The 143,501-nt window shown below is 41.9% G+C and overlaps 8 protein-coding genes and 1 long non-coding RNA gene across 18 annotated transcripts in view; 5 read left to right on the top strand and 4 right to left on the bottom strand.

Annotated features, from left to right (window-relative positions):
- The window catches only part of ak4 (adenylate kinase 4), a 22,378-nt gene extending 15,501 nt beyond the window's left edge, over positions 1-6,877 (top strand). The window contains exon 6 of the transcript XR_004613581.1: positions 6,866-6,877. The gene's annotated coding sequence lies outside the window, so the exon portion shown is untranslated. The remainder of the gene's footprint in view (positions 1-6,865) is intronic.
- dnajc6 (DnaJ (Hsp40) homolog, subfamily C, member 6) overlaps positions 1-23,732 on the top strand; it is a 29,835-nt gene extending 6,103 nt beyond the window's left edge. For 2 of the 3 annotated variants that reach the window (XM_034582371.1, XM_034582369.1), the window contains 17 exons: positions 5,062-5,197; positions 11,131-11,180; positions 12,036-12,184; positions 13,098-13,220; positions 14,657-14,790; positions 16,199-16,393; positions 16,598-16,715; positions 16,879-16,958; positions 17,105-17,298; positions 18,273-18,638; positions 19,196-19,342; positions 19,961-20,059; positions 20,197-20,334; positions 20,417-20,752; positions 21,092-21,240; positions 21,616-21,792; positions 23,200-23,732. In XM_034582371.1, coding sequence (XP_034438262.1) covers positions 5,062-5,197; positions 11,131-11,180; positions 12,036-12,184; positions 13,098-13,220; positions 14,657-14,790; positions 16,199-16,393; positions 16,598-16,715; positions 16,879-16,958; positions 17,105-17,298; positions 18,273-18,638; positions 19,196-19,342; positions 19,961-20,059; positions 20,197-20,334; positions 20,417-20,752; positions 21,092-21,240; positions 21,616-21,792; positions 23,200-23,301 — 2,693 coding nt within the window. In that variant the 3' untranslated portion in view covers positions 23,302-23,732. The remainder of the gene's footprint in view (positions 1-5,061; positions 5,198-11,130; positions 11,181-12,035; positions 12,185-13,097; positions 13,221-14,656; positions 14,791-16,198; positions 16,394-16,597; positions 16,716-16,878; positions 16,959-17,104; positions 17,299-18,272; positions 18,639-19,195; positions 19,343-19,960; positions 20,060-20,196; positions 20,335-20,416; positions 20,753-21,091; positions 21,241-21,615; positions 21,793-23,199) is intronic. The other variant, XM_034582370.1, reaches the window with a different exon arrangement.
- A 7,822-nt stretch (positions 23,733-31,554) lies between these two features.
- lepr (leptin receptor) lies at positions 31,555-74,511 on the top strand. Of its 4 annotated transcripts, none has more exons than XM_034583110.1 (21): positions 31,555-31,664; positions 52,385-52,442; positions 54,111-54,163; positions 55,594-55,812; positions 58,155-58,272; positions 59,042-59,232; positions 61,431-61,573; positions 62,854-62,995; positions 63,881-64,041; positions 64,134-64,233; positions 65,033-65,132; positions 66,024-66,250; positions 66,421-66,575; positions 67,071-67,224; positions 67,350-67,432; positions 67,565-67,778; positions 70,026-70,235; positions 70,781-70,864; positions 70,949-71,042; positions 71,517-71,592; positions 71,770-74,511. In XM_034583110.1, exons 2-21 carry the CDS (start codon positions 52,429-52,431, stop codon positions 72,676-72,678), a joined length of 3,447 nt encoding a protein of 1,148 aa, XP_034439001.1. In that variant the 5' UTR covers positions 31,555-31,664; positions 52,385-52,428; the 3' UTR covers positions 72,679-74,511. The 4 variants fall into 4 exon arrangements, with proteins under 4 accessions (XP_034439001.1, XP_034438999.1, XP_034439000.1 ...); XM_034583108.1 differs by having other exon boundaries at positions 55,591-55,812; XM_034583109.1 differs by lacking the exon at positions 31,555-31,664 and adding an exon at positions 47,832-48,007.
- Positions 74,512-86,170: 11,659 nt separating this feature from the next.
- LOC117760256 lies at positions 86,171-89,955 on the bottom strand. The gene is made up of 2 exons (XR_004613648.1): positions 89,389-89,955; positions 86,171-86,384 (listed from the first exon to the last, which is right to left on the bottom strand). It is a non-coding gene; the product is annotated as an uncharacterized LOC117760256 (long non-coding RNA).
- A 455-nt stretch (positions 89,956-90,410) lies between these two features.
- Positions 90,411-102,389, bottom strand: lurap1 (leucine rich adaptor protein 1). The gene is made up of 3 exons (XM_034583125.1): positions 101,713-102,389; positions 99,859-99,860; positions 90,411-91,802 (listed from the first exon to the last, which is right to left on the bottom strand). Exons 1-3 carry the CDS (start codon positions 101,924-101,926, stop codon positions 90,924-90,926), a joined length of 1,095 nt encoding a protein of 364 aa, XP_034439016.1. The 5' UTR covers positions 101,927-102,389; the 3' UTR covers positions 90,411-90,923.
- A 5,549-nt stretch (positions 102,390-107,938) lies between these two features.
- On the top strand, positions 107,939-112,735 carry ttc22 (tetratricopeptide repeat domain 22). The gene is made up of 8 exons (XM_034583945.1): positions 107,939-108,390; positions 109,222-109,522; positions 109,754-109,809; positions 109,907-110,022; positions 110,457-110,575; positions 111,006-111,167; positions 111,346-111,498; positions 111,573-112,735. The coding sequence occupies exons 1-8, from the start codon at positions 108,128-108,130 to the stop codon at positions 112,107-112,109; spliced, it is 1,707 nt and encodes a 568-aa protein (XP_034439836.1). The 5' UTR covers positions 107,939-108,127; the 3' UTR covers positions 112,110-112,735.
- A 2,059-nt stretch (positions 112,736-114,794) lies between these two features.
- On the top strand, positions 114,795-131,493 carry LOC117760796 (cornifelin-like). 2 transcript variants are annotated; one of them, XM_034584114.1, is made up of 7 exons: positions 114,795-114,950; positions 115,459-115,545; positions 115,634-115,821; positions 115,915-116,065; positions 121,165-121,185; positions 126,288-126,308; positions 131,141-131,493. In XM_034584114.1, the coding sequence occupies exons 2-7, from the start codon at positions 115,479-115,481 to the stop codon at positions 131,197-131,199; spliced, it is 507 nt and encodes a 168-aa protein (XP_034440005.1). In that variant the 5' UTR covers positions 114,795-114,950; positions 115,459-115,478; the 3' UTR covers positions 131,200-131,493. The 2 variants fall into 2 exon arrangements, with proteins under 2 accessions (XP_034440005.1, XP_034440006.1); XM_034584115.1 differs by lacking the exons at positions 114,795-114,950; positions 115,459-115,545; positions 115,634-115,821; ... (1 more) ...; positions 121,165-121,185; positions 126,288-126,308 and adding exons at positions 130,133-130,168; positions 130,555-130,641; positions 130,730-130,917 and having other exon boundaries at positions 131,011-131,493.
- Positions 131,494-132,420: 927 nt separating this feature from the next.
- Positions 132,421-136,878, bottom strand: ttc4 (tetratricopeptide repeat domain 4). Its single transcript, XM_034584113.1, is given in 11 exon segments — positions 132,421-132,708; positions 133,008-133,090; positions 133,463-133,547; positions 134,480-134,715; positions 135,016-135,102; positions 135,197-135,321; positions 135,528-135,605; positions 135,716-135,860; positions 135,862-135,878; positions 136,369-136,486; positions 136,585-136,878. Coding segments are annotated over 11 exon segments (1,191 nt in total). The 5' UTR covers positions 136,696-136,878; the 3' UTR covers positions 132,421-132,602.
- A 924-nt stretch (positions 136,879-137,802) lies between these two features.
- On the bottom strand, positions 137,803-141,189 carry pars2 (prolyl-tRNA synthetase 2, mitochondrial). 4 transcript variants are annotated; one of them, XM_034584109.1, is made up of 4 exons: positions 141,025-141,189; positions 140,219-140,564; positions 139,195-139,440; positions 137,803-139,106 (listed from the first exon to the last, which is right to left on the bottom strand). In XM_034584109.1, exons 1-4 carry the CDS (start codon positions 141,105-141,107, stop codon positions 138,225-138,227), a joined length of 1,557 nt encoding a protein of 518 aa, XP_034440000.1. In that variant the 5' UTR covers positions 141,108-141,189; the 3' UTR covers positions 137,803-138,224. The 4 variants fall into 4 exon arrangements, with proteins under 4 accessions (XP_034440000.1, XP_034439999.1, XP_034440002.1 ...); XM_034584108.1 differs by having other exon boundaries at positions 140,219-140,569; positions 141,030-141,189; XM_034584111.1 differs by having other exon boundaries at positions 141,030-141,189.
- Positions 141,190-143,501: the final 2,312 nt, after the last annotated feature.

Below are 143,501 nucleotides of genomic sequence, written 5' to 3'. Positions count from 1 at the left end.
TGTGTGGCGGGTTAGGATGCCCCCTTTTGATGTATGCATGTGTGGCTGTTTCTCCCCGTCCGTATGTGACATCCATCTGTCCCATTCACAAAAACCCCGGATTTGAGAGGGTAAAGGTTGGCACTCTAGAAGGAGGGAGACGCATTCAAAGAAACTATTGATCTCTCTGGCAAAGCCGAGAGCCAGTGCTGTGCCGAGTGCTGCTAATGTACCGCTCTCAGTTTCTGTGAGCGGCCGGCCGCTCTGCAGCTTCATTACCTGACAGAGCTCTGTATCACAGCCTGTATCAGAGCCTCCCCTGCATGGTTTCTGTATATTTGCAGGGTTGTTTTGTCACCGTAGCCGATTCACCAGCCTGCACACTCCCACATCCATCTGGTTACTGACACAGAGGCCCGTCGACCAGGGAAGCGAGCAGGAAGATTCACACAGAGATAAAAACATAGAATGGAGACGAACAAAGGATGTTAAAGAGATGTAGAAGTATATTTACATGAGGAACATATAGAACAGGAAACATTACAAGAAAGATCAAAATCAGATGGACACAGTAGACACAGTTGATCTTTGGACAATAAGAATTAAATAAACTCATGTTCAAGAAGTTTAAGGACATTGATTATGTTGAATACACGACCTGTAGTTTGCTTAAAGAATTATGTCAGTGCGGTAGAAGTCAGATATTTAATATTTTTACTGTTATAGCTGACCAAACAAAGATTATGTCGAACACTAGAAAGACCAGTGGACGCTAACATCAGTGTTGAAACTCCTCCAAGTGTAGGCGCGATGACTCTGAGAGGTCAAAAGATGTTTATCGGAAGAAACAAATATCATTTTGCAATTCAAATTATGTTTTATATGCAACATTGAAGGGGGCTTGCATTTGATATAGAGGCCTTGACCTGACCTGACTCCAGTGTTACATGTTTTAAATATTTTATTCGTTGCCAAAGTTCAACAACAATACAAATTTATGACCTGAATAACAGAGCTGTCATCAGATATTCATGAGCTCGGACACTGCAGGTTCAGGTCGGCACTTATCTCAAGGAGAGCTGATATATCGATGCATGGGATTTAAATATTAGACTAATTCAAATCCATGTCAAATGCGGGTATACTGTAAGTTTCGATATTTTAGACCCAGCATCATTCAAGCTGTATGGATGGATATTTAGGGACAAATATTTGGGGCTGTAGGAAGAAGCCAACATCTCTGGACATAACTAGAACCGTCTCTCTCTTTCCTAAGCCTCCCTCTGTCTGTCTCTCCCTCTGTTTCCACTGGGTGACTCTATAAACTGCAGATAAAGATGGACGATGCATCTTAACTTTGTACAAAAATGAAGCCAAAACATCCCAGATACGGGCGCTGCCATCTTGCACTTTTGGTGCCGCAGTGATCACGGTCACGATCATTTTATGGCATTGAATTAACTTAAACTAATAGGAACAATGAAAAAATATACATCTGTATGATAAGAACTACCTGAAAATGCTAGAAACCGTCTTTGGAGAATTTTTTTTGACTTGTTAATTTGGCCGTGTCCCATTGACTAACAATGAGGAGACAGGGTTTATGACCAATACTGCAACCAGCCACCAGGGGGCGATCAAGATGATATGGCTTCACTTTTCGGGAGCTGTCAAATCCTCCATCTTCAATCACAGTCTGTGATGTTGTTATACAGTCTATGGTCGACTCTGTTAAAGTGGAGGCGGTGGTCCTGATCCTGTTCTAGGGGAACAGCTCTCTCTCTTTCTCTCTCACTCTTTTCTGATAACTTTGAATTACCTCTTTTTCTGTCATCATCACCGCTGCCGCTCTACCTGTGCAGGTATCGAACATGATTGGCGGATCCAGGCCGAGCTCACATAAGCTCTTGATTTCAAGGTAGAGCAGGATGTAGGCTTTTTGTTAAAACGTCCTGTCATGCTCCCTGACAGAGAAATCTGCATAGTAATGAAGTTAAAAATAGACGGAACCTTACTGGTGAAGTTACAGCGTTAGGCAAGAGGATCATGCTCAATATGTTGAAGGAATAGTTTGATGTTTGGGGAATATGCTCCCTTGATTTCTTGCAAACACTTTCCTATCTGCATCTTGTGAAACTACCACCAAATATTTCCCAAACTATTTCTTTAAATAAAGTATGAATAATACGTATATGACAGCGGCCCTGTGTGTGTCAGCTATGTGGAGAGCCAGAGAGAGAGAGAGAGATTGGCCAGATCACAAGAGTGTGGATATCCAACTGAGCCCAGTGGGACACGTCATGACTTGAAATTATGTTTGGGTTCAGGTCTTGCTTGTAATCAGTGGAAAACATCAGACTTTGTTCAGGCTCCGACACAAAGTACAGAACACCTGTTGGGTTTGGGTCAAGCTCGGTTAGTTTTCTTCCTGGGAAAGGACGGATTCTAATTGAGGTCTGAGCCACACTCACAGAAAATTCACTTCAGAAAGCTGAGGATCGTTTATTTGCAGTGCAGTTTCTTTGCAGTCCCTTTATGGTGTTAGTGTTAACATTGTATGCCATTCATTTCAGAATGAATGAATGAACTTAGGCTTGTGAAGCCCTTTCAGATCTGAATAGATAAACCAAAAGTGCACAATACCCGTTAATGAATAAGAACTCTAACTTCTACCTTGAACTGCCATGGGGGGACGTTGACGTTTCCCTTTTATTAAGCTCGAAGACTCACAAGATACAAATTTAAAGGTTCAGTGTGTAGAATTTAGTGACATCTAGTGGTGAAGTTGCGTGTTGCAGTTAAACACCCCTTACCTCGATGTAAACGTGAAGTATTTATATATAAAGGGCTCATTCTAGGGTAAAGAAAACAACATTTTTTACAATTTAGATGATTACAAATGAGTGAAAACATCACTAGGATTATTTCACATTCAATTTCTGCCAATAGATCCTTTCTCCTAAATCTTACACACTGAACCTTTAATAAAGAATAGTCAAAATTGAATTAGCAGATTTGACCAGTTCCCATGATATAAACGCTCAGAAGCATCTTTCTTTAGACCTTCCTGCCTCTGGGTTTCAGACAAAATGTGAATTCTCAAGCCCAACCTGAAGTAACCTGGATGACATTTATATTGACACGAGGTGCTTATATATAATAATACAATTTTTAAAAAAGGTTTAATTTTCATTATCTCAGTGTCTCTGTAATTCGGTTCAATTCAGTTGACAAAACCTGATTTAACTATGGTAATCTTGATTGCCACGGGCAAAGTTACATTTGAGTTCTGTGGATATGTGCAGCGTGAGTTCAACGAGCAGGAACTTTATCCCTCAAGTCGAAAAAATAAATCCCTGTCACAAATTTCAAACTTCAGAGATGAAAAGTCTAAATTTGGAAATTAACGAGACTCTCAAATAACACATGGCGGAGGAGGGTGGAGGAGAAGAGGCATCAACAATGGGAAAGTTAGGCTTTTGATGAAGGAGAGGAAAACACAGAAAACTTCCTCTCAACAGAGTTTCTGTCTAGACAGACTTCCTCTGAGACACTGTGTGTAATGGCTTTGTAAATACGTGTTTAATCATGAAAGTCTTCTGCTCTAAATTCAATTTTTTAACGTGTCCCTCCACTGAACCACAAATGTTTATCTAGAAAAATAAAAAACTGACACATCTCTGAGATGTTTCTTAGGCGGAAAAACGAGGATTATGAGTGAACTGTCAGCTCTAAGAGAGAATAGGAGTTAGGAGAATAATCACTGTTTAACAATATGATGCAGGTTCTGCTAGATTGAAAATAATCCATATTCAGTTGTGATCCTTCCAGCCCCCACAGTCTATGAGAACCTTATATTTCATTTAATTATTTCATTGTTGTTACCTTTTTTTTTTTGAATGCTCTAATAATCAGAAAACTCATCACTTTTCTCAAACTGTCCATTGCTGCACCTCCTCTTTTCAGCCTCTGTCTGAAACCCTTGGTTTTAGGTCCTGTCTCTTTAAGATCCCCCCCCCCCCTCCCAATAAATACCAGTCTGCTCTGATTGGTGAACTGAAAGAGGAACTGGAAGAGGAAAGAGAAAAGCTAATTTAAAAAGAAGAACTAATCTAAGAGTGACTGTTTCAGGTCTACACGAATCAAACATTGTGCCCCACTGGCATAAAGCAAAAATGGCTTCTTATTGTCTATTAGCTGTTCCTCTTCGTGGCAATAACATCACAGTAATGATACTGTTTTATCTCACCCTGATGTGCTCAACTTCACCTCTGCGAGCATTGGCCAGATAAAGATGGAAGTCCAGTGTATGGACTCGATCTGGAGTCGTACAAGGTTCCTGCAGAGTCGCAAAGAGAAATCTTTTTATGCGATCATTGGTGATTTGGAGAAGCTCCCTTTCAACTTGTTCTCCTGAATTTCTTCCATTAGGGGTAAAGTGCACATATAGTCGTGCATTAAGGGGTTACCAGCAGAGAGGGTTGATAGTGTCTGCAGCATGAGAGAAAATGAAGAAGAGGCACAGTGATCTTCCTCTAGCTGGACCTTATCACCTTCAACTGTATCTCCGCTATAAATCAAGTTTTAATATAAAATCATTAATCCAGCTTTGGCTTTAATGCAACACATGAACTACTCTCTCCTTATTTCTCTATTGTTTCCCATTTTGCACCAAATCCTCGACTACTTGTTATACATATGCACATAGACACAGACCCTGGACGTCTGAATGACTCAATTTGAAACAAATTAAAACTCCACCTGAGTCAGAGGCTGTTCCCAAGGAAAGGTGAAGCTTTGTGGGACCTTACCCTCAAGGTCCCCTCTATTAGAACCATCGATTCAGAGAGTTGATTCACAAAGTTATTGATTATTGGTGTGTCGGTGGGTGGTCTCCTGTGACCAAGAGTCAGATGCTGCCCATTTAAAGAACGCCAATGGGTGCTGATAGTGACACAGACACACAGCCCCCCGATGGTATGCGTTTTATTGTGCGTCTTATCTCTTGTGAGCTTGGGCAAGTATTGTCTAACACAGTGAAATGTGTCATCTGATTTCTGATTGGCTGATGTCGTTCCCCAGATATGGACGCCAATTCTGGCGGCGGACTGCTGGACATGGTGAAGGGAGGAGCGGGGAAGTTCTTCAGCAACTTCAAGGACAACCTGAAGGACACGCTGAAGGACACCTCCACCAAGGTCATGCATCAGGTTGCCACGTAAGTGAATCTTATATTCCCACCTGCACCGTAGCAAGGTGTTCTTACTGTTTCACTCAAAGTTGACCATGCTCATCAAATGCCATGACATCATTGGTTTGAATGGTATTTCTCTTTATACAACAGAAGAAGAGGTTCAATATTTCCACAACTTGTTTCGGATGTTTCAGTGGTGTCAAGACAAACTCTAGACAAACTCTGGTCCCCTTTTCTTTGCTGCACAAGCTGTGGCCCATGTGTACTTCCCCTAGGCCGGGGCAGTGCATGTACGCGCTCACACAGATTGTAGCCTGGGGCAGGAATCATACAGCTTGTGGCCCGGGGCGGGCTTCTGTGTAGTTCGAAACATTTCACTGGTAATGTGCTTGCACAAGTTGGAAAATATGTAAAGGTCCAAAAGATCTACAAATGTCCGGTTCCCACAGCTCTGGGACAGGATGAGTGTGGCGGGGGTGGGTTGCTCTTTTTATATCAAACATACTGTGTGTTGACAATGGCCAGTTTGGACTCTCAGCAAATAAAGATGAAATGATGATGTTCCTTGAAGTTGAAGACCAGACTCCCACAATGAGACTGTAGTTATGAGCCACATCTACAAATCAAACACAATGACAGCCAGCATAATGCTGCTACTACTGAAAAACACAGTGTATCTTGCAAAATCAAGCACATTTAAAAACATGGATGATATAAAAGCATTCTTTGCATCTGAAATGCTTTGATTGTTGTAATTGCACACTCCAGATTCCTGTAGTAAGAATAACAGTGATTCAAATATAAGTGATATATTATATATTATAATGAAAAAAATCATTATAATAATATTTAATTATCGATGTTTTGATGTCATCCAATTGCATGAATGTATATTTATTATACATTTGTCTGCTAAATGGTGAAGTGATGGTTACACTGTTGTTTCTGTTGTTGAATCTAAAGTAAGTCAGTGACAGATTTAGAAGGAGGCAGCCGAGTCTGGCACAGCTCGGTCGGCCCAGTGTGTTTGTGCACAGGCATCTGCACAGGGCAGCACAAAGGGGCCTCTGTGCTGTCAGGAACACACACACACACACACACACACACACACACACACACACACACACACACACACACACACACACACACACACTATTGACTAAGCAAATTTGACGGTGATTATTCCTCTCTCGTGTCTCCTCTCCTCTGCTGCTAGACCAACTCCCACTCTTCTGTTGTTCCCTTGTGCTTTCTGCCACCTCTCTCCTCTCCTCTCCTCCTTGTCTCCTCTCCTCTCCTCTCCTCTTCCCTGGTCTCCTCTCCTCTCGTCTTCTCTCCGTCCATCGCACCTCTCCTTGCTGAATTATTCATGGCGGTTCATTGTGCCAAATGGCCAGTGCACTGCTGATACAGAGGGATTAATTTCATCAGGGCCCCGTGTGTGTTTGTGTGGACGAAGTATGTATGTGTTCGAGTGGGTGGTTGGGATAATGGGGTGGTGGGAGGCAGGCTACTGGACTGACTGGCTGAAAACCTCAGAAAAGGAAGGTAGTAAGGCGGTACTACAATAATGTACCACATTTTAGTGCACTTCAGGTGTCATCAGTAACTATCCTCCGGTGTGTTGTTGTACAAACAACATTCCCTCGCTTTATTTAGAGACGACAGACGGAACAGTTTCCAGAACACAAGGTTGTACTTTTTAGTTTATAGTCCTTATAAATAAATAAATCAGCTTCTTGTGAACGGAGCTCTACCACTCACTATCTAGTACGTTGGATCTACAGAGCAGTTCCGAGCACGATGATAGGATTATACAGATGTAGAATTATAATCCTGTGTGATGAGCGTCAGTGGTTCGTCCGTGTCGAGTCTGTTCATGAAACTTGGAGGTAAAGCCAGTCAGTTCATTTGAGAGACATAATAAAAGGGGGTGGAAGGCGTCTGGCGTTCATGGGACTTAATGATGACCTCCCTGCTCTTAATTTACACCTCAGCGGTTTGTCATATTTATCTTGTGCAACTGAGCAACCAACTGCAAACAAACAATCTGCTTCCTGTTTACACAAGCACCTGTATGACCAGTGTACGCCAGCAGCCATTAGCTCCACCGAGGAGGGACGTGTTTTCATCAGCATTTGTTTGTTTGCTTATTTGTTAGTTTGCAGAATCACAGTTATGATCAGGGATTGTTTAGACTTTCTTTGCGGGACAAGGCGACATTTTTGCTGATTTCTCAGATGGATCTTGATGAAAGAAATCAGGCAGGTTAAGGGGACTGATATTTATGAGTGTGTCCACTTTGGTCTTGATGCAAACGTAAATCAGATTTAGTGAATTTGAATGTGGTCTCATGTGGGACAACTGATGTATTTTTAGTTTGATATTGGTTTTCAGGCGTGTTGATATGGACAGAGATGACTTCTGATACGTCAAAATGAAAACACTGTTGTGCGTATGGAGCCTCATCAGCTTTGATTCAGTGTCATCAACCTTGAAGCTGTTGTCAGCAGAAAATCGTATAGTTCACGATCAGATTTTCTCTATAGTTGCACAGTTTTCAGTTTGGAGGTTTTCCAGCAGCTTCAGGTTGTGTATTGGTCATTTCTCATTTAAAGAGACAGTTTCATACCTGTGTATCGGCCAAAACTGCCGGATGTCTTCATAAGAAATTCACACGAATGTGCCTGATTTATGGTCAAAGCCCTGCGAGGTGTTAACCGGGCGCAATTTGATTGGTTCCTCTCTGCTTCAGTCTCATCTATATTCGGGGCGAAGGGCCGTTGCTGAATTATTGAACGCAGCCTGTTTGTTTATTTGTTTGTTTACCTGACTGAAGAGGGAAACCAATCAGGAAACAGGACTCACCGGTGTGTCCGTGTGTCTGTGAGCGGTGGAGTCTGGGTGGCTGATGTGGTGAAAGGCATCGTGTCCTTGGTCTCTAACCAGACTGCCCCCCCACCACCACCACCATCACCACCTCCAACCCCCCCCCCCCCCCCCCCATCCCGTCAGAAACACATTCATCTCTGTCTGTCTCCATTCTCTTTCCTCTGGATGTGGATTAATACAATCCAGATTAAACAAGTCACAAATCGAGTCAACTGTTTTGGCCAAAAGAGAAAAGGTAAAATAAGTGATTGTGGAGAGAAGCATGCAGGGAATGTGAAGAGCCCAAATTTAATATCTACTGGGATCTAACCCACTTACACTGTGTGTGTGTGTGTGTGTGTGTGTGTGTGTGTGTGTGTGTGTGTGTGTGTGTGTGTGTGTGTGTGTGTGTTTGGTGTGTGGAGACTCAGTTAGAGCACCTCTCATCTGATGTAATCTGTCCTAAATTGCCTTTTGTGCCCCTGATGTTTACTTTGCAGTATGAAAACATAAACATCAAGCAGCGTGGTGCTGGAGCTTGTGGATAACTGCGTAGTGTGTGTGTGTGTGTGTGTGTGTGTGTGTGTGTGTGTGTGTGTGTGTGTGTGTGTGTGTGTGTGTGTGTGTGTGCGTTTGTGTGTGTGTGTGTGTGTGCACAGTTATGCAGCAAGCTAAACACACTTTCTGTAAAAGTTGAATATATCTATTGTCTTTTGAGGTGAAATGCAGTTGTTAAACGCAGCGATTATGATGCCTATAGCTTGGTTGACAGTCCTGAAGCAATTAGAAAAAGAATTACTAAATAAACAGCCACAAAACAGCTGTAATACAACAACACAAAACGATAAACGATAATCTCAACTCCATTACAAAGTCATTTGAGGAGAGATCACAAAATGCTTTGTAACATTTAGCTCTTTTGTCTTTTATCTTTTATAAAACTATGGTCAAAAACATATATATCAAGATAAAAATGTTCATATCAGTCGATTTTGATGTATGGTCATTAACTAGGGATCTCAACCTTCTGATCTGACATACGACATAAATCTCTATGTATTAAGAAGGAAAACACAATTGCATTTTGCACACATTTCTGGCTCGATTAAAATGGCTGAAATGAATGTTGATGGTTTTAAAAGCAGCCAGTGTATTTTAAATTTTAATATAAGATTGTAATTTTTATTAAATTCTCTTTTGAGTGTAAACAGCATTTGTTGACTGATTAACACAAATATAAATAAAGGTGTGAAACTGCCCCAGATGCAGATTTTCTCTTCCTGTGTCCTTCCCCTTATTCCTCGCTCCTTGCACCGCACCTTGCAGTTCATTTTAATTGGCTGCAACTCAATCCTCCAGAGGTCAGGGAGACTGCTTATTTGTATACTGCGAGGCTATTGGCCGTGAACATGTAAACCTGACACCTGATATTAGCTCAGTATCTATTTCAGGAGACGGCAGCTAAATCACTGATTTACACAAAGCACGTCCGATATCTCCAGTCATATACCTTCAAATATCTCAAAATGTTTTTTAAAACATGCTTTGAAATGATCTTGCGAGCCATAAAAATAACATGTCAGCTGTGTTATATCAAGGAAGCTTCATCTATTTACACGCTTTAGTAAACCACCCAGATTTGAGTATTTCTGTGAAACCTTCAGTCTGGTCTAAACATTTAGAATTGGATTAGAATAGAAACCTGATCTATGGTCCAACTACTTCCTTATGGAGGGATCAGGAGGGAGGAGTTATGGCGGCTTTATGAAGTCACCTCCTTTCACACTGATGGATTTAACTCAGTTTGGCAGTTTGGCTTTTTCAAGGCTACGTTCCGCATTATGACAAATAAAGTTTCTAAAAATTGAAGAAGCACAATTATTGGCTAGAATTAGATTTACATGAATTCTGGTCTTATTTGTATTTAGATGTGAACCCGGACCCTAAGAAGCTCTTAACCTGCTCTCACTCGACAGCAGGCTAATAGTGTAGCCCTGCATTACACAACCAGCTCAAGGATTAGCCTACAGTGTATCAGGGGCAACGCCAGCGCTCCTTAACCACACAGAGATTACTGGCCGAGATCAGCGCTGCTCGGAGCATTTTCACAGTTGGTAACAAGTCAACTCAATTTGATGCACATTAGCCGACTAATGTAGATTGCAGGATAAGCTGCAGCACAGTGGGTAGCCGAGCAATTTGCTGCTATTGGGTGGAAACATTTTTTAGAGGGAGAGAGAGAGCAAACCTCTCAGTCAAGTTGCACCAAATTTCACACACTTATAATAAATATCCCCCCTAAAGATGATAATTCTTTATATCAAGATCCATGAATTATTCCCTGGGATATTCATTTCATAAAAATCATTTCCTGGAGTCGGCGCCAAAATGTTATTTCTTCTTTTGTGTCCCATCTTCCCATCAGGTTCTGTGGAAATCTGTTTTGTAGTTTTTGCGTTATCTTGCTGAAAATCAAACAATCATACCGGGGTTGAAAACAGAACGTCCTTGGTGGAGATACCAACTCTTCAAATCAACTGTCTGCTTGTGAATCTGCAGCTCATGGAAATAAATCCCACTCCCTCCTCACTCCCTTCCCACCCTGCAGCTGCCCTGTAGTGCTTAATAAACACTGTTTTCCACATCCCTCAGTGGACGACTTGTTAGCACGCGTGCACCGCAGCCGCTCCCAGAAAACAGTCCATATGGAGGAGCATGCGTCTGGTAATGAAAGGCCGCCGCTCAAGCGAAGGATTCACATATGGTCGTTCTTTTGATCCTGCTGCAGCTCGGCGAGCCTGAAAGAACCTGACATGCCCACAGACACACATGTGGAGGCTTCTGCTCTGAAGCCTGTCTGGAGGCTGGACGTTCAGTTATTAATCTTATTTAAACTGTCTGAAGAATAGAGTAGTATGAAAATAGAATACACAAAAATAATGGTTAATACAATAGTACTCTTGGGGAATTTGTTGTTGTTTTTCTTTGTACATGTGATATTATTTATCTGCTATAGTCTAACTGCATGAAACAAGTTGTTGAAATTCATCTTTAAATGGTTTGTTTCTCCCCCCCCCCCCCCCCAGGTACACTAAAGGGGAGCTGGACATTGCCTACATCACATCACGCATCATAGGTAACACATGTGTTTGTTGCTAATGCTGATGTGTGAGATGTGTGTGAAGTTTCACTCTAACAATGTGACAAGTTTATACTGGTTTACAACATCCAAGGACGCTGAGGCAACTTATTTTATAGAAACACGTAGATGAGAAAGTTAAAAAGTGATTTGTATCTCCTGATGTCAGACAAATCTCAAGCTGCTTCAGACAGGCACTGAAGTCTGGAAACATCAGAGTGAGCCCACATGAGAGAACAGCAGGAAAAGAAGAAGAAGAAACGGAAATCGAGAGTTTTTCTCGATAAGGGCCGATGCCGGTGTGGGTGTGCAAAAACACGAGATTGTCAAAGTAGATATTATACGTCCTAGCCCTTAAAAGCTAAACCCACATGCTGACACTCGTCTTAGTTCTTCTGCGGACATTTTTCTTTCTTGCTGTGTTCTTGCTGTGTTCTTCATATGTGAAAGACAAACTCCAGAAAAAGTCCAGACCCAATTCCCCCTGACATTTCCCGTCATGTCTGAAAACGGCTTCAGGCGCTGATGACATGTACTCACATAAACACAAACACAGATGTCTGCTCCTCCATCTTTCCCGCTGTTCTTCTCGCATCATCAACTCACTTACAGCATTGCACAGAGTGAGCAGTGTGTCCTTTAGAGGACGAAGTCAGCTGTACATTTGTCACCTGAGGGCGTGTATCCCATCATGCTTTGTGTGGTGCAGGCACTGATAGTCATGCCTCAATGTTGACCTACACTATGTGCCGCCACATATTTCAGTTTTAAATTCACCTATTTGCAGATCTGTAGTCAGCATTGTTAAAGTATCTCATCCAGCTTCTGAAATACGACGTCTTTTTATTGCAGTAATGACATATCCAGCGGAGTCCGTACAGATCGGCTATCAGAACCACGTGGAGGACATCCGCTCCTTCCTCGACAGTCGCCACGCCGACCACTACACTGTTTTCAACCTATCGCAGCGCAACTACCGCGGCGCCAAATTCTCCAACAGGGTGAGTGTGACACTGGCTCAGATGAAGTCGTTTCAGCTTTATTAGTCAGTGCTTAGTTGCAAGTGGTTGTTGGATTATTTAAACACCAGAGTGAGATGTGGAAACCTATTTACAGCTCACTGGCTATTTTTGCTACATGTGGTCATAAAGTGTCAAAGCATCCAAAGTGCTCCCATTGGAGGAGGAGGTACACAAACATTTTACTAATACACAAAAATGTACTGCAGATAAACCAGGTAGGATAAACGGTTTTGCAACGTGAGTTTGCACCATAGCCTGTTTTTTAAAAAGCTTTACACACAACAACTCACTAATGACAAGGAGTAATTCTGCGGAGCATCAACACAGACCGAGAGAAGGCAGGTTAAGAACGGTGCTAATTGTGATGCTCCATTTACTCTGTGTCATTCTGTCTCTATGATTGTGTGACATGTGCATAAGGAACCGCAGCATGTGACCCCAGTATCATCTCCTGCAGCACTTATGCACAGCTGGATTTAGATCCGCGTGCAGGCGCATGTGTGCAGATGTGAAGATTGCCACCGCTCAGACACTGAGGAGTCAAGCTGTGGAGTGAACATGGCTGAGTTGGCCCCCTGTCTGCCCGTTGGAACTCACTTTATCTCCAGTGGATGACTCATCGTGGCAACTGGTGTGTTGTGTTGCTCCACTGCTGCAGTGCTGTTGCTATAACCTGCACCTCTCCTCTCTCCTCTCTCCTCTCTCCTCTCTCCTCTCTCCTCCCTCCTCTCCTCCGAACTCTTCTTCTGCTTCCACGTGTTTCTCCTCCCTCCTTCTTCTTTGCTCTATTTCTATTTCCATCTCATTTGCTCTCTGACTTGTCTTTGCCTTCCCCCCCATCTTTCACATCCCCCCCCCCCTCTCTTTTCCCCCCGCACCATCTCCTCTCCAGGTCTCCGAGTGTAATTGGCCGTCCCGCCAGGCTCCCAGCCTCCACAACCTGTTTGCTGTGTGTAAGAACATGCACAACTGGCTCAAGCAGAATCCCAAGAATGTGTGTGTCATCACCTGCTCGGTAAGAAAACAAACCCCCGTCAGGTTCATCCCCCGTCCTCAATTTAATTTTCACTGATTATATTAAAAAGGTAGAGTAGCTTCTGAAACACTTTTTTTTGTACGGATGCGTTTCGACTGTATCTCAACATTCTGTCGAGTTTTAATTCTCCTGTGACCCATTTTTGAGTCTATGCATAGTGTTGGAAATATGCCTCCACCGGACAAGCTGAAATGTCCTCCCAGTCCCCCAGTGTCCCTTTCAACACACATTTCAGTGACTCACTTTATCGCCATCCCTGGTTTAATTGTCAGCTTGACTGTTTAAGGGACCATTTTAGAACAAACAGAACATACTGGTTGTACTGTGAGAGTTAAAAATAAGAGTAGATGCTTATTAGTCATTTAATCAAATCATCAACATGTTTTTCATCCAATAAAAGCCAAAACAAAACCTGCAAGGTTCTCGCTAGACTGCTACGACTTTTCAGAAATCCTCTAACGAGGCCTCATGCAACTAACTTTCTGACAAAAGCTTTGTAATTTGAGTGGTTTGGTAAAACATCTAGAACATCTGTTATATATTTTGTGGACTTGTGTTCTCAAATTATCCAAAATGTTTCCAACGATGTTGAAACCCAGAGAAATCACAAATTTTAGTCAAGGTAACATATGACGTTTCATTCTGGTTTGCCTTTAATTGTGTCATTTACTTTGCCCGTCTCTGCTGTTGGCAATGGTGGTGAAGACCACAACTCCCATGATCCATTGCTGCTTCATAAGGTCAAACTAGGTATTTTGTTATTGTTTTGATTGAAAGACCCCTAGTGGCCAAGGTTATGTATTGTACATTCCCTGCCCCCAAAAAGTTTTGCATGGCAGAGATCAGTTTAGGAAAGAAAAGCCAAACTTTTATTTTTATAAAACCCTTTCATTCCATCTGTGCCGACCCACTACAACATCGACATTGTCAGGAAAGTCCAGCCCAGCTAAACTCACCCTCTAAATACTTTGCTGTAGAAATGTTTCCCCTGAATCCACCAGTGAGACTTTGTTGTAATTCAGCGACAGCACTGTACGGTGGAGGCTGTGGCCAAGTGGCTGTGGTTTGGCTGTTGCTTGGCAAACGGCTCCATCTTGCATAATCCTCCACAGACAGTTCCTTTCTGAAAAAAAATAGAAAAAACTTTCACAAGAATGTTTTTGTCTCCCTGCAACCTGAAATGACCTCGAGTGAATTTAAACAGTGAATGCATTCAGTAATCAGTATTTTCACAGACATCCGCAGCATTCATGAAGTGTGAGTCACTGCTCAGAGGCTTCAATCAAACATGTTCACTCTTGATGCGACACCAGGATGTAAATTGAACTGGTGCAGAAGTTAACATTTATGCCAGGAGAGACCAGTTTGTATATATATATATTCACGGGTTTATCCATTTTGATCTGTTTCTCCAGGATGGTCGCGCTCTTTCGGGCGTTCTGGTCTGTGCCATGTTCTGCTTCTGCCACCTCTTCAACAACCCGGTTCCCGCCATGCAGCTGCTCAGCGCCAAGAGACCAGGATCGGGCCTCTGGCCTTCGCACCGCAGGTTCGCATCCTCCGACACGAGCGAGAGAGAACAGAGGGCAAGTGAAAGAAAGAAAGAAAGAAAGAAAGAAAGAAAGAAAGAAAGAAAGAAAAGAGGGAGAGTTTGCCTTTCACATGAGCGCAGTAAGAGATTGTCAGAGTCAGACGTGTTCACAACGACAGGAAAATGTCTGCTGCCGATCGACACCAGCCCGTATCACCAAACCGAGTTGACATCTTTGTCTGCGTCTTCTGGTTTTATGACACCTCCTTCCTTTTATTTTTTTTACGGTTTTGTGCTGCTATTATTATGCTAGTTAATAAATTAATCAACTGTGTTTAGTGTATTAGAAATTAGATGTCATTTTCAGGTATATTGCTCTTAACTGAAATTTGAATACTTTTCAGTGTCCAAGAAAAAAACATTGATTGAATTTGGTTAGAAACACATTCACATCCTCGGTGTATTCCACCGGCTCACATAATTGTTTTTCTAAGCGTTTTGCATTTAGGCACCGATGCAGGCACTGAAACAAGGGCTGGTGAAGGTGAAATAAATAAAACACAAAACAAGCCGAACAGTCCCTGAAGGCAAAAGAACTCAAACTCAGGTAACAACTAGACACAGAGGACTCAGAGCACAGGGACTGAATACACAGAGGAGGCTGCGGAGATCAGTGAAAACAGGTGAAACACATGAGGCGCAGGATCACAGGAGCGGGAAACTCAGACAGGAAGTAAAGTGAGAGACTGAAGCAGGAAATGAAGAACTCAAAGTGCAAACAAAGAAGAATCCAAATCTGCACAACAGAGTCCAAACACAAGGAAACACAGAGTCCATAAATCGAAACAAATCCAAAAAGCGTTTCCAAAAGGTCCGAACACAAGACGTTCAACCAGAGAGAATCATGACGACCCATTCAGAGGATGATGCACATTTTAGATTATGGCAAAGCAGCAGAATTTGAGACCATGGGCAGCGAATCAAAATACATGTAGTCGTCAAACAGTGTAGCCGACAGTCATCGGTTTCCTCATTGTGAGCATGAATCTCAGCCCGCGGAGCCGAGACACCCTGGAGGTCGGACATTTGTTTACCCTTTCAGCCAGTAGCTGTAGTATTTAAATGCTAATGAAAGAATCTTAGCGTGAGTCAGAGTCTCAGTGGAAGTTCACGGAGAGTTTATGGAAATCGCAGCAAATAATTAGATTCTGGAAGGAGCTCAAAGTCCCTTAAATCTGTTTGGCTGCACTCGGGATGTTTCAACTCTTTTATAGCTGCTCTGTATTTGCTGTTGTTGGCTTGATACGGTGTCAGGTGCAGTAGACTGTAATGAGCTCCCAGTAAGTATATATATATATAACATTGGCCAGTTTGTGAAGGACGATGATGACGAAGCAGATTTTTCCCCGTCCCTGTCCACATGCAGGTACATCGGTTATGTGTGTAGCATGGTGTCAGAGAAGCCCAGTCTGCCTCACTCCAAGCCGCTGGTGATCAAGGCCCTCACCATGAGTCCGGTCCCCTGCTTCAACAAGCAGCGCAGCGGCTGTCGGCCCTTCTGTGACGTCCTCATCGGAGAGACGAAGATCTTCACCACCTCACAGGAGTATGAGAGGATGAGGTAGGGACCGGATGCTCAGTGTAAAGCACTAGATGGTTTATAATAATCATAATATGAATAACAAATTATTCTCTTGTTCTGTCCGTTCAAAACACGTTTTTTTCTCTCGCCGTCATTAATTCTTAATTACCACCACGTTTGTTCTCCCCTCACTTACCCACATTTCTCTTCTTTCCACTCTCTGTGTCCTGTGCTTCCTCGCAGAGAGCACAGGGTCCAAGAAGGGAAGGTGGTGTTCCCTCTGGGCGTCAGTGTGCAAGGAGACGTCGTGGTTTCTATCTACCACATGAGGTCGACCATTGGAGGACGTCTACAGGCCAAGGTACACATTTAGTCCTGCACTGTCCCAAATCCCAGTTTCCCAAATCATTTTTCTCCACATCTGGCGATCCTCAGAAAATGATCTTGTGAATCCTGCAGGGCTTGAGACCCCCAGTCTTCCTCACTGAGCTTTCACTAAACTTTATTTGTCCTTCTCTTATCAGGTGTCCAACACCCAAATCTTCCAGATCCAGTTCCACACTGGCTTCATCGCTCCTGGAACCACCGTGTTACAGTTTAACAAGTAAGAACATTTCTTCTGTTTAATCACTAGTACTAAAAACAAGCATCTCTTTAACTATTCTTTACATGTATTATATATTTTAGAACAACAGTTCCAGTCCCTTTTTATACATTTCCTTTCACGGTGCACATTATCTCTCCTCTCAGACCCGACCTGGATGCATGTGACTCTCCAGAGAAGTATCCCCAGCTGTTCCATGTGATCCTGGATGTGGAGGTTGAGGGGGTGGACAAGCAAAAAGACCTGACGCCCCCGTGGGAGCAGTTCCCCTGTAAAGACCTGAGCCCCAGCGTGCTTTTCTCCTGCCACCAGGAACACCAGGACGCGCTGGCTATCGCTGGTACTGTGGCGACGCATGTTTAATCCATAGAATAGTAATGGTTGAGGTGGGAAGCTCAATGCGGAAGATTTGTACACGTATATATATTTATATATATAGACATAGACAAACTAATGTGCCTCTCATTTTTGCTCCTACAAGATGAGATGGAGGGCTTGGATCTGGAGGGTAAGAGAGAAGAGGAGGCCACAGATCTGTTAGAGAAACTGTTCAAGACATTAATTAACCAGGGGCTTGGTTTTAATTCAATTAGATTATTAAGGCATTTAATTGAAATATTGATAATTCTCTACTTGGCTGATTCCATTCGTGATCTGCACTGACTGAATTGAAATCAAGCCCGTACTTGTGATGCAGGGATATATCATTTTGGTAGAAAATGTTGCGCTTGCCGCTCTGGCGTGACGACTCATGGGACCAGAATAAATTACAGCTGTAGTCGAATTAAATCCCTGAACACGTGTCCTACAAGCAGACACATGTATTCCTCCTCATATCGAATGAAATGTTTTTGATAAATATTTGTGGATGCGGAGAACTGGGAAAACCGACTCTCAGACATAAAGGAAGACAAAACATTTGCTCTACCAAAGTGAAATATTGCTCTGAATTAGTTCTGTTAGCCGTTTTCATCCCTTTTTTTTTTTTTGCTGATAGCTTTATGTATATTTGATAGATTCCTGTAAATGAAGACTATTTGTGTTGTTGTTGACAATTTCTCCTCCAATTAGCTAAAAGCAGCTCCGGTCCCATTGGCAGACAGCAAAGTGTGCAGCTCTCAGTGTGAGGAGAGTAGATGGTGCTTGTAGCAGTGATGCCTTTTATATTCTACTTCCCTCTTCTCCCTTTTCCTCTGGCTCTGTATCTACCCCCCCGACCATTCATTCCCCTGTGTCTGCTCTGACACGTCTTTCACTCTGCATTCTACGCCTCCTCCTCACGCCTCCGTCTCTTTCTGTCTCCTCGTCCTGCAGAGCCGAGCCGGCCCCCCGGGGGTCCAGAGGGTCGGGGCCACGGTGAGGAAAGTGAGCCCTCTGACGACGAGATGCTGTCTCTGTCCAGCCAGCGCAGCAATGCCAGCGCGGCCCCCCCGAGACCTGACCCCCCTGCCCATGCGTCTGCAGCTCCTGCAAGTGAAGAAGTGGATCTCCTCGGCCTGGACGGGGAGGAGATGAACCGGCCGGCCTGCCCTTCGTCTCAGCCCCCGTCTGCCGCAGCCACCGACCTTCTAGGGGACTTGTTCGGGGGCCCGCCTCAGCCAAGCAGTGGGGCTTCATCCGCCCAGTCCACTCCGCATAAAGTCGTCCCCAACACTGCCTCGCCATGTCACTCTCCTGCACCACCAGGTGACGGGCTACATTAGATTTAAACACACAATGTGATCTTGTAAAATAAACTTAGCTCGTCTGATACATATTTAGAGTTTCGGTGCATTTTTAAAGATGAATTTAGTTAATTAAGCAATAAAGTTCACTCTTAGAAATAGTTAGACAAAATAATCTTATTTCTGGTGCTTCGTTCCTCATCTCGTGGTTTTCTTCAGATGATAAAATGGATTTTAAGATTATCTGGTCGAACTGTCAGTTAATATTAAGGTATAAATATCAAAAATATATAATCTATAGAGTAAATTAATAAAGTTTGGAACATTCGTTTCTTTTAAATCCACATATAAGATTTTGAGGAAAAATATAACAATTGTTGTGAAATAAAAGTGTGAGGCAGTTAAAGGTGAGGAATTGTTTGTTTGTTTTGACATGTGGGCAATAAGAATGGATTCTTTAAAGATATATTACAAGTTCAGAGGTACATGCAATGCAAAAGAAGAACTTTTTATATAATCTGCCATCATCTTATTTTCCAGAATGAGAACGTTTGTGATTTTGTTTTTCCCCCTCAGCGTTCGATCCCTTTGGGGCAGGTCCGATGCCCAAGCCTCAGGACGTGATGGGCTCGTTCCTCGGACCAGGTAACGTGGGGAAGCCAGACCCCTTCCTGCATGCTGCTCGCTCTCCGTCTCCCACCCTGCAGCCCACAGGCCTGGGTAAGGCATGTTTCTGCTGCTCTGTAGTAAAGACATAAAGAGAGTCTGCCTCAAACCTGGGTAAGACATGTTTTTACAGAGTCGGCAACGTGCACTGTGTGATTAATGGCATCCAAACCTGGCTTTTTTTGTCCATTTGATTCGTTTTTTGATTTTTGTTTTAGATTTTTTCAGTTTTGAAGCTTTGCTCTACGTGTTGCTTACTCGACAAGAGATGGCCTCTTTTTAATTTCTGCTGCATGTTGGATTATGAGTTTGCATGATGCATAATGTGCATTTGCAGCACCTGTAATTGTTACTGTATAGAAACTCCACCGACCTGATACCGACTCGAGTCAGTCCCCATCATTTATCTTAATTTATCAACTTAAAGCCAATGTTTTATCTTCAAGCAGGACAGGACAACTCTGCTTCTTTAGATTTAGACTTCTCTTTATATAGTCAACACCCTTTCCTAGTGAGTGAGGTGTATCACAGTTTCGAGAACCAACACCTCGATCCATTTAGACAGACTCCCTAACAACGTCTCTCCTGAGACCGAAACCTGTTAATATTTATTCTGTGTACGTCGCTCATTCACTGTGTGTGTGTGTGACAAACCTGTGTGTGCTTGAATAGGTCGGAGTTCCCCCGTTCCACCCGCCAACCCGACCGTCAACATTCAGCAGCAAAACGCCAAGGGAGGATGGGACTGGAACCGACCGGCCACAACCACAGGTGCTCCGACCGCACAGACGCACAGAGATACACAAACACATCTGCAGCATTGACTGTTCAATCATTTAATCTGGGGAACCTGGAGAATCGAATTGTGGTTTGTTCTATGCATCATTACCCTTTGTGTGTTCATGCAGGAGGAGGCTTCAGTGTGGGCAGCCACTCAGCTACCACCAGCCCCACAGGCTCACTGAACAACACCCCCACCCACCAAACAAAGCCAAGCACCCTGGACCCGTTCGCTGACATAGGCAACCTCGGGGGAAGCCTCGGAGGTCAGTCGCTGGAACGTTTCCCACGCCTCTGTCTCTTTTGCCACCGTCTCTCTGCTTTAATCTACATGTTCTTTATCATCAGGAGGTTCTGGCTTCTCCAGCAAACCCACCACCCCTACTGGAACGACCCCCTCTTTCCCACCCATGGGCTCCCCATCACGGCCTCCTCCGTCTCCCCAGCACGCGGGAGGGTGGCAGGCTCACGCAGGAGCCGGCTTCCCCTCTTGGCAGCCGGGTGCTGCAGGCGGCGGAGGGTGGCCAGCTCAAGGACAGGGGCCCACCCCGCAGCCAAAGCCCAGCCCCAGCCACACCCCCATGCCTCACACGTCGCCTCAGAACCGACCCAACTACAACGTCAGCTTCTCTCCAATGGGAGGAGGCTCGCCCAGTGCGGCGGTTAAAACACAGGCGGCCATGGGTGAGGAGACGTTTCACTGTTGCCTGCAGTTTGTTAAATTTTTGTAATAGAGCAATATTTGACATAATTTGCAGTACTTCTTGAAATTTATGGATTTTGTTGTTACTGAGTATGAGTGTTCATGCAGAACAAATCTATGGCTTTTCGTCTACAGTACGATGAATGAATTCAAATGGACATATTTCAGTGCTCATGCTGGATTCATATCAGATTTAAAATGTTGTGCAGTTTATCCTAGAACACAAAAAATTTCTCAAGATTTAAAAAACATTTCATATGACTCCATTACTGATTTAAATCTGATTCAGATTGTGTTTTATTTTTTATTTCCTCTTCCAGGCTCCAAGCCCAAGGCCTCACACGCCAACTTTGACGACCTTCTGTCTGGTCAAGGCTTCGCAGGGGCCAAAGAGAAGAAAGGGCCCAGGACCATTGCAGAGATGAGGAAGGAGGAGATGGCCAAAGAGATGGACCCGGAGAAAATAAAGGCAGGGGCCTCAGAGTATCATCTGCAAACAGACTCAATAATGACTAGTTTGTTGTCCTTATTTGGTCACATGACTCTAGCATCAGTACATCTGGGTAGAATTAGAGTTTGTTGTCTTTTTATCCAGTGAGTTACAATAGAAACAATTCACAGAAAGTAGCATATTGTTCTCAAAAAGCTTTTGGCTCTTCAGGCCCGTCTGTTTAATCCAGAATTAATTAGGCGGCAGAAGTAGGTCTTCCTCTAATTACTCCTCGAAAACCATTTCACCAGAGCCAAACTGACATGAAAGCGTTTCTTCTAATAATTGCTCCAATTCCGGTTATCAGCAGCTAATGGCTTCCCCCCTTCTCGCCATCTCCTGTTTGTGACCCAGATTCTGGACTGGATCGAGGGGAAGGAGCGCAACATCCGTGCCCTTCTGTCCACCATGCACACCGTGCTGTGGGAGGGGGAGACGCGCTGGAAGCCCATGGGCATGGCCGACCTGGTCACTCCAGAGCAGGTGAAGAAGGTCTACCGCAAAGCAGTGCTGGTCGTCCACCCAGACAAGGTGAGAGAGATATGAACACGACGTACAATCCAAATATCTCACAGCTCATCAGCTGAAAACTTTACTTAAAGCAGTTTCTCTGATACATCTCCATCTTAGTCATTCCATCATCCTGAGAACTAAATTTATGATTGAAAGCAGAACAAAAATATCTCAATACAATAACCTGCATAAAGATAACTCACATTTTGCGAGCCAGCATGTTGTCCATCTATTTATACCTGCTATGGAATAATAAGGCGATAATACGTCATATTCCCAGCTTGTTTTGGCTGCCTCCAAGTGGCCAAAACCAGTCATCATAAGCAACATCCCCACAACTATCAGCAGATGTTGACTCGGCTCTCGCTGAATCCTGATTGGTGCAATTTTTTCCCAAAACAAGCCACTGGCCTGTGAATGGAGGACAGATTCAACAGAGACCAATAAAGAAAAAGCTTCAGCAGAAAAATGTGTGTTCATGTAGGATCCAGTTCAAGGAATCTTTATTATTCCAGCAAATCCGTTATAACAATAAACACATCGGCCATTTAAAAGGTTGATGGCAGCAGGGATAAATTATATTTCTTGGTCTTGGCAGACAGAACCAGACAGAACCAGACAGATCCAGACAGAACCAGACAGAAGTAGGTAGCAGAAAGTGACTAGAACCGTCCCAGATTGTTTGAGCCCTCTGTAAAATCTTGACCTTGAAGGAAATGTAGGGTCACACCATCACGTTTACAAAACCCTGCAGCCAAATTTAATTATGTTTTAGGGGTAAGTGAGCCGCACTCGTACATAAAAGAGAAAGTATGAACAGATTCCTTAAAACAAGACTAGAAAGGAAACGTTTCTTACAGTCAGAAACAGAAACCAGAACATTTGTTTTCAGGGCCTTAAACTACATCTCACTAAAGCTGCTTTCAGACATGTACTGAACTCTCCTGACATTCGGTGGAGGGACTGGATGTGAGGAGAGTTTCTCCAGACTGCCCCCTGGTGAGGACTCGGGGAAAAAAGAAAAAAACATAAGAATACAAATATCTCAAGAGGAAGTAGAAGACACTGATGAAGATCTCAAGAGAGTGTTTTGGGGAGAAGAGCAAATGCTGGTGTTGACATGCTCAAAACAAAAACCTGTGATGCAGAATTTAGTCCTGCTGGTTTTTGTGTTGCTGTGAACATGTCTGAGCGGAGAATCTCCTGCTGCGTTGGTTATATGTGAAAGACATATGGGTTCAACAGCAGACCCACACTGAACCGCGTGTTTCAGCTTTCATATTCCTGCACATGATCTGTTCTCTCAGCGTCTCTGTTTAACATCCAGGTGTTGTGTGCCCGAAGCCAAACAGATGGTTGGTATCGCCCATTTCAAAAAGGGCAACATATTTGAATTGTGACGTTTCTCCTCTTATTCCCTCACAGGCAACGGGACAACCGTACGAACAATACGCCAAGATGATTTTCATGGAACTAAATGACGCCTGGTCAGAATTTGACAGCCAAGGACAAAAACCTCTCTACTGAGTAAACAGAGGAGGTAAAATGATCGAGAAGGAGGAGGATTCATCTCATCCTTAAAAAATAAGTCAACATACGACAGCCACACCCTGCAACATCTGCCTTTATACCCGTGCTTTGACCCGTACTTCTGTTCTTACCACACAAACTGCAGAGGAGCCAAGTGGATCTGCAAAGATTACAGAGCCAACAGTGCTCCGACCAGCGGTGCAACTGGACAAATGACCACCCCCCCCCTCCCCGCCCTGTAGCTCTTATGTCCCTACCTACTGTTTGTATGTGGTGCAACAGTGTCCTTCCTCAGTGTCCAGTGTCCTTAGCCCAGAACCAAACCACCGATCAAAGCAGAGTCACCGGGACGGCTTGAAAAACACAGCAATGTCTGATTCTGAGGAGACGGAGATGAAAACAAAGATGAAGGACACGCTAGATAAGAGCAAAACTCATCAAGGACTGAACTGAACAAGCATTTCACAGACCAGGGCAACTGTAAGCAACAACAGGCATTTACCCCCTTTTTTTCCCGTTTGTGTGACAGTTGGAACCATGATCAGTTCTGTTGAATCAAGTCCAGTCTCCCATGAAACTGAATGTTCCTACAAATGAGACAGAGAGAAGCAGCATCAAGTTACTGTTCACTTTTAACGGACAGAAGTGAAGCCAAATTTGTTTTCCATCCGAAGTAAGGTGTTTGGAGGAAGGAAATAACAAATAATCTCTAATGTATGAAGCGTTACGGGCGTGAGAAGGAATTAAAGCAACGAGATAATTCAAATATTATTAACACTAAATAAAATAAAACATGCTTTTTCTTAACAGTAAGACAGAAAGCTGCAGACATTTCAGTTCCGGGAGAGCCGCTCGTCACGGCGGCGTCTGATGTAATCAAGCCTCGCGTGTTTCTGTATTTGCAGGGAAGTGGGGATTGTACGTTTTAGGATGAGCACATGTACAGTTCCACACGTGAAGCACCTCGAGGCCTCGTGCATATACTCGCTCGTACGGTAACGCATTTCTGCAAAAGGGAGCTCGGCGAAAGCACAAACTGACGAAGGGGAAGCCAGTGTTATTTATTTATTAGCTCGTTCGGTTCATCTTCATGTCGTTGTTGTCGGTCCGAGGAAGAGTTCAGGATTTCGGGGCCGTTTAAGTCGAAGTCACACTGGTAACCGATCGACTACATAACAGGTTTTGCGTTTATAGTCTTTTAATGTCTGCAATATCTTTCCCCCCCCCAATTTACAGAGATGACGCTACACTACAACACTTTCTGTCGCCCCCACAAACTCAACACAAAATACCTGTAGGTTAATTCTCTCACTGGATCATGTGTAAATTGTGTTGACTAACTATGACTGACTATGAGATATTCTTTTATTTATTTTTGTTTGGATATGAGAGACCTTTCTGTCGCAGCACTGGCACTTAATAATACAGACATCATTTCATATCAGCCGTCAGTAAGAGCACAATTATCAGCGTCTTTCTGTGTAACTTAATTCTCTGTGTGATGGTGTCATCCTGTCTTTCTGTCCATGTTGTAGGGAAACTTACCCGTGACTGGATTGGTGCCATTTTACAAACATGCAAAAAACAAAAAGGTGTATTTATTTATTAGCAATGGAGCAATTGTAATTTAATTTTTTTTAGGGTTTGAGGTATTTACAGGAATCTTAACATCCACATTCATCATTGTGTTAATGATGGAGCTTTACTGTGAAATCCAGCTGTTTGATTCTGACCTTTGACCCTTGTTATACATTAAAGTTTAACGGTTCAGTGTGTAACTTCATATTTACATCTGGAGCGGGTCCTCTCTACGGAGGCTGCCATGTTTTTTACAGTAGCCTAAACTGGACAAACTAAACATATTTTGAGTTTTTATGACAACTGAAGGCTTCCACAGTTTCTCTTACATGCTGGGAAGGGGGAGGCAGAGGTGAGGGGTATTCAGCTGCAACATGCAACGTCACCACTAGATGTCACTTAATTCCACACACTGAACCTTTAAAATCCATCCATTTTAACACATTCAAATCATGAACCTTTTAATTGCTCAGATGTCACACTCTGTCTTTATCTGAAGGATGTTTTTCTGATTGTCTTTCGTTCATCATCACGTATTTTCTCTTTTACTGGAGTTTGTTCTTCCCCAGTTTGTTCATCTGCTTCCAGGATGTTGACTGAATACGAGAGTTTGCCATGAAGCACGGTTTCCTCAACTGGACCCAGACTGGGTTAAATAAACGGAGGAAATATTTTGTCTTGACTGACTAAAAAAAGGACACTGGGTCTCGGGTTGGAAACACTAAACTCTGACCTCCAGGCTCCTGCTTCCTTCGGTGACTCACCAGACACAGGGAGTGTGTAGGATGTGCTACTGTGCTCTGTTCACACCGAGGACCTACATGTGAAATAACCCTCGTACGCTCCCTCGCCGAACCGACTTCTCCACCTGCAGAATCTTACGGATATGTTTAAAAAGGCTAACCTCTGTGTCGTAGTCGATGAATGTGTGTCGTGTGAAGTTGTGGTACGTATGAAAGTGATCAGGTTTGGATACAGACGACTGTAGGTCACGTGTTTTGCCTGTCTGATGTTCAAGTATTACTAAATTATGTAAAAAAAATTGAAAAAAAAGATTCTGTACATGTGTTCTGTTTACGGTTACAGGATGTACATAATGATCAAGTGCAGTGCACAGGAATAAATAGTAAACAGGAAAACACTTTCTTTGTGTATTTGTGTTTGTTCAGAGGTTTAAAAGAGGAGGCAGCTTCCCTCAACGATGTAGTTTGTCCTTTTGAACACTAGAGGGCAGCAGCATACAACGCACAAACTACACTGGCACTGGGTTAGTTGACACGTGCTGATTGGCCATTGAACAAATCCTTACTGAAGTAAAAGTACCAGCACAACCGTGTTACTAGTAAAAAAGTTTTTCATTCAGTTTTTTTGTAGAAGTATTTCTCGTAAAGTTTCTTTAAGTATAGAAGTAAATGTACTTACGCTGTAGAAAATGGCCCCTGACTGATACTGTATATCACATTATAAATATATTACTGGTGCATCCATTATATAAACTATTTGAGCTGGTTGAGGTAGATTTAACTACTTTATATAAACACATATCACATAAACACACACATTTATCCATAGGCTATAGTTCAGTGTTACAAATAACACACAAAAGATGTAGTATAGCGGAAAGAAAAACATAGAAATACTGTAGTATTTGTACCTCAAAACCGTAGCTGAGTGCAGTGCTTAATGTACAAAGAGGTACTTCTATAATCAGTTTAACTTTTACATATGAAAGTGGTTGATGTTTCTATTCAAGATACAAAACAAATAGTGATTTAATCAGATGACAGCAGCTTGTAGTGAGTTAACAAATCCCTCTAACAGCACAATGCTGCTGTTCACTGCTCGTGCTAAGCTCCGCTCATATGGGACCAATTACAGGTTTGATAAGTTTTCCTTTCAGGCCCAGATCCGGGAAAATCAGGAGTGCAGTGTCAGTGTCTGACTGTCCAGAAGGAAATTTAGTGTAATTGAAAATAAGCCCCTCCATCGGTGATTCAGGTTACAGCTGCACTCTTCAGTTTTTCCCTGCTCTAACTCGTTCTGCTGACGTACTTCCTGAGCACGATTCAGGGCTGACTGATGCAGCACGATCGGGCTTCAAATAAACATGTAGATACCAGAGGGACCAGAAACAGGATCTGCCGTGGGGTAAATGAATTACGGAGACAATTCAGGCACGATACCAGAGAGGCTCAAGGTCATCACTGCAAATAGCTGTAGATTGTATGCATAGTAATGACGATAATCAATATAATATACAAATAGTAGGAGTCAGACATGAACTGAAGTCCAGACATTTTCCTGAAATTATCCGGAGGGGCTGTATGTGAGAACACAAATGTCTGAGTCAGTTGCTCCGGACATTTCCTGGAACTGTTCTCTATACACACACAGAGGGATTTAAAATGTGTGGAAAACATCAGAGTGAGCCCATGTGAGGAAACAGCAGGGAAAGAATGTGGCCACGTTCGTCTCAGGTCCCCCTGAATGTGGTTTGAGTGATTGGATCAGACCTGAACTCGGCACTGACGGATGTCATTACCAGGTCTGAACAGGGTCGTATAGAGAAGCTGTGAAGTTGGAAGCTGAATGAGTAATAACTCTCACTCTGACAGCAGGAGGTGGAGCGGATATAAGTCCTCCCGCTGCAACCTCCCACGACCGACTGTGACTGCGCGATTTTCTGTGAAAGATCTGAAAATCAGAGCATGGACCGGGCTCAAGCCGACATTAATCAGTGTGTCTTTTAAAAATAATTTCTCTTGTTGTGCGAGTACACTGTGTGCTGTTGTTTTCTTGCTTTTGACCGGATGAGAAACATTCATGTGTCCAGAGAGGATGTTCCTCCAGTGACTTCTTAGGAAAAACATATTTTCACATGCCCTCCCCAGTGAAAAGACATCTTCAAAAAGTACTTCTTGATTGGCTGATAGTTATTTTGGAAAGTATTATTTGTCTCAGAGGCTGCGTCTGAAGACCGATTGCATCACAACGACACGTCAGGCTGTAACATTTCGAAGACTCCTTCCAATGCCAGAGAAATAAATGCCTGAACTTCTGGATCATTGGGCAACAGTTACGAGCCGCTTTTCAAAAGAGGTCATGGCACCAGCGAGCAACGAGACGTCCAGTGCTTGAGTACTGCCCTTCAAGTCAACAACTGACAATACACAGGGGCATTAAAACTCTCCTCGTGTCCAACTTCAGCTCTGTTGCGACCATTCCGTTTGGGATTTGGTGGTCTACACCGCCCACCGCCCCCCATCTGAAGGATGCAACCCAATTAATTCATACACAGTACTTGTCTCACAGCAGGAGGGTCAACGGTTCAATTCCCAGTTTGGCCAATTTGCCCCAAAGTTATGAAGATGCATTATTTCGGAATGTGTTTGCACTGAATTGTAACTGTGCAGATATTTCACAGTTTAACTTCAGGCTGGTGGAGCTGGAGTTTATGTCAGAAACTGTAAAATAACAAACAAAAAGGTCAGAATGATGTTTAAAAGCACAAAAACTGTGGGAGAATAATTTAAAATTCCACTCCCTCTGATTACTGCTGCCAAATATAATCCTAATCATGGTTATAATGAGACAGGCGAGTTCAGAGAGGAGCAGATGACCGGATGTTTTCGTCCGTGACCTGTGCTCTGTGCTAACCCCTCACATGCAGAACCATCGTCTAACTGCAGCCATTAGAGACTCGGAGATGTCAGCGCTCGTGCATTCATTACATTCTCAAGGCTCTTTATTTGTGAGGTTCTGATAATGTGAAGGGGGAACGTGTGGATTGAGTGGAAAGATGCACATACCAGAGAAGATGCTGAGGGTCGATGTGGTCTTTAGGGGGAAATCGATGGTGTTTTAGGGAGCGGTGGTTCGAATTTACATAAAGTGAAGAGATGCATTTAATGTCTCTTATACTGCCGGAGATGAAGGGTTTCATTATCGTGGTTTTTACGAAGGAAGGAAGCTTTTCATTACTGCTGCTCTCTTTGTGCAGAATCACCTGCTTATATTGGAGATTTATTGTGAATATTTCATTGAGAGCTCAGACTTCCTGCTCATAAACTATCACCTGAACTATTTCTCCCAGGGGAACATTTCGCTACTTGTCCAAAGGCATGTGAAGCAATAAATGCAAAAAAGGCTGTGTGTGTGTGTGTGTGTGTGTGTGTGTGTGTGTGTGTGTGTGTGTGTGTGTGTGTGTGTGTGTGTGTGTGTGTGTGTGTAAGAACGCGAACAGGCATACTGTGCATATTTCACACAGGAAGCAGAACCAGAGAATTTGATTTTGTTTCAATATCATCTGTTCACAGTCCCCGCTCTTTTGGAGGAGAAGAAGTCATCGAACTTCATCTTACTCCACAATAACAGATGCTTGATGTTCAAAGCAGGAAATTGTTCATCTAGACATTTTTTTGCTTTCAAAGAAAAACACTGAAGATAGGAAATTTAAATTTTTTATTCTCGTCCCATGCTAACCAGAGCAGAACTCAGTAGAGAGCGGGTACGTCCTCCGAGGCCCAACAGTCCCCTTACGAAAACCACTTTTCACATCACTACATCTGGATTGTGTTTGGATCTGCACCAAATTGCACACACTCCTTTTGTGTATCACTTTCTCTTCTCGTAAACAAACACAGTGAGGCCTTTGTTCCCTCATGCAGAGATAAACAAAACCATCAGGAGAAATGTGTCATGTCACCTGTGGGCTCTCGAAGGTCCACTCATCAAAAACACTGCCAGTCTTTCAAATACGCCCGATTTTTCTTTAAAATCATCAAACTCTGTGAAATTGTCAAAAACGCAAAACTTAAACTTTAAACTAAAACAATCCTGGCTCTGCCCCATTTGATTCTTACTTGGCCTCTACCCTATTCTTCCACCAAGTTCCCAACATAACCTCCCTGGTGGGAACACGTTCAAATCTCCATTTGCTCAAATGTCAGAAGGGTCAAGTTGTTGTGATGCAGGATTCAAGATTGGAGACGGTTCTTCTGTTTGCACACCACTGTCGGTGTCATGCAGGTCGACTTTCCCAGTCTGCTCCGGTCAGCTCACTGTTTTGTTTCCTTACGGGCAGGTTAAAAATAGTGGCCTCCCCCCTCTGGCCTTGCCGCTTTGCAGCCATGTGTGAACGGCAGCTGTGGGGAAACTAATAATGGCACCAGAATAATAACATTTACAGGCATTTAAAAGCTGTTTTTATAATAGCATGACTGTTGTCGGGGGGGGGGGGGGTTGTTGCTATATTCTTATTGAAACTATTCTTTGCTGCCTCTTTGGGATCGATTCGGATTCTCACTTCGCGGCAGGTGCGGCTGCAGCTGGTGACTCACTGGTTGGCATCATGCAAAGTTTGACCTTTGGTTTTGTTTTATCATCTGTTTTTCATCGAAACCTGCAAATGTGGTAGCAAACTGAAACCCTCGACTGTGAGACTTAGATATCACTCCCCTTAGTAGGTCTGGTTTTAACTTCATCAAGATCAATGGATTATTCTCCGGGAAATTGGTGAAAATAGTAAATAAAGTGGAAATTCTTTTTCCTTTTTCCACCTCTTTGTCTGAATCTGCACCAAAATAATTTGTCGATTCTTTTCTTTTGTGCTCATGGCCCATCCTTTCACCAAGTTTTATGGAAATTCGTTCTGTAGTTTTTGTATCATAAAAGAAAAGAATAAAATATATAAAAGTCGGAGGTATAGGGGCTATTTGGTTTGACTGTGAACGGTTGCTGGTCTCTGTGTCAGAGGTCACGTGATACGCTGGCGACCTGCCCAGGTTGTATCCCACCTTCTCGCCCAATGTGAGCTGGGATTGGCTCGAGCTCCCCCTGTGACCCTCGAAGGAAAAAGCGCTATAGAAAATGGACGGATTGATAAAAGTGGATCCGAAAAACCGAAACAAAGTAGATTCATCGTTGTGAGCGACACCATCCACATTACACATAATCATCTGATCCACTGTTAATATGAAAATGTTGACTCCAGCTGTTTTAAAGTGTTGCATCTACCTCTGAAGTACAGTGGGGTTTCAGGGCTTATCTTTGCATTTGGAACAACATGACATCCTGTTAGGGAGTTTTCTTTTCTCCCTCATCTCAACCGGTGCAGTGGGTTCGTTTCCCAGAGTTTGTCGGGACCTGGTCAGGATCCCTGTGGGTCAGGGAATGGGGCTGCAGTGTAACCCTAAGGAATCTGTTGGCAAGAGTGCGTCATAGAAATTATGGGATCAGATATCATACCCACACACACACATTCACACACACATACACTAACGCACACAGAAAACCCCTTTGTACCTTAACCAGAGAGGGAAATCTGAGGCGACCACTGACTGAAGGTTGGTTTATCACTAAGCTCTTGTTTTCTCTAAGGCTCTGTGAAAAATCCCTTTTGTGCCCACCGCTACAAATAAACACCTCCAGTCCGTGTACATGCACACACACACAAATAGAGGTGGTTTGTATCTAACCTTCCTGCCGTCTGCACACACACACACACACACACCTGTAGATACACAAGTTAGCAGGCCACAAACACATGCACGCACATCCCGGCCTGTGCACCATGTTGCGAGCAACAAGTGTGTATTCTGACACCGTGAATCAGAAATAGCTCCTCATGCCCAGAGACACGCGGCCCCACATAAAGCTGTTTGCCTGCGGGACGTCAACATGTCAGGTCCCTGTCTGCCGCTACCAACGTTCACGGCATCAGCTGGAACTTTACTTTTTATTTCAAACGTCCGGAGAACTGCTCGAGTTGGTCGGCTGGCTATGTGAGTAAGCAGGGGTTTATTTCTCTGCGGTCGAGAATTCCACCCTTTTCCCAGGGAACAGTAAATGGATCTTTATTTTAAACTAACTGACACATTCAGAGGACTGAAATCTATGAGTGTGTGAAAAGTGGTGCAGCGACTGTCAGGCCTTGATGAAGGTATGGGCTTGACTTGGTGTCATTCTAGTTTTCTAATTGTCTGAATTCACAGCGACTGGACTTATTCTAGTGTTGCTGTTTGTTTCTGAGGAGAAATAACAGGAGATCATTCTTCTTCAGTCTCTCTATTTCTCTTCTTCCTTCTCCTCCCTTCTTCTTCTTGCTGCTTCTTCCTTCCCCTTCCTCCTTATTCCTCCTCCTGTGTCTCTCCATCCTCCTCCTTTCTGCCTCGCTTCCTCTAATTTACCATCGCAAAATCTTTCTTATACTAAAACATCACATATTCCATTTGTTTTCTTTATATTTTGGTGAGTCAGTCCAGTGGAAACCATGACATTAAATAGCCTTGAAATTAATTTGTAAAGAAACATTTTGGGATGTTGGTACTGAAGCTGGAGTCATGATGCATTTAGCTTAGCATTAGACTGGGAACCAAGGGGGAAAGAGTCAGGCTCTATACTTTTATACAAGCACAGAAGTTTAGATAATGTTATGACTTGCCGTGTTTTCTTTGTGTCTCTCTAGAGGCAATGCAGCCACTTAGTCCGTGATCCTTTCAAGGAAAAAAACAAGGAGACAGCTCTTGTGTTCAGCCTGGTGTCCGAGGTTTCACTCACACGCAGAGAGCTGAGATCCGGTGCTTCGGCCTCAGACACATTTCAGACGAGCCTCGGGGCAAAATCCGACCAGAGTGGTTTCGATCCACAGACGAGTCGTAGATTCTCAGAGGGCAGAGGAGCCTGTTTTTCAATCTTATGTCAGAGATAACAGCCGCGGTCGTTTAACAGGTGGCATTTAACCGCCCCATCCGACCATTGGGTTTATTTAAACTAGCCATGCAAAAGGTGAGACTATGGTCAACGTGGTCTCCACGGTGACGAGGAGGTTTCTGTGCTGTTTGCTCAGTCCGACCTCGAGGGATGAATTTGCACAGGAACCAAAAGTGTAAGTGATTATTTTTTTTTAACCCTGTTGTTCCAGTTGTTCTCATGTTCATATTATTTATGTCCTTACTGAGCTTGATAGATATGAAAGTACTGTGATTTGTCTTGTTCATTTCTCTCGAGGGGAATTTTCACTTTAATGTCCTTTGATTTTGATGAAGGATTCAGAATTTTCCCAACAAATGTTCACTTATAGTCAGAACTAAAACAGCAACGCTTTATTTAACTTTCCTATTTCCTTATCCTAAAAATTCGGGAAATATGAAATTATGTAATTTTGAATTCCCTGTTTCATTACAGTTAAGATTCAAGATTTTAGATTCACTTTATATATATAAATCATCAATAAGTCAGTCCAACCCTTTTTTTATATGTGCTTATTGCTGTCCAAAGCTGGATTCTATCCCAGCATGCACTGGGCTACTAACACACGGATGAATAAAAACACAGACAGACACATTTGCATATTTAAACTCATGTCGTTGGACTGAGTGCACATAACAGCAGCCTCTCATCTGAAGTCACGGCGACTCCGGTTTCAGGGTTTTACAGCGACGTGTACAGCAGCTGAATTTAATACTATTGTTAAAGGAACAGTTCCCTGCTGGGAGGACGGATAAACCTTCTGATAAACCTGTGTCTCTCTTCGCAGTAGAAAGGTGGGAACATATTTAATCGGAGTGACGTGAGTGGAGAAAAAGGAGAAAGGGGATCAGGTATTCATTTTTCCCCTAAAGCTAAAAATACACTACAACACCCAGAATGCACCGGGCTCCAAGGCCTCTCTCCTATTGGATGCTTGACCCGAGCTTCGGGCGTGTTTACAAATACCACTGGCAGGGTCCATTTATCCCGAGAAGAAGAACTTCCTCTCCAGAACTCCTCGGTTCATACGTGGCTTAAAACCTTCAGATAACTTTACTGATGCTGGAGCTGGAAATTTGCTGCAGCACAGAGACTCCTCTTCCGTTTCCATCCGTGCACATTTTGCAGCAGCGTTTGTCCCCAGCATACGAGGCAGCTCTGCACTGCTTTCCTCGCTTCTGCTGTAGCTCCTCCGAGTGTATTCAGGCTCATACAACACACTTTCAATACAGTTTTTTTCCATATCTATCGAACTATTGTCTAATGGTTTATTTCGATCGAGGATATTTTGATTCCGCTGCTCCCTTCAATCCGACTGTGCCCAAAAATATAGCCTGTGGCGTAAATACTGTCATTTTGGCAACATAGGGTCGAGTAGATCTCGGCCCAGGCAACAAACTTTGCTCATATTCATACACTATCGATATTGCAACAATGCACGTTGAAAGTTTTGTGCAGTTTGCCAGATTTTGCTGTCTGCCTGCCAGTGCATCACCAACTTATCAACAACATCCTAATGGCCAAGACATGGGTCAAGCTACTTTGTCTCACATGTTCAATTTTCCAGGAAGAGTAGCAGGCTTATTGGAAAATATTTACTTCATGGACTAAAGTAAAATGAAATCGTCCATGTTGCTCCACTTTTTCCATTTCCTGTCATTATTGCCGTCCTCTTTTTTCTTCTGCTCTTTATTTATTATCCACATACAAGCCGTCTCTTTCTGTTTATTTCACTAATTCACCCTCGCTTCCCACTTAGGCTGTTTGCTACGACGACCTTTTTGTCAGGCAGATGAAAACAACACCCACAAACACAGAAAAGCGTACGCAGGTTCTAAACCACGTGTTGGGTCTGTAAATGTCAGCCTGCATTAGTGTGATGAGAAAGCTGGATGGGTGAACAAAATACTCTCGTTTCAGAACATTAAGATGAAGTGTTTGCAAACATTTTGCTTTTAAAAATCCCAAATAGAAAATTGTTTACTCCTTCAAAATGGCCTCATAGGTCATTTGTGCAATAACCTGTTTTATTTTGAAGGCCGGTCGTGTGAGAAGGAAGAATTAAAGCCTCCAGCGGCCATATTATGAAGGAGTGAAGGATTAAGGCAGGGTTGACAAAAACATTCAACTTAACAGGGGAGGCTGACGATGATTTTCCTGTTTTGGCCGATAGTCAAAGTTGTTTCTTTAAAATCTTGCCCGCAATCGTTCTATAACTGAAAATGTATGTTTATTAATGTAACCATTGTGGCGAAGGGCCTTAACTTAATGACGAACCTCCATCTCTTAGCTGTAATGCTCAGCCTTTCAGGGTTGTGATGGAGCCAATCCCGGGTGACATGCTGGGTACATCCTGGACATTGGGTCGCCAGTTTCCCACAGGCGATGTAGAGGAGCTCTGGGAGGAAGCCAGAGGACCTGTGTGGACACAGGGAGAACATGGCAGAACCTTCTTGCTATGTGTCAACCGCTGCACCAGCATGCCGCCCTAATATCATGGCTACATTTGTATAGCACTTATCTAACTAAGGTTACAAAGTGCTTCACAAAAATCCATGGCAAGAAATAAATGAACTAAACTGGAAGGTATTCAATTCAGTTCAATTTTAAGCGTCATAACATAATAAGGTCAAGAACTTATAACCTTATAAGCGGACCACACCACCACTACCTCTATAAATGGATTCTGCATGTGAATATACACAATCTGTAGCCAAGGGACAAGACTTTAAGGCCAGAAGAATTCTGGTTTCCGATTCAAGTTGAACCAATCACATTTGAGCTGAGCACAAGAGGCGAAACGCATTGAGCGAAATGCATCAGCTGTCGGCTTTTTAATTTCTAAACTGTTGGACATTAGCCAAAAGGTCGTCTGGACGTGAAACACCTGCAAAAAGTATCACCGTTTGTGTTTAGTGCAGAGAAACATTCGCCTCATGTGACTGTCGACAGTGTGCAGCGACCAGAAGATGGAATCTTGACCCTTAAATCCATTGTTTATTGAAGCCCCAAAATATTGGCCACTGCCCCAGAGGTTGATGCGTCATCAGAGGACAGCCAGTGGACTCAGAGATCGCCCTTTAAGCCAAAACCCAAACAAACCCTGCTATAGAATTGTCACACCATTAAAGAGCACCATTATTTCTCTTATAACAGTTTCTGTGGCTGATTGAATCAGCGACTCAGAGACAAAACCTTTATGTTCGTTGAGCTTGAAGGACACGTTGCACCTGTGTGTTTCTGCAACAAAACAAAAGTTTTTCTTTTTAAGAAGATGAAATCCAGACTCTTATTCCCATGGCAGCTGGATTTGACAAAAGTAAACAAAACGGTCAATAATTTTCATGGCTTCAAAACAAACAATTAAAACAGTTTTCCCTCTTCATCATCACTCTGAAGATATCTCTGCTCACCAAGGCCCCAGCCGGGGGAGTTTGAGTCAGAAAGAGCCGATGGAGTATTTTAATTCTGAAAAAACTATCACGCACAAACATCTTTACGACCGCAGAGCTTTCATTTAGAGAAATAACAGCATCTGAACGGCTCGAGGTGCCAAACTGATGCTGCCGAGAGGAAGATGTGAGACATTAACGAAGAGAGATCCGGCTGGATGTTATTACCTGCTGCTTGACTAATGCAAACAGCTTTAGCATGAGTGGGAGGTGAACAAAAACATTGTGTCATGTGCAGACACAAGTGGGTGATAGTGGAGTTGAAAGTGTTATAGGAAATTAGAAATATGACACTTGCACAGTTTTAATATTTGAAAGATGCGTTTCTGAATCATCCTGAGCAGAATTCATCAAAGAGAAACAATCTCATTAGCGTTTAGTAGCTGACGGAGGTTTGATGTGTCAGAAGGACAAACTGTATAAAAAAGATCCACGACGTCAGATCTCCCCAAAAGTGAAGCCAAAGGATCGTGATCACCCCCTGGTGGCTGGAATCCATATTGGCCATAAATCCCGCTTCCTCCATGTTAACAGATTGGACGTCAAACTAAAAAGTCAGATTACGCACGTCAGGTAGTTTTTTATCACATTGATGTGTGTTCACGTGCTTCTGGTAAGTTTAGTTTGAAATATTTGATGCTATAAAAACGGGGTGAAACCTCAGGTGCGTGTCCCTTGATGCTGCTCACATCAAACTCAACGCCAATTTCTCAACCTATTAAATACAAAATCAATGCAAAGATGCGAATAGGTGTGAATTTTGCATCTCTTGCACCAGAATCAATTTGCATAACGTGAAGTTGAGAAAGCCAATAAGACTCCGGGCCTGGCACCCACCCGAGCCAGCGGGGGATCAAACCGGCCACTGGTTTACCTCAGGTAGCGCTGGACACTCCTGGAGAGGACTGTGTAATTTCCTGAGCTGTGTGTGTGCCTTCAGATCGTCTTGTGGACCGACACGAGGGCGCCGCCGTCTCCGGTGTTTCCACAACAGGTTCAATGTCGCAACTGTTCTCACCTCAGCCAGTAGACCTCCTCACAGTATTTGCACAACATGAGCAAACAGAAGTTCGCCAGTGACGCAACCCAAAAGTTTGCTTTTCATTCGGTGTGTAGAAGAGGAGAAGCATCTCTACTGTGTTTAAGCTGCATGATATGAAGAACCCGAACTTTAGTTTTTATCTAAAAAACAGGAGATGAAAGAATTTGATTTAGTTTGAAATTTTAGCAAATGTACGACGATGACATTTTTTATTCCTTGAAAAAAAAAAAATCGGAATGCAACATAGTTCATCAGAAGAAGTTAGAAGGAACAATTTAAGCACCATTAGTTTTTAAAGGAGTCACAGTATTAACGCATCCTCGATCTGTGCCCACACAACAGCCCCCTACTCCCCCCCCGGCTCTTTGCTGTGTGGGCTATAGGATGGCTCACTGAGTTGTGTATAATGAAATTTGATGACGCACGAGCTCGACACTGGGACACCTCATCAATTTCTCTCTTTCAGCTTTGCTCTCTAATTCTCTCCATATTTGTTTTCTGCCAGGGAAGAAATACTCCCTTATTATCTTACATGTCTCTCAAAGGAGAAAGTGAGAGTCGAGGCTGTGGTGTGGGTGCTCAGCTTGGTGTGGAATAAATGACACAACAATTGAATGTGTGTGTGTGTGTGTGTGTGTGTGTGTGTGTGTGTGTGTGTGTGTGTGTGTGTGTGTGTGTGTGTGTGTGTGTGTGTGTAGAAACGAGGTGGAGACTGAATCCCAGTGAGAGGCAGCGATTGTGGTTTGATGAGTGACTCCACCACCATCATCGTCCTACTGATGATGCGTTTCCGGCGACGCAGAGAACAAGCAAACAGTCAATACGCTGCTGTCATTTCATCACATCGCCATGCACGCCCTGCTGCAGGCGGTTGTTGGATGTTGTCCCCTCACATCTGGTATTAATGCGAGTTGTTCACATGTTGTGAAAGCAACAAGCCCAAACAGCACAGCACTGTGTTCTCCAGGCATATGCTAGAGCGAGATGAGGAGTTATTGTCACTAATAAGAGCCATTAGATGCATTTAGTCGTGGCTCTCTCGTTAACTCCTGTTAGAGCCGAGGACGTTTTTTGTGCTCTCTCTCTGTCACCACACACACACACACACACACACACACACACACACACACACACACACACACACACACACACACACACACACACACACACACACAGAGACAACATTTAAAGTTTTGCCCTCTCTTTTCATCTGCTGCTTCTCAGACCTGTTCTTCGTCCGTCTCTTCCCTCAGGGGACGTGTTGTCTGGCAGGTGCCGTGTCTCGTGTGCGCCTCTGTTTTTCCACCAAAAAGTGGAAAAACACGACAACGCCTCATGAGAATATGTGCAATTAGCAACTTTTCTTCAAATACACACATGTTTTACATAGAAAACATGTGTGCAACCTATTTTCTCACAATGAGCAAGACACAAAAAAGGGGAGATACGGGAAATATTTAGTGGTTTGGGTAGAAGTTGGGAAGCTTTGTTGACCCTTTGATGAAAACATAGTCTCGTGTGGGTTGTTACATTTAAATAAATGTTATGAAACCCCTTCAACTCTCTAACTTTCGTTTTGTGCTTAATAGGAGGCTGTTCTTCTATCGATATGCTGATGGCTGCAGCCCAGTTGCTTGGTCTTGGCCTTATGTTCCCCTTTCTTCTGGCTAAAGTGTTTGTCCAGATAAAACACACTAAGTGCAGTGCAAAGAATCATCTCAATTTGAGGAATTTCCCAAACTTCATTGCTCACTTGCATTGGTAAAGAGTGGCTGATTGACGCTGGCACTTTGTGTACTTCTGCAGTGCAAGAAAAAGGTCAAGTTTTTGTCTTAGGGCTCTAAAGAACCTTAGTTATTTCATCTACAAGATTAAAATTGTTCACAATCAAGTTTGTGGATTACATACGAACAGTCAGATTCATTTTTTTCCATCTATCCCCACCTCTACCTGCATGAGTTGTTGTTTTTGCCCGTGTGTGTGTTTAAAGCTTGGAGGGAATATTACTGCAGATGATCAACTTTTGGAGCTGATCGGTCAAAGAGGAGGAGGTGAACAAAATATTTCCAAGATACCGCCGCAAATCTTTGGGCTAGCAAGGAGATCTAAACCTTATATCAGAAAATGCATCTCTGCATCCTCATAGGACTACAGACATGATGTATTGCTAATATAGATATATATAGATATATAGATATATAGTGCCTGCGTCGCCCCTCTGATGGTTGTCATTTTACTAGAGAGGTTAAATGCTGCAGCTTTTTCTTGGCTAAGAGACGGGATTTTCCTTGAATCCCCATGTTGAGGACAAGTGTCCAAGAAGAAGCAGCCAAAAAGAGTTCTTCCCTCAAAATGTTGAACAAGTGAATCTCTCTCGGTTGTGTCTCTGACCTCGTTACATCACTGTTAGTTGGACATGTGTCCAGTTTGTTCCCTCAACACAAAGTTAAATGTAATTTCATTAAATCTTATGAAACCCTGCTTTAGTCTCTTTGGATCATAATCCTCGGTCGGTTATCAGATTGGCAAAAGTCTGCAGGATTTATTATTCTCCTGCTGACGGCTCCAAACGGTTTTCAATTCTAGATATTGGCCCCATCGTGCAGAACGACTGTCAGAACGACAAACGCAGGGTCAGCGTGTATTTGCACAGAACTAGCTTTCAATGTGGACATGTGAAAAAGCTGTTCTCTGGAAAACACATCATCTGTAATTTGAGATATAAACTATTGTCCACTCAGACTCAGCGATTATGTACTGTTAAAAAATAAAAGGTGGGCACAGGGAAGGTTTTGAGAAAGGCAGAGATGTTAGATTGGTCCACTTCCATGTTTTCCTCTGCTCGACAGGCCTCAGTCTGCACATTGGCTGTTACAGCTGAATTTCTCAGTAACAAGGATATTCATAGTTTGACCATGGGCAGAACGCCAATGGAAATAAGGATGTCAGGTCTATAGGCCTTCAACAAACATGAAAACACAGAACTGTGTGGTACAATCTAGCCATTCAATGGAAACAGTCTGAAAACCAGATGCTTAAAATCGGCAAACAGGAAACAAAAGTCTATTTTGCATGTTTGAAGTTTTAATGAATCGAGGAACATAGAGAAACATATTCCGGAAAATATGGTTTGGAACTTTTTACAGGAAAACAATGACTGAACTTGAAAAGCTGCCAGACTTCCTCAGGTTCAGTGTCTCATCCGTCACAACAAATTCAGCAGACCTCACAAAGTTAAAAGAAGAAAGTTCTCAGATGCTTCCTGGTCACGAGAAAGAGGGTGTGATATTTTTCACGAAGTTACTTTTATATTCAGAAGTTTTTGTTTCGGTATTGAATCCTTGAATGGAAGTTTTAAATAATATTCTTCAAATAGCAAAATGTACAAACTAATGTGCTTTGCTTATTAAATTAGATTAAGATTAACCACCATAAAATGTCCATAAAATGTCCCAAAAACAAACATTCACATTTCCTCGTTGGCCATGAGGTCCAAACGAGCTACTTCAGCGTTTCTCTCCTTATCCTGTGAACAGTTCTTCTGCCATTTTCTTCTCTCTGGACTCTTCCAGTTTTCCAAAGGGTCAGTGAACTTAGGCGAGATGACCTACTTTTATTGTGTTTAGCGGCAGGACAATCTTAACAGTGTGTATGTGCTACTCTGACCCCGATGAATGAAAATGTTTGTCAGATAGAGCTGCTTGTAATGATTTATTGCATCATATTTATTTAAATATTCTCATTAATAAGAATATAGAGGACTTAAACTGCCAAATTTAACAACGAATAAAGAAACGAATCAGTGGAGAACATGGAGAAATAGGCAAGTACTCTATTTTCCAAAGTGTCATGCACCAAAATGTGCCCTTCCCTAACTTAGTAATAAGTAACTGTAGAATACAACAATGTTTTATATACATTTATGTATTTATTTATTATTTATTTGGCTGTTTTGATCCTCTATATCAGTAGTTAATCAGAGGGGGATGGATTTTAGTTTTTATTAAGTCAGCCTCTGAAAAGAAAGAGTCTTTATCAAATCCCCCTTAAAAAAACATTTTTCAAACTGGCAACATGGAGATTAAAAGGCATGTGGATGTTGTTAATCCCCACATGAGGCAAACAGACACTCAAACTAAATACAGAAAACCTTTAAAAAAAACAACCAGAACTGGAAACACAAAGGATCAGCAGCACGACCAGCAGCCTCCTGTGTGGAAGTGTCTCTCTCTGACCCCGGCTCAGGAGCTTTTGATTCCCTGGTCAGGTGAACCTCATTGAACACTGACAGGGGGACACGGAGACCGGAACACATACGGCCATGACAATGTCAATGGGGCGTCTGTTATAAAGACGCCACCTAGTCGCAGTAAAGGAAATGTAAGTCAGGATGTCTCCACCTCTGCTGAAGTCTAAAGTGGAGCGCCCATTTAAGAGAATAACTAAAACCAGTGCCAATGGGTTATTAGGTGACTCCTCTGTAACAATGGCCCTTTATCTGCCCTCAGCTCCCACTTCACTTCCTGTCTTTCACAGAAAAGCATTAAAATGAACCAGACATGAGTCATTGCTGGTTGTGTGAAATCAGATCAAATCACATCCTTCAGCGATCAGAGAAATGTAATCTGCATGTGAAACAGGGGGAATCACGTTGCAGCCAAATCCTAGATGCATTTAAAATATAACAAAAAAAGATGACATCATTCTATACGGTGACATCATCCCAGCCAGCTTGCAAGCATGACATCATCTCCTTGGTATGCAACCCCTCCGCTGGGGATCTTCCTTTTTTTCTGGAGCAGCAGAATCAGATTAATAATTCATGAGCGGCTTCCCTGTGTGAAGTGGACAGCTGCTTCGCTCTGCAGGGCTGGGGGGGGGGGGGGGCGTAAGATTCGACTCATAATGTTGGTACAGCGTAAAAACACTTGACTCACACTGCAGCAGTCATATTAGAGCTCATTTGAACCCTATGATGAGCTGATGTCATGATGACAAAGCTACAACACTGCTCCTGCAGCGAGGGGACCGTTTAAACCAGCGACTGTTGTATTTTGCAGGAATTGAAAAGCCACATGAGTGATATTTATCTAATCTATAACCAAGAGTTGAGTCTAGATGTCAAATACATTGACAAACACATGTTTTTTTTTACTCCGGTTCTCAAAAAATACAGGTTACAGAAATATAACAGGTTACAGGACGGCAACGACACACAAGACGTAAGTGATGCAACAATCTGGTGCGTGACTCAGAAAAGACGGCTGGTGTAAATACTGTGGACTGGGAATGGAAACTGGTGATTTGGGTGAAGATGTGAGTGCTGGGTGATGAGGGAATGTGAGACAGGAACAAACCGAGCTGACACATGAATTCTGACATTTCTAGATTGTGTAAGAACTCAAATATAGAAAATAATAATGATTATCGTCATTATTAGAATCAATAACGGTTATAATATGGTAAAAGTAAGTAAATGAATAGATGTTTCCTCAATGCAGTTTATCTGTGGTCCTGTGAGTCGATTTCCTCAGAGGTTTAACATCAGGGGTGATTAAAAAGCAGATTAGATCATGATGAGAAAATAAACTGCACCAGAAAACAAAACCAAACTAAATGAATCAACTACAGTCAGATTTAGTTTATCTATTCATCACTTTCTTCTTTTGGAATCACAAAAACATGATCACGCACAAAGAGGATGATGTCATCCTTACACCCCGGTAGGGATGATGTCATCGGAGAGAATGATGTCATGTCTTCATTTTGAATGTGTGTAGGTGCGGCTGCTGCGACAGCGTGTTTCCCCCCCCCTGTGCTCCATCACTGACCCCAACATCTAATCATTTCATTTACTATACCAGACTGTGAATCTCATAAGTATGTACCATGTCTTTATGAGTAATGTTGACTGTAATTGTGAGTAAGATGTGTGTGCATGTTTTTCCACAGTTAAAAATAGTCCCAATCCAAAAATATTTTGCAGTAATTGTCATCAGGTCCTAAAAAAAGGGTTTTATGTGGTTGTCAAGATATTAAGAAAAATCACAAATTAACACAAAACAATTCCCAAAAAAAAAAAAGCCAAAATATTTAGAAACTTGGACATTTATCTCTTATGAACCAAAAGAAAGACAATCATCAGACAATGGACATTTTCAGTACATCTAATTTTGAAATCTACTAATTCCCGAAGTCTTGGTCCGCGTGTCTGTATGTGGCTCGAATGTCCTGAGAACTGTTCATCTTATCGGCTTCACACTTGGTACATGTATCTGTAATGGCCCAAGGAGGTGCGGTGTCCAATTTGGTGCGATTCGGAAATGTGATACCGTCAATCCGATTAACAGGCGACCAGCGCTCTGTAGCAGCGGCGGCCATGACTCATTAACATAAGTGACATCGTGAATCCTGACAACAGCACGTACAGAGTCGAGCTTCACTGAACTTTGAACAAACAGGTGAACGGCTCTTTGTGCAGGTGGAGCAGCTTCAGGGTTCTGTGGAAGCAGGTCTTCACTTGCTGTGCCTGAATCACCGCAGGTCACCTTTACAGTTTCACAGAGAACCAGCCTCACCACAGGCCGAGCAAACAGCCCATTCCAAACAGGCAGGTTGACAAGGAGCTCTGCAGTCGTAATTAAAGAAACGAGAATATAAAGCATAAATCAGGGGAGACAATGTCTAGATGCAGCTGATCCTCGACACCCACTGCAGTTTACGGAGAGCGATGCCAGGCGGTAGATAATAATGAGTGAAATTCTAATCTGTAAAGATCAGTGGGCTGTAAAACCGAAGGGATGTGCCTCCATCATGACGCACATCAAGGAAATTCATTCGCAAATGAATGTCCTCCCCCTTTTATGCCGGGGCGATTTATTTATGCATGTCACAATGACGCGTTCTTTTGAAGTCATAAAGTTTCATAGCGCCTGCAGGAGCTGAAAACCTGCACTACGACACATGTGAGGCCACTTTGTCACATCATTTCTCTGGAGGGTTCCACCAACATAACCCAAAAAAATAACTTACCCACAGTCTGGTTTTAATTCCAACCAAGCAGCAGTGTACTGACTCTGGGATTAGCACCGATGCCACAAAGCCACAGGGCCCTGGAGCCACATGTGTCAGCCAGCTGTGTCCGAGGGAAGTTTGTGAGCCGGGGTTTTCTTCCAGATACTCCAGTTCACTCTCGTAGTCTAAAAAGAGCCACATGTTGGATGAAATTTAATTTGAAGCGTATTTCTCTTTGCACAGCGATAATCCAATGACTTCGAGGTATTTGGAGCATCTAATAATTTCTAGTCACTGTCCCGAGAAGGAAATTGGAAACTTTAAATTCCCAATGAGGATGAATGTTAAGGTGTAAATCATGTCAGGCATCGTGTGCAGGGTTCTTTTTGTCCTACGTGTAAAAGGGATGGGGATGGATACGTCTGACTTTGAGCCTAAAACAGAAACAAATGTCCTCATGCAATACAGTAATCTTAATGATCCAAGGTTTTCTAGCCACCAGGAAATAAAAAGTTAGTGTACTCGTATTATATAATATAGAATAGAAATAGTGTGCGCAATCAAATCGAGGTGCTTTAAACCTTGACTTTGAAATATCCCCATCCACTAAACCCAACAATTGGAAACCATGACTTTTAAAGCTAGCTCATTATTTTTCCATGCAAGAATAATGTGAATAACCTGCACACTCCAGGTTTTAAGGGTTTTAGGTTTCAAGTACACCAGTTATCTTAATCCAATTGAACTCAGTATGGTTTAAAGCTGCGGAGTATGGGATGGTTAACCATGTAGCGTCCCAACGATGACATGAAACACACACACGAGAGGATTTGTTATGACAAGCTACCTGAACTCCATGTTGATTTACTGTGTAACCAAATTAAAGCTTAGTCATCATTTTAGAATTGATCCTAAAACAAACATTTAACTCGTGATTCATCCAGCAGCGATGGTTTTCTCATGTACCCGCACATTGTTGTTTTCACAAAATAAAGAATACAGAATACAAAACCACACACACACACACACACACACACACACACACACACACACACACACACACACACACACACACACACACACACACACACACACACACACACACACTGTGCCCTTTGAAAACCCTTCATGCAGGTATCCATTGTTCGATAACATTCCAAGAATCAAATGTGTGTGATTGTACAGTTTCTCAGCTTAATAAGAATTCACACCTACAGACAAACCAGCAATTTTATTTATTTATCCTTTATTAAACAGGATGTTCCCAGTGAGATACAACATGTCTTCTGCCAGTGAGTCCTGATTAAGATGGGCAGCAAATTAAATTAAAAAAAGTTAATTGATACAAACAGGGACAGGTAACACAACAGCATAGACAGAGAACACGTGTCAATCCAACGGCAAAAACTCATTATGTGAAATAAGAAGCCCTCTATAAATTGACACCTCAACTTAATTAGGATTCACACCCACAGACCAACCAGCCGTTAGCCTGTCAGGCAGCCAGGGATTCATTGTTGTGATTATATTCCTTCTTATCTTGTTATTTGTCACACATGTGGTCATTTGTGGACACCACAATCCAACCCAGACAGACAGAGCTGATGTGGATAATCAGGAAACTTGTATCGATGAGAGAGGAAACAGCTACAACAACCTGTAAAAATGATAAGTGTTAAACAAGCATTTGTAAATGTAATGATTTGTGTCTTGTTGATAAAATGAATAAGCGTGTTTAGGTTGGTTTAACGTGAGCAATCGTCCTAGTTATCGTCTCGTGTGTTGCAGAGACACAGACCGTGTTCCTCCTCCTTAAATAATGATTGGCTCTGTGCTCAGCATCTGAAACCTAAAGGTTTAGACACCAGAAGTGGAGGGACGTGTTGAAACTGAGCAGGAGAACAGCATTAAAAACTGCTTTGTATTTATAACTGCTGCAGCATGGAAACTGAAAGTGTTGGGAGGTGTTTTTCAGATGTATAAATATTCACCCAGGAGAACGAGATCATTCACTATTCACCGTGCAGCGCAGACATCTGTGCAGAAATACTCACAGAGCATAACAGATTATTCAGTGGACTGTCTGTTTGCATTTGGAAAAGCATGTTGAATTAGTGGCGTGGTCGAGGATACCCACATCTGGTGCAGACTATTTTCCCGGACCAAAAACAGACAGTTTTCTTGAGCTGATTTTTGAAAAAGGAAAGTTGGAAGGTGCACTTCAGCAGGAGGTTGCACCACTCCAGTGTTTGCTCCTCTGTTTGTGCTGGTCACAACTACAAGATCCTGTTTCACAAGGATGTAGTAAGTTGTGTTTCTGTGGTTCTCTAGAAGACAGTCTCTTACACAAGAAACAGGGAGTGGAATACAGAAGAAGACGGACACGTTGAGGACCATGAAGATGTGTCATGTTGCCAGCAGTGTACTTGTTATCACAAGCAGTGGTTGATAAGCAGATGTGGTGCAGTGGTAGGAAAGCACGTTGCCAAAATGTGACTTAACAAATACTGATTCAGAGTTTGAAGAAAGTGAAGGTTCCTGTCGACAACGTTTCTCTGTTAGTGTCCATTATCAGGCTGTACAGCAAAACCTCTCCGGTGAGGAGTTAGATAAAATCATCGCTTTGTTTTATGTCATTAAACTTTGAGCAACTCGCACTCACGCAAATTGTTGTGACCATTTATGAATCTTTTATCAGTAGTTCAGTGGAAATCATCTGAATAACCACAATAGACGTGCTGCTGCAGATTGGCTCTCCAGCAACGGTGCCGCTTTGGAGACCTGAATCATGAGGGGGAGTTTCTCGACCTTGTGTCGGGATAAAGACGTCGTGCAACGCTTTTATCTACGAGTTGGGTTTCCAAGAACTGAAGCAAACAGACAAAGGTCTCTGTTGTAATACCTGCCTTCTTGTATTTGTCTCGGTGACACCCTGCAAGAGAAAGTGGAGATGGATGGATGGAAGGTTTCAAACGTAAAACACATGGTTAAGAGATTTCCCACCATGTGATAAATATGTATAGTACACATACAAAAAAAAACGATAAATGAACAACATAAATAAAAAGGAATACATGAGAAAATAAGTCGGCAAAGTAAAACTGATAAACAAACAGATAAATATATAAAAAGAAATGCAAGATTTGATCAACTCAAAAAACCATTCACCACCTGCTGCATTGTTTCTGTTGTAGAGGAAATACACGATATTTCTATTCTAATGCAATAGTGCATCATATTTTATAGGCTGAAAATATAATTTAAAGCACATATGAGATTCCAAATCTGCAAAGTTAAATAATTAATAAACAAAGAGATGAATGATAAATAAAGGGTTGTATAGTGAATGCAGTGCAACACAAAGATGAATAACCATGTGTTAGAAATACTCGATTAGCTCAAAGTTGGGTACTCAAATATTGTAATAGTAGTAGTAAATATACTGAGTTACTCCCCCCCCACTACATTGTGTTTGTATTTACTCCTGACCGAATGATTGTTAAGAAATTGTAGGATTTCCAGAGGTGTTCTTGAACGCATCGCAGTGGGCTGGCCCCCACCGTCAGAGCCTCCTCCCCCCTCTCTCCTCTCTCTCTCTCCCGCTATCTGTCGTCCCCCCCCCCCCCCCCCCCCAGTCTCATGTCTTTAGCCTGGAGGCTCGGCTGGCTCAGCTCTACGTCAGAGAGACGGCAGCACTGTGAGTGAGAGAGTGAGAGTGAGAGAGAGAGAGTGTGTAAAAACCGTTTTCTGTGGGAACTCCTCAGTCCCGCACATGGACCCTGGGACAGATGTTCACTGAGGATATTTAAACTCTCTGACTTGGAGCAAAAGGAGAAAAAAGACCTGCACAGAGACGATCTGGAGCGATGTAAGAAAACCAGTCTCTTTATTCTCTGACCAGCACAGAGGTCTGTCTGTTTCCCAGCCTCCGTTCTCACTCGGTCTTCCAGAGGTGGAAGGTCTCAGACACATCTGTCAGCCTGAGACACGACCTGTGTTCCCTCTTTGTGTTCTTCTGACATTTCACCTCATTTCACACCACTGTCCAGATGTGTCCACTCATCTTCATCTGTCATCCATCACATCTGTTATTGTGATGAGGACGAGTTTACCTTTGAAAAGTGCTTTTCCAATGTCCAACACTTCTATTAAGATCTGCTGTGCTGTTTTGTTTCATGATACAACTAAACCTGCACTTTTTATTATTTGAATTACTTCCTATTGTTTGCTTCTTTAATAGTTTTTAATAGTTTAATGATCATTATGACTATTAAACTTTTCACTAAGGCACCTTTCACTATGTCAAAAAAGGAAGAGGACCTTAAATAACTTTTTTGAGGACATTACTAAACCGACACTTTATCATTTAAATTGTCTCCAAGTGTTTGCTGCTTCATTTGTTTCCTATAGTTTCTCATCAATTTATAATTTTTTTTAATTTTGCTATATAAGTTTATGATTGTTATTATTAAGATATGTGTAATTTTCTCTTATGGGGAAGTTGCCATGAATTGAAAAGTCACCTTAAATAACAACTTATCAACACGTGTGGCATTAATGCTAAAGATCCAAAGAGTAAAAGTTGTCAGAAATGTGTTGTTGCTGCCGCGCCTACTGCTGTGGTTGATGATGATGATGAAGATGATGATGATGATGAAGGGGGGGGCAAACAAGCCCCAGCTAGTCTCAGTGCACAGTGGCAGGCTCTGGGCTGACAGGGAGTGAGTCAGACCTGGATGAATAGTTGGCGAGGTGGAGTCCTCAGAGGAGAGAGGGAGGGGGGGGGAAATAGTCTCGTCTTGATTCAGCCTAATGTTTTCCGAAGAAGACAAGAGAGAACAGAAGCTCCAAGGGGCTGAATTCAGAAACACTACTGATCCTTACATGAGTCACGAGTTGCATAGTTCTCCCTGAGTTTCCCTGTTTGCAGCTCGGATACAGTGAGAATCAATGTTTTAGCATCTCATTCTAGTTTTATACAACCAGAAAACATTGTAAGATACTATTATAAACTCTGGGATAACGGCTCCTGCAGCTGCATGTTATCCCCTGTGTGGCTTCTGTTGCGTGTCCCAAAGTTAAACAATGTGACCTTTTGGACCCATTTTGGCCGAGATCCACTTATACGATGTTGTGAGTTTGGACATCGTCCTCTTGACCCTTTTTTTCAGTTCATTCAACCCTGCACAACTCTGTTGTTTCCACGTGTCGGTGTTAGGTCTCACATCGCAGTTCGACTCAGAACATCCAGTCGGTCAACTCAGGACAGTTCAGACGAATGAACTGGTGCTGAGCCGTATTCACACGTGCACCTACTGTATGAAAGAGGACGAGTCCTGGTGAAGTTGCTTATTTTCTCAAGAAATAATGAACTATCGTGTCTAAACGAACATGTGAAGATGATGTAACGTGACCATCACAACTGCCTGAAGCCCACGTGATATCAAACCCAAAGATATTCACCTACTCGACAAAGACCAGCAGCGAATTCTCTTCTTAAAATTATCAATCAATTATCAATTATCTAAACTGTTTCATCAGCCGACGGATCCTCCAGCCAATCAGTGCATCTGTAGAGCTCATACAGATGATAACACTTAGAACCATCTGGGGATAAACACACGAGCAGCCTGATGTGAAAGGAGTTCTGTGGTCATGCTGAATAATACTGTGATCTACAGTTTACCACAAGGCATGATATCAGTTGTGTGATTAAAACACACAAATAATCCTGAACATGATTATGATTCATTTAATCAAAACAGTAACTTGCCATCTCAATAGCGACTTTATCGTAAAATAATGACTCACTGACTCAAAGTAATCATTTATTATCACAAAATAATGAGTTGGTATCTCACAATAATGAGGTTTGATCTTAAGATAATAACTGTAGTATCTCAAAATAATGGCTTAGAAATTCAAAAATAATGACTTCATCTCTCAAAAGAACAACTTAGTATCTCAAAGAAATGTGTTGGTATGTCTAAATATTGACTATCTCATAATTGTAATTCATTATCTCACGATTTGTATCTTTCTCTCATAATTTTGACTTTTTGATCTCATTATTTGAATTGAATTTAGCTTTCATCATTCATTTTTTTATGTCCCTGGCAGAAATGGGCTCGCATATGTGAGACTGTTTATACTGTGATGTTATTAATATCTCTGTTTCCATGAAACCTTTGTTGGCGGCGTTTCAAATTGGTGCGTTGCTGCTGTTGACTGTTTGGCATCACTGGATGTTAATGTGCTTGATTTTTCACGTATTAGTTTCATGGATCAGCCTCAGATTGATCTTCCTCGCTGATTAATTTATGCATGAACAGATTTTAAATAGATTTTTCAGAACAGGATTTATCCAACAATATATGTTGATGCTGACGTGTGTTGACGTGATATTAATTCACATGCAGTGTGATGGGAGATTTTATCCATATAGTCTTTAGTGAAGCAGGGTGGAGGCTGTGTCTCTGTCTCACATGCAAATGAAGGTGGAGCTAAACCTTTAATCACAACCTCAGGCTAATATTGAAATATTTTGCCTTCAGTGTTTTCTCTTGATCTTTTATTTAAACAGAAGCTAAACTTGTTCACTTGTACAAATAATTCACGTCATAAATAGGATCCAAGTATGTTAGGTAATAAAAGAAAACAGAAATCCAGAGGAATCAAATGAGGTCTCTGTGTTTCATTTGTGGTAATGTTTCACCGTAAAAGCACAACAAACCTCAGAACATTTAAATATTAACATTAAAACGTGGAAGGGAAAGTGTGAACGTTGGAGGTTTTAGGGGTTTTCGGTTTATAAATTCCAGAAGTTAAAGTTTCCATTCTTGTTAATATGGAAACTGAGATCTGTCCCTCACACCACAGAGCGCTTACATGACAGCTTATCACTCCTCTCAGGGGAGACTCAGGTCAAGTCAGCACACTTTGTTTGGCTGAAACTGTGCAGAACATGGAAAAATACATGAGATGCTGCCCAGTGTGTTGTTGTGTCCTGCTGCTGCTGCTTCCCATCGGACACTTAGTTAGTGAAGTGCCCTGTTGTTTTTGGTTTACTTTACCTCTGTGCCAGTCTGACACCATCTCCTGTGGATCCTATATGTAAGACGCACACTCATACAAACACACTGCACACATTGATAGATTCTTCTACACACTGAGAGGATTTACTACACATTTACAGATGGGGCTTGCAAATGATCGGCTTATTAAACACACACACACACTGAACTGAACAAACTGTTCGCCCGTGCTGCTGTTTTTCACTTCATCCCGTGTGTTTGTCCTGGTTTTGCATATCAATGAATTAATGGGAGTTGTCACAGTATTCATTTGTTTTTTCTCTCTCTCGGCAACAACACGAGCAGAGGAGAGCTTCATTATGAACGGCAGTGAAATTCAGAAATATTGGATATTTGAAAAGAAACTATTAGACCCTCATGGTCAACTGCTTTTCTCACATATTGTGTTCACAACAATATGAGGCCATCTTGACTTTTACCTTTGACCACTGACATTTAAATTAGTCTTTCAATAATAACTAATAATCTTTGAGTCCAATTGACAACTGGCCAAAGTTTTAAAGAAACTCCCTAAAGCCAGAGTTGAGATATCTTAACCAGGGTCTGAGTGAATGTTTTGAACCAAATTTGAACAGATCCCCTGGAAGTGTTCCTGAGATATCGCGTTGACAAAGTGTTCTTGAGATAGTGTGCTCACAAGAACGGGACAAACGCCTCTGGCCACTGACTGTCGCTGCAGCGGAGGCATAAAAACAACAACAACATGCTAATACAGAAGCATCTTGTTAGCGACCTGTGTGTGGTTGTGAAATGATTCTGTCAGGTGTTGTGACCTCTAGAGGAAATGAAAGCAGTCATTCTATTCCTTTCTTGTGCCGCAGGGCGTAAACTGTTTTCCTCAGGAATGAACTGCAGCTGTGGAGCGTTGTATCTGGGGAACGGGAGGTGCTCTTATCACTGAGAGATCTGCCTCCTAAATTGGATGTGTCTCAGAAACCCTCTGCTGCTTTTTCCAATGCCACCGCTCCAAAAAAATCACTCTTGCATTCAGTCCGGTTCTTCTTTCCTAAGTTACATCATGTTCCTCTCGTTTATTCCCATCAGGACACAGGTCTGCAGTCGTGTTGAAATGAGGACTGGTTTGCTTGCAGCACTTTTACAAATCCTAACGTATTAGCACCTTAACCTCTCTTCTCTGTCTTTCTCCTCAGTGAGATTCACCCCAGCCAGAGCCCAGCCAGGCCATGCTGACACTATGACCTCCACAATGTGAGTGTTACACTATTGGGTAAAGACTCATCTGTTGTTGTGTTTGGTTTGATCACGATGGGAGTTTCCCACTTTCTACAGATGAAGTCTTCATTCTGAAAACAGCAGAAAAAGAAAGAGCAGACCAGTATCATGTAGGGGAAAGGTTTAGTGTTGTAAGAAGATGTTTTTCACGTTACGAGATATTTTTGGACACTGCCCCTAACAACAGAAGAATCTCAACACGTCTCAACCCGGGCAAGAGGTTGAATCAGATTGTGTAACCGAGCCTTTTTTATTAGTTTCTTTTCTCAGCACATGTTTCTTCTTTCAAACATGAGTTTCATATTAGAGAGGAATTCATCGTGCTATAGTGAAAAAAGTGTTGTTGTTATGTGAAATACTGTGTTATATCATAAGGTTGTGTGTCATAATAACATGAAAATAACATGTTATTTTTCGTGAAAATATCTTCTTATAATGCAAAAAACACGTTTACGTTACAGCATGAAAATTATCTTTTTTCTTTTTCTGTCGTGGCTGCAATCTGTTTGTGTAGAAATTGGTTGTATATAATATATGGTTGTAATACTGGGCTTAAATTTGGTAAATAGTAAACATTTTTTAGAAATCTACTGTTTCAATGGTATCTTCATATATACAGTACATGTAGCAATTTGTCTATAATCTATATATACACTACAACCTACACTAGTACAGTGACTCTCTATCACATGGGGCATTAATGCAATTGCTTGCGTGTATACAAAAAGATTGTGTAGTAGTTCAGCAAATTTGAAACAATATTAATCATCATATGACTTCACAACATTCACATTGTATTCAAACATGCGATTAACACTGAGTGAACATGGGCGAAGAAGTCGGAATAAGTAGCTTAAGTCATATGTCTTATGTCTTATATATAAATTAACAAAAATATCCACTTTAATGCAATTGATAGTGAAATGAACATCTAGTTTAGCATCTGGTGTTGAGACAATTTCCCATGACTGGGATCCATTGATTCACGATGAGCAAGCCTGAATATCAGCAGACAATAAACCTGCTGGCACTGGAGCGCTGAAAAGCCATTGATGAGAACTGCTGACCCAGGTCTTGTGTGATGCGTCATTACATGCGCAGAGAAGCTGGTCCACCAGTTCTTCCACTCTGCTCTGTCATTGTCACTGTTCCCTTGTCTCTGGCACAAGGCTTCTCACAGTGGCATTCAAGTGCAATCCTCCAACTGCCATGTTTGTCACTTCCGATTGAGAAATCACTCGACATTCCTTTACACCGTTGAGGAGAGACTGTTGTAATTCCAAGGAATCATGTGTGATTTCAAAAAGGTATAAAAAAAATGTTTAAAATAACAACCAAGATATAAAGAAAAAACACCCAAATGATATAAGAACAATTTAAACTGACCTCGTCACACATGATTAACCTGAACTAGCAGGATTTAGAAACGTTTAATATTATTCATAAACATATTCTTGAGGCCTACATGTGCATTACGTTTATAGAGCATTGTTATACACTTGATTGAATTTAACTAAACATTGACACTCTATCTATCTATCTATAGCACTAAGCTTTGGGTTTTTTGTACATTTTCTAACTATTTCTTCACCTCCCTCCTGTTTCTCTTTCTCTCTATCCATTCTTCCCTCTGTCTCTCTGCAGGTTTCGGTCTGTAGTGTTGACTGTCCTGATGCAGAATATCCTGGTGTCCCCTGGTGAGTCCCATGTCCAAAGCATCAGATGTGAACTGTCAGCTTGTTGCATGTGCTTTGAAATGAACATCTCTACGGCAACTGATGAATAAAAAAAGAAATCTGTAGGAAACCAATGAAAAGTTCAGTGTCACTGTCAGTCACGCAAGTAAATCCTGTGTGTTTCTGTGAAGGAGTTCCTCAGGGTTCCATTTTTGGATCACTTAAGTTTTCTTTAAACATTTAGAATGTGTATTTTTTAATACGCACAATGCAATCTTGTATATTGTGGCTTAGTTCCTGAAAATCCTACAAACTAAAAGGATGGTTTTCACAAAGAGTAAAAAAATTTTTTTCTACTTTAAGTTCTGTAACCAAAGGGATTTACCAAAACATACCTATGAGTAAATTATAACAGATGTTTCAAAAAGTACTTCTCAAAAACTTTAAATTGATTGATAAACCTTGCCCAATCACTCAAAACAGTTTTTTGTAAATAATTGTCAGTTCCAGAAAATATCTTGGCTCCTTTCGTTTCAGCTGCCAAATTGATGTCCACTGACAGAGCAGGTTGTTTGACCATAACTTTCACCTGCGTGTCCTGAGATCTATAACCTGTGTAACCTGTCAGGTGTTCACTAACAAGGTCTTTGTTCTCTCCTTGTGGCTTTTTAAAAACTGATTTTCACAGACACAGCTACTTACAACAAACAATGACTCCTAGTTCACTGAAAACTAAAAGTACAGAAACAAACTATGAATAAAAATAACCCCTGAGGTGGACATTCTTTCAGAAGTGAATTTAATGAGCAGATGAAACGGTCTTTCTTGCCTTTGTTGTTTTATTAAAGAAAAATAAAGTTTTGCAGGGGAAAATCTCTGGAGGAGGACAGAGCTCTCACACCCAGAGTGAGCTTCAACCTAACCTTAGACTTTATCCTGCCAATTCTGCCATTTGGTTATTGAATTAAATATATATAAATAAATGATGGATATGAATAAAGGAGTTATGCTTGATTTGTGATTAAAAATAAGAGAAATGTGCCAATAACTGGAAATACATTTGATCTATTTCATTTCACGTTAAACAAATCAATACACATTTGTTTTTCGAAAAATGAAATCGTATTTTCAGTACGTTCTTATGCGTGCATTTTTATATATACTCTTATTTTATACCTTTATTACATTAGCTCAATTTTAATATTATAACCTTAAGACAAATGTACAATATGTATATTTGCAAAAAGTTGAAACTCAGACTCAAGCTTTAATGATTTTAATACAAATGTAAGAAAATTGATATTTATAGAAAACATTGCAAGATATTCATCATACTGTCTTGTGGCTTGCACGATGCAGACACAACCTTCAAAATAAAACTTCTTTACGAGTTTTATTTTTCCTTCCCACTGTGTCAGACAGGAGTTAACTTGTTTGTTTCTCTGTAGCAGGTGTTCTGTGTTTGAAGCCCGAGGACGGAGCCCCTGTCCAGGCCCTGGACCTCCCGTGGCACGATGAGCTGTGCTGTGACTCGCATACAACCCACGTGAATGTACCGGAGACAAACCGCTCTGAGTCAAAGCTCCCGCACGATCCCCGCTGCAGCTTCAGCAGCTTGACAGCCGAGACTCCTCGTGAGGCCTCGGACCTCAAGAGTTCAGTCAACACTGGTACGAAAAAATGATCATCTTACCTGTCAGTGTTCTTAAACAAACATTTAGATCTTGATCAAGGTTTGTCAGTCTTTCTTGTCCAGGTTGATGAAGGATTTCTTGCATACGATATAGTTATTTAACATGAGTTGATCAGTAGCAGACGTTACAAGGCAGGTTGTGCAACTGCTCATCTTCTCTGTTCTTTTCACGGGTACAATTCCTGCAGTTTAATATGCAACACTAACAAAAGGACTTGTTCAGGTGCTACATGGGGGTTATTATACTCTTACACATATCCAACATATATTTTTCAGCCCTGCGGTTTCGTTTTTTTTTTTTTTTGTTTAACTCACGAGCTGAGGAAGGAAACTAACAATTGCATAACACTGCAGCTTCCTCTCTGAGCGTGATTGGGGTGAGTGATATGTAAAACTGAGACCATGTCAAAGCCTCTGAGTCATTTAACAAAGTATGAGACGGAGCCATATTTAGGGGACTGATATTTCTGAGTGAAGTGTTGTTTTCTACAATTTTAAAGATATCGCATGGCGTTCTCTAGTGATGCTATCGAGCCGTGTTTTGTCACGCGACGCTGATAGTTTTGTGCCATTCCCTGTTCGGCTTGAGTCAAACCACACAGGACAGACGTTGATCTCTGCATGAGGCAACACCCTGTGTTTGTTTTCCACACACGTGGAAGCGATACACTTGTGCACCCACGTAGCAGCAGGCAGGTTTGATGTGGCTCTTGCTCATCAGAACAAACAGCGGCTGTTAGTGTGACACAGCCTCGTGTTTTCGCCTCGGCTGCGTCGCTCGTCACTGACAGAGATGTCCCCAAAGATCAGCCTGACTGGCTCATTACACTTTAGTGGATTTCTATCCAGCGTCCCTCCTGTCAAGGTGGGCGAGGACGTGGGTCCTGTGCTGTGATCACGTCACACAATCTGGTTCATGAGGTGTCGCTGCTCCTTTTTTTTATCGGTCATCACAAGGAAAGGGGCAGAACCAGGACTTTCACCAATTTCATTTATTCCTTAAGAAATAATGTGATCAGACATATTTGTTGTGTTCTTTCAGTTTGTTCAATTTGGTGACAATGAGGCATCGGAGGGATGAGGAAGATTTGTGTGTTTGCATCGATCTGTGACGCATCCAAGTCAATGGTGGCAGAGCCTCGTCGATGCAGTGGTAATTAAACAGAGACGCTAAGGGCGTGCGTCTCGATTACTTTATGTTCGACAGTCAAGAGGTGACTCAGCTCGATGTCACACACACACACACACACACACTAAAGGTCCACAGGGTGTGATTAGAGTTTCAAAGAGTATTTTTCTTCTTTACTTGCATGTTAGTCAGACTCAGTCTCGCCCTGCAGGGCCAAGGACAATATAAAATGTATTAGTATTAAATTCATTTGTTAAACAGAGCTCATGTGGAAGATGTTACTCTGGGTTTTCCAGGTTTTCTTGACTTCTTATCACTTATGAGTCAGTACTGAGGCAAGTTGTCTTTAAAGCAAACAAAGTTTCACTTTTTTAAATGTCGGTCTGTTGGTCCGACACTTCAGTCAAGATTGAAGTATCTCATGAATATTAGCAGGGTCATACCACAGTGGGCCTATATTAACCATGAAGCCTTTTGGAATATTTCTTCTTACAGCTGATAAATTAAACATTTATAGAAATATTGTGAACTTTGATCAAACAGTTTCAGAAATTTTTACTTAGTGCCTGGTTTACAGGAAGATTTAATCCATGTTTTTAAATTGAACTTGTGAATTGGTTTGTGTCATTTGCCTTTTTCTCTTGCCGCATCCTTTCCTTGGGTAATACGGTCACACAACAAACCAAAAGCTTAAATGCCATTATAACGACAAAATGCATTAGCACAACATGCTGTCATTATAGAGATACATCTGTTCAGATCAGACATCTATGCTTCATTAAAACATTCATGCTCCCCTGCAGATAAACGTCTCTGGTGATCACAAGATTTGTCCTTTATCTCCCACCTGCACCACTTACACTGCACCTTTAACACAAGAGCTAGAGCTTCTAGCTTCTAAATTAAGAATCAAATTATGAATGATCTTCAACAATGAATTCTTAGAGCTTCAACATCACTTTCCCTCTCATGACTAAACCTGCTCAGCTGGAGGAGCCTTGTTACTGTATGTTGTCTTGCATTGATAATATTAAAGCAGTAGCACGCCTGAGCATGGAATACTAAGGCGAGCCTCTTTCTCAGAAGCCTCCATCAGGGGGGGGGGGGGGGGGTCCCTCTCAACAGGTGGACGACATGTGGGGGAATAACACCGACGCTGCCACTAACATGGAAATCAAATTTTTCATCAGGCCCCTGTTTGGACGTAATGTGCAGGATCGATGTGAACTGGGAAACACTGACCTGTGATCTGAAGTCTCAAACATCTGAGGACGCAGGTCTCATGGCCGTCAGCTTCCAGCGTCTGTTGTGAGTATCAAACTGTGCTGCTCTTATTGTTTGATTCGTGTGTGTGTGTGTGTGTGTGTGTGTGTGTGTGTGTGTGTGTGCGCTCAGTGGGGGGGCCTCAGCATGTGTGTTTACTTTGATAAGCCGAGTGATATCACACTGGCTCCAGATCTTTATTGTCGTTGGATTAAAGAGACACTGTTGTAACACACACTGGATAAGAGGTGCCAGGGATTGTGTAGATATTACAGCATCAAAGTAAATACAAAATTACAAAACAGTTTCACCTCTCGGGCCATTTTTCAGCTGTTCTGGAGGTTTTGATCATTCAATACAATCTACATTCGTGGATTAAGTTGCAGTTTCTAATTTCATTATTTTTCTGAGCACTTAAATGACTTCTCCTACATACTACTAAAAGTAAAGCAATATTATAAAAAAAACAGTAGCTTCATTATGAGGTAAGATGGTTTTGTCAACTTTAAAACCTAAGAATTATTTGAAGGAACATTCAAACCTACAAAGGAAAGTGGAAAATGGTGAAAAAGTCTGTAGTTAATCAAATATCGCTCAGAAAAAGTGGATGAACTTGGCAGGCGTCTGTTTTAATTGGTCTTATGTTGAGTAGATATTAACGATATTTTTCATAATCCTCCAAGATACTGAAAAGAACAATATATGATATCATGTCTCCACATATTTGCTACGTTTTTGGACATTCAGTCAAATGTAGTTTCCATTAAAGGTTTTTAATTTAAAGTTGTTATATTTTCCTACACTGTGTTTCCAGGTCCCAGAAAGATGAGTCACTGGTGAACGATGGACAAACTACGTCTGATAATCCTGTCGTCTGTGAAGCGGAGGATTCCCTAGTTTGTTCCGTTGCTCTTGACACCACGGCGAGCTTCATCGCCGTGGTAACTGTAGGCATCTCCAACGCCGAAGCTCCGCCCGTTCAACTCAGGATTCCTGCCAGGCCTGGTACGAAAGTGGTTTATGGTTTGTGTCTATTGTTTTTAGTTGGTTACACATTTTTCCCTTCGATTTTGATTCATAGTTCCTCTAAACATAAACCATAGGAGAAGAATCCACTGTGGAGGATGCAACATGTCAGTTTTACCTATGGACTTCAGACTTTTCAGTTTAATGCAGCCATGAGGAAAAATATGTGATTCTTTCATTTAACTTGACTTGAAAAACGTTTGTGTTGTTATACCTGTTCTGTAGTGGGTAAAATAAAAACTCTGTCATCTGCCTTCCTAAACTATTGCATCTGCAGAGTTAGGGCAGGTGTCACTTTATGCTGGTAAATCATTAACTTATGGAGAAATGAGATTTGCTTTCCACTTATGGATTTTTAATTATTTAATAACCCCGACAGTCTAAACACTAGGAGGCTAGAGAGCCTCTCTAAGCTTATATTGATCTGAGAGGCATTATATATATTCCCCGTCATATGATGTCATATGATGAAGGACGGAGGATGAAGTCAGAACGAGGTTAGAAAATGACGTCATGCAGGTATCCCTGCATCGTATAGACCTTTATGGATCTAATATGATCACATGGTAGGAATGACGTCAGCGTGATGTCACTATTACATCATACAGTGCAGTAATGCATGAACTTTTTTTTTTTTTTTAGAATAATCAGTTATTTGTCATCATATAGTATAAATGAATGTGATTATGAAGTGTCAGCATTACGTCATAAAGAAGTCTGCAGTGCCTGATTGGGGTTATACAGTTCCTGCAGGTTTTTTTCATTAAGTCATAACAACAACTTATAGACCTTTAATAAGTTTGGGCCTCTCAAGGACGGTAGTTCTCCCAAAGGCCTCTGGGAAATCTGCAGATATGAAATATTAAGGCAGCTTATATACATTCTGGTATTGTAGAGGTGTGACCACACTTATTGGAATGTGATGCAGTGTTTGAAGTGGAATCACAGCTCCCGAGTTCAAGTTCCCGTCATTTAAGTCTTTTAGTTACTGGCATTAATGTGCTGAGAAGAAACTCAGCCATGTGTGAAACTGGAGAGATTTTAAATATTTAACAAAGTCAAGCTTCAAAGTGATGAAACACATAAGAAGAAAACGTCTTATTCAGGTCTGATTGGAAGACAAGACTGGAATACAGCCAAACGCTGCGGGGCCGTGTGTGTGTGTGTGTGTGTGTGTGTGTGTGTGTGTGTGTGTGTGTGTGTGTGTGTGTGTGTGTGTGTCTAAGCTGTGAGGTCTCCACAGTGACAGAGATGGACTTTCCATGTTTGTTTGGTCCTCTTTGGTTAAACTGTCAGGGCAGAGCAGAATCAGACTATTAGCGATGTGTTTCCTGGATCTAATATTTTGTTCACTTTGCTGCTGTAATTCAATGTTATATGTGGAAAGTAAATCAAATGTTGCATCACCCTAATTCAAAAAAGTATATATTATCCTTTCAGAAGGAAAATTATCTTCTGTCTGGAAAAGAAAAACGTTGAGCTATTACTCACGCTGTTGACTAATCGTTCATATGCCAACGTCTTTGTGGTTCCATAAGACTCAATTACCTCAGCTGAACTGGGACCTGTTTCTTATTGCACATATCTTACATCAGCCAATGACAGTGAATATGAAACTGACACCAAATCCACCCAAAATGCTCGCTTCCTGTGATGCTCAGATTAGTGCTTTTTTTATTCAAAAGTCCCCGATGGAATTCCCCTACATGAGCTTCATATATCTCCTGTGGATATTTAAAGACCAAAAGGTGAAGGGTATTTGCCGTTAATGCCAAGCGTGCTAAGAAATTGATATGTTGTCTTTATTTTTCATTAACTCTGCACCGGAGACACGAGCAGAATAACACCACATGACAGATTTAGGTGTGAAGTTGGGTTATTTCCTGTTTTCTCTATAAGAAAGGAAATAGCCGAGGTGTTCAGTGACTAATGAGAATGATGTGGGACCTGTAGAAAGGATTGAAACCCAACACAAATGTATGTTTTACTTGGAAATTACAATCCCTTTAATTTCATTTACACTTATTGTGATAATGCACAGGATTTAGTGACCTTTTGAAAATGCACACTGCTCTTACAGCAGGATCAAAGTAACGTTATGACTGCAAGTCGTTCAGCTGATTATTGATTGTGTTGTGGAACATACAGTTCAGTTTGTGCGTGTTCTTCTTCTGCAGTGAAACCGAGTCCTCCGGTCAACCTGTCGCACGTTCAGACCATAGAGGCAGAACTGATTTTACTCTGGGACGACCCCTCAGACTCTGGTCCGCTGAGATACGAGGTCCGACATGCCTTCAACAGCACTCACCCAGCCTGGCAGGTAAACACTCACCTGTTCTACACTGCATACATGAGGGATGTCAGGTTGTCTATACTCATTATTTTCATCATCATTAGATCAGTTAACCTGCAGATTATCTTGATCTATAAAAAAGGTGAAAAATGTGTCTCTTTAAATCAAAGATCTTAAATTTGTGGACATGATGGAGAAAATGCAGAAAACCCTTATATTTCAGGAAGGAATTATTCTTTTTACTCATCAAATTTATATAATGTAATCAAACAAATAATTCCTTATTTGCTGAGAATAAAAGATTATTATAATACTATGATCAAGTTGTCTTTTCTCCTTGTAAGCGTCACGCGACCCAGTTGCAGTAATGTAATCTTTAGGCGCTGTGCTAAAGCTAAAATGTCACTTTCTATCAAAAACTCAGAAGCCATCACGAGGAGCTTCACATTTTCATTTAGCTCTATGCAGGAATTATCGCGTTTAACTGTAGATTGCAAAGAAAGTCTTAACGTCAGGTGCACATTACCCTTCAAATGCTAAAAGTGATGAATTGGCCGGATGGATATCAGGTGAGATTAGCTGACAGTTTAGTTCCATGCATCAGACAACGAGAAATTCCACCAGTCGCCGCTGACGTTGGCCAAGAGGCGGGGTTCCCCCTGCACAGGTCGCCAGCGCACGGAAGAACTGACAAGCAATCACGTAGAAGCAAACACATCCTCATATCGTGAGGCGACAGTGCCGACCTCTGCACCACTGCAATAAAGAAACGTAGACATATCGTCAAGTTTTTTTTAGAAACAGTGCTACACAGTTTTTTCCACTGAAAATCACATTACTTCATTCAGTCTATATTTGCTGCTGCTTTCATCCAGCGCACATTTCCACTGACGCAGTTGTTTACTCAGTGCGACTTGCTCAGTCAGTTCTAATAGCCTCAGAGTGCACACCCAGCATTCAACAGTTCACTTAGTGTTCAGCAGTACATTTCCTCATTGGCCAATAACACTCAACTTTCGTTCACACGTGTTCCTCAAATTAGTTTCCTTTAAAGTCCTTTTGATACATCTTGGTTTTTATTCCTTTAAGTAACGGCTTAAGAATCCCTTAAATGCATTTATTAACTTTTAGTCAAATATAAACTGATAAATTGTCTGCAAACAGAGGCGGGTTTGTTATTTGACACTTCTATAAAAGGGCTTTAACTGAGTATAATTTATGCTTATTCAGTCGTGCGCTCTCTGAAAAACTCACCCTATCTTTGACTCAATGTTTGCTTCTCCCCACCCCCCCCCCTCTGTCTGCAGGTGGTTTCAGTCCCTGCAGAGCCCAGACTGTCTCTGGATCTGAAGCCAAACCTGAACTACACCCTCCAGGCTCGCTGCTCCGGCCCGGACGAGCCGCCGCTGTGGAGCGACTGGAGTGAAAGTCACCACATCTACCTTCACAGTAAGAACCACAACTAAAACACAGACAGATATACTGATACAAAAGAGTGGATTCTTTAGGACAGCTGCAAGGTTTTTACAGCCGAGAGGTTTTTCCTCCTCTGCACTGTGAATGTGTGACTCAGTTCAACCGACATTGTTCACTAAGCTTTTGAGGAATTGTTTGGAAATCCCTGCAGAGCCGTAGCTCTCACCGCAGGGTTTGGGGCTCAAGAGATTCTTTAAGGCTTTACAAAACTATGCAGAAAAAAAAACTGGTAAAGAAACAACATTTTGAGTCTTGCGTGGATTTAAATTCGGCAATGCTGCTTGATCCATGAATTTCTCAACACTTTAGATAGATCCTCATTCAATTTTGTCCAGGAATTTCCCCGAGAGCCTGAACTTCAATGAGTTTGTTGATCCCCTTATGTTATCTCTAGTGACATCCAGAGATTCGCATTTTTTGCTTTTTATGTACAAAGTTTTGAACAACGGTGAGACAGGAAACCCTTTATTTAAAAGTTCTCTTTTGTTGAGTTCTTCACCTGCTCTGCTGATGATTCAGTGCACATGGATTGTGCACTGAAGAGGTGGTTGAGGAAGAGCTCACACCCTCACACTCGTTTCAGACTCAGAACAACAAAAAACTTCCTCTAAACTCCTTTTTCTTTTGTAAAAATCCATTTTGATATTGTGGGCGAATGAAAAGATTTTTTTCAGTTTGTTGATGAATGGTCTTTGTTTTAGTCTTGTTCATTCCCTTTCGGCCTTCATTGAGTTTTGTAATTTGCTACAAGAAAGAAGTAGTACAAAGTGTATTTTTGTGAAAAGAAATATATAGAAGCATTAATCATGAAAGAAACTGTGATGACGTTTGTTGTGACACTTTTCTTTGCGCGCGCAGCTGTGAGCTACATCCCTGAGAAAGTCATGATCCACGCGGGGGAGGACGTGACGGTCTATTGTGTGTTCAACAACCACAGCGTCAACGCCAGCACGGCCATATGGGTTCTTAACCTCCATGAGCCGCTTCATCGCAGCCAGTACCACCCAGTCAACCAAAGGGTGAGAAATAAGAGACTCTCCTTTTAGAAGAGTACAGTCCAGGTAAATACGTTAATGCAAGAGGTCTGACTTTTCCTTTAACCCAAAACCAGGTCAGCCGGATCACAGTGCGTCCTTCAGAGGCTCGGATGTACGACCTGCTGCAGTGCACCGAGAAGTGGACCAGCCCTTACAGCCAGATCTATGTGCAGGGTGAGCTGTGCTGCATCAAACTGCATATTCTGCTCAGACATGAAAAAATACAAATAAATGTCAGATATTTCAGAAATGGATGAGAAATCACCAGTCACAGGCCACAGAACCCTGACGCTGCACCACCACTGCTGCACAAAGAGCTGCTCACTTGTTGATTCAAAGTTCAATGAAGCTCCAGTCAGTACGCAGAACCCCCCGAACTGGAGAATCCGTCGTCGTTGCCGTTATCGTGAACACGCAGTCGTTGAGATTGTCACTTACAATGATGGTGCACTGAGCCGAGAGAGCTCAGCGCGCTGCAAATTAAGAAAACACATACAAATAGAACAAAACACCTGCAGATTAAGAAAACAACTTCATCAATTTGAAGACACAAGCACTGCAAAAAATGTCACAACACATGCAAATACAGAAACGCAGTGCAAATAGCGTTGTAGGAAAAACGACAACAGAAACGTTTCCAGGGGACCCCAAAAAGTGATGAACCCGGCTGTAGGTGCAATGCTTTGAGAAGTTCCATCACCACTGACGAGTAGCAGACTTTAATAATTAATAAAACACATACCAAGTTTGAAAACATTAAGTTGAATGGTTCTTGAAATATTTGAGCAACAGTCGTCTGGGATAAGTTGATCGCAGAAAATCATTTCTAATTTTGTGTCTTTCCTCCTGCTGCCGAGGACAAAGACAGGAAACCGAGCGCTGACGTGTGACATCTCAACAATGTGACCTGGAGTAAACCCAGTGCAGAGGCTACCTTGGGTTTATTTAAATTTTTTTTATGTGTGTGTTTCAGGAGCTTCCATTGATATCAACTGTGTAACCAACGGGGACATCGATGCTATGGACTGCAGCTGGGAGAACACACAGTGGAGTGAGCCCAAACTCCAATCCAGGTACGCAAACTTTTACAGTAGATGAAAGTGTATTTGAACATCTTTACAGTGTGAATGAAACCGGAAGTCAAGACTCTGAATTCAGACGTAAAACCCAGAGGTTACGGAACAACATGTTCTCCAGTCAAACACTGGAAATACTTGTTTTCTTTGTTTCCTCTGCTTTAAATCACCGTCATCGTGAGTCATGACCTCAAAAACACTGAACAAAGCCCTTATCACAACAATGAGGACTCATAAGTATAAGACTTGTGTCTTATGTTCATAGTCTTTGGCTTCATTCAGGTAACAATAACAACAGCAGCAGGCTTTTGTTGTCACCAAATTAGCTGCTGAGACCCGGGAACACAGTGGCTTTGTTAAAAATAAGTCCAATGGTGCAGGAAACAGGAGGAGGACGAGGTTTCTGAAGCTTTTCAACAATGAAACAATGAGTTCTGAAGAAACACACAGGCAGCAACACTAAATCTGTTTTTAAATGCAATGATTTTATCACTGCATACTGTATACAGAGAATATATTTGGTTTATTTTTTGTAATATTGATATTACTATTTTGTATCACACAGTTATGTCATTATCTTATATAGTTTCTTATGTTATTATCATATTGTTTCTCTGTTTCTTATCGTATCGTTACGTTATTTTTATTATTTGTCATCTTATCATATCACTTTGATATCGTATCGTTTCGTAACCATATTGTATCTTTTTATTATCATGTAATTTCGTATCTTATCGTAATATACTAATTGTAATAATCCAATAAGTTATTTTAAGTGAGCATCAGCAGATTCACAGATCAGATTGCATCTGTCAGAAGGACGATGAACCGCTTAAGACCAAATGTAACGTAACAAAAATGTTGCTCTCTGTTTTTCCTCCTCGCCAGGTGGGCTGACCTGCCGTGCGACGTGATGGAGGAGAGGGACCGAGCGGGACAGGAAGTGGGACAGGAAGTGGGCCAGATGGGACCCGCTTGCCTGCACGTCAGATCCGATCAGAAAAGCTGCACCATTCAGCCGCTGAGGATGAACTGCTACAAGCTGTGGCTGGAGGTGGCGTCCCGGCTGGGCCCGATCAGGTCCAAACCCGTCTACCTGTCGCCCATAGATCACGGTGAGGATGAGTGGTTTCAGAGCCGTTTCATGTATGAGGATTTGTCTTCTCTGATTTCAAAATAAAACTCGTATTTGCTCTCGAGCAGTTTTCATACTTTTGCCAAGCACATTAGAGATTTCTGAAATTTCTCGGGACAAACCCAAACTCTGTTGTTTCCTTCCCTGCAGTGAAACCCCACACCCCCACTAACGTGAAGGCCGTGAGCCACAGCAGAGGGGCCCTGCTGGTCACCTGGGAGCCCCCGTCTCTGCCGGTGGAGGGGCTTCAGTGTCAGCTTCAGTACCACTCGCCGTCCATGATGAGAGCCCAGCCGGAGTGGAAGGTGAGTGAAAGTTCAGCCTGATACTGTGGTTTAACTGATCTTTACTTAAAACAAAGGATCGGATCTCTTAATTTCTTTGTAATCATTGGATGAGTAGCAAACAGGATGATGGCCTGGGTCCACTTTCAATCCCCTTTTGTTCATTTATGGGTATTTTCTTCAAAAAAAACAAAAAGAGGACTGGGTCGACCTTAGATTATATTTAATTGTGTGTAGAAGACATCTGTTGATCTAGAAAGAACCACAGGACCAAACATCCAGGAGTACGAATAAGTCTCATACTTTCTTAAATGACTCAGAGGCTTTGATATGGTCGCAGTTTGTCAGTTTGACATGAGCTCACATCAATTGTTTAAGACCACAGTCCGCCATCAATAACTCATCATATTCTCGGGTTAAGTAGATGTGTGCTCCACAGATCAGATATGTTCCATTAGTGAAATTTCTCAGTTCCCCAAATGAGATATATCACATTATAAACTGTCATGTCTGCAGGGCCAGAGTCCAGTGCGGGTTGCAATGGCGGAGGTTGCGGTGCCGGACATGTGCCGAGTGTACGTGGTGCAGGTACGCTGCATGCACACCAACGGCACCGGCCACTGGAGCGAGTGGAGCGACGCCGTTTACTCGGCTCCGCAAAACAGCGGAGGTACAACAACCATTCATTTCCCTCCTGAAGCCTTTTAATGATGCAACCTTTCCACAAATACCGTCGCCACCATCACTCACAGAGAGGAAGCTGCAGTGTTATGCAATTGTTGGTTTCCTCCTCAGCTCCTGAGCGTGGTCCTAATTTCTGGAGGATTCTTCAAGATGACCCGTACAGGAACCAGACTAATGTCACGCTGCTGTTTAAGGTACACACATGACACAATACACGTAGCTAGAATGGTACTCAAGGCCCAGCGTTCCATTTAAATTAAATTTAAGAAATCTAGAATAACACCAACTTTAGCATTCAAGACTCAACGTTCTGCTTCGTCCTCCAGGACCTCCCGGTGTCAGGGCGCTCCTACTGTGTGGATGGATTCATCGTCCAGCACCAAGCCTCGAGCGGCGCCGTGACGAGGGAGAGGATCGAGCCGGCGTCCTCTTACAGCTTCGAGTGGAACCAGGAGCCGCAGACTGTGACCGTGGCGGCCTACAACAGTCGGGGGAGCTCGGCCAACAACATCAACATGACGCTGGAGCGACAGCCCAAACGTGAGTGAGCTGGGAGATCACTTCTTCTTTTTTCCACTGGGGACTGAGGTTATTCCAGAAGATCAGTTAAGACCCTCCTTGTCGTTTTAATTTCCGTCCCACAAAACCAATCCAATTATAAACTCAATGTGAAAATACCAAAGCCGAGCAGATAATGAAGTCGTCAGATAATTGACTTTTGTTCGGATGTGAAACTTTGCTGCTTCTCTAGCTGTGAGTTTTTGGACTGTTGGTAAATCAACATCAACTTGGAAAATTGTGATTGAAATTGTTCTCTTTTCTGTGGATAGTTTATAGACTAATCAATACAGTGACCCTCAAATGGATAAGAAGTATAGATAATGGATGGATGAATCAATGTTGATCAATAATCATTAGCTGCAGCCATATATTAGACAGTAGGTGACCTTGTTTAATAAAATACAGCTTTTGAAATTTATTAAACATGAAAGACTTTTCAAAATGTCCCTGCATAGATAGGGGCTAATAATGAGATTAGATATAGACAAAAATGATACTAGAAACAACACAAATCACAATTTAACAGAAATGTGATTATAAAATCATAAATATATATATTTTTAAAAATCATATAAACAATATAATCCACTTTAGAACAAACCAGGATCAGTCTAAAACCATGAATCAGGATTTTGAGAATGTAAAATATCTCAAATCATCCACAGCCAGAAGAGAACAGACAGTTTCTGCAGCAAAGATTGAAATCTGCTCTTATTTTCCGCTAAAGACCTGAAATCTGTAGCTGAGGTCACAGACCTGTGTTATTCTGTTCCACTGTGAAAAAGCACAGGTCTTATAGTGAAGCTACAGTCGAGGGCAAACAGTAACTGAGATGTTCATTAGTGCTCTAAGACTCCAGCTCATTGTTTTCACTCTCAGACTCAATCGCTGGAATGAATAGAATTTGGTTATTATCGTACACAGAACGGCTGAAAAACATGCAGACGAGAGTTTCCAGTGATCATATTTATTTATTTTCCAAATCATGTGAAATATGGAAGCTTTAAAAAAAAAAAAGCTTATTCACTATTTTTAATTTTCTAATTTAGTTTTTTGGGCTCTGGAATGTATTTCTCAGAAAAATGACTTTGTCTCCAGGACGTTAATCTGCAGATCTTGTCGCCTGATTTGACCTTTTCAACAGATTCTTCTGATTTGTCGCTACGACCTGTTTACTCCTGTTATTCTTCATAATCCATTTAATCATTACACTTAATATATGTGTCTATAGGGACCCTTTAAAAGCCCTTATGTGGCTCCTGCAGACATTAGTGTGACTGTAGTAAAGGCCATTAGCAGAGAGGAGGTCACAAGGTTTGTTTTTGAATCCCTGCGTTTGTTGCAATACATAGAAATGTTTGTGTCTCCTATTAGTCATAATCCAGTGAAGGCTTCTTTTCATGAAACCACTAACCTGCAGGATTTAATAGTTTTTTCATGAAGATGGTCACGTTCTGTTTTCCAGAGGAAGCCGTTTGTTGGACATTTTCTCATTAGTGTTCTGACCAAATGGGTTCAGCTAAACCAGCAGCAAAGTGATTCACATTTTTCATTCTCATTAAACCATCCAGGTGTTGATCTCTTGTGCCCCGAGTTGAAACAACTGCACGTGTTCTTCAAATTTACATTTTTTTCGTTTTATATTCAGGGTACGAGGAGGGGTTTGATGAGTATATGTATATAGTGGATGGTTTATAACACATTATAGGTTTATAATTAAATTGTGTGCATCCATAAGGACATATGAGGTGTTTATTGAGCATTTGTCAACAATTTTAACTTGTTTTACACGATTTCAACTTTCTTTTACTGTATTATATTTAGTTGTTACTAAATATATGAATGAATTGTATTTACTAATAGCTACATTGTAGTGTTATAAACCATTAATGAATAATATAATAATTGCTTAATAGGGGGAATTAAAGTCTTAGCCTTCCTATGAGGATGTATGAGATGAGGAATGCATTTCATAAGCTATAGCGTGAATGTGTATACCACATTTATATTCAGTGTAAGAAATGAATAATTGATTTAATAAAAGGCCAAACAGGAAACAATGATCATCGAAGTCACTAGTTCTCAATCTAAATAAACTGAAACAGCTCCAGTACGTTTCCAGAGCATTAGAGAAGAAAGTGATTGTACTGGTTTCCTTTAATCCCTGAAATCCATAGGGTTTCGCTGAGCTTGTGTTTCATGACTCTGTTTCTCTCCGGTGTGCAGGTCGCTGTGTGCGTTCCTTCGGTGTGTCGGTCGTCAACAGCACCTCCGTGTCTCTGTCCTGGACTCTGCTGGACAACAGCTCTGTGCCCGTGTTCATGGTGGTGCAGTGGACCGTACCACAGAGACAGCACGGGTCTGATCACCACAAAGCCCAGAGTGGAGAAACATGGGTCCGACTTCCCTACACCGAGCGTCCTGTACATCTGAGAGGTGACATCTTCTCTCTCTTATTTTTTTCTGTGATCAGGGAATCACTGAATTCTTCATGAGCAAATATACACATGCTCACTTAGATCTGTAGATGGCGCTCTGCCGGTTATTCCTAGATCATAGCTGGTGTCAGGGTGACTTTGTTGTTAGAGCCCCACACTCTGGAACAGTTTAAATCTCACCATAAAACTTTTATTTTATGTTTTACTTTCGTGTGTAGCTTTTTATTGCCTCTGCCAAGATGTTTGTTTTCACCCCTGTCCATGTGTTTGGAAGCAAGATTCAAATTTTCAAAGATTCAGAGTTTAGTGTATTTGTTACATTGGATGTCTCTGGTTCAGGAAGCCGGGGATCATGGGTAATATAATCCTTTAGACAGAGAGCCCAACAGAGTTAATCACCCCATGTGGCTGCAGAGGGCGCTGTTGCTCAGTAACAGTTACAGTATCACTTTGTAACTTAAAGAAAACTGCTGTTTAAACCAAGTTTATCATTGTTATATAAACTCGCCAACCTGACCTCTAACCTCATCCATCATCTCACAGGGGATTTCTTTGGCTCGGAGGAATACGGCTTCTACTTGTACCCAGTGTTTGCAGACGGAGAAGGGGAGCCAATATACACAATAGGTGAGACCCATATTCACATGTTTTTCTGCAGCATCATATTCATCACTTTGAGCACCTTTAACCTCTCATCTCCACCTGTTTCAGCCACCAGAGGAGACCCTGCAGCCTACATGATGCTGATGATCATCTCCTTCCTCTCAATCGTCCTGTTTGTTACTCTGATCCTCTCCCAAAACCAGTAAGAACACCTCTTCAGTCAAAAGCATATTCCCTAATTTCAGAAAAGTGAGGAGTTTGAGAGTTTTAATAAATCGTCAGGTCACAAAACCGGCAGCATCCACAACATCATCATTTATTAAAAAGGTGTTTTTAATCTACAGCTGCAAAATAGCATTTTTTTAACGTACAAATCTTTATATTTGTCTCGCTCTTTACCGCAATTTCACAGCATCAGCGTGTCGTGAATTTGTGTTTCTACCCCGACACTTGCAAGAAATGATAGATGATGTTAATCCCTGTGCCGCTTTCTAATTGAGGAAGCAGAGACACCGACCGTGAAAAATGACCAACGTGACATTTAATAGGTCACGCGGGTCTAATTACACCTGATGTTAGCTGGTGGGAGGAGAAATCAGGCAAGAGACAAAAGGAAGGGGAGAAAGAAAAGATGTTTGGACGCACAACCTTAACGTTTCCTGCGTTTGATTCCCAGGATGAAGAAGTTTGTGTGGAAGGATGTACCCAACCCAAACAAGTGCTCGTGGGCTAAAGGACTGGACTTCAAAAAGGTATATATATATATATATATATTTACACATTTTTAACGTAGAATTGAAACATGAATGCACATTTCTTCAATGCATCTGGTATATCCAACACTGATAATATTAGCGGTAATTATCGATAAAACGTTCTTGCTCAAGTTCGTTGTCCTTCTTCTATTTACCATCGGTATTTGTTTGTAGAACGACACCTTGGAGCACCTGTTCGGACCCTCAGAGGCTCTCCCCAACTGGTCGCTGCTCATGCCCTCTGAGAACATCTCCAAACTCGTCATCATGGACAAGGCAGACCTCTCAGCTCTGACCTCCGCCCTGGTCCAAACCCCGCTTGTGCCGCTGACCACTGACCCGTCCAGCGCCTTATCCATCTCTCTCCCTCCAGAGTTTGACTCAGAGGTCGACCAAGGCCAGTTCACGGAGAGCGAGCTGCTGTTGGGTGGAGCTCCTTCCTTAGCTCTTAATCTGGATGCTTTGACCAGTTCATACCCGAGAATCGAGGAGTTGCAACCCGGCGTCTCCCAGCCTCCGGGCAGCACTGAGAGCTCGGCCCAGTCCTCAATCACATACTCCACGGTGCTGCTCTCTGATCCGAAGCAGGACCAACCGTCCATTCATCTCCAGTACAAGGGAGGCAGTGGCAGCAGCTCCAGCGACGAGGGCAATTTCTCCGCCAACAACTCAGACATTTCAGGATCCTTCCCTGGCGGTCTGTGGGAGCTGGAGAGCTGCCGCGGCGGGGAGATGGACGACCCGCGGCGCTCCTGCTCCTACAACTCCGTGGAAGAGCTTTCCGAAACATCAGAGCAAGAGGACGAAGGCGAGGGGAGAGGTGAGAAGGACTTGTATTATCTGGGAATGGACTATCCGGCAGAGGATGAGGAGAGTGAGGAAGAGGAGGAGCTGGGCAAAAATGTAGTTTTGAACAGGGAGGTCTGTTGCGTTGAGTCTCGCCCTCTGCTCGGCGTGGAGGACTCGAGCGGACCGATGCACCCACTGTCGGCCTCGACGGGTGGTTTCTCCCCGCTGTACCTCCCTCAGTTCAGAACTGCTACGTGCACGAGGCAACTACAGGACAGCACCACCCAGCTGTGACCCTCACAGGGACTATGTTTCAGTGAAAACACGCACCATTAAAGTCATTGTGTTGTGGTATCATTCAGCAATTACCAAAGTGGAATTGCAGCCGTTCCTTGAGACACAAAATGGGTCCGGGGTTTGACATATGAGGAACATAGCATGAGATCGTCAGGATCAGACGTGTTCATAACAGCAGATTTCAGCCGAGGGGTGGCGGCAGTGCAGATCACGCAGGAGGCAGAACAAAACGTGTAAACTAAACATGTTTAGAGCACAACACGGGCGTCTGCTCTGATCGCCAATAGCTCTCGAATGTAGATGTCGAGTTAGTTGGCGTCATCCGTTTGTATGGCGCCTCTTTCGTCATCCTCTGATGTTCGTATTCAAGCTTTTTAAGTTTCCTCGACATACTTACTCGCTAGCTGTGATTTTCCCCCAGACGTTTTCCTGCTGTAATCTCACACGGTCTCACAAAAATGTCCGAAGCAACTGACTCGGACATTTTGCATTCTCACACACAGCCGCTCTGGAAAACTTCAGGAAAATGTCGGGACTTCACTGCAGGTCTGAAAGCATCGTTAATAATAAGGTGTGGAGCTGGAAAATGTAAAAAAAAAGTACCTCGATTTATGTGCGGTTGCAATTTGATATCGGTCGATGCTGCTATTGTGTGAAGATGTCATGAGGTCACAAGCCTTAGTCAACGGGGCATTTCTTTCTTTCTTTACAGGGTTTTAAACTCTGGTTCTACTGTGTCATCATGATCCTCTGCAACTGTGCAGGTTCTGTTATTAATGCACGAGGGTGCTGGGACATAGACTTGATGTAAAGATGAACGTCATGATGGCTCCCCAAAAGTGAAGCCAAAGTATCTTGATTGCCCTCTGGTGGCTGGCTGCAGTACGTGGCATGAACCCCGCCTCCTCAATGTTATTGGATGAGACATGAAACAAAATAAAAAGTCAAAGTACATGTTAAAAAGTACGTGTTTCTTTACACACTGACGTCTGTTCGTCAGGTGTCGTCCATCCTTATATTCAGTCTATGTTTGACCTCTTTTACACCAGAATTAGTGGGTGTACGCAGGTTTTTTTTCTAAACACAGGTGAACCCCGTTCAAAAAGGCAATTGAATCCTTTCCCATTGCCAGAAGAGGAGTTTTCCTTTCTGTTTTTCTTTAGTTTGTTTTCCTCATAAACTGAGGCACTCCCGTGGATTTGACCACGGAGTGAATGCAGATCGTGTCCATTCTCATTGCGGACAAACTCCAGATGTTAGGTCAGGTTATATAAACAATATGTAGAAAATGACGTGTGCCTACATTTATTCCATCTGCTCCTCATGTTGAAAATATGTTTCTTACTCTGCTGAATCCTTTTAAGGGAAACACGAAAGAGGTTGAAAGGGAATAAATAGAGCACAGTTGACTTTGAAAGGCAAAACTTGGACGTCACCTCGGAGCTGCTGGTGTGACTAAAGGAAACCGCACGCCGATGGAAACAGTTGTAGTCAGTGACTACAGGTGGATTTGTTTGGGGCTGAATTCATCAACATCTGCTCGGACTCACTCGCCCACCAAGCCAAAAAATGTATTTTTTGTACTTTGTGCTGTAATGTATTTGAGACTTTTGTTATAGTGTTTGAGAAATGTGATCTATTTTTTTTTTCAGCGTCATCGCCCATCAACGTAAACACTCACTGTCTGGTGTGAACTAACGATTAAATATTGTATATTTGAAACAAGAGGAAGACAAGAATGGCAACTTTTGAACGTCGGTGAGAAGTTGTTGTTGCACATGAAGATCTTTTGTCTATTTTTGATGGTGAAAATAAAAATATTTATTGTGATTGCGTCTGGGATCAGTGAACGATGCAAACTTCAGACACTCACATGTAGAGTCAACAGGTTTTCACACAACAGCTCTTTATCAGTTCTATTCTAGGTGATCTACTCATCACCTCACTCACTCATGTCTGTACCTTCATAGTCTTAATGACAACCAGACCACTCAAAGCACTTTACAGTACAGTGTTGCCATTATCTGTGTGGGTTATTTTGTATAGTGTTATTTAAATTGTTAATTGGAGGTTACATACATACACAAAAGCACACAGCCTCATCAGATGTGCACAGATCTGCTTTTTAAACTGTAATAATGTTCTGGCCCCTTGTGGCCGCAACAAGCAAATACATCAGGATGACACCAAGATAAACACACATAAAAATAACGATGTTCTATTTTTGTTGGGGATTTTCTAACCAACATATACATCAGATAGATTTTTAAAAACATTTATTTAGCTGTTTAAGAGGAAGTCAGGAACACCATGACATCCTGAAAGAGAAACAGTCTCTGCATCAGTTACTGCCGTGTCCTACCACTAGATGTCCCTCTGAACTAAATCTAAGAATCTTTCAGCTTCCATAATAACTTCTGTTATGTGTTCATCTTCTACAGAATTTAAAAAGACAATCAAAAAATATTAACATGCAACAATAAAACACAGGTGTAACTTAAAAACAAAATTATAATTAATTTGGTTACATTCCTTCTTATTACACAAACTACATCATGTTTTAGAACAGTTAACCACAGCAACATTTCATAATGATGCTCTTACTAATCCGCTTATACTCATGGAGAATAATAATCATATCAACATTACTTGATTGCATCTTTGAGAAAAGTGCAGCCATGTGTCTGGAAACAATTTCACTGGTTCAACCTAAAAAAAAAAAAATCATCATCCAGCTGTCGAGCTGCACTTCTGCAGGTTCTGCATCAGAACTGACATCAGCCAAGAATCCAGAGACGTGTTGCATTGTTATGTTATGATGTGGAACGGCTCAGTTCTCCACGTGTGAAGAACAGGGCCCTGACAGGGAAGGTCAGCCAGAGGCGCCATCACGTCGCATTATGGAAACTGCACGATCCAATGTTTTTACAGCTTCACCCACATTAGTAACCAACAGTCAGGATTTCTTCACTGCTGCATCAGTTACGACTTTTATTTTTTATGTCTTTTGTGAGTCCCCCGATTTAATGAAAAGCTCAATAATAAATCACTGGAGCACTTGATAACACAGGGTTCAGCTGGAGTTATGCAGTTAAACCTGCCTTGACAGATCCATTCAACACGGCTCCTCAGTTTTTATGACTTAGCCTGAAAATAAAACTGGGAAAAAACTAAACATCTGTATGATGTGTTTGCATTTTGCAGCCACCAGGGGACCAGAACGCACCGCTGATGGAGGAGGGTTATTTCAGTGATGTCAGAGACTCTTTAAAGGCTCCCTCTGTTTTCATCCCTTGTATTTGCCATAGAAGGACACGGTGGTGCAGAGAGCCGCGAGCTTTGGCAAAGAGAGTTGGAAAACACTGGAGCCTGACGCCTTGCAAAGATTCAGATATGGTAATAGAGAGAGGAACACCTCGGGGTGGGGGGGAAGGGGGACTTGTGTTGATGGTTATTATGGATGGAGACTTGTCCCGAAGGAGCGCCTGCAAGGTGACTTCCAGTATCCCAGCATGTAAGACACGCAGACACAAATGTTTCAAATTAAAGATGCAGACCAAATAACACCATCGTAAAGATCCCAAAGTCAGAGCACAGCTTTCGTAGTGATGCCATGTCTGGTGAAGTGACCCAGTTTTCCTCAGGTGCCTGATCTGAAAACCAGGAGTCTGAGAGATAAAGTGGCCCTGCAGGAGAAACACTGCACAAGTGAAAGTTCTCTGGTGCTCGCTGATCTTTCAGCCGTGACACATTAACCTCGAAGCAAGGTTCAGTCTAAATAATGGAAGAGAAGAATCTGTTTTTTTAGAGGTTAACTCCATTTTCAAATCTATTATTCCAAACACACCTCCAAGGAAAACACAGCATCCTGATTGAAAGTTGTTTGGGCCACGGTGAAAAAGAGGCTCAGTGAGTTGATCGGGTCTTTGGCAGCGAGGTGGTGTTAACACAAATGAAGCATCCGTGAAATGTCGTAATCTCGTTCTTAAGATTGAGATTGTGTTCATTAGCGGAACGAGACTGATTCCAAGGTGAAAAGTAAGATTATGCATATTGGCTTTAATTTTCCCTTTTGAAGAGCGGATGAGCTGTTGAGTGTTCCTGGCACAAGTTATTCTGCTCAAAGCCTTGAACTTTGCCACGACCCGAAGAGATTTAGAGTGTGATGGCATTTAAAAAAAAAAAAAAAATGCTAATAAAGGGAGGAACACGAGTGTGAAATGTTCAAAAATGTGATGTGATGTTAAGAAAATAAAATAGTTCTGTTGTTCAAAATAAAATTGGAAAGTGAAATATCCAAAGTTTAAAAGGTCAAGTTCTCCTTCCAGATATGATGCATTTAAAAGTTTAACAGAACGTCCTTACAGTGAAATAAAAATGTGATTTAATATTTCTCTCTTTATTGCTCTCTTCTCTGCTTGGATCCATCCATCTGGAAATGCCAGTGTCGCCCTGCGCTGCACAAACACTTCCACACGAGTCTTCCTCACCTTCCAGGAAACACCTTTGCTGCGGCTACAACTTTCTTCAAAAACAAACCTACGTGTCCGAGCTGATTTATCTTCGGACTCTGTCGTCATCTGGAAGCGATTCAAGCTCCTCTGTCTTGTGGAGGCAGGAGGTGGGAAAAGTCGGAACACGGACGAATTCCACTGGTTTCCATTCATTTCAGAATAGTTTGACAACCGCCTGCATTAAATTTCAGATTTTATTGTGATATCTTGCAGTGCAGACTATTCACATACATCTCTGCTGATGTCACGCTGATAAAAAGGCTGAATAAAGCAGACTCGCTGTTCACTGTGATGGATTACATGACATGAGCAAGAATCTGATGATTGATTCCCATGGTGTACTGAGAAAAAACATGGAAACCAATGGCTGCCTGTTGCTGTAGAAAGTATATAAACCACAAACTCCACAGCCTGCAGAATGAAATGCAAAGTATACAAATCATAGACTGTATATAAAGATGGACAATGACATTTTTGCTTCCACCCAAAAATGAAGCCAAAATCTCCTGGATATGGGCGCTGCCATCTTGTCTGCACAGTGTTGATCGTGGGACGTAGCCACTCCCTGTTCCTCCGAGACATGCCAGTAACTAATCCACAACCAGGCCGAATGGAAAAAAATAACATTTGAACAAAATCAGTGTGTTAAGAACTACTTAAAAATGTCAGAGAACACCTTTGAGAAAATGTATTTCATGTGTACTTTGACTCTATTTTGTTCCAGGTTCTGCTAACGTGGAGGAGGTGGGGTTTATAACCTGCTGTCAGCCACCAGGGGGTGATCAAGAAGATTTGGCTTCACTTTTGGGGAGCTGTCATGTCGTCCTTCATCTATTTGTACACTATTTGTACATTATTGTACATTTTAATTAAATAAAATATACATGCATCCAACGGTGCGCCACTTAAACTTTAATTTGTTCACGATGAACTACTTTTGCTATGTTTCATATCCACTTCATTTATTATCATCATCATTAACAACAACAACTCACTGTTGAATTTCACACAATAGTTTTATCAGCGCCACCATCACTGAACCGACAAATTGACCCAAAAGACAATGCTCGTGTGTGCGTGTGTGTGTGTGTGTGTGTGTGTGTGTGTGTGTGTGTTCTGACGTCACCGTTCATGCTCCGCCTGTCGCCATCAAGCCTGTTAATGGGATCAGGCGAAAGATTTAGGGAGCTTGACATTGCAAATCCCTCATTGATCGCCTGGCATTAATTTGTGCAGCAATGGCGCAGGGCTTTGGCTACTGATGTTTATCCACGTTGGCTTTGAAGGCCTTAACATCTGGGGGAAAGGTCAGATGGAGGCGAGTTCACAACAAAACTCGGCGACCACAGAGGAAATGAGGAAAATCGGCCTTCGCTGGTTTAGGGCTGCTTGTGCACGCTGCGTTGGCTGCGCTCCCTCTTTTAGTAAACAGGGGGTTAGAAAACTTTGGTTCGGTTGCCAGGCACCACAGTTAGCTGGACAGATTTGGGTTCTCTGGGAATGTAAAGCCTCACGCTCCCTGTAATCTGTAACCTTAGCTCCGCTGCAGCTCTGCTGTAGGGAAATCGATGTCATCAACATTCATGAGGCAGAAATAACAAATGAAGCATCTGTAGCAGTAGGTGGAGGAGAGCAAAGAGAAACGAGGGAGTGGGACTGGCTGAGAGAGGAAAAAAAGAAGCTGTGCTGACCCCTGGGACCCTCTCCTGGGGCCCCGTCTGTGCTGGAGGCCTTTAGAGGATTTAGGACGACATGCGTGTTGCTCCCCCCTCACCCCATTGCTCTCTGATAGGGCTGTGAATGCATGAGCCATTTGATGCATGATTCATCTCATCAGACACATGGGAAATATCATGTTTTACAGCAACACTCTTCTAAAGATGCGATGTCGTGCATAGTCGGGAGTCTTTTGACGTTATACATCAGGTGATAGAGCAAAGAAAAAGGAGAAAGGTCAAGAAAATAAAACAGGAAATGGAGTCAAGTATGTTCTATAGTGTCCATGTCAGTTGTCACAGTTTGGGTGTAAAAAAGTAGAAGGACATCATGTTAACCCAACTCATAATTAGACTTCATTGTAACATGTCAACAGGAATATGAACTGAATATTCTAAAAGCAACTAATTTAAACACAATCGCAATTACGTCTTTTTTCCCTCCAACAAAGAGGTTATGTTTTCATCAGTGTTTGATGGTTGGCAGAATAATGCAAAAACTACTGAACTGACTGGAGTTCACCGAGGCCACAACTCTCTCTAAGTTTTCTGTTTCACTGGGATGAAAATAACCCGAGTTCACTTCTGACTCATGTTCTGCAGCCACGTTCAAACCAGCAATCACACACCATCATATTACTTGACTCAAACTTTCTCCACTGTCATTTCTTGGTGATTGGAGGCAGAACAACTAGGTCACTCGGGCTCGATGGTGACAAACAAGCGTCCGTGCTGCTGGCATTGAAAGAGACGCCATCAAAGAGCTCGTCCTAGTCTGTTCTGACGCATTATTTTGCCTGTTTGCAGGAGGGAAAGGAGCCATTAGCCCACTTATTTATAGGCCACACACTGATATTCTACCAAAAACCATCAGCCCAATCATTTGCATGGCAAACCCCATCTGTCCACTCGTTTTGTGAGGGAAACAAAAACGTGCGACGCACATGAGGCTCTGAAAGCGACCTGGGGCGGCCTTTTCGCCTGGGCCTCGTCTGTCGTAAGTGGGTCGGATGAACCAAATGCCTGGAGATCAGTCGGTGCGTGTGTCACAAAGCATGCTTGTCTCTGGCTAACAGGGTGAAAGAGACTCAGCTGAATGTCCCCCTTTCACTCCGACACTCAATTAAGGCCTAATTGGTTTGGGGTCCGCTACAGGCATGCGGCAAGGCAACACCCCAGGCTTCTGTGCACTTGTTCTCTATATTTTCTGACCCCCGCAGCCCCTCTGGAAATACTTCTTTGATCTGTGAAAAATCAAAGGCATTTCTTAAGCCGAGGGGTTGATAGTCTATTTCCTGTCCGACGAACACACAGAGCACTTTGGAAAAGCACTGGACTGTCTTACAAATCACTTGATGTAGCAGCTTCTGAGAATATGACACAGGACGGAGCGGTATATGGTTAAGTGCATATATGGATCCACATATAAGTCTATGTGTCGTTGTGATGTGGTTGTGTGTGTATGTGTGCACAAATGAGGGAGCACGTGTGTGTTTCTGTGCATGTGAATGTACATCCATGCATTTCCACGAGCTGTGTCAGCAGCACAGAAGCCCATCTCTTTATGATGACTTGCACTCCTCTACTGTAATGCATTACTGGAAAGCCCTATCGCTCTCCAGAGACTGGTGCAGCCATGTAACAGCAAATTTCACATTTTCTCAACCCACCTACATTATGTATTACAGGTGTGGTCACAGCAGATGAATTTCAAATGAAATAGTCCAACTTTGGACTACATAATAAAATGCATTTTGCAGAGAACATGGTTTTTGTTCCCTGATGCTCACGCTGACATCAGATTAGGGAGAGATCTCTTCACTGCTGAGGTTTCCTTTATATCACTTAAAGACCCAGGACACACATGCACACTTATTCTGTGTAATTACACCTCTGCTTATGCCGCTTGCAGAACATCACTTGCAGTTAATGAGTGTTTTAAAAGATGCAGAATATTGTTATTGAACTTGATTCACTGCTGCTTCAAGGCTGCAAAACAAAGTCCCCAACAATTTCTTATTATACAACATGGTTAAAGTTGAGCAGAGGGACTCGGCTCTAAATAATCCTCAAAGGACAGGTTCACATTTTCTTTAGTGCAGCTTTCACCAGACAGTGTTTCAGTGTTTGTCTTTAGTGGTGCGACACACTAAAGATGAACTTACTAACGTACAGAATTAATCACTTACACTAAAAGCACATTGTAGGAAAGATGATATTAAACAGCCAGTGTGAACTCAAGGAAGTTTTACACCAAGCAGAAAGTCACGTCAATGTTCATGTGAACAACAGCATTTTGAAGATTGAGTTGCACTAACAGGTGCAACTCAATGAATGTGAGTGTCAATGAAGAGCAGCTGGTGCTCACACACACATATATACACACATACACACACACACACACAAAGAGAGCTCTGATTACACATAATAAGTGAAAGCACCTGTGTCGGTGAACCAAAGGTGTGCAGCAGCTGAATTCAATGAAAGGTGCGATAGTAGCTGTTGAAGACACTGACTGCACTGAGAAGAAAATGTACTGAACTAAAAAAGACATATTGCATCTCGACACAACGATTAAAATATGAAAAGATGTCTTCATGTCCCTGGGTGAGAGTATAAATAGTATAAAGTCCTCTGTATCGTACTTGTATCTTGAAAGCGGATTATCAACAAACCTGGTGGCTGGCTGCAGTAGTCGTAAACCCCAGCCTTCTCCATGTTAACGGATGGGACATGGATGAAATTTTAAAAGTCAAAATATACATGTCAAATAAATTGTTCTCAAAGATGGTTTGTTATTTTGGATAGTTCTTTAGGTATTTCTTATCATGACTGGTTGAACGCATGGATCAGCGGAACCTTGATGCCACGCGTCCCATCCCTCTGGCTACAATGTGCAAGATGGCAGCGTTTATATACAAGATATATTGGCTTCGTTTCTGGATAGTGGGAGGAAGTAGAGAGGGGCGTCGTCCATCTTTGTTTCACAGTCTATTGTTCCTCATCAATCTGAGAAGTAATTGGATGTTCAGAAATCCAAAGTATGTTTAAAAAATGATTACTTTAAAAACCTGCAGCTCTGAAAGTCTCATGTATCATGTGTTTCTGGCCAAGTCTCCTTAATACTGTACCGGTCTGTTTGATCTGAGGATCCAAGGACCTCAAAGTAATGTCGACCATATGAAAGTGGAATGAGAATGAGTCTAAGACCGTTGGATCTGCTGCGAGCGATTACATGATCAATATCTTCAAACTAACTGAAAACAATGACCTTCTTGCATTTCTCTTTTCTTTTCTTCTTCTTATCGACTGAATCTCTCTCCCTCAGTTCTGTGCCTGAACATCTGACCCTTATGACACCTGCCGACAAATATGTTTACATGTTCCAAAGCAGTGGAATCACACTCGTTGCTGACAGTGAACACAAAATGGCCTCAGTGACAACAGCCCACAGAGCGTGCAGGGACCCTGCAGAGAATCCAACACACATGCGCACACAGTCCCTCTAACACAAACCAGATGGCTCCATGTTGTTACTCCACCACAAAATCTTCGGGTAGCTATTGGAATCCCCAACAGCAATAAAAACGCTGGCCTCTGCTGACCTTGACCCGTGCTGGATTACGTCACTCGGTGGGAACACCACGGCCTAGTTCTGCCCCTTTGTTTGTTTCCCTCATCGTCCCACGGAGCTCCGGGACCTCTGGAGTAAAAACACCCCACAGTAGCAAGCGGCTCGTGGGACGGCCGTGCACATTCCACCGTCTGGGAACGTCCTCGCCAACCTCAGAGGATGCGAGGAGGAGGAAGAGACGCAAAGAAAGGATATGAAGATGAGAGCGCAGATATTAAATGAGAGCATAGCAACAAGTTTCTCACATTATCTGCACAAATTTAGAGTGAAAACTGATAATAAATAACTTTCTATGATCATAATCGCGTCAATCAGTGTTTTGTTAAAAAGGGATTTTTACATTTTGGAGTCTTTAAATTACTGTTAAGATTATTTTCAGAAGTGGAAACCTGTTCATTTGTCTTGGCTACTCTGCATGACCAGTTAATTAGATTAGATAAGATAAGATAAGATAATGTGAAATGTTAATAATCATGTCATGCCCACGTTACCTCAAGCCTTATATATATTTATATATATAATATATGTATATATTCACTGAGGCTGAGTGCAGGAAGCTCCGTGGTGTCTGTCTCTCAAGTTTTGGACGACTGAAACTAATTTGAATGGCTGCTTTCATGACATTGAGGGCACATCAGGAGAATAGTGGTTATTAGAACTATTATCTTTAACTCAATGGGTTGACAGAAGGTTGACAAGACGCGCAGTAAACAGATGTGCAGTGGGATTTAAAGCCTGAATGTAAGTGGCAGTTAGAGTGTTGTGTTCTTCAAGAGCTAACTTGTGTTTTCAGTGTATTTGGCAGCTTCACAGTCCACTGACAGGAAACTGGAAAGCTGACCAATAGGAGACATTTCTACAGACGATCTACATTGATTTCTCAGAGAATAATTCATCTTGATGAGGGACCGATATTGATGAGTGTGTGCAATTTGGTGCAAATCCAAATAAAAAGCTGGATCCTAATGAATTTAAATGTGGTTTTGTAAGAAAAACACTACTGAGCACTCGTGTGCATATTCCATCTTTAATTTATGATGATGTGCACAACTGATGCATTAAATGGACACAGAATATATAAGGAAACCATGATGCATACATTTTTACACAGTTTTGTGTATATTTAAAAATTACATAGTTTTGGTTTATATAGTTTATGAGGCCGGGGCCAGAAGATTGAACAGAGACAAATAAATAAAAGAAAGATGAATATAAAGGGGAACTCAGCACTTCCTTATCCTATTTAGCATACGATGAATTTTCTCTAACTCTCAGCAAGAAAGCAAATAAGGAGGTTTCTCAAATGCTTGACATTTTCCTTTAATTATTTGTTTCTCCATCAACCACCAACTGTTTCTCTCAAGCAGGAAACCTCCTCCCCACTGTTTCACTGTGCTTTTACAGCTCCAAACATTGTTTGTGTGCACCCCACTGCCACACACGGTGGAAATAAACATTCAAGTGGAAATAAAAATACCCCGTCAGGGCTCTGAATAGAGCACAGGTTGAAGCAGTGGCATTTACATAATCAGTCGACTAAGTGCATTTTTCAAAGTGCTGCTCTTCGGTCTGCTTAGCATTCAGAGGCTTCTTGTGGCTCTTGGTTGGAAAGTTAAAATCTCTGCTGACACAGGCGTCAGCACCAGCCGCAAACACTTAGCCTGCCCAATTAGCATAGTAATGCTTTAGCAGACAAAACCACTGTCTCCTGGACAGTGAAAATCTGCGGCGGACACTGACACCAGCATTGTCACACAGCAGTAAATCATCTGAAAAGAGCAGCCTGTTGTCCCACGGCCTGGTCGCTCTGCAGGTTCAAGGAAGGCCTGGATTTCTGAAGTAATGTGGAAACTCTCAAGCATCTATTTATCTATTCTTTAACCTTAACCTTAAAAAAAACAACATCACTTTTCTATTCACGAATAAGTTTTCCATCGTGGGTTCCAGAGTTGATGCATTTACACTCTTTGCACCTCCTGTCAGGGATCACCTGTCAGTCAGTGTCAATGTTTTTGTCCCATTTCTCTCAATTCAGTGAGAGAAATGGGTAATGGTGATGGTAATGTTCACAGTAAGCAGACTGATTTGGAAGCAGACAAAAAAAGCATAAATAAGAGCTTCTTGTTTATTTGATTTGATTGAGCCTCATTGATGGACATCTGAGCCTCGACAGCCGGGCTCCCTGACGCTCACGCTCCCAGATGGCGTCCTCACACCCGTCCTCTTGTCACCCTCTCACCCACACACCCCGCCATCGTCACCTCAGCCTGTTAACCCAACGAGCATATGTCCAGATCTGCAGGAGAGATGTGACCACATCACATCTCCAGAATCCTCCACTTTTTTATTATCCCCTCCAACCGAGTATTAATATTCTTAGCAGGTAGAGGCTGCTGTTAGATTACAAGCTGCTAATACTCTTACTCCTCTTCAGGGTAGATAAACTATACACTGGATTTGTACAAGTACATGTGCACACACTGAATGTACACATGATGTAAGCTGATCTGACAGGAAATCAAATGGTGACAACGCTAAACCCTCTTGACTCAGGACTCGTTAGGTGTTATTTTGTTGGGGGGGTGACCCCTCATCACTAGTGTGAGTTCAGAGCTGGCTAGAAATATACATATTTGTCATTATATTATTTATTTAATGATTTGTAATAGTTTTTATACCCTTATTGAACAGATTCTAAAAGAAATACACGTGATTCCATTGCCTCATGCTACTGCTTGAATATTTGTTTGAAAAGTTGAACTCTGTGTTTCAGCTGAAGCGCTCAAAAATAAAAAATATAGCTTTGTTCATTTCAAATCAAAGTTAATCATCTCTCTGTATCCACACACCTTGTTTCTGTTACCTGCTGCAAGAAGGACAGTGATGTGGCCTCTAGTTGCACCGAGCACTATCTGTGAAGTTGTTCTGGGAAATGTCCATCAAGCCTTCTGAGCACTAATGGATCTTCATTGATAAACCTTGAAACCTTGTTGTGGGAGGCCTGGGCCAAGTATTGATTCTACTCAGTGTGTTTTACATTAAGAGAGAACAGCAGCTGCTACTCACGAGAAGGTGCACGGGGAAGTTTGGTTTTTGAATTTCTTATCTATTTCCTCCCAAGGGACAATTTTAATAGAGTGCAAGAGTTTCTCCAAACTGAAGGATCAAGACATCAAAACATGCTGAATGGGATGTTTCACTTCTGGCATCACCCGCGATGCTATTTGATATGTGAACTGGAGTGACAGTCAGTGGTGTGCCCAAGGCTAAACAGTCCCCTTGTGAAACTGCATTTAATTTTACTAGATTTGTATTTGGATAACGCACTCATAAATATCAGTCCCCTAAAAATGCAATGAATTTTTAATCAAGATCCACTAATTGGGAAATTGGTGAAAATGTAGAAAGAAAAAAAACTTTTCTGCAATGGCAAAAATGTCTGGATCCGCACCAAAATTTGATGTCACATATTCTTTAACTAAGTTTTGTGGAAATCTGCTCAGCAGTTTTTGTGTAATCATGCTGACAAACGAACATAAGCACAAGTACAAACATTTAAAATACCTTTATTCATTGGATAAGCTCGTATAATTTATACACTGCATAATATAATTCTCCACATCAACGAACATTTCCACTTTACAAAGAAAAAAAAAAACATTTCTCAGGGCGCATTGCATAACAAAATAATAAAAATGCAGCTCGCGATGAAGACAAAAAAAAAAAGTTCCACTCACTCGAGCAAGATATCGATTTTGACTGATCCAGTGTGCTGCAGTCGCTCTGTGGCTTTTATTTTCAGATCCTCTAAGCTTAGACACACACACACACACACACACACTCACACACACACACAGGGATAAAATATAAATAAGAATCAAGGGGAAGGAAATGCATAATAATGGCTCCCTCTGAGGAGCGGTCAGGTATCTACAGACACGTGAGTGCCAGGCTAAACTGTGCTTGTGTGTGCGTTTGTGTACGTACGAGAGGAAGGAAGAAAACAGCAGGGCACCGGGTCGGAAGCTTTACAGCTGCATGCGGTTTGCTGCACTGCCCGGCTCACGTTCTCCCACAATGCACTCTGCCACCGGAGAGACACAAACAGTCTGTGTTTCAGCTTCTCGGGGGTAAAAAGGGCCAAAACTGGCAAGCAAAGGTAAACAGAGGTAAACGGAGACAGACACTGAATGAAGCAGTGGGAGAGAAAGGAAAGCAAACTGGGTTTTAGTAAGAACTGAATGTTCAGTGATTTAAGGTGCAGCGGTGAAAAGGAAAAAACCTGCATGGAAATGCTCAAAATACCGATCTTCAGATACATAACTATCATCTGAAGCTAACACCGGACGGTTGGCCTGGGTTGAATGGGCGGCTCCAGATTTCCGCTTCTCGCAGCACTGATTGTCATGACAACCGTGAGGATATCCACTCGTCCTTTGTAATCACGCTGTTTGTCCTGTGCCCAGAATAGCTGGAGGGACTGGCACCTAAAACATGAGCGACATCATGCACTGGGCATCTGATAAATCCTGGACGTCACAAACGGAGACAAAAACGAAACGAGTTTGCTGAATTTTTTTTAACCTTCTAAAAAGTCCGCAAAGTAATGAAGGGATATTTGTTCCACCACCGTGCCAGATTGTAACACTTCCCTTCTTATCATCCCTCTCTTTCAGACCACAAGCAATTCATCCTGGCACCTAGTCTGTCTCAAATCTGCACTGAAGAGCTGTTAAAACAACGTTGATATTCCAATTTTAGACTGGATGTGCCCTGTGGAAACACATTAAAGAATCAGGGTCCACAGTTTATCTTCAGAGAGACACACTATAGCTTGATGTAATGTGTTTTACAGGTTTGTTCCCGGCACTAAATCGCTTTTTTTCTCCCTATACGGTCGAGCTAATTTGGAAAGAAAACCACAAACCAGCAGAGCAGTCTCTCCTTGGCATGCGATACTGGTTTACAGCCAGCACATATGTTAAAAAGGGAGGGAGGCTTCAAATGACTTCACGTCTTCACCGCGGCAGGATGGTGTCTGAAATACTCATCCAGAGAACGGTAGATGTTCTATTTGTGTTGAGCGCGAAGGGAAAGATTGTTCCAACTCGTCCAAGAGTCCAAGGTCCAGTCTCAGCTCACTTTTCCTCGCCTGTTTCTGCTGGTTTTATGGTGCTGTCTCCGGTGAGGGCATTGTGTGTGCGTGATGTGTGTGTTGGCACAGAGCGAACATTTCCATCCAGGCAGTGCGGTGGTGGAAAGTGGGATGAAAAGAAAGGCAGGAGGAGGTCGTAGGAGGAGAGAGGAAACACTTCAGTGGTTCAAACTTATGGAGATGCCGAGTTTAACATCTCTCTGTAGCTGCCTGTGGAGATAAAAACTCTGTGCAGCGAGCGAGTTGACTCCAAGTTGACGTTTTATAAACTACTTATGGAAGCATTGTGGCAGTTAACTGGTGAAGGAACCAGATCCAAACAGCCATGAATGTTCACTGAACCTCTCTGTTGAAGTAAAGATGTCAGGAAACTGTCGAGCTTTGGATTTAACTGCATATCAAAGCAAAGTACACAGGTTTTACTACAGATTTCAAGGTAATCTGACCCATTAAGTACTATATGTACCATGCAACACCAAAAAGACTGGCAGGTGTACCTCCACCCAGTTTTATTCTCAGCCCACATTACGTTTGCCAAACATCTCTTGTCTTCTCCTCAAAGCCTTTGTCACATGAAGTTAAACAAAGTTTAGCTAAACTGTCTTTGTATTTCACAACAAATCCATAACATCTGATTTTAGGACTCTTCAGCCTCGAGCCATCAGGTGCAGATTCAAAACCATTTTTCCCGCATAAACCTACTCAGAAACCAACTCAGAAACCTTATCGGCACAGTACGAGAAACTAGGAACCACCAGGAATTTCAAAATTAACGTTTGCCTGTAAGAAATGCGAAACCTGTCCAAGTTTTGTGATCCATGGCTTCAAAATATTACTACAAATTTCGAGTTAATCTGACCCCTTGCTCCACTGCTTTGCTCTATACTGGATTTGGAGAAGTTTTCCCCTCCAGCAACTCCACCATTTGTATTTCTCAGCGACGATTACGTTTGCCAAACACATCTCTTAATCATTCTCCTCAAAGCCTTTGTTTTGCCGGCAAGACAACCTGCTTTTGTTCACCACTGTCTGACATTCTGGACACATTTTCTCAAATATTACGCCACATTATTAGGTAATCTGACCCGTTATCAAGTACGTGTACCATGCAACAAAAAAACACTGGTATTGGAACCACACGAAATTAAGAGGGGATGGCTGAGCTAATGGTCGATTAGGAGGTTAAACATGCAGGAAATGCTTGCATTAAAAAGGCCTCTGACCTAACGTGTCTGTTCTGAGGATAAAAAAACATTTGCTCTGTATCAGTGTCAAAGCTGATCGCTGCACATGCTGCACTGGCACGAGAACTGAAAGATTCAAACAATTTCCCAGCGCTAAGAACAAAGAGCAGTTCAGAAGTCCACATAAGGAAAGAAAGAAATTCACTTCGAGGTTAGCTTGACGTGCTAAGACAGGGAGGGTTGTGCCAACCTTTGTTTTTTCCACAGTTATGATTATGTACTATGTCCTGTATTTATTAGATGTTTTTCACTACTCCTGCTGCATTAAAGTGACTTATTGCAGACGGGACGAGGTGTAGTAACGATGTGGTGAGTGAGATGGAAACGCTTGAAGACCTTTGGGACTCGTCTATTCTTATCCGAACCTGACAGGCCGGCTGTGCTCAGGCAGTCTGGTGTCTGTCTGTCACACACACCACACACACACACACACACACACACACACCACACACACACACACACACACACACACACACACACACTCTCCCTGTCAGTAGTCTTTCGAACTCCTGAAGAAAAATGTCCGTTTTCATTTGCTGAGAAGAGCAAACCAGTCGAAGTCTTCAGGAAATATTGCTTTCTGCGCGATTCTCACAGTTCGGCCGATAAAGCTCTCGGCGCAGGGCATGCAAATATCCACGCAGCCAACACAACACATTTACCACCCGGCAACATTTACCATTTGCACACGCAAAGTAGGCGGCCAGATATCATTTTTGAAAAAATCGGCCAACAAAACACAGATTATTCATATCGACAGTGCACTCATCTCAGGAGGGAAAGCACAGGCATACTACGCAGTAACGTTTTACACCAATCAGGCACAACATCTGCAGTTCAAAACTAACACAGATTACCAAATCAAACAAATATTCAGCCATATTCAGTATTTGCGTACAACCAGTCACGTCTAAGATACCTGGTGCACAGAGTAGCTGTATTGCGATTTAGTGAATATACAATATTGCAGAGGATTAGTTCATCATTGAAGCTCAACAAAGACACCGATGCTAACAGCTAACAACTGAGCTAATCTCAGTGCTCTGTCCTCGATGTGTTTCTTCTCATCTACTGTTGTTTGGGGACGTTTTCAGGGAGAAACACACAGATTTACTTGTATTTCACTGTTTTTGCTAATACTTGAACAACCAATACTGGCTATAACCATTGGAAGTGTACAGTCACATTGTCTATATGATTAATTGTATTCCAGACATTAATGGGACAGACGTCTATTTTTTAGCTTCTTCTTTTTTTCTCGTTAAATCCTAGATCGTCTCCTTTCTTCTTCTTAAATGACTTTGAATTAAACAAAAAATCCAGAAAGGAAATTTAATCCTCAGTTTAAAAAGCTATAGAGGCCATAATCGGTAGTGAGAGGCCACATTTGTTTCACTTTCAGGGGTCAAAACTAAATGGTAGGGAACTAACAGGACATGCAGTTTACTTAAGAGCCATCTCTGTTTTAAGGGTTTACAGTTTATAGTATTTTTACTTCTGGGGAATTATTAATTGGGCGAATATGAGAAAGTTAAATCTTAATCTTGAAATGTTCATTGGTTGATACTGCTCTGTTCTCCATCATATGTGATCTGTGCTTTATTTCTAGGGGAAATAAAATAAAATAAAATAGAATAAAAAATCAGGGAATGCAAAGAAAGACCCTGAGAAAAAACTATGACACAGGATTTGTAAATTGTCCTAAGTTTGTTTGAGGCAGCCCCGCTTTAACTGACGATGGTTAAAGTCCTGTAATGTGCATCCATCTCAATACTGACATCAATGTTTTATAGAAAGTTAGTGCTGTTAGAGGGAAGAATAGAACAGAAACGTTCGTCTTTGTCTTTTAAACCCAGTGTCTTTCACCAAAGAAACCCTCATTATCTGTACTTCACAACAGCAGTTCACTCCTCTTCTAACCTTTGACGTTACAGAGGAAGGAGTCAAAAGTGAATTTAGTCCCGTCTGTTATTAACCTTCTTACAAAAACGTCACATCTTCTTGTGACTGCACCCAGCGCCAGTGCGCGTCGTACTCCATGTGCATTTTGCCGTTCATTTTGCAACTATCCAACTCGATTTTTCCATTTCTATAAGGTTTGAGTTTGGGGCTCTGGCTGGTTGCCTGTCTCTCAGTGAGACTGGGGCGGGTCGGGCTTCCAGTTTGTGCCGATGGTTTCTCATGGACACCGTTAACCTTGATGGATTGTGCCTTGATATTGTCCTTTTTAACAGGGTTTCCTTTGCCCGTCTCTGCAGCCTTGGTCCACACCGGAGCGTCCTGCTTGGGGCCCTCAGACTTGGCTCGAGCAGAGTTGATGGTAACAGCTGGTTTTCCAGCTGCAGTCCCAGTGACAGCACTGGGAACCGCAGTCCCTAGTGTACCTTTCACCTCTGTCCCATTTCCAGCCCCAACTCCATTCTCCTTTGTCCCAGCCTGAATCCCAACAGCAGCCCCAGTGACAGACCTCACCCCTAACCCAGCTCCAGCTGCTGTGACTGGGGCCACGAGGCCTCCCCCTGTCCGGCCCCCAGGGGCAGCCTCTGAAACCAGCGGAGTGGTGGAGCAGATGACCGACTCCGAACTTGATGGACAGTACTCGTCCATGTCGTCCGCCAGGGTGTCCAGGTAGCTGCCGATGGAGATGTTGTCCAGCTTGTCATTGGGGTCCTGCAGGCTGCTCCAGGAGCCTCTCCAGGACGTGTCGGGGCCCTCGCCCAGGCTGTACTGGCTGCTGGTGAGGCTGCTGCACCGGCTGGTCAGCGTGCTGCGCTCCTCCAGCCACTTCACTGCCTCGATGCCTTCATGCACCGCCAGCAACTGCTGCAGGATCTTCACGTCCACTGAGCGCAAGTGGGCCTATGGAGAAATAAAAAAGGAGGAATGGATGAAATAACATGGAAACATCAGAGTAAAGTTCTCATTTCTTTTTTGTGCTTATTTTACAGTTTGCAACAGGAAAGAAAGTCATCTATGAAAACCAGACACACACTGAACCACCAAGACTCTGCAGATATGTATTTCAAGCAGTGAGAGTTGGCCCCTGCGTTGAGTGCAAACACCATTAAAATGCTATTAAACCTTTCATATTACCATGATTGGAAGTAACATAGAAGCTGGCAGGCCGATTAAACAGTGTGCTGCATCTAGTGTGGAAACGGAATAGGAAAAGCACAAAGACAGAAATGAAAGAAATGAGAAAGGAGACAAACAGGTAAAGAGGAGAGAGAAGGTTTAGGTAGCATGTATGTTAATGAACATTAGATTAAGCTGTTAACCAGGGAATATGACGGTAGGAGAGAGAGAAATGTGATACAGTGGAAACTATGACACATTTGAAAAGTAAAACACCACAATCTTTAGACAAGGTTTTATAAAACATCATCCTAATGTCATTTAAATTGCTCAAATATTTATTTACGACGTTTATCACGACGTCATCCGGTCCTGAAAATGATTAATCAGAAATGTGAAGTGTGTGAGGGAAGGCCGAAGGCGCTCGATGGTGAATAAGAAGAAAAAGATGGCTTCAGTCATGGAAAATTCCTCCGCAGAACGCATTAGCAGAGGTCTGCGGTGAAGTGCCGGGCCAGGAGGTGATATATGGCACTGTGTCTCAACCTCTCTCTCTCTCTCTGCAGATCACTGCAGCCTTCAGCTTCTCATTATGTCTCAGTTCATTCACACGATGTTTCCTCTTCATTACTTTAGGTTTCTATCTCTCAATGAGGCGTCAAGGTCAATGTTGCATTTTACCTCACACACTGTATATTGTATAAAATATGTTGATGGACTTTTAAAAGAAACAATATTAGATATTTAAGGCAATCCCAACCAATTTTGAGTCTCAACAATCTGCAACAATCTGCATGTCTTTTGTATGTGGAAGGAAAACCCACACAAACACATGGGGAGAGCAAACTCCATGCAAACGCACCAACATATGATGGAGGGCAAAGAAATGTAGATTATATATATATATATATATATATATATATATACACTCGTATGGTACATCCATCTTCACACAAAAAAGATGGAGTGCCTGATGAATAAGAGCAGATCGCCAAAAACCACAGCTTTGTGTGTGTGTGTGTGTGTGTGTGTGTGTGTGTGTGTGTGTGTGTGTGTGTGTGTGTGTGTGTGTGTGTGTGTGTATGTGAGAGAGAGAGAGAGAGAGAGTAAACCAGCTGGCATCTTGGCACACAGACATTCAGTGGGGCGGGGTTCAGGTTTGAGGTTTGAGGGTTTTAGGCACAGACTCTGCGTCTAATGAGGATGGCAGTAAAAGTAGCTTTGTGCCCGTCAGCGCTGAGGTGGCACAACGCTAACGAAGCTGAATGCTCCAAGCTTTTCCCAACTCCATGTTTAATTCATCTAATGTGGGAAAGCTGTATTTAACTAACTTAAAGTACACGTGAGTAAAATGGGTTTTGATTGTGCTGCTGTCCGTCAAAAAACATGACCAACGAAAGGAGCAACATGAAAAGTGAATGTTGGGCTTTGAGAAACTGTTACGAGCATTTATCACAATGTTTTTGACATCTTACAAACCACTAACTAATTAATCATAACTGGCAGATTAATCGTTCAATTTACAGCCCTAAATATGTATGTTGTCATAAAACTTGATTCTGGCTTAAGCAAATGCCTAAATTTACTCTGAGCACAGTTTCCAACAGTTCTATTAATAAATGTAAATTAGGAATACACAAATAATACACATTTTTATTGTAACTGTTAATTTATATTGTGTAAAAAATGCTATTCTAAGTATTACTTAAAAAAAAATCTGTTATATTGTACATATTTCCTTGTGTTACTCAAGAAGAATATGTAAATATGTCCTTTATGCAAATGATATTTCAAAACGCCTACATGCATCTACATTCATGCAGCAGTCTCTTGTATTACATTATGCTGCTGCACAAGGAACTTCTTCTTCCGTCCCCGTTATGATGCAGTGGAGTCAAACACACTCGTTAAAGACACGACCCTGTCAAATGAAAAAGGTCCAATTGGGGCCAAAAGGTTTTAATGTGACAGCAGTCAGGATGAGAGTGGGGGGGGGGGGGGGGGGGGACTGTGCAGCCTCCGGGACTCAAACACCATTAATCATCTTTTCTCATTTTTCGGATATCGAATACACAGCCAAGAAGATTTCAGTTTTTCTCCTCGGGCATGAGGCCACATCCTGACTGAGCCACAGGATTCTGGAAAGCTCATTTTCCTGCCTCTTATATCTGATACATAATAGTGTGTGTGTGTGTGTGTGTGTGTGTGTTTGTGTGTGTGTGTGTGTGTGTGTGTGTGTGTGTGTGTGTGTGTGTGTGTTGTGTGTGTGGTTGTGTGTATGCATTACAAACAATATTATAGAAAGCAGTCCTTAAAAGAATTGATTTCATTGATTTTGAATAAATCCATAGACTGAGAGAGATTTCATTTGGTTGAAGATGCTTCGTTTCTTAAAACAAACTGGAAACGTCTCAAATTACAATCTATTTACACATATTCTCCTAATTTAATAATTCGTCTCTATATGGGCGGAATAGAAATCAGACACTACAGTTATTTCTAAATGCTAAGCTAGCAAAACCTTGCACTTTTTATACAGAGGGTATAGGTGAGCTACAGATGAGAAATATGAAAAGTGTTGTCTACAAACAGTTTGTTCAGTTTAGAATAAAGTTTACAATAAATAAAAAGATTAAACAAGAGGTTTAAATGCAGCCATTTCATTGGGAAGTCAATACTAAAGTAATTACAACTAATCAAACGAGTCTCAGAACTTTGCATCGTTTTTTCCTTCAATTAGAACCAAAATACGTGAATCCTACCGGGAAATTCTCAATAGACTTGTAAAGAACCGCATTGCAAACGAGTAAAATGTTATATAGAAAATATATAAAGCGTTGCAGATAATCAGTCAGAGGAACAGCTACTACAAGATTAAACTAGAATTACTGCCCTGCTGCAGTTGTATGCCAAGTGAACGTTTGTACCAAATTTGAAGAAATTCCCTCGAGGTGTTCCTGAGATGTTACGTTCACAAGACCAAAGCCGTGTCTTGACCTTTGACCTTCGACCACCAAATTCTAACAAGATCATCCGTGAGTCCCAGTGAACATTTGTACCAAGTTTGAAGAAATTCCCTCAATGCCTTCTGGAGATATCGTGTTCACAAGAATGGGACGGATGGATGGACAACCTGGAAAACCAGTGTAATACATTTATTCAAGAAGGAATCATAGTGGATAAGTCATTAAGCATTCATTTAAAAAAATATGAATTTGTTGATGGCTATTCTCCATTTTAAAAATACCGTTGACTAAACAATCACTTATCTAAAATATATATACACCCAATAGAATAATAGAAAACACAATGCTGCTGTGCTCCTTATACATGTGTACATGCATGTGACACGCTGAGTGATGGGAACACTGGAGTGATCTGCTCTGCGTGTGGGAATTCAGCTGCATGTGTGTTCAAAGCCTCGACTCTATCCTGTTGTTCTATGTATTTGAAAGCAGAAGGAATTTGCAGAGACCAGGACGATGCCAGGACGCCCCGACTGCCCTGAACTACACTTCAGCTTTAAGCTTCTACTGATTGTTTAAGTTATGGATATTTTGTTGAATATCTGCTCTGTCATTTGTGGGTCAGTGTTCTGCATCACATGTTGGGACAATGAACCTTGGTGAGCTCCAGGCTGAGAGAGTGCTCATACATGATCACACCAGACGCACAAATTGGGGCAACAGCTGCTGCACAATCGACACATATTTTCCAACAACAAGACATCATTTCTCTTCCGACCATCGACAGCAAGGAGAAACAAAACCACAAGCATACCTCCAGATGCTCTGCTCTTCAAACAGGATATTTATTATAGTCAAATAACACATGGCCTGACGAAGTCAAACGATTAAGTTGCTACATCGTGGGCCTTACTTTCCTAACTGTGGCCTTCTATCCATATCTCTATATATGGTCTGGTGAATGGTCTGTATTTATAAAGCACTGTTCAAGTCTTCATGACCACTCAAAGCACTTTACAGTACAGTTTTACAGTTACCCAGTCATACACACATTCATACGGTGCATCTACGTGCAGCACTTTCTCTATGAGAAGGGGCAATTGGGGGTTCAGTATCTTGCCCGATGGGGAAGACTGGGATTGAACCATCAAACCTTCTGGTTAGAGGACGACTGCTCGAACCCCTGAGCCACAGCTCTTTCTGTCTGTATGTGGAAGGCACAGCTCGAGAACCGCTCATCTTATTGGCTTCACACTTGGCATGTGTATTAATAAGACCCCAAGGGAGAGCAGTGGGATGTGGACACATGCTATGCTTAACAATACATTGAGTAAACAGGCGACCGGCACGTAGCAGCGGCAGCTAGGACTCATCAGAGCAGGTGACATTGCCGATCACAACAACAGCGTGTTTACAACAAGGGCCACAGCAACTGATTCTGCACTTCAGGTTCTGCATACTGAGTCGAGCTTCACTGGACTTTGAACAAACAGGTGAACAGCAGCGGTGGTGGTGCAGCTTCAGGGTTCTGTGGACCGGGTCCAGCAGCACGTCTTCACTTGCTGCAGTTGAATTACTGCAGGTCCCTTTTACAGTTTCAGAAAGAATAGCTGCAGCCAGCATTTACACAGACCAACAGCCCATTACAAACAGGGAGGTTCATAACAGGGACACTGCACTAGTTCATTCTGATCTGGAATAAGAACAACATTGTTGGCTTGTTTACACCCAGTCTCAAGTTGAGCAATGAACTCATCAATTATTCTGGTCATTGCAATGTTATCCAAACCATAAACCACTATGAAAATCAATCACCAGTTGTAATGAAGCTGAATTGTCCTTTAAGCTTTATAAACCCGTTTTCTGTTTAATGTGCTAAAATCAAGGGGCTCCGTTTAAATCATGCTCTGACAAACAAAAGTGTCTCAACACAGACGGTCCAGTCATTCATGATACAGCACATCCTGATGACGTGTGCACAACTGCAGCCTGATCTATGACGCAGTCTCCCATGAGGCAAAAACAGCTTCTCAATGTCACACAGCCACCTAACAGACTGCTGAATCACTGCCAGCACTAACACAAACACACACAACACACACACACACACACACACACACACACCACACACACACACACACACACACACACACACACACACACACACACACACACACACACAACACCACAGACGTTCTCCCATACACACAACAATAAACACAGTCTTGCTCCCTCCCTTTCTCGTATCCTCTGGTGTCGCTGTCTGTCGTTTCACCTTCCCGACCGAGACCCGGGCGCTCTGCAGACATACGGCGTCCTTGCAGCGTCCCTCCAGTCTCCGTTCGACAGCAGCAGGACGCCCCTGCAGCTCCATCTGTCTGTTCTCATCTCTGAATGCTGTCGAAATATCTACCCGTCCTCTTTGTTCTCTAGCTCTGTCACATTTTGTCATTTCTGTCTCTGTGTCCATTGCACTCCCAGTTTTTTCTTTCCTACGCATCTCTGTTCCCTCTCTTTTATTTTGCTTCTTCTATTTACCCACTACACATATATTGGATGGAAACATGCAGGGTTTCATTGTACAGTCCAATCTAGACTAAAAAGAGATAAATGTTTCATGAGATTGAAGCACAAACTGGAAAAACTGTGCAAATGGATTCTTTAAGTTTGACACCGGTTTTTCACTTTACATGGTTTTAAATTAATTATTACAATGCACAGAAGTGTCGCTCTCTCTTACAACAGATTCTGAGGGACAGGGGACTGAAGAGTAAACACTGTCCAACTCTCCCATTGTCCATCTATCTTTATAAAAACTGTCAAACAAGTGACGACACAACATAATGGAAGTTAGTGTAAAACCCCTGATTGAGAATTTCCTCATATGTAGTCGATAAATAAATAAACCCTCCAGCTGCTGTGAAACCTGAGAAGTTCATTCAGGTTTCCTGGTCAAACACAGACAGAGAGAGAGGAGATGAAACACAGAAAACTAGACGTGATGTCTTCCATCACGTCTAGAAAGGAGCTCCGCTTGTTTAACAGTAGTCTAATTAGATAGTCCTGCCCTGACATCATCTGTGAGGAGATAAAGCCAGAGGAGCCAGACAGAGAGAGAAGATTAAATCGGTTCAGCCTCAGTTCAGCTCTGCACCCAAAGCTGACTTTGCACTGTCATTCATCTGCCCAGAGGTGAAAGACAGAGATAGAGAGGGACAGGGAAACGTAACAGAAAGAAAAGGGAGAGTGTCGTATCCCAGGCAAAGACACAACATTTGCCCTTCGATTGTTTAAAATGCAGGTGGTGCTGCTGCATGAATAAAATGTACAAAGCAGCTGGTAGTGCGTGTGTGTGTGTGTGTGTGTGTTTGTGTGTGTGTGTGTGTGTGGTTGCATGTGCGTGTGTGGCAGACTACCAGTCGTCTGTGGTTTTAAAGGAGCGTCTCTGCATCCAGTAAATCTGTTTAGATGAGTGTAGAGTGTGTAAACTGTACTGAGTGAGACATATATACGCAGCGAGAGTCACACAGTGCACGAGAGGCAGATGTCAGACAGCATCACTTCTTCATCATCCTCGTCTTTTATTACTTCTATACATTATTGCTAGAATTATGATATTTTGTTTGTTCAAAATAAGTACAATGAATCAATTATGCATCAATTAGTGAAATATTTTCTCTGTTCCCTTCGCCAAGGAGGTTATGTTTTCCTCTTTTGTTTGTGAACAGGATTACACAAAAGCTACCGGACATATAACCACGAAGAATGGCAGAAGGATGTGGTATGAGTCAGGGAAGAGCCCGTTCCATTATGGTGCGGATCCGGAACAAGGGTCACATACAGGAATATATAAAATAAAAGTATTTAGGGGACTAATATCTACGAGTGTGTGAAACTCGGTGCTGAGTTTAAGGGGAGGGATTCAATCTACTGAGAGTCATTCTAGTTGTTTAAGTTGTTTCTCCAGCAATCATGGATTCTCATTATCATTATGAATCAGTAGGTTTGACTACTGAGTCACTGCGACTGTTTGAAACTCAAAGATTTAGGTCTTTTCCAAAATACACTAAATTACTGAAGAGGCCAATTCCCCCCAGTTCAAGGAGATGAAAAGTTCTCGCGGAGGCATCATGTTACACCCAACTGTTTTCTTTATTAGTCACAGTGTTTCCTTTAGAAGCATAAGGCAAACACTTCAAAAGATTCTTTATGCGTTAAAGATGGGAAGCAAGAGTTTCGTCTGACTTTGTAATTCAATCTTACATCAGTGTGTTTTACATCAGATGTTGTCGTATGAGAAGTTTAAAGTAAAAGGTAAAAGCAGCTTGTTTGTTCCTGTCTAACGTTCACTGTGAGGAGGGAGCGGCGGAAACGCAGCGGAACGTCTTGTTTTGTCCTGACAGTTAACAAGAAGCAGAGCAACATTTCATTTCTGGTGGTGACAGAGGACAATATGCCCCGCCCCCCCCCCCCCCCCCCCCCCCCCACCCCCCCCCCCCCCCCCCCCCCCCCCCCCCCCCCCCCCCCCCCCCCCCCCCCCCCCCCCCCCCCCCACCCCCCCCCCCCCCCACCCCCCCCCCCCCCCCCCCCGTGCCTCAGCCTGCTGTGTGCTTACAGGACACACTAATAGATGAATGAGGAACACAAGACACATTCACACAAACGTAAAGGTGCTGGCAAAGTGAGAAAAGGAAGCGGATATTGGCTCACTCCTCTCTGTGTGCGTGTGTGTGTGTGTGTGTGTGTGTGTGTGTGTGAGTCAGGTAGCATTACTCTGCAGACACTGTACACGTGTTACTGCACATCTTACTAAGCAGATTTCTGATTAAAGTGCAATGCTCAGACTCTTCTTGTGCACTTTCATTACACTACACCACTCTCACAGATGAATGAAACACACACACACACACACACACACACACACACACACACACACACACACACACACACACACACACACACACACACAGACAGAGCCCGGCTCTATGCTGGAAGCTTCAATCCCCCCCACGGTCAGGAAGTAGCCCTTTATCACTATCTCTTCTCTCTCTCAATCCTCCTCCCTCCTTTGCAGCAGGACTGATTCATGTCTAACACTGTTTAATCAGTCTGCTCCTGGACAGATTTATAGAAACTCCAAACCGTGCTCATTGGTCAGATATGCACTTAGAAACTGGCTGACTTCAGTGTCTGGAGGTTGCAACAGTTAACTTCTCAGTTAAAGTCCCATGTGACAGCCTAATGATTTCATCTTTCGCTGTGAATTTAAATTAAAGGCCTGATGAGAAGGTCCCTGTCCACACAAGTGTTTTGTTCCGTCCCGGTTTTAAATCCCCGTCCATACTAACATGCTTGAAAATTGCATACCACATGACCGCAACCTGGAGTGAACTAAGAATCAGATCATGTGTTTTGGGATGTAAACAGTTAACTCCCAGAAGACACCTTGCTTTGTTTGGGGGGGGGGGGGGTGTCATTCGTGGCGATGCATGTGCTCTCTGCCACAACCACAGGCGGAGTGCACGTCTGCATCTGCCACAGGAATGTACGATGCTCATGATCATACTCTTTTGGAGGAGGTGGGGTCTGAGTCAACAAGCTGACAGTGAGATATCAGTTTAATAGAAAATCAGTCACCGATCAAAGGGAAATAATCTTCAGAATAACCCTCGACTGAACGAGAGTAAACCTCTGATTGCTGTGTTTAATATATGAAAAACTACAGCTCTCTTTAAACACATCTCAGAGGGAGTTGATGCCCAATTATACTGTATCACACCAAAATCAAGGCCCAGTATGAAGAGAAAGAAGTGACGCTGTAGATGATAAAAACGGATTTATATGAATGTTGTGATTAGGGAGATAACGACCTGACAATAGGACGAGAAGTGACATCACCACAGGATAAAGGCCTGTGATCGTCAACTCCATTCCCTAGCAACCACAGCCGTCTGCAGCGGTTGGCATGGTGAGGAGCAGCTTGAATGAGTCAGTGAGGGAGATCGAGGGGTCGTCAGGATTTATCACTCGAGACGATTAAAGTTATACATAGCACTGATTACAGTGTCATTACATCATTTGTCCACCAGAGAGAGCATGGACACGTTTAGTTTTCAACTGCTAATTTTACCATAACCCACTTTTACTAATATTAACGTATCGCTTGTCCAAACTTCACCAAATCGACACTGCACTTTCTCGAGCAGTAATACACTTGGGTTCCGCATAAAGACAGACGGACAGAATTAGTAGCGTAGGTAGATTACAAATACCTACGAATAAAAGGAAAGCACAAATGCGACCAGCTGTGTGTATAGAACATGAGCCAAGAAAATACTTTTTTTCCCCTGCTTTGTTTATTCTATAAAATAAAAGTTTTCGTCTCAGCAAAAACGAAAACGCAGATACCAATATGTGAAAGATTCATATCGACCAATGTTATCGGCCAAGCAAATATATCGGTCTTGCTCTAGCTAGTTATATATACTGTAGATATATGTATATACAGGACATAATCTGTGGGTTAACCTACAACAGATGTTCTTCAGTATCCTGTTGGTGTTTGTCATTGATCAGGAACTGCACTTTGCTGCTGTTTGTGCCTGAGGTCATGATAAAGTGATCTGCTGCAGAGATGTTAAACACACACACACACACACACACGCACACGCACACACACACACACACACACACACACACACACACACACACAACACACACACTACCACTCTCCATCTTCAGTTTCCTGATCTTCTCATCCAAACTCTTCCTCCCCCGTCTCCTTGCACCGGAGTCGTGCGCGGCTGCAGCTTGGCGTCTCCCCGGTGAGAGGACGCCTCTTCCCGCAAGACACCTGAGCAAACCCTCGGGGGTCTTCCGGCCGATCTTCACCTCAATGTCTCTCAGATCGGGGACGGCCTCGCCGGCGGCTCCCTCGTCCATCGCGGCCAAAGTGTGCGACGTGAGCCAGAGGCGGAGAAAAGATCCGCAGGGAGCAGAGAGGATTACGTCCTCTTCGCTTGTCGGAAGCCGCCGCTGGAGTCACTGCCTCCGGGGACTGAGTGGCATCACACGCGGCTCCAGCTGAACCAGTCTGACAGCACCATTGTTGTTGTTAGTCCAGCTGATGAATGTTCTTGCTTTCATTCCACCTTCATCATCCTCATCATCATCCTCATCATCTTGCATCAAGTCGCAACAAAGTGGTGATGATGAAGTGAAATCACAGGGAGAGAGATGCTGGGTTTCTTCCCTGTGGTTGTTGCCCTGTGTCAAACAGCTGTGGTGCAGATGTGTCTCTACACTGACACCGAGCTGCGCAGATTCCACCTGAACGATGACAGCGACCAGCAGCCGCAGCAGAGTGGGAGTGAGGAGGAGACCCCCCCCCCCCACCAGTGTGAAGAGAGCAGAGGAACACCCAGCAGAATCCGGTCGGCTCTTCCACAATAAACACAGAAACACGCTGCTTCTGGGCGTTTGAAGGGACACTGCACACTCCAAAGTGCTGTAAACTAAATTATATGACTACTCTTTGATTAAATGTAGTAATTCTGTTTTGCAAATCACATTAAAAAACTCTACTGTGGTGTACAGAGCCCCCTGAAGTCCCGGTTAAGGTTAACAAGTTGTGCACACAGAGTTCATATCTATAATAATATAGTAACGACAGGTCGACGCTTTGAAGACAACACCAAGTTGCATTTTAAAGCTTTTAAGAGTTTGTTAATTTCTCAAGTATTGTGATTGAGACATAGTCCCTTCAACATTGCCTTGCCTGTCGTGTCTCGGGCTCCGTAGTGGTGACTCACCTGAAGAGCCACGTAGGTAGCATGGAATGTTCCTGACGCTTAGTTCTACAGAGAAAATGTAGAGAGTTAACCGTTTTGGGACATCTCTACGTCATGACATCGGTATATATTAAAGAAAGTTAACACCCTCTGATCAAAAGTGGGTGGTCCCTGGCCAGGGAATATGGAAAGCGGCGCCCATTTTTCAAAGCTAGTCCACCTGTGTCGGCCGTTCAAGCAGCTCGGGGGCGACAGTAGTTTTGACCATCAGGAAACTTTGGAGGCGAGAAGACTCATCATCAGGCAACATTTCTGTTGTGAAATGTGTGTTGCTACTGGAGTCTTGGCTAGACAATGTAGGCAGGCGTGTTTCGGCCCCGCCTCCCTGCGTTCAGGACATTTTTTGAATTTCCAGGGAGAGACACTTCACCCAAGGCTTGAGATGTGAAATGACTCTGTAAACATCCAAACCTCGTGTCACACACATGTTCAATGAAGCCCATACCACTTATAAAACACACTTTAAGCAGATAATTTCTAATATGAGAAGAACTTCCAGCATCTTGTGTAGGGGGCGCTCCAAGGGAAATCCAAGGGGTAGAAAAATACTTCTAGATCACGTAAAGATGAATGACATCTCCGAAAGTGAAGCCAAAGCATCTTGATCGCCACTTGGGAGCTGGCTGCAGTATTAATCCTAAACCCTGCCTCCTCTATGTTAATGGATGGGACATGAACCAAACTAAAAAGTCAGAGTACATGTCAAATGAAATTTTCTTATCACACTGATGTTTGTTCAAGTGTAAAAGTGTACGTTTGGTTTTAATTTGTAATTATTATGCTAGAAAAATGGTGGGAAATGTCACGATTGACAGCTAAGACAAAAAAACACCCTGTTTGTTATGTTCATCAATTACAGCTCGTCATCTAATGCTGAAGCTTCACATGCACATTTCCATCCAACATTAACCAGCAATGCAAACAAATCCAGGCAACAACAAATCTTTTACTCAGTTTAATCTATTGCAGCCAAATGTCAAAGTCAAACTTTACAACTGACATAGTTACTGCGTCAGGAAGTTTGTGTCACAATACTTTCAGTACACTCACATGCTGCAGTGCTTCATGACAAACGTCTCCCGATAGCTTAAACCTCCTCCCACTGGAACCACAGGCACCACAGCTGCCATAACACATGAGGTCAAAGCTGTGGTTTTCAGACCGGTGGGCTGACGTTTCATATTGGCAACAGTTTGGAGCAATAGAGGTCAAATTCAATAAGGTGTCTGGTGAGCGTAGTTTTTTCCCCTGTGTCAAAGGGAGGAAAGCATTTGATAATATTTGCTTTCAAATCTACCGCATCTGGAGATTGGTTTATCCACAAGTAACAGAGACACACATGCTTATAACTAGGTTTGGTCACAGTTTATTTTACAGTGCACTGATCAGATGGAACAAGCAAAATAACACAAACCTAGAAATAATATGTCATTATTATACACTAGTTGCAGTGCCTGTTCTAAACTCTGCTCTGGAGCTACATTCGAATTATTCCTTAAACAGTTCTACAGTAAACTGTCACTTTTTATTGTTTGTGTGCAGAGCTTTTTATTTTAACAGCCTATGGTGCAGAGTGAGAAAACTTTGTGTTCATCCTACATGGTTTATTGCAATGGAGATTTTATTGTCAATGTTTTTTAATGAAATAAAACTGCACTTGTTTCATTACTGTTTTAGTGTGGCTTGTATATAAGTTTGAGTGATTTGCTTTCATATGATACACATCAGCAAAGTCAGATGTCTGTAAAGCAAGCGACCCAATCCTCAGACCCAAGTTCACAGCTTTTCAAAATAAAAGCTCTGTTATTCAGCTCGATATAAAGCATTGCAGCAACAAAACAACCAGTTTGACCCAGTTGCCAGCCACTGTTGTAGTTTTTCTGAGGACGTAGAAGAGGACATGTTCAACTCAGTCCACAGACTAGCACACTGAAATTGACATCCCACACTTTTATGATGGAAGAACACCATCAGTCAAAACTCCTGTTTAAATTTGCCCTGCTCCAATTTCCTGTAGATGATGCGTCCTCGTTACACACAGAGACACAACAAAGAGACATTCAGTGGTGTGATTTGCAGTCAGTGAATGTGTCCAGAGAGCAGAAGAGATGCTTTTCACTCTGAATACTGAGGACGCCAGAGAGGAAGCTGACTAAAAACAGAGGTAGGCAACTGTGAAGCAGTGGCTCAGAGAGGCAGAAGAGTTTTCCGCTACGAGCTCTGACCGAATGTCCAAGTGCGTCTCAGGGGGAAAAGAGAGATAAGGAGGGAATCTGCAGCAAAGTCTGGCTGAACATCTGTGTTAAATAACAATAGCTCAAGAAGTCAGGATCTGAAGTGGATTAAGGCCGACCTGGTCTGTCTGATATGGCATAAAGCCTGGATACCAGAGTGAGGCTACTTTTTCGTTTGTTCGGGGTGGAAAACATATCTATTGAATTGTCAAACCCCTCCAATCTTATCAGTGCTGTGTCGCAGTGTTACACACAGATTGTAAAGGTGTAAACAAACCGCAGACCTGAGCTAAGAGCGAGGATGGGGTTGTAAAAATATAGAGACTGGTATTAATGAGGCTTTCCTCTGATCCTATGATCCCCTTTGTATTCCGTGTCACATCTCGTGAGGGGCCCCCAAATTCACAGCCATGTTCCTGTCAATGTCAATGTCATGTCTCTGCAGGGATGGAATTCAGGGAACTTTGATGCAGGGTCTGCGTTGTCCCCATTAAGCTGCATTCACAAATCAGTGCCTGTATGTAATCGTATGTCTAGCTGCTGCACAGTATATAAAATTATCAAATTATATTGTTCATATAAGGAAAAAATCATCAATATTTTAAATGTTCGACCCAAATTAATCAAATTAATTTGATTTGTAAAGGTAACTCTACGATAAACTGTGTATAAATAACAACAATGTAACCGTTGTATTCTTCATGTGGAAATTAATGATTACAATATAACAGTAGGTATATATATGTGGGACAGTCAGCATTGCATTGGGCCATATTTCACTACTCTCATTTAAAACTTGGAAGTTGCATGAATGTTGGATTAGTTTGAAATGTCTTTGATAATATATCAAAACAAGTTGGCGTGAAGGGTCTATGAATAAATACAAATGAAACCTCTCCCTTTGTTATTTTGAAGGCAGGTTTGAGACATTTATTATCAAGCTGTGGTCGGTGCAGATTTCAAATAATGCAACTAGACAATGGGGATCCTCTATTTTCCTATCATGTGTCAAACATGTGTTCACATCCGTGCAGTAGATTGTTTGTGTCAGGAGTTAAGACAGACACCAAAACAATTAAGTAGGTTAACAAGGGGTTAGGTATCAAGCCAAAGGACCTTTACCAGAATGTGGGACACATACACTAATCCCACTTTACAGGGGAGAACTGTGAAGGCTTGAGGGATTATAAGGGTCAACATCTCCCCCCATAATACCTTTGTTTTGTCTCTTAGCTCATGGAATGCAACGTCTATCATCTAAATTGGAGCTTTTTTCCTGTTGAAATTCTGTCTTCAGCTCAGAGAGTGCACATCCGCACAGACAAGCATCTGTAATCATTACGTTGCCATGCAATCAGCCCGGTATCCATGATGACCACCATGGTAACGGTTGTATAGAGAGAACATTTTCAGATTTGCTGCACACCCCCACATGGTGCAAGTGGAGAGAGGCTGCCGGCTCGGAGGCAGAACCACAGTAAATACACATTATGCAACACACTCCGATGGAAACTGTGGGCTTCAGGGGCAGCAGAGGTGCTTCAGCACTGGTTCAAACATGACTGAGTTCCTTTGTGTGTTTACTGAGAGAGTATACAGTTGTATTTAGTCACTTTTCAAATACGAACACATGACTCATCAAGCCATCCTCCCACCACCCACCTACCAGGATAGAGAGAGATTTTCTAGTGGATGCTGCATTTCCTCCCAGGCAATAAAGTCTTTATAGGTTTTTCACTCCTACCCTCACAAACATATAGATGACATGACTGCACCACAAAAGTAAAGCCAAAGCGTCTCAATCGCCCCCTGGTGGCTGGCTGCTGTATAGGTAATACATCCCGCCTCCTCCATGTTAATTTCACTTAAAGATGGTTTCACATATTTTATATAATTCTTATCACACCCATGTATGTTAAAGTGATTATTTTAAGTTTGCGTTTAATTTGTTACTTGATACTATGAAAATGGGGTGAAACGTAATGAATGAAAGCTGAGACTGACTTGTGATTGGTCGACCACTGTACAGCCCAACTGTCCAAGATGGCGGCGTTCGTATGGGGTATGTTTTGGCTTCATTTCTGAAAAGTGAGAGGAAGTGGAACCAAGTCATGCATCTTTATATACAGTCAAGAGAGTGGATCTTTCTTTGAATTGCTTCACTCCAGGTCCCTCATGAGGCTGAGGCTGTGACTCCTTGGGCTTGCAACACTTCCCTTTGTTCCACTGTCAGTCAGGTTTGTCATAACACAGTTTCACTGTCTGATGGAAGAGATTGCATGTATGTTAGCCTTTAGAAACAAAAGTGTTCTTATCCTGTTTGGATCAGATGTTCCCAGATAGTATCGTGACTTGCAGGATAATGTCGATTCACAGTCACTCGTTGCTGCTATGTCTTAAGTATATTTCTTTATTTTTTTGTGACATTAAGCCAAACTGATTCAGTTTCCCTCAGTGTTCCCCTGTGTCACACGGAGCCTGACGGTTCACATTCTTGGGTTGGACACAAGTGTGTGTGGGGGGGGGGGGGGGGGGGGGGGACCAGCTGAGACATTCACCAAAACAAGGCTTCAAAACATTTATTTTTACAAACTTCAACACATAAATAAAGAAGTACTATCATCCTGTCAGAATGGAGTTGGAGGAATGTTAGTTGGTATTTTTCTTATTTTCTTATAAGTCCCAAAGTGAGTAAATACACATTTAAAGAAGAAAATTAAATAGAGGTGACGTAGATGTTATGTATTTGTGTGTCCCAAGAAAGGTATGAATGAGAGTCAGAAGGGGGACTTGATATAGTAATGTGTAAACAGTTAAACCCTGTGAATCTCTGACACTCCGTAGTCACTCCCAAACCTAACCTGTTCTACCTGTCCGCAGCAGGATGTCAAGAGCGGGTGGGTGAATGAAGCTGCAGTAGACAGATCGGTAGGTTGAGAAGTAAAAAGGTATCGGGATCCTCGGTTAAATACAAGCAAAACAAGATTTTTATTGTATTTCTTAAGGCTTTTTTTAAACAACAGGTGGTGGAGGAGGTGGAGGGGGTGGCGCAGGAGAACATGGAGGCCGACAACACAGACGACATAGAGTCTCTCATGGAGGACATGGACTATATCCCCGGACACTTCCACCTGAAGCTCAGTCTCAACTGTGATCCTGTTGGGCCGGTGAGGCTGCGACACAGGGACACTTATCTGAAGCAGGAGAGCCTGCGCGGAGAGTTGGAGGCTGAAGTTGGACATCTGCAGTACGCGGTCAGGAATCTCCTGGGTCTGCTGGCGTTTCACCTGGAGCAGCTGGACATGGCTGAGGAAACATTTAGGTGATAAAAGACGATTGTCATTATTTTCTAAACATTCTAACCCGAGGTGATTTTGACAAGTAGCACGTTTTTCAGGTTTTTGTAGCAATCTGATAAGCAGAAAAGACACATTTCTCTTTTATATATTTCACACCTTTGTAAGCTTACCCCAAAAAACACTGAATGCCTGAAGCCATAACTAGAGTGTCACTCAGTAAAGTTGATACATCAGCAAAGGTCCAACATTCCCCTTATGAAACCACTTTTAGATTTACTAGAGCTGGATTTTTGGACTATTGCTCACTCTCACACACATCAGTTCCAAGATCCAGGAATGATTCTCTGTGAAATCAGCGAAACATGTAAAAACATTCAAATAAAATGCCTTGTAATGTTAAAGAAAGTGGAAAATGATCCACACCGAAATACCATGGTGTCTTTGCACCAAATTGCACACACTCATGGATATCAGTTCCCTAAATGAGCCAGATTTTTAGATTGTTCCCTGGGAAAAACAGCGAAAAGGTTGAAAAACGTCCTCTCGCGCAATCTTAAAGAAATTAAACTAAAGAAAATATGGATCCGCACCAAAATTCAATGGGTTCTTCTCTGACACATATCGTATCCTTCCACCACGTTTCATGGAAATCTGTTGAGTTGTTTCAGTGCAATCTTGCTAACAAACAAACATACAAACCTCCTTGGTGGATGTAAAAATGCAGAATGAAGAATGATCCTGACCTCTTATTAACCCTGTCACATAATCAGGTGGTAAATGAGTCATAAATGCAGGATGCTGTTTAACTAACACACTGATCCCAACATGACGCTCTGTGTATCTCGGCTTTTCAGAAGTATCTGTAGAGAAGACCCTGGGAACCTCAACGCCTGGGCCAACCTGGGCTACGTGTACGATAGGCTGGGCAGAGAGCTGGACGCAGGGGAGTGTGTGGAGAAAGTGTCCCACCTCATGGGGTTAGATGCTGGAGAGGCCAGTCAGGAAGAGACCAGGGTACTGGCGGCCCGCTGCCTGGCGGAACAGGCCTACGTCCATCCATACGATGTGGAGCTGGACAGCGAGGACGACCTGAGAGAGAGGCTGACTGCCGCACTGAGGTTGTACAACAAAGCCCTGGACTATGGGGGACAACTGGTGAGAAAGATACACATGGATAAAGTGAAATAGAATAAAAATACAGCTCAATTAAGATTTTTTGATGTGAAACTTAATTTAAAGTAACTTAACTTCAAAATCTGTTGTCAGTTTTATTTGTGCATCACACAAATTAAAAAAAGACGTGACAGAAAAGCAAGTTCCTGCTCTTCCTGCACACTAAGTGTCATTTTAATTCACTTATTACTTATCACTATTGGTGTTTTTCAGATACCAATGGAGGAAAAACGAAGCTGGTATTTTAAAATGGCAACCATCTATATAAGGTACAAGACTGACGTAAAAAGATTCTCACAAACAGCATCAGCATTATTTAATGTTTAATGTTCACCAAGTTGTTCTGGTCTCTTCATATCACCGCAGACTGGACGACATAGTAAAGACCAAAGAGGACTCAGAATACTCCAGACTCTCTCATTACAATAAGGGACTGAAGCTTCTCAAAGAAACACTGAAATCGGAGAAAACGCAACATAAAGGTCTGTTTAGGAATTTTTGAATTGCTATCACATATACATCTACATAAAAACAGTAGAGACGCATTTAATCCATGCATGATTTTAAAGCAGATCCCGTATTTCGTTTGTAAAATCTAAGTTCAGAAAGTAACAAGTGAGTACACACTGCAGATGTGGAGTATAAATATATTATATGCCATGTTTTTATATCACTTTCGTGCTTCATGAGAGGATGAAACAACAATAAAAACAGTGAAATTAAAATATAAAAGCCAGTATTAGTTATTAAATAGCATGAAGGGGTATTGTAGTAGAACTGGATTAACTTAGATGTGGTCACTGAATGTAGCTGCTGCAATCTAATGCATGTTAGTAGTGAAACCAGCAATATGTTTAAAAATGTTACTGTATTCTTTTCATCATGATAAATTTGGATTCCTGATCTGTGTCCTCAGCTCTGGCCTGGTGTTACATTGGCATCCTGTTGGAGAGGAAGGACGACTTCACCACCGTGCCCATGTCGATACACGACTGTGGATACTCTGCCTCTGATCCTCTGTCCTGCTATGGAACCGTAAGTTCACCTGACAGTGACGCAACTGGTCTTCGTATGCAGCCTCCGAAGGATGGAGCGCCTGAATAGAGACCGAGCTGTTCAAACTCTGATTGGGCTCTTTTATATTCTTTCTAAATACCTTTACTAAAGGTTATCAGTGGGTGCTCCTGCTACAATATCTCTCTTGTTTGTAATTTGAGATATCCATAATCAATTCTGAACCAAGCGAGATAATTTGTTAGCTGAACCTTGTGCGTTTCTCCAGGCAAAAGGTAATTGACAGTTGTGCTCTTGTTTCTTTTTTCATTTGCAAACTTTATTATATCTCTACATTGAAACAGATTTACAGTGTAAAATCATTCCTGTTGCAGTAGAGACTAGAAACTAGAACTTGATGCTGAATGTGCTGACTGTACTCCACCATAACATTATCTATCTGTGTCTTCAGGCCATAAACATGGCCAGTGATGATGCATTCATCCTGAACCTTCTGGCCAAGGTGTTTTTTCTGCTGGGCAAACACGAGATGGCCACAGGGATCAGCAACATGGCCTTAAATGTGCTGCCAGATCCAGAGCTCAACTGGCAGGCTTACTGCACCCGCGCCAAGGTAACGCAGCCCCAACACACCAAGTCCACGCCAGAACCGAGCTGACAAGCACAAGTCGATTACCCTGTTAAATCCCTTTAATGACTGAGAATTTCAATTGATTTAAACTGACCACACAGTGGAGATGAGATGTCAACAAATTGCAGTAGAAAAATATCTATAAATGTCTTCTTTTCAGATCAATATGATGTTCTACATCAGGGACCTAGAGAAGGCAAAGAGGGGTCAAGGTGGAATCCCAGACCGACAGCTGCTAACCGACGCCAGAAAGGACTTGGACAAGGTCCTGAGTGTACGTCCATGTCTGCGGACTCACCTCGAGATGGCACAGGTAAAAGCTTAAACAAATAAGGAGCAATATAGATTAAGGAGCAAGGGTTTTCAAATGATTGTCTTCCTCTTAAGGTGTACTACTACATGGGTGTCGATGCCCTCCAGGAGAGCCTTTTGGTGGACGAGGCCGCGGTGAACTGTGCGTTGGTGAGTCTGTCGCACGCCCTACAGTTTCAGCTGGGCGACAGCCTGCCGGACCTGCATGTGCTCAGAGGACGCTGCCTCCATCTGAAAGGCGAGGATCAGAACGCCGCAGAGTGCTTCAAACAGGCCGTGGAGTTAGAGAGGCCAGGAAGCACCGACACCACAGCCCTGCGCTGCCTCCTACAGGCCCTCCTGTCCGTGTTCATGCAGGGAGGCCCTGATCCCAGCACTGCCATCGGCCAGCTGGAGATGTGGGTGCAAAGGGCAGAGGAAAGGTACCCCAATGACATTGTGAAGGCCGAGCTGAGGTGCCTTTACAGGACTCAGACGGCGGAGGTCACAGAGTTATCCAGGGCCCTGATCAGAGCAGGACGACTGGATCTAGTGAAGAGGCTCTTGGAGACAATAGTTCCTAAACAACTGGCCAAGAAGAAAACAATTACAAGATCTTTCTCCTTCACATGAGGACGGATAATATGGGACTTTAAATACTCTGGACTACTCTGATTGGTTGGAAGGTCGGGGCCTGCTCAGAAACTTTGGAAGGGGAGATCTCTGCACCGCTGTCAGGCCTGGGTCAGACTGGGTCAGAACCTCTCCACAGTCAAGTTTTGGAGGAAATCTCAACAAAAATCTGAATAAAAAAGTTTGATATTGTAGCATAAACAAAGCTAATTCACAAAAAGTTGATACTGCAATATTTACATGTTACATACAACATTTGTTTTTTTCTCACAGTATTCACTCAATGAAACTGAGAAATTGATTTTAAGTTTAAAATTCAATCCACCAAACTATGAAATACTACTTGTGTAATTTAAACTTCATACGTTTTCTTTAACTTACCACTGGAAAATACAATAAAATATATTTTATATCAAAAAACTGTTAACACACAGATATTACTGTCATTCATAAATTCTTTTGAGGTATTACACTCATTAACATTGTTTTACAACCATGTGCTGTGTATTAGTTTATATGGAAGTATTTTGAAAATTCTAATCTGTTATACATCTACTACTTCCACTACACATTATACTGGAAATATCCTGGTGATATTGTTCTTCACAAGCACTTTTGATGTCACTTTTATATAATTCAGGTTTTGCTTTTTCTTTTAGTTATTCTTAAACCTCATATGTGCATTAATAGTAGAGCGTAGAGAGTAGTATGGGGGGCAACCGGTATCAGGGAGTCCAAATATGTACAGTATATGAAGAATTTTAATAAACAGGCAACTAGCGCTATGTAGCAGTGCAGTGTGCCCTCAGTCTGTAGAGCGAGTTGAACATGTTTTCTTCTACTTCCTCAGATAAAGTAGATCATTTGATCTCTGTCATGGCAGCAACATTCATAGAATCGCCTCCTCTTTAGAATGTTCTTCTTCAAAGTAAAAGCACAACATTCGTTTTGTTGCAGCAATGTCTTATATGAACACAAAGTTTTCTAAATGCACCATAGACTGTTCATAAAAATCTCTTCACACAATGTCCAGCACACAAACAATAAAAAGTGACAGTTATTGTGGATCTGTCACGACTGACAAGGAATAATTCGGAAGTAGCTTTGGAGCATTAACACAGGACAAGACAACTTCCCATTCCAAACAGGCATGTTAAGAACTGCACTAGTTTACATATTGACACCACTTCCTACATTGTTTAGTCTATAAAATGAAAGTTTCATATCGGCAAACTTAAACGTCAATACCAATGTCTCATAAAGCAATTTCAGTGGAAGTAATGAGGGACAAACTACATAATGATTCTGTGCAAAAATGAATACCTAATTTCTACTAAAGCTAATTTAATATGAGGCCTTAAGACATAAGGGGTTCCCTGTTTATTTCTAAACAAAAAATACACTTTAAATAATAACAGTGGGATACAATAAAAACGGCATAATCTGCACTTTGTTTTTTCTGCAGGGAACTCTCTTCAAAGACATCATGGTTTCCAATGTCTGTATGTGGTGCTCCTGGTGTCAGATGAGACGCGAGTTGAAATATCGCCGAACAAACCCCTCTGTCGTCAACATGCAGCCTCGCCCAGTGGTGATGGCTCCGGCGGTCCAACCTACTGCCCCTGAAATGTGCCCGACAGGGTTTGTAGTGGCTTCGTACTAAGATGTGTCCATTGGACATTAACACGTACAGCAGCTATGAGAATTAAATATGAATTTGAGGCATGGAAATAATCCCATTAAAAGGATTGAAATTCCCTTCTTAGAAAAAATAACGTCATCACAGAAAACTTGTGGGAAATTTATTATTCAAATTTTCTTTTTTTTTACCTTTGTTTTTCTTCTCCTTACAACTAAGACGAAAGTTGTTGCACATCACCATAATTGTGAAATAAAGGCAAAAATGTAGAATAAATAAATATGTGAAAATATTATTTTTCTATAAAAAAATCTGCTTTTTCTTACTTCTTAGTAAATTGTGAATGTATCTGAGTCGTGATTAATAAAATAAATCCTAACTCAGATTTATGTTTTCCCTTTAAACCGATATTAATTTTCTTAACTTTCTTAAACACAACACATTTTCCTGTATTGTGTCTATATACAGTATATGTCAAGTAAAAGAATCTGATGCGTTTCTTAACTTCTTCACATTATAATGAATATGTTTGGATTCTGGAAAAATACAACAAGATATTTGAAGATGTCCCTTTGGACTCAAAGACATTTTGATTTATTACAGTTGCACCAAGCAGGGGAACTGAGTACAATATATATATATATATATATATGGCTTTATTTCAAATGGATATTAATTAAAACTTCCAACACCACAAATCAGGAAACCCAAGAAGTCAACTAGTAGAAAACAAACACACAACAGTGCAGGTGTATTTAAATATCGCAAACACTACACTCCAAACACAGCAGATAGTCGCGCTGCACACAGTGGGACTCAGTGCTTCTTCTTTCTCAATCTGCGTACTTTACTGTACTTCTGTTCTTGTGGATTTGAGAAACATCATCACATCAATTATTAAAGACCACTACGAACCATAAGCAGGACCAAACCAAATACTACCAATAGGGGGAGGCAGAGGGCCACACAAACGCACACAAAAGGGAAAGTTTCCCATCTAGAAACTGATGTTATCTTTAACCGATTTGGCAGCATAGTTTTTATCTGACATGCACCAGATCACACTCCTCATCTCAGGCATGTCCACTTCCTACACAGGCTCAGAGCTGCCAACAAGACGTTTTGTCAACAAGTCGTGCTGCCAACAGGACGTGCTCGGCAACAGGACGTGCTCGGCAACAGGACGTGCTCGGCTTGGTCAGGTAAGATCTTTTAGTTTTGTCAGATATTTGACATTGTTGTAGTTAGATGGAATATGACTTGTTTAAGAACAGCATGGAGGGAAAGAGGGTTTTGACAATAAACCTTAACCTCTCCGGGGAAACAGAAGCATCCTGGTCATTTCTAGTTGTTAACATGGTTCAAGAAGCATATTGTGTGACCGAAGAGACTTGATAGTGTTGACTTATATCCCATTAAATAAAGTTTAGTGATTCTAAGGTTGGAAGTTTTACTGAAATATGCAAGTACTCTCAAAGGATTTTAGTCGCATCATAACTATAGATGCTAATATCATTTTTTGTCGTCGAGAGACACTGTCATTTACTGTAGAAAAGTATCTGAGGAATCTCTCTGCAATGCTCCATTACTGTTGTCTTATCATTTCAAGTCCACTACAAAGACATTAAATTGTTAATTTAATGGAAAGGTAGTCGAGTAGTTTAATTTTAAACCTGAGCTGTTGCCTTTTTCCTTTGTGTGTGTAAACAGGTTCATCGTTCTAACATCCAATGGCAGCACAATCTTTGAGAGACTGGAAAAGCGGTCTCTTTGACTGCTTCGAGGACGCGAGTACTTGTAAGAATCAAACCCACAATTTTGTCACGTTTGTATTTTTTGGATTCACATTTTAGGAACATTCTTCGGTAACACTAATTCATCTCAGGTTGCTATGGCTTCTGGTGCTGTCCTTGCCTCGCCTGCACGGTTTCAGGAAGATTTGGAGAGAACAGTTGCCTCCCCTTATGCGACATGTGCAGCACTGCTGTGTTAGCCGCCTGTGGGATACCAATATTTGTTCCCCCCGTCGCCGTGAGTCTCCGGTCCTCCATTCGGAACAGATATGGCATCAAGGTGCGAAACATGCAAAGCTGATTCACCACGAATTTCACTACATGTTGAAAACATCAGATGAATTTACATATTTCTTTACTCCGGTCTCTGAAGGGCTCTATCTGTAAAGACATCGCCGCTTCCTGTTTCTGTTTGACCTGCTCCTGGTGTCAGATGCATCGTGAGATAAAAGACAACAATAAGGACCGCGTGGTCATCATCAACACGCAGCCGGCGCCAGTGGTGATGGGGCAACCCCCTATGGCTATGAACCAACATGGGGTCATTGTGACGTCATACTGAGATTTGCAGCTTCTCCATACAAAGTTCTGTCTTGAAGGGATTTTTAATTCAGATCAGATGCTGCTGCTGATGGTTTTGTTACACAATGACTTTAGGGTGAAAGAAATAATCATAGGTATCGATTAATAACATAATAATAGATTGGGGCCTCTATAATAAAAAAAATGATAGTACTTGATTTCATTTTTTTTTTATTGTGAGAAATACAAATTGAAGGAATTTGTCATTCAAAGCCAAAAGGTGGTTTCAGTTCAATCTGAAATGTGGAGGTTAATCAACCTGATCTGATCAATAAGTCGTAATTTCAGATTTAAAATTAAAATAATGTAAATTATTTTTTATTTTATTCATTCTTAATAAATGATTTATTTAGTTGTTTCTGATTATTGTTTGTGTGAAGCTCTTTGTAGCAGCTGTTTTTAAAAGGTGCCATATCAATTTATTATCATTTCTATACCCATTTGCATGCCTCGCCCTGGTTCAGTGACTACACTCCCCCGTGGCGTGCGAACATCGAATCTCTCGTCACCAGGAAGTAGCCCATGCTGCAGCCGGGACGCCATGACAGTGAAGGTGAAGAGGTGAGTTTGGGACAACAAGAAGGTGGAATGAAGGGGCTGGTGTCACACTCGGGACAGCTACCGGCGAAGGCACGTACTAATACCCGGTCCCTCGCTACCTATAGACTTTATATCTCCTTAAACTGGAACAGATTTCTTACTTTGCTGCTCTTTCGCTGCCGGAAAACACATTTTGAACAGCCCCCTGCCGTCATGGCACCGACAGCAGTTCAGTCTCTCGTACTTTCTCCCCTCGCCATCCAAAGGACCACTGATTCTGGCATGAATCCACCTCCTCACAGGTGAAGATTATCAGACATCAGACACCCTCCTCCCCACAGGTGGTTAACAGAAGACAAACCTTCCCATAATTCATTTCTTTCTTTTCACGTAAAGTACCCGACCTCTCATTTTGGAGGCCAACCCTATTCGTTGATGTAACGGTCACCAGACTAGTTGTAAATTTGGCCACTATGGTAAAGTTATTCAAATTACAAAATACATTAATTTATAGGAAGGAACAACTATTTGTTGTGCAATAATACATTAAACGTGACACCATAAAATGTTGTGCCTTTCGGCATTCAATAAATTTGGTTATAAAAAAAAATATTGAATATTAATATAAAAAATATGAATATTAAATAATAACTTTAATTGATTAAAGTTACCCCGGGGCACCACCCTTCAAAGGAAGGGAAAAGATAGCCAATTTATTGATTAAGTCTCATAAAAGTACTAACTAAAAATTTGGAACTCTGATTAACAATTACATTAATAACTATAACCAAGGTTACCATATAGATAGTTAGTAAATTTGAAGGATATCGAGTTCTTGACAGTGTAGAGGTTGGCAAAATTCACACTTATGCAACATTCATAAAAACAACATTTGTGAAAGAAAAACATTTATTATGAAGATAATAAAGTATAAAAACACAAATTACTAAAGATGTGTATGTGAGTATGCGTGTGTGTGTGTCTGTGTGCGTGAGTGTGCTTTCAAAATGGCGGCAGGCCACTATTTAGATAACGGGACCCCCCCCTTTGGAAGGTTTACGACGTGTGGCGGGGGTCAGAGAGATGTGTGTGGAGATATGCGTGTGTGGGTCGGTGCCAAGTTAGAGAAAGTAGCACGTTGCATGCAAAGAAAGACTGTGAAGAGCATAACGTAACTAGCATTAACTTTCAAATAACTTATAACCAAAATATCACAGCAAAACGAATCAAACTTATAAACATCACACGGAATGGAATAAACAGTCTTTGCTTAGCCTAGTATAATTATTAAGCCCAGTTGTGTTACCCGTCCATGAAAAGGGAAAAAAGGTTGATGTGCTGTTCGAAGTCCAGTGAAGTCGTTTTGCTGGTTTTGTGGCTCCTATTTTTGTGGTTCTGCTGTGCGATGCAGCTCTTTTGCTGGTTCTTAGGCAGGCCCTTGCATCGCTGCCTTTTGGAAGGTTTTAGCAGTCGGCTCCAGTCAGGCCTGCTTGAAGGTTGGTAGAGCTTGGATTGGAGGAGGTTTCCCTCGCTCGGTGAGGGGAAAGCTGCACCCCTCCTTGAAGTTGAACAGAAAGAGACGTGACCTCCTCTCGGAGGGTTGCGTAGAAAGACGAAAAAGGAGGAAGGGGGAACTGGGCTTATATTGGCCTGGTGACCTCATGGGTCATGGGGCCCAGAGTGACCAATAGTGGTTGAAACTTGTGTCTCCGGTCGGTTTTCACATCTCTGTGTGATGTTGAAGCACCCTGGGAGACTGAGTTCTGGAGGCTCTGGTTTGCCTCCAGAACAAAGGAAAACATGTGCTCAGGCTATGACTACACATGTAGGCCGAACGGTAGTTCACAAATACCAGGTCCCAACATATAAGTACTCCGGTTGAATACTGGGTTTTCACAGTAGGCTATGGCTGTGGTTTAACCCTCAAAAACTCACTTGATATACACAAGACACAAAAATGTACAGGGCTAGACACACAAAACAACTAGCCTACACTTTTAGAAAGAGAATGAGACACACTAGCTCAACTTATTAACTTTATTTTCTTGAGTTATGGGTATCAAAAGTATTATAAACTTTAAACTAAACTTCACCTTCACACACACTGAGTTTTATTTAACATTATCAATGTACCAAGTTTTAGAAAACAATGTTCACTCACTGGTGTCCATGAAGCAGACCAGAGTAACCAGTAAGTAATTATCACAAGGAAACCAGTAGGTGGCGCAGTAACTCACTGCTCTGCCATCTTGTCAATGACATTGACAAGACGATGACATTCTTATTCTTCGGGGGTTTTACGGCAGTTGGCATCCAAAGCGTTGCATTACTGTCCCAAAATAGATTTGATTTTACGTCTTAACTTTCTTGTCTCATATGTATTGACGGGTGTTTTCTTCTGCTAATGGGATTTTAACACTTGATTTTACTAGAATTACTCTTGGGTTTAGTTGTAATGTATTGTAAGGTACTGTCGGTTCCTAGAAAGGTGCATTGAAATAAAAACAAAATTATATTATCCCCAAGTTGACAATGGGGAGACCACGGTTCTACTGCAACACCTTAGAAACTGGGTCACACACTCTTGGAGTTTGATGGACGTCCTTATCCCAACTTGTTGACTTTTGTTGTGAAGTTCGAGCTTAAGGCCGGAGCTGAAGGCCGGAAAACGCCCTGTGGCCACCTCAGACCTGTCAACCTGTGGAGTTTGAGAAAATATGAAAAAGGATGAATAAATAATCTCTGAGTCTAGAGTATAGAGTTGGTAATTTTTTTCAAAAAGTTATAAACAGAAGGATCAAAAGAAACAGCAGCAGCATATTGTTTGGTAGGTGGCTGCTCCAGTGTCTTTATTGACACCATCACTTGAGGACACCACAGTTTAGTTTAGTAACTTAATGTGCAAAGTTTAAACATTATGGACAATTCAAAACCATCATGATCTTTTCCTCTGGGCTTTATAAACTTCACCACTTTAACAGACCAGTGAAATGAGGAAAAGAAACGCACACAAAAGGGAACGTTTCCCCTCTAGAAACTGATGTTATCTTTAACCGAAAGGTTTTAAGAAGTAGTAAAAAATAAATAAATAAAATGAACAACATGTTATTAATGGCAGGTACTTTTGATTCGACTCATCTCTTCCCAAGGATTCAGATTTGGCAGCATGGTTTTTATCTGACATGCACCAGATGTCACTCCTCGTCTCAGGCATGTCCACTTCCAACATGGGGGTCAGAGCTGCCGACAAGACGTTTTGTCAACAAGACTTGCTGGCAACAGGTCGTGCTAGCAACAGGTCGTTTTGGCAACAGGACGTTTTTGGCAACAGGACGTTTTGGCAACAGGTCGTTTTGGCAACAAGACGTCTTGGCAACAGGACGTCCTCGGCTTGGTCAGGTAAGAGCTTTTAGTTTTGTCAGATATTTGACATTGTTGTAGTTAGATGGAATATGACTTGTTTAAGAACAGCATGGAGGGAAAGAGGGTTTTGACAATAAACCTTAACCTCTCCGGGGAAACAGAAGCATCCTGGTAATTTCTAGTTGTTAACATGGTTCAAGAAGCATATTGTGTGACCGAAGAGACTTGATAGTGTTGAATTATATCCCATTAAATAAAGTTTAGTGATTCTAAGGTTGGAAGTTTTACTGAAATATCAAAGTACTATCAAAGGATTTTAGTCGCATCACAACTATAGATACTGATCTCATGTTTGTGTCGTCTAGAGACACTGTCATTTACTGTAGAAAAGTATCTGAGGAATCTCTCTGCAATGCTCCATTACTGTTGTCTTATCATTTCAAGTCCACTACAAAGACATTAAATTGTTAATTTAATGGAAAGGTAGTCGAGTAGTTTAATCTTCAACCTGAACTGTTGCCTTTTTCCTTTTTCCTTTGTGTGTGTAAACAGGTTCATCGTTCTAACATCCAATGGCAGCACAATCTTTGAGAGACTGGAAAAGCGGTCTCTTTGACTGCTTCGAGGACGCGAGTACTTGTAAGAATCAAACCCACAATTTTGTCACGTTTGTATTTTTTGGATTCACATTTTAGGAACATTCTTCGGTAACACTAATTCATCTCAGGTTGCTATGGCTTCTGGTGCTGTCCTTGCCTCGCCTGCACGGTTTCAGGAAGATTCGGAGAGAACAGTTGCCTCCCCTTATGCGACATGTGCAGCACTGCTGTGTTAGCCGCCTGTGGGATACCTCTATTTGTTCCCCCCGTCGCCGTGAGTCTGCGGTCCTCCATTCGGAACAGATACGGCATCAAGGTGCGAAACATGCAAAGCTGATTCACCACGAATTTCACTACATGTTGAAAACATCAGATGAATTTACATATTTCTTTACTCCGGTCTCTGAAGGGCTCTATCTGTAAAGACATCGCCGCTTCCTGTTTCTGTTTGACCTGCTCCTGGTGTCAGATGCATCGTGAGTTAAAAGAACTCAAGAAGAACCGCGTGGTCATCATCAACACGCAGCCGGCGCCAGTGGTGATGGGGCAACCCCCTATGGCTATGAACCAACATGGGGTCATCGTGACGTCATACTGAGATTTGCAGCTTCTCCATACAAAGTTCTGTCTTGAAGGGATTTTTAATTCAGATCAGATGCTGCTGCTGATGGTTTTGCTACACAATGACTTTAGGGTGAAAAAAAGAATCACAGGTATAGATTAATAACATAATAATAGATTGGGGCCTCTATAATAAGAAGAATGATAGTACTTGATTTCATTTTTTTTTTATTGTGAGAAATACAAATTTAAGGAATTTGTCATTCAAAGCCAAAAGGTGGTTTCAGTTCAATCTGAAATGTGAAGGTTAATCAACCTGATCTGATCAATAAGTCGTAATTTCACATTTAAAATAAAAATAATGTAAATTATTTTGTATTTTATTCATTCTTAATAAATGATTTATTTAGTTGTTTCTGATTATTGTTTGTGTGAAGCTCTTTGTAGCAGCTGTTTTTAAAAGGTGCCATATCAATTTATTATCATTTCTATACCCATTTGCATGCCTCGCCCTGGTTCAGTGACTACACTCCCCTGTGGCGTGCGAACATCGAATCTCTCGTCACCAGGAAGTAGCCCATGCTGCAGCCGGGACGCCATGACAGTGAAGGTGAAGAGGTGAGTTTGGGACAACAAGAAGGTGGAATGAAGGGGCTGGTGTCACACTCGGGACAGCTACCGGCGAAGGCACGTACTAATACCCGGTCCCTCGCTACCTATAGACTTTATATCTCCTTAAACTGGAACAGATTTCTTACTTTGCTGCTCTTTCGCTGCCGGAAAACACATTTTGAACAGCCCCCTGCCGTCATGGCACCGACAGCAGTTCAGTCTCTCGTACTTTCTCCCCTCGCCATCCAAAGGACCACTGATTCTGGCATGAATCCACCTCCTCACAGGTGAAGATTATCAGACATCAGACACCCTCCTCCCCACAGGTGGTTAACAGAAGACAAACCTTCCCATAATTCATTTCTTTCTTTTCACGTAAAGTACCCGACCTCTCATTTTGGAGGCCAACCCTATTCGTTGATGTAACGGTCACCAGACTAGTTGTAAATTTGGCCATTATGGTAAAGTTATTCAAATTACAAAATACATTAATTTATAGGAAGGAACAACTATATGTTGTGCAATAATACATTAAACGTGACACCATAAAATGGTGTGCCTTTCGGCATTCAATAAATTTGGTTATCAAAAAAATATAGAATATTAATATTAAAAATATGAATATTAAATAATAACTTTAATTGATTAAAGTTACCCCGGGGCACCACCCTTCAAAGGAAGGGAAAAGATAGCCAATTTATTGATTAAGTCTCATAAAAGTACTAACTAAAAATTTGGAACTCTGATTAACAATTACATTAATAACTATAACCAAGGTTACCATATAGATAGTTAGTAAATTTGAAGGATATCGAGTTCTTGACAGTGTAGAGGTTGGCAAAATTCACACTTATGCAACATTCATAATAACAACATTTGTGAAAGAAAAACATTTATTATGAAGATAATAAAGTATAAAAACACAAATTACTAAAGATGTGTATGTGAGTATGCGTGTGTGTGTGTGTCTGTTTGCGTGAGTGTGCTTTCAAAATGGTGGCAGGCCACTATTTAGATAACGGGCCCCCCCCCCTTTGGAAGGTTTACGACGTGTGGCGGGGGTCAGAGAGATGTGTGTGGAGATATGCGTGTGTGGGTCGGTGCCAAGTTAGAGAAAGTAGCACGTTGCATGCAAAGAAAGACTGTGAAGAGCATAACGTAACTAGCATTAACTTTCAAATAACTTATAACCAAAATATCACAGCAAAACGAATCAAACTTATAAACATCACACGGAATGGAATAAACAGTCTTTGCTTAGCCTAGTATAATTATTAAGCCCAGTTGTGTTACCCGTCCATGAAAAGGGAAAAAAGGTTGATGTGCTGTTCGAAGTCCAGTGAAGTCGTTTTGCTGGTTTTGTGGCTCCTATTTTTGTGGTTCTGCTGTGCGATGCAGCTCTTTTGCTGGTTCTTAGGCAGGCCCTTGCATCGCTGCCTTTTGGAAGGTTTTAGCAGTCGGCTCCAGTCAGGCCTGCTTGAAGGTTGGTAGAGCTTGGATTGGAGGAGGTTTCCCTCGCTCGGTGAGTGGAAAGCTGCACCCCTCCTTGAAGTTGAACAGAAAGAGACGTGACCTCCTCTCGGAGGGTTGCGTAGAAAGAAGAAAAAGGAGGAAGGGGGAACTGGGCTTATATTGGCCTGGTGACCTCATGGGTCATGGGGCCCAGAGTGACCAATAGTGGTTGAAACTTGTGTCTCCAGTCGGTTTTCACACCTCTGTGTGATGTTGAAGCACCCTGGGAGACTGAGTTCTGGAGGCTCTGGTTTGCCTCCAGAACAAAGGAAAACATGTGCTCAGGCTATGACTACACATGTAGGCCGAACGGTAGTTCACAAATACCAGGTCCCAACATATAAGTACTCCGGTTGAATACTGGGTTTTCACAGTAGGCTATGGCTGTGGTTTAACCCTCAAAAACTCACTTGATATACACAAGACACAAAAATGTACAGGGCTAGACACACAAAACAACTAGCCTACACTTTTAGAAAGAGAATGAGACACACTAGCTCAACTAATTAACTTTATTTTCTTGAGTTATGGGTATCAAAAGTATTATAAACTTTAAACTAAACTTCACCTTCACACACACTGAGTTTTATTTAACATTATCAATGTACCAAGTTTTAGAAAACAATGTTCACTCACTGGTGTCCATGAAGCAGACCAGAGTAACCAGTAAGTAATTATCACAAGGAAACCAGTAGGTGGCGCAGTAACTCACTGCTCTGCCATCTTGTCAATGACATTGACAAGACGATGACATTCTTATTCTTCGGGGGTTTTACGGCAGTTGGCATCCAAAGCGTTGCATTACTGTCCCAAAATAGATTTGATTTTACGTCTTAACTTTCTTGTCTCATATGTATTGACGGGTGTTTTCTTCTGCTAATGGGATTTTAACACTTGATTTTACTAGAATTACTCTTGGGTTTAGTTGTAATGTATTGTAAGGTACTGTCGGTTCCTAGAAAGGTGCATTGAAATAAAAACAAAATTATATTATCCCCAAGTTGACAATGGGGAGACCACGGTTCTACTGCAACACCTTAGAAACTGGGTCACACACTCTTGGAGTTTGATGGACGTCCTTATCCCAACTTGTTGACTTTTGTTGTGAAGTTCGAGCTTAAGGCCGGAGCTGAAGGCCGGAAAACGCCCTGTGGCCACCTCAGACCTGTCAACCTGTGGAGTTTGAGAAAATATGAAAAAGGATGAATAAATAATCTCTGAGTCTAGAGTATAGAGTTGGTAATTTTTTTCAAAAAGTTATAAACAGAAGGATCAAAAGAAACAGCAGCAGCATATTGTTTGGTAGGTGGCTGCTCCAGTGTCTTTATTGACACCATCACTTGAGGACACCACAGTTTAGTTTAGTAACTTAATGTGCAAAGTTTAAACATTATGGACAATTCAAAACCATCATGATCTTTTCCTCTGGGCTTTATAAACTTCACCACTTTAACAGACCAGTGAAATGAGGAAAAGAAACGCACACAAAAGGGAAAGTTTCCCCTCTAGAAACTGATGTTATCTTTAACCGAAAGGTTTTAAGAAGTAGTAAAAAATAAATAAATAAAATGAACAACATGTTATTAATGGCAGGTACTTTTGATTCGACTCATCTCTGCCCAAGGATTCAGATTTGGCAGCATGGTTTTTTATCTGACATGCACCAGATGTCACTCCTCGTCTCAGGCATGTCCACTTCCAACATGGGGGTCAGAGCTGCCGACAAGACGTTTTGTCAACAAGACTTGCTGGCAACAGGTCGTGCTAGCAACAGGTCGTTTTGGCAACAGGACGTTTTTGGCAACAGGACGTTTTGGCAACAGGTCGTTTTGGCAACAAGACGTCTTGGCAACAGGACGTCCTCGGCTTGGTCAGGTAAGAGCTTTTAGTTTTGTCAGATATTTGACATTGTTGTAGTTAGATGGAATATGACTTGTTTAAGAACAGCATGGAGGGAAAGAGGGTTTTGACAATAAACCTTAACCTCTCCGGGGAAACAGAAGCATCCTGGTAATTTCTAGTTGTTAACATGGTTCAAGAAGCATATTGTGTGACCGAAGAGACTTGATAGTGTTGAATTATATCCCATTAAATAAAGTTTAGTGATTCTAAGGTTGGAAGTTTTACTGAAATATCAAAGTACTATCAAAGGATTTTAGTCGCATCACAACTATAGATACTGATCTCATGTTTGTGTCGTCTAGAGACACTGTCATTTACTGTAGAAAAGTATCTGAGGAATCTCTCTGCAATGCTCCATTACTGTTGTCTTATCATTTCAAGTCCACTACAAAGACAGTAAATTGTTAATTTAATGGAAAGGTAGTCGAGTAGTTTAATCTTCAACCTGAACTGTTGCCTTTTTCCTTTTTCCTTTGTGTGTGTAAACAGGTTCATCGTTCTAACATCCAATGGCAGCACAATCTTTGAGAGACTGGAAAAGCGGTCTCTTTGACTGCTTCGAGGACGCGAGTACTTGTAAGAATCAAACCCACAATTTTGTCACGTTTGTACTTTTTGGATTCACATTTTAGGAACATTCTTCGGTAACACTAATTCATCTCAGGTTGCTATGGCTTCTGGTGCTGTCCTTGCCTCACCTGCACGGTTTCAGGAAGATTCGGAGAGAACAGTTGCCTCCCCTTATGCGACATGTGCAGCACTGCTGTGTTAGCCGCCTGTGGGATACCTCTATTTGTTCCCCCCGTCGCCGTGAGTCTGCGGTCCTCCATTCGGAACAGATACGGCATCAAGGTGCGAAACATGCAAAGCTGATTCACCACGAATTTCACTACATGTTGAAAACATCAGATGAATTTACAAATTTCTTTACTCCGGTCTCTGAAGGGCTCTATCTGTAAAGACATCGCCGCTTCCTGTTTCTGTTTGACCTGCTCCTGGTGTCAGATGCATCGTGAGTTAAAAGAACTCAAGAAGAACCGCGTGGTCATCATCAACACGCAGCCGGCGCCAGTGGTGATGGGGCAACCTCCTATGGCTATGAACCAACATGGGGTCATCGTGACGTCATACTGAGATTTGCAGCTTCTCCATACAAAGTTCTGTCTTGAAGGGATTTTTAATTCAGATCAGATGCTGCTGCTGATGGTTTTGCTACACAATGACTTTAGGGTGAAAAAAAGAATCACAGGTATAGATTAATAACATAATAATAGATTGGGGCCTCTATAATAAGAAGAATGATAGTACTTGATTTCATTTTTTTTTTATTGTGAGAAATACAAATTTAAGGAATTTGTCATTCAAAGCCAAAAGGTGGTTTCAGTTCAATCTGAAATGTGAAGGTTAATCAACCTGATCTGATCAATAAGTCGTAATTTCACATTTAAAATAAAAATAATGTAAATTATTTTGTATTTTATTCATTCTTAATAAATGATTTATTTAGTTGTTTCTGATTATTGTTTGTGTGAAGCTCTTTGTAGCAGCTGTTTTTAAAAGGTGCCATATCAATTTATTATCATTTCTATACCCATTTGCATGCCTCGCCCTGGTTCAGTGACTACACTCCCCTGTGGCGTGCGAACATCGAATCTCTCGTCACCAGGAAGTAGCCCATGCTGCAGCCGGGACGCCATGACAGTGAAGGTGAAGAGGTGAGTTTGGGACAACAAGAAGGTGGAATGAAGGGGCTGGTGTCACACTCGGGACAGCTACCGGCGAAGGCACGTACTAATACCCGGTACCTCGCTACCTATAGAGTTTATATCTCCTTAAACTGGAACAGATTTCTTACTTTGCTGCTCTTTCGCTGCCGGAAAACACATTTTGAACAGCCCCCTGCCGTCATGGCACCGACAGCAGTTCAGTCTCTCGTACTTTCTCCCCTCGCCATCCAAAGGACCACTGATTCTGGCATGAATCCACCTCCTCACAGGTGAAGATTATCAGACATCAGACACCCTCCTCCCCACAGGTGGTTAACAGAAGACAAACCTTCCCATAATTCATTTCTTTCTTTTCACGTAAAGTACCCGACCTCTCATTTTGGAGGCCAACCCTATTCGTTGATGTAACGGTCACCAGACTAGTTGTAAATTTGGCCACTATGGTAAAGTCATTCAAATTACAAAATACATTAATTTATAGGACGGAAAAACAACTATATGTTGTGCAATAATACATTAAACGTGACACCATAAAATGGTGTGCCTTTCGGCATTCAATAAATTTGGTTATCAAAAAAGTATTGAATATTAATATAAAAAATATGAATATTAAATAATAACTTTAATTGATTAAAGTTACCCCGGGGCACCACCCTTCAAAGGAAGGGAAAAGATAGCCAATTTATTGATTAAGTCTCATAAAAGTACTAACTAAAAATTTGGAACTCTGATTAACAATTACATTAATAACTATAACCAAGGTTACCATATAGATAGTTAGTAAATTTGAAGGATATCGAGTTCTTGACAGTGTAGAGGTTGGCAAAATTCACACTTATGCAACATTCATAATAACATTTGTGAAAGAAAAACATTTATTATGAAGATAATAAAGTATAAAAACACAAATTACTAAAGATGTGTATGTGAGTATGCGTGTGTGTGTGTGTGTCTGTTTGCGTGAGTGTGCTTTCAAAATGGCGGCAGGCCACTATTTAGATAACGGGACCCCCCCCTTTGGAAGGTTTACGACGTGTGGCGGGGGTCAGAGAGATGTGTGTGGAGATATGCGTGTGTGGGTCGGTGCCAAGTTAGAGAAAGTAGCACGTTGCATGCAAAGAAAGACTGTGAAGAGCATAACGTAACTAGCATTAACTTTCAAATAACTTATAACCAAAATATCACAGCAAAACGAATCAAACTTATAAACATCACACGGAATGGAATAAACAGTCTTTGCTTAGCCTAGTATAATTATTAAGCCCAGTTGTGTTACCCGTCCATGAAAAGGGAAAAAGGTTGATGTGCTGTTCGAAGTCCAGTGAAGTCGTTTTGCTGGTTTTGTGGCTCCTATTTTTGTGGTTCTGCTGTGCGATGCAGCTCTTTTGCTGGTTCTTAGGCAGGCCCTTGCATCGCTGCCTTTTGGAAGGTTTTAGCAGTCGGCTCCAGTCAGGCCTGCTTGAAGGTTGGTAGAGCTTGGATTGGAGGAGGTTTCCCTCGCTCGGTGAGTGGAAAGCTGCACCCCTCCTTGAAGTTGAACAGAAAGAGACGTGACCTCCTCTCGGAGGGTTGCGTAGAAAGAAGAAAAAGGAGGAAGGGGGAACTGGGCTTATATTGGCCTGGTGACCTCATGGGTCATGGGGCCCAGAGTGACCAATAGTGGTTGAAACTTGTGTCTCCAGTCGGTATTCACACCTCTGTGTGATGTTGAAGCACCCTGGGAGACTGAGTTCTGGAGGCTCTGGTTTGCCTCCAGAACAAAGGAAAACATGTGCTCAGGCTATGACTACACATGTAGGCCGAACGGTAGTTCACAAATACCAGGTCCCAACATATAAGTACTCCGGTTGAATACTGGGTTTTCACAGTAGGCTATGGCTGTGGTTTAACCCTCAAAAACTCACTTGATATACACAAGACACAAAAATGTACAGGGCTAGACACACAAAACAACTAGCCTACACTTTTAGAAAGCGAATGAGACACACTAGCTCAACTAATTAACTTTATTTTCTTGAGTTATGGGTATCAAAAGTATTATAAACTTTAAACTAAACTTCACCTTCAAACACACTGAGTTTTATTTAACATTATCAATATACCAAGTTTTAGAAAACAATGTTCACTCACTGGTGTCCATGAAGCAGACCAGAGTAACCAGTAAGTAATTATCACTAGGAAACCAGTAGGTGGCGCAGTAACTCACTGCTCTGCCATCTTGTCAATGACATTGACAAGACGATGACATTCTTATTCTTCGGGGGTTTTACGGCAGTTGGCATCCAAAGCGTTGCATTACTGTCCCAAAATAGATTTGATTTTACGTCTTAACTTTCTTGTCTCACATGTATTGACGGGTGTTTTCTTCTGCTAATCGGATTTTAACACTTGATTTTACTAGAATTACTCTTGGGTTTAATTGTAATGTATTGTAAGGTACTGTCGGTTCCTAGAAAGGTGCATTGAAATAAAATTATTTTTTATATTATCCCCAAGTTGACAATGGGGAGACCACGGTTCTACTGCAATACCTTAGAAACTGGGTCACACACTCGTGGAGTTTGATGGACGTCCTTATCCCAACTTGTTGACTTTTGTTGTGAAGTTCGAGCTTAAGGCCGGAGCTGAAGGCCGGAAAACGCCCTGTGGCCACCTCAGACCTGTCAACTTGTGGAGTTTGAGTAAATATGAAAAAGGATGAATAAATAATCTCTGAGTCTAGAGTATAGAGTTGGTAATTTTTAAAAATAAGTTATAAACAGAAGTATCAAAAGAAACAGCAGCAGCAGCATATTGTTTGGTAGGTGGCTGCTCCAGTGTCTTTATTGACACCATCACTTGAGGACACCACAGTTTAGTTTAGTAACTTTATGTGCGAAGTTTAAACATTATGGACAATTCAAAACAATCATGATCTTTTCCTCTGGGCTTTATAAACTTCACCACTTTAACAGACCAGTGAAATGAGGAAAAGAAACGCACACAAACGGGAAAGTTTCCCCTCTAGAAACTGATGTTATCTTTAACCGAAAGGTTTTTTGGCAGGTAGTAAAATAAATTATTAATAGCAGGTTCTTTTGACTCGTCTCTGCCCAAGGATTCAGGTTTGGCAGCATAGTTTTTATCTGACATGCACCAGATGTCACTCCTTGTCTCAGGCATGTCCACTTGCAACACGGGTTCAGAGCTGCCAACAAGACGTGCTCGGCAACAGGACGTCCTCGGCTTGGTCAGGTAAGAGCTTTTAGTTTTGTCAGATATTTGACATTGTTGTAGTTAGATGGAATATGACTTGTTTAAGAACAGCATGGAGGGAAAGAGGGTTTTGACAATAAACCTTAACCTCTCCGGGGAAACAGAAGCATCCTGGTCATTTCTAGTTGTTAACATGGTTCAAGAAGCATATTGTGTGACCGAAGAGACTTGATAGTGTTGAATTATATCCCATTAAATAAAGTTTAGTGATTCTATCTGAGGAATCTCTCTGCAATGCTCCATTACTGTTGTCTTATCATTTCAAGTCCACTACAAAGACAGTAAATTGTTAATTTAATGGAAAGGTAGTCGAGTAGTTCAATCTTCAACCTGAACTTTTTCCTTTGTGTGTGTAAACAGGTTCATCGTTCTAACATCCAATGGCAGCACAATCTTTGAGAGACTGGAAAAGCGGTCTCTTTGACTGCTTCGAGGACGCGAGTACTTGTAAGAATCAAACCCACAATTTTGTCCCGTTTGTACTTTTTGGATTCACATTTTAGGAACATTCTTCGGTAACACTAATTCATCTCAGGTTGCTATGGCTTCTGGTGCTGTCCTTGCCTCGCCTGCACGGTTTCAGGAAGATTTGGAGAGAACAGTTGCCTCCCCTTATGTGACATTTGCAGCCCTGCTGTGTTAGGCGTCTGTGGGATACCAATATTTGTTCCCCCCGCAGCCCTGAGTCTCCGGTCCTCCATTCGGAACAGATACGGCATCAAGGTGCGAAGCATGCAAAGCTGATTCACCACGAATTTCACTACATGTTGAAAACATCAGATGAATTTACAAATTTCTTTACTCCGGTCTCTGAAGGGCTCTATCTGTAAAGACATCGCCGTTTCCTGTTTCTGTGTGTACTGCTCCTGGTGTCAGATGCATCGTGAGATAAAAGACAACAATAAGGACCGCGTGGTCATCATCAACACGCAGCCGGCGCCAGTGGTGATGGGGCAACCCCCTATGGTTGTGAACCAACATGGGGTCATCGTGACGTCATACTGAGATTTGCAGCTTCTCCATACAAAGTTCTGTCTTGAAGGGATTTTTAATTCAGATCAGATGCTGCTGCTGATGGTTTTGCTACACAATGACTTTAGGGTGAAAGAAATAATCACAGGTATAGATTAATAACATAATAATAGATTGGGGCCTCTATAATAATAAGAATGATCGTACTTGATTTCATTTTTTTTTTTATTGTGTCAAATACAAATTGAAGGAATTTGGCATTCAAAGCCAAAAGGTGGTTTCAATTCAATCTGAAATGTGGAGGTTAATCAACCTGATCTGATCAATTTCACATTGTAAATTATTTTGTATTTTATTCATTTTTAATAAATGATTTATAGAGTTGTTTCTGATTATTGTTTCTGTGAAGCTCTTTGTAGCAGCTGTTTTTAAAAGGTGCCATGTAAATGTATTATCATTTCTATACCCAGTTGCGGCCGGAAAATAGGAACCAGGAATAAAACAGAACAACGCAGAAGGACAAATGGCTAAAAACAGAACAGAAAGACAAATCGAAATAGAAAGTCATCCGTACATAACTGGTAGGACAGGTCTGGAGTTTTTAGGAATTCTATTCAAGAAGAAGCATGAGGAAACTGTGCAGAACACTGGGGACCAACATGTGACCGTGTCCGAACTCATAACCCGTCAAACAACTTCAGACAAAGGAAGCTAATCCAACGATTAAAATCTAAAATCAAACCTGTTCTTTACTTTCCACTCAGTCCTTTAGTCAGGAGGAGTGCCCGGAGAAATAAAGTTTAGTGGATGATGAAGCTGAATGTAAGATTATGTTGCATTTGCTTACCTCACGTTTACACCAATTACCAGTTTTGTTTTCTTTCTCAATTTAATTCATCCATCCATCGTCTCCCACTTACCTGAGATGAGGTCGCGGAGGTAGCTGGGTAAGTATTCCAGACATCCCATTCCCCGGCCGTGCTTTCCTGCTCTTCCTGGTTCGGCGTTCCCAGGTCTGATGGGATATGTAGTCCGGTCAGCTTGTTCGGGGTCTACCCCTGGGTCTCCTCCCAGAAGGCATCCTGGAGGATCCTGTTAAGATGCCTGAACCAACTCAACTGTCCCTCCTCAAAGTGAAGGGGCAGCGGCAGCTTGTAGTCACGATCTCGCTACTGTGTTTGTACTTATATTAATTTATGTTTGATTAATCAATTAAGAATTAAATTAATAACCAATCAAGAAAGAATCTACAAGTTTGGCTCTTAGATAATTCATTTATTTCATTTACACTGAGATTCTGTGTCGTACAGTGTAACGAGGCACAAACACATACACATATTTGCCTTGGTGCCTTTTTTCTTAAACAACGGAAGTGTTTTGAGGGTTAAAAGAAACATAACTTTGTGTCTAAAAAATTCAGAGATTTGAAGACTAATCTACAATTTCAATCCTCGTACTTTCTTGCCCGTTATAAACTGCTTCATGAACGATGATCCCGTTACCAAAACGATGAAGCTGGGACTTCCTGCCTTCACAAAAAACCTGTAAACAGAACGGATAAGACTGTGAAAACAACATTGAGAGTGTGAAGGAAGTTTCCTGATACAAGCGAACACCACACACACAGCAAACTGTAAAGTCTGCTAATCTTTAGGTTACTGCAAAGACAAAGGCCCCAAAGTTACAGAGGTGAATAAGTAGAGTCCCTTTAAATTAAGGCTACAGCCACATTACTACGTTTTCTTTGGAAACACATCAACCATGTGACGGATACGCCTGACCCCCCCCCCCCACTCAGGTGTCACTCAAACTACAAACACACATCGTCTCAGTGGATTTACCTTTTATGCTGCAACACTGTTAACAGTGGCGTCTCTGGGTTTACTTGGTAAAGTGTCTCCTTCTCTTCATCTTCAAAGTACAGCTAGAAAGTGAAGAGAATTAGAATGAATATTGATTATTTAATTTAATTTATTGACATAACAGCCCCCTCTTTTGGTCATTGGACTATTTATTGCTGTTCATTACTTGTAAATATAAGAAAACAGTAGATGAACTATTAATCTCCATGGTGAAAAAAGGTGGAATATGGAGAAACAAAGCAGTCCTGTTATTGTTGACAAGAAAAAGAGAAACATTTAAGAAACAAAACAATATTATTGCCACTGTATCTTTAATTATTCATTATGATGGTTTGAAATATTGCTGTTATTTCTAGTGCTGAAAAGAAACAAGGAAAGAACTGAATTGTATGTTACGTGCAGCGACACTGCTCTGTGATGCCAGAAATACAAACCTGCAGATTTTGCGGGAGGTATTTTCTGTCCACATCCCAGGGGGGGAGTTCTTCTCCAAACATGACGGTCAAGTGATCAACGATACTGTTGAAAGGTCAAAGCAAATAAAAACAATTCAGTACATTTTGCCGTCTGCGCCAAGGAGGTTATGTTTATCTCAGCAAGATTATTCAAAAACTACCCAAACCGATTTTCATGACATTTTGTTGAGAGGTGGGACGTGAGTGAGGAGAGAAGCATTACAATGTGGAGCAGGTCTGGATAAACGGGCCGATCCAGGATTTACACTTTCAAACTGGGCGAGATAGAGAGTTAGCCTTGGCAGAGGGCTGCGTTCCCTCCTTGTCTTTTCAATTCAATAAACTAAACTCATCACTAAATAATGTAGTTTTAATATATTTGATTCATATAAATTTGTGTATCTTGGATATTAGAATAAAGTTATGGCACACGTGACAATTACAATACAATAGTAGCACAAGTAGAGAGGAGACAGTAATGTAAGTTACATAGCAACATCCACCTAAATAAAAAAAAACTAAATAAATAATATATAGTAGGAATTGACTCCCACTGCATATTAAAAAATGAAATTATTTTTAATTAATCTTAACATTGTCTTTTCTTTCGATTGATTAACATTGCTTTGTCAAATTTTTAAATATTTCTTGTTTTAACAAACTTACCCATTCAATATGTTCTGTTTTCAGGAATTTATTGTTCTATTTTAACTCTGTTTTCTTGAAAAGAAAGTTTAGCTACATTTTCTGTTATAAAAACTTTTGTTTCGTTATTATGAAGTTTGATTACATTAGCTAATTTTTTGTAGTTTTACAATAAGACTGATCTGATCCATTTATTATAAAAAATCTAGACACTAAAAACATTGCAGAATGAAAATATATTTTACCAGCTGGGCCCAATAAATTCAGGTAGAACTTGTTTCATATCATCAGCACAGAAATATCAAAATCCAGTCGGGACGAGGACAAAAACTGAAGGAGAGGATCTTTTACCAGCTGCTCTCGCAGAAAGCCGAGATGAAGTCGGTCTGCTGGTGTTCAGGATACAGGAAGAGGACGGGCCAGTGCAGGGAGCCCTGCTCGTCCTGGAACACGTGATGGCCCGTGGCCTCCTGGGAGCTGAGGCCGTCAAGACTCAGCTGTGACATCACTGCAGGGGAGCCTTGATCCTCACGCTCATCTTTGGGACCGCACCGCTTCGCAGACTGGAGAAGCTTGATGCCGCGATCCTGCAGAAAGCACAAAAATATGCAACCGACTCTTATATCTAGATCTGGCACCAAAAAACGTTATTTGAGGCAGAAGAAGTCTCAGCTTTGACTGATTGTTTCAGGTGTAATAAATTATCCAATGTTCCACAAGACGCTTCATTATCGATCAAAAGTGAACCTTATTCATTTATCTTAAATAGTCACATTAAATAAATACACATTTTCAAATAGTTCTGGTTCTCAAAACGTAATTACTCTGATCAGAGGCTGAGGTAGGAGTGAAAGGATGAATGGAGATCAGGTTTCTAGTTAACATACCTTTATAGCTGCCAGAAGAGCTTGTTTCTCGCCATGCAACTTCTTCTCTTTCACCTTGGCCTTCCTGGCATCTCTCTCTACTGCCCTCTAGTGAAGCACATGAACAAGGCTTTGTGTGAGACGGAGATCAGAGTCAGAATAAATAAAACAGCCTCCCCTCCGAACTCCGCAGTGACTGTACCCTGTGTTTATCTGCGGCAGCTCTCAGCTCCTGAAGTTTCTTGTCGGTGGGATGAACTTTCAGCCCCTCGTCGCACCACTGGACGGCCTCTGAAAAGTTGCGCAGCTCTACGCAACACTGGGCTCCTGCATAAACACATGCAGATATTACGTTCTAACAGTTTGTTATGATCAACATGTCCTCGCCCTCCCCCTTCCAAACATGAAAGAGAACCCGTGGAAACCTTCAGTCGTCATAAAAACTCAAAAAGTGTTTGAGTAGTTGAGCTGATTTCGAGAAATTAAACTTTCCTTTAGACCACGCGCCAAACTTGTGTACATGTGTGACACACCTCTGATCAAGGCTTTCAGATGGTCTGGTGAGATCTTCTTTGCAGCTGCAGCATCGTTCAGGGCAGAGCGCATGTTACCTGCAAGAAATGAAAAGACAATAAGATGCATAACAAACCCATGTCCCTGATGCTAGAGATAAAAACAGCTGTGACTGTAAGTGTATGGTGAATAAATAATAAACCCCCACCCAGATAAAAGTGTGCTGCAGCACGGTTGGTGTGAAGAACCGTGCTGAGCTCCTGGTCCCCACACTTCTTCTGCAGACCGGCTGTATACGCCAGTATGGCCTTCTTATAGTTCTTCTCCTTGAAGAACTCGTTTCCCTCGTTTTTTCAGAGATTGCGCTTGTTCTGGGGAGAAATGAACTCGGCCATTAGAGAGTTTTCAGTGAACACGGCTGCAGGAGCTTAAAGCTACGGGGGAGCATTAGAGACAGATTTATTAAAAGAAGGACAAAGTGAAACTGGACCAAAGGAAACAAGAATAAGGTGAAAATGTCCAAAACAATAATAGACACCATGTGTTACGTTTTGTTTGTATGACAACTGCTGTACAAACACAAACACATTGATTGATTGACATTTTTAAAATAGTATATTTCAACTTTATCCCTGACATTTAAACTCTATTCAAGAGAAACCTCCTCTGATTTGATTCCACTCTATTCTCTTCATTTGAGGGTTAAGGGAAGAGGATGTCACACCCTGTTAAAGCCCTATGAGACAAACTGTGATTTGTGAATATGGGCTGTACAAATAAAATTTGATTGATTGATTGATTGATTCTTCTAGCAAAGGGAAGTGTTCCTGCTGTGTGTATCCCTGCAGATCTTCCGCTCACCCTCTGGAGACCTGTCCTCGCTGTGGATGATGGACTGGATACTGGCCAGTTCCGGGTAATTCTGTGGGTCGATCTCATCGGGCACTGATTTCATGAACATGGGAATTTTGTCAAACTCCTGGAGGAGACAGACACTGAGATGAACACACACATACACACACACAAATGTAGCCTCGTAGCTAACAACAACACGGACATGCTAACTGGGAGTGTTACCTCTTCCCAGTTGTCTTTGCTGAAGGCGTTTTTATATTCCATGGTCTTGAATTTCTCCATGAACTCGTCCATGTCGTCGTCGCTTTCACATTGTTTAGCTGAAGACGCCATTTTTCCCGTCAACGTCTGTTTTTTCTAAACACAGGTTTGTTTGGTTCTTTACGGTTTTTAAATGAACCGTGACGTGATGTCTCTGCCTCTCACCCACCGTGTGTAATGGTTCTATCGTGTTACTGGTGAGAGCCGCTTGTTTACACATGGGTTCTACTGGTGCTTCACACACGACCGTCCGTGAGGAAACTGTGACTAAAACATCGGTTCCACTTCCTCCTCGACGAAAGTTGAAAATACAAAATAATAATTTAATTTGTTTGTTTATTTGATGTTGACATTTCTCATTAATCAACAAGCAAAATACTTAAATGAGTCAGGGTCAGTTATATAATAATAATAATAAAACGAGCTGTATTCATATAGCACCTTTAGGAACACAGATATATGTTTATAAGTTAAAAGATTAAGAGTTAAAAATGTAATAAATAAAGTAAATTACCCTTTTCACATTTATTTCATTTGATAAGAACAGTGTTTATTGATCAACACACAAAACTCTCTAAATGAGCCCGAGTTCGCTATAGAAGCTAATTTTTATGTTTTCTGTTGTATTTGTAATCTGTTGTCATATACAATTACCCAACAGAAAATAATGTGATAGATATTTTTACCATTAAAAATTCTGCTTATCAGTGTTGATGAATACTATGAGAATGTATAGATCATAGACATTGGTGCACAGGTACAGTAGTAAATGAGATTGCGAACACGGCGGATCTCAGACATTAGTACACTACTTGTACTGTAGCAGTTAATCAATTACTTTTTTGTTTTCTATTATTTATATAATGTAGTTTTAGGCACGTTAGAAATTTTCAGATTTTAATTCTTCTTCCACCAATGACAATCCTCCTACTTTTGAAGATGAACTGTTGGAATGAACATTCTGACGTGATTGCACTTTACTACACGACTTTTAAATTGAACTAAATTCAAAAGCGAAGACTTGTACTTCATCTCCTTATTTGACGGCTACACGTTGATATTTTTCACATTCATTGGTTCATGAAAATGTGACGTGTTGTTACCATTTCCCTTGTGATGAGGTATTTACTGCAACTTCTACTTACGGTCAATAAAGGACCTGAGAGCTTCTTCCATTAATGGAAATATGTAGTTTGATTTTGTGCATTTAATTGTCTTTCCTGACATGGTTGTATTTACAGCATTGATTTGTACAATTGCTACATTTGTATATCATATTATATTAAAACACATAGCAAATTATCATAATTTCTGTCCACATCTTGTGTTTTTATTGGCAAAAGAACATGAAAAGCCAAGAAGGAAAGCAAAACTCAGACTTTCTTAAATCATGGTAACCAGATGCAAATTCATATCATATCATTACAAAGCTTATATTGTGACATTGACTTATTTGCCAATCAGCAATGTCAATAAGTATTATAGGTTTTAAACTTTGTGAAATCACCCTCCAGTCCAACACATACAATGTACCTTTTCTTTTTCCCCCTCCAGCTCATTGGTAGAAATACACACAATAAAAACATTTATTTCCACGTGATTCATACAGTTTCCACTCTTCCCAGTAGATCTAACAGACCGTCTTTACTGAGAAAAATCGTCTCACCTGTCTGCTGACAGATCACCTCAAACCTGGGAGTGTCCTCTAATGCGCCCTGCCCGACTACAATAACATATGGGTAGCCCAGTCTGTTGGCGTCCTTCAGCCTCTTTCCAATAGTCATTTGTGTACGGTCATCAAGAACCACTTCACCTCTCAAACGTGGCAAAGCCTCTCCCAAAGCGTGAACCAGTTCATTAGCTAAGAGAGCCACCTCGTCCACTTTACTGCCTTTCTTTGGAGGTAGAACACAGACCTGGTAAGGGGCGAGGAGCCCCGGCCAGCGGATCCCCTCCTCTGTTGACATCACCTCAATGGCTGCAGCGAGAATACGGGTTACTCCAAGACCAAAGCAGCCCATTTCAGCGACACTGGGCTTGTTCTGGGCGTTGCTGAAGGTGGCATTGAATAATTGAGAGTATTTTTTCCCCAGGTAAAAGGTGTGGCCGACCTCTATACCCTTCGACTCTACCAGAGTGCCAGTTTTACACTGTGGGCAGTCAGTTCCGTCTGATGACAGGGTCTCCACATTAGCAGAGAAGGAGCAGTTCCCACAGACTAGAAGCCGGTCCTCGCCGATGTCTGCCGGCAGCTGGAACTCATGGGAGAGTTTACCGCCGATATTTCCTGTGTCCGCCTGCACCTGAACACAACGCAGGCCCAGCCGGGAAAAGAGCCGGGTGTATGCTTGGCACACAGACTCGTAGGTCTGGTACGCAGCTTCTTCACTCACATCGAATGAGTACATGTCCTTCATGTAGAACTCCCTCCCTCGAAGAAGACCAAACTTTGGCTTCGGCTCATCCCTGAATTTGCGGGTAATCTGTTATATACAAAAAAAACAATCCAGATGTTTAAGTACAGCCTACTGACACAAACACTCTGGAGATAATAAGAGGATGAAAGCTCACCTGGTAAAGGAGCAAAGGGAGCTGTCTGTAGGAGAGAGTTGCCTGGTGAGCAACCAGAGTCGTCACCGCCTCCTCATGCGTGGGACCCAAGCAGTAGTCGCCTCCATGACGATCTTTCAGACGGAACAGCTCCTTTCCCATCAAGTCCCAGCGCTCACTGGTTTTCCAGAGATCAGCCGAGCACAGACTGGGCATGTCCATCTTCTGTCCACCGATCCCCTGCATCTCTTGGTCAATCACTCTCACCTGTTCAACAAAGACAGAAGGTTTCACATTATATACAACCAAAATGGAAATATATACACAATCCCTGAATCCCCCCAAAACATTTTCCTGCAACACAAAGCTATTTTTTAGATATTGTTTTAATTTGTTCTTTATGTTTTCTAATGAATTATAGTAGGAACCTAATTCCTTAGGCCACTAAAAATTCTGATAAATTAATATGAGGATGCAAATTACTCTTTACTGTTCACAACTTGGAGACAAATTGTTACAAAACGGCCTTACGCAGACAATTGCTTTGTTTTAAAGGGTCAACAGTTTGGGAAACCCTACTCTTATTTATAGTAATGGATATTGTGAGGTCTTAAATAGAAATTAGGTATCATATATTAATGATTTATTTCGATTTTTTTGCTAGAGTAGCTGCTGGTCTTTCAATTCATCTTATTTTATACTTTCCATTAGGATTAATAAAGTTCTATCTTACACATCTTATTTTAACTGAGCAACAATTAAAGACATTATTATCAAGTTCTAATAAAAGATGGGAATATGTCAAAATCTGATTCACAAAAGTAACAGTATAGAATAGAAATTATACCAGAAGAGAAAAGATATGATTCATAATTCGATTAATTTGTGTATTTTCTCTTTTTCACCACTCTCGTCTTGCGGGGTCTCGTATTCATGTCAGAAGCTCTTTCATGAACCATCTTTGTCAACATGGAACCTCAAGATGACCCAGGGTAGTTTTCTATATTCCCTTCATTCCTCTAACGAAATGTACACGTTGTCTCACCAGCTTCTCCATGGAGCGAACAGTGGCAGGGAGGTAGTAGTAACACCCTGGGTTGGACGCGTGGATGAGCCCCGCCTGCTGCATGAGCCTCTGGCTCTTACAAGTCATGTCTCTTGGCAGCCGGCTGTCCTGCCCCACATCGCGCAGGTTTGATGGCTGGTAGAGGCGTGACACCAGGAGTGGGGGTCTGGTGTGTCCGTACCGAGCGGAGGCAGGAGTGGTGTTGTGTTCAGCACAGTCTGAGTGATTCCTCCTCGGAAGGATTAAGGTCCTGCGGAGGCGTTGGAACACCCTTGGGCACAACTGGTGCAAGACAGGCTCCATGACAGGTCCAACTGTGCTGCAGAGATGAGGTGAGACAAGAGGTCACCAGGAAGAAGCTCAGAGGGCACAACGCTCACATACCAAGACTAACACACTGACTGTTAGAGAAAGTGACAAAGAAATGACTGGATCTGCCTCTTTATCCAGATCTACTCCCAAACCTAATGGGTTCTTCCTTGGATCAGGCCTCACTCCTCTAAAAAGCTGCATGTATTTACTTATAATGGAGTATATTCTTATTAGGGTGTAACTTTACCCAAAGTGAAGGTTCTGACATCATCTTTACAACTGAGACAAACATATATATATTATCTAAACAAACATATATATTATGTAAGTGATGACTTGACTTGACTTGAATTTAGTCTCTGTATATAACTGAAGTCAAGGTCAATACAAGTTCCTCTCAGGCAGCATGTGGTTTGTTTAGCTAGCTTAGCTTAGCTTAGCTTCCTCAGTTAGCACACAACAAATCAGTGAGACTCACCTCACGGCCGATAACTCGCGTCTGTTGTTCCCAGAATGTTATAGAATATAATGAAGGTAAACGAGTTAAAAGTGTCATTTAAAGAAAGTGATAAACATGGAGGGTCCCTGCTCCATGTTGCACTGTCTCCTTCCACACGCTCAATATACTGGTCGCTTCAAGCTCACACCGCCACCTGCAGGAGCGGAGGAGCGGAGCAGTTTTTACCATAACTGTTCAAATATGAGATTAAATTTTACTCTGTTTATTTGCATTTACTGAAAACTACAAATTAAGTTCGTTAGTTTTTTTTTAAGAAATACAGAAACCTTGATGATTCTCAGGGAGGTTCTGTGTTGATGAGGAGCATCTGGATTCCCTCTGATCAGGTGGGTTTAGAGAGAAGAACCAAGATAAACCAACTCTAATGAGAGACAATGATGTCTTCAACCTTTTTATTTTAAGAATAAACGCAGCTCGTTCTTTGGATTAGATTCTTGAGATTATGCTGTAATGTTGGGGAGAATTTTTAATTTTTTTTAGAATAAAGATGTTTGACAGTTTTACTTTTATAGATTTTCAACAGGAGGATGGTTTTTCTATAGCAAAGTGACGCTCACATGAATATAAGAAGAAATTAAGTGTTGCTTTATTTATCTACTCATATTAGTATGTGTATGTGTGTGTTTCTACTGTTATTCCATTCAGCGAGAACATACTTCTACAATTTCTTCAGCAGGTGGCGCTATAGAGTCATAAAGGCATTTTCCATGTCCTCTCCCAGGTAAGATATATTGGCAAATTCAAGCTTTAAAGAATGTAACAGCTACCAACCTTCTAATACTCAAAAAAATATATTTCTATCTTTAATTATTTCAAATGTTGAGAAAATAAAGGAAAAATATAGATTTTTTTGTAATCATATTTTTGTATTCAAACTTGTAGACATGTTAATATTCGACTCGATGACAATAAATCCTTACTTGTGATTTGTGCAGACACTGCACCTCCCACAATGCAACAGGTGCGTTGAGGCCTAGAAACGCATCATTAAAGCAGAGAGAATGTTCTCGAGAGGCGTTTTGATCGAAGTAATCGTTTCCATTTAAGTCCAAATCAGTCGTATAAGGTCATCTACTGTCAATTCTGGGTTGAAAACAGGATGCATTTATTGTGAAAAGGAAAAGGCCGACGCAGTGGAGAGGAAAAAGGATGAAGGTTCAGTTCAATGGCCTGAAAACACATTTAATGAGCCATTTTGTGTTGGTATCACGCCCCCTCACATGTATTCACATCCCTGTCACATAAAACTTCTACAAAATGTTACACAACCACATTTGCTCCAATAATGACAGAAAAAGGAAGATAATACGTACTTTTCAGTTACTGCATCTATCTATAAGATATTTGAAATTACTGATTGACCCTAAAGTATTCAGATCCTTAACTGAAGTAAATGTACCAATACTACAAGGTGAAAATACTCCATTACAAGTAAAATCCCTCAGCTGCAGGTAAAATCCTTGATACTCTCATTTGGTAGAATTGATGAGTTTTTATTGAACGCACTGTCACTATCATACATAACCTTTGCCTTATCTTGACATTATACTGTACTGCAGCCTGCGTTAGTGCACTTTTGGAGCTTTATAGCATTTTATGCCGCAATTTAAGCCTTTATTCCCTCAGTCAGTCAATGACATGCAGACACCTGATGGTCAGCTCACATGGCAAACACAGCTGAGTGTCCCTGTGTCTCTCAGGTGGACGCTGTGGAGGACAGCATGCAGGTCTGCAGGTTTTCAGACTGAAGACCCACACACTCACATGTTTCTGAGCCAATTAGGTTAGTCTTATCCATTTATATTTGGCGACTGACTGTCTCCACGAGATACAAACAATCTCATTGGGACAGATTTGATCTGCAAATGTTATAGGATTATGCGTTTTATTATATGAAGATTGTAAATGTACAGTGTACACAGATACAAAAACTGATAAAAACATTGGGGTCTCAGACATTTGGACCACACTGTATGTCCATTACCTGCAGGTTTGCTCTCAGAGGTGGGGGGGGGACACTGGTGGCAGAAAGACGCTCAGATCTTCTACCCAGGTAAGGGACGGATGGATTGAATTCACTAATCCTATAACTTGCAGTAGACGTCAACACCAATTCACACATGATTGTCAATAAATAAGAGAGAACCATATATACAGGACAAAAACCAATACACATAAAGACAGAGCCATCGTTTTGAAAGTGTCATGAAATATCAAAACATTGTTAAAATGTTTCTTCAATATCCAGGTAACCTTCGAAAAACGACTTGTTATAAAAACGACTTGTTATAAAAACGACTTGTTATAAAAAGCCAAGTATCTATAATAGTGTGTTACTTGCCACACAATCTACAGCCTCTCTAAAAATAAATGCTTTCTGAAAAAAAATATGAAGAAGATTTAAAAGAAGAATATAGTTTTCAGCCAAGA

Source organism: Hippoglossus hippoglossus, chromosome 4, assembly GCF_009819705.1.
Source record: "Hippoglossus hippoglossus isolate fHipHip1 chromosome 4, fHipHip1.pri, whole genome shotgun sequence".
NCBI classification, from domain to species: domain Eukaryota; kingdom Metazoa; phylum Chordata; class Actinopteri; order Pleuronectiformes; family Pleuronectidae; genus Hippoglossus; species Hippoglossus hippoglossus.
The sequence above is the reverse complement of the archived record's forward strand: the minus strand, read 5'-3'. Positions and strand labels throughout refer to the sequence as shown.

What these genes read in the sequence shown, in the direction of transcription:
- lepr (XM_034583108.1), top strand. An exon ending in GTCAGCTTCCAGCGTCTGTT is followed by an intron (nt 58,273 to 59,041) that starts GTGAGTATCAAA and finishes CTGTGTTTCCAG; the next exon opens with GTCCCAGAAAGATGAGTCAC. An exon ending in ATGTCACGCTGCTGTTTAAG is followed by an intron (nt 67,433 to 67,564) that starts GTACACACATGA and finishes TTCGTCCTCCAG; the next exon opens with GACCTCCCGGTGTCAGGGCG.
- lurap1 (XM_034583125.1), bottom strand. Translation starts at nt 101,926, where the DNA reads ATGGACGAGGGAGCCGCCGGCGAGGCCGTCCCCGATCTGAGAGACATT.
- ttc22 (XM_034583945.1), top strand. Translation starts at nt 108,128, where the DNA reads ATGGAGGCCGACAACACAGACGACATAGAGTCTCTCATGGAGGACATG. An exon ending in GGAGAAAACGCAACATAAAG is followed by an intron (nt 110,023 to 110,456) that starts GTCTGTTTAGGA and finishes CTGTGTCCTCAG; the next exon opens with CTCTGGCCTGGTGTTACATT. An exon ending in CTCACCTCGAGATGGCACAG is followed by an intron (nt 111,499 to 111,572) that starts GTAAAAGCTTAA and finishes CTTCCTCTTAAG; the next exon opens with GTGTACTACTACATGGGTGT.
- LOC117760796 (XM_034584114.1), top strand. Translation starts at nt 115,479, where the DNA reads ATGGCAGCACAATCTTTGAGAGACTGGAAAAGCGGTCTCTTTGACTGC. An exon ending in CTTCGAGGACGCGAGTACTT is followed by an intron (nt 115,546 to 115,633) that starts GTAAGAATCAAA and finishes AATTCATCTCAG; the next exon opens with GTTGCTATGGCTTCTGGTGC. An exon ending in GATGGGGCAACCCCCTATGG is followed by an intron (nt 121,186 to 126,287) that starts CTATGAACCAAC and finishes CGGCGCCAGTGG; the next exon opens with TGATGGGGCAACCTCCTATG.
- pars2 (XM_034584109.1), bottom strand. Translation starts at nt 141,107, where the DNA reads ATGACACTTTTAACTCGTTTACCTTCATTATATTCTATAACATTCTGG. An exon ending in GTTATCGGCCGTGAGGTGAG is followed by an intron (nt 140,565 to 141,024) that starts TCTCACTGATTT and finishes CTCACCTCATCT; the next exon opens with CTGCAGCACAGTTGGACCTG. An exon ending in TTCGCTCCATGGAGAAGCTG is followed by an intron (nt 139,441 to 140,218) that starts GTGAGACAACGT and finishes TTTGTTGAACAG; the next exon opens with GTGAGAGTGATTGACCAAGA.